The 136,545-nt window shown below is 44.3% G+C and overlaps 2 protein-coding genes across 8 annotated transcripts; both read left to right on the top strand.

The window, feature by feature from the left end:
* Positions 1–14,955: 14,955 nt before the first annotated feature.
* Positions 14,956–75,242, top strand: SEPTIN5 (septin 5). 6 transcript variants are annotated; one of them, XM_069961089.1, is made up of 14 exons: positions 14,956–15,081; positions 15,229–15,239; positions 42,947–43,021; positions 51,496–51,592; positions 52,506–52,592; positions 56,236–56,359; positions 56,437–56,571; positions 58,522–58,639; positions 61,025–61,126; positions 61,287–61,383; positions 65,036–65,171; positions 67,991–68,020; positions 70,624–70,726; positions 73,977–75,242. In XM_069961089.1, the coding sequence occupies exons 1-14, from the start codon at positions 15,039–15,041 to the stop codon at positions 74,031–74,033; spliced, it is 1,215 nt and encodes a 404-aa protein (XP_069817190.1). In that variant the 5' UTR covers positions 14,956–15,038; the 3' UTR covers positions 74,034–75,242. The 6 variants fall into 6 exon arrangements, with proteins under 6 accessions (XP_069817190.1, XP_069817191.1, XP_069817193.1 ...); XM_069961090.1 differs by lacking the exon at positions 67,991–68,020; XM_069961092.1 differs by lacking the exons at positions 14,956–15,081; positions 15,229–15,239 and adding an exon at positions 30,345–30,366.
* A 16,717-nt stretch (positions 75,243–91,959) lies between these two features.
* Positions 91,960–95,551, top strand: GP1BB (glycoprotein Ib platelet subunit beta). Of its 2 annotated transcripts, none has more exons than XM_069964040.1 (2): positions 91,960–92,022; positions 94,655–95,551. In XM_069964040.1, exon 2 carries the CDS (start codon positions 94,663–94,665, stop codon positions 95,293–95,295), a length of 633 nt encoding a protein of 210 aa, XP_069820141.1. In that variant the 5' UTR covers positions 91,960–92,022; positions 94,655–94,662; the 3' UTR covers positions 95,296–95,551. The 2 variants fall into 2 exon arrangements, with proteins under 2 accessions (XP_069820141.1, XP_069820142.1); XM_069964041.1 differs by lacking the exon at positions 91,960–92,022 and adding an exon at positions 93,194–93,407.
* Positions 95,552–136,545: the final 40,994 nt, after the last annotated feature.

The raw sequence follows: 136,545 nt of genomic DNA, 5'->3' as shown, positions 1-136,545 counted from the left end.
GGGAGGTGACTGTGCTGCATGAACATCACGGAGGTAGTCCTCGTTTCCCTGGAACCCTCCACAAGGCGACGAGTTCGTCGGCACTTCCTATTGTCGCCTTGTCCACCCAGCGTTGTAATCAGCAGAAGGGGCAACGGAGGTATCGATCCATCACGACCCTCTCTAGGATCTGGGCCAGGAGTAGGAAGGTGTCTGGTCCCAACCATTTTCTTGCATGAATCGGTCGCCATCTGGGACCTCGCTGACCTTGTCCAACTGTAGCTCCAGTTGGCGGACCCTCGGGCACGGACAGCAGAGTAACTCCCTCTTCGGCTGAGTATCTCTGCTCTTAATCCGAGTAGTCCTTGACCTCTTGCTCACTGAGGTTCATAATGGCCGTTTGGTTCCGCTCTGTTAAATAAGGGAGCAATACCTCTGCCCACTCAGTTGGGGAACTTTTCCTCGTCAGTCCCACACGCTCAAAGACAGTTAAGTAGGCCTCAACAATCGTCACAGCAGTCATCTTTTGCAGCGCACGCTGCACGCTCTTCTCACAGACAAGTCTCTGGCGCGGCTGCTGCCACCAGCTGGGGATTAGCACCTGCAGACGCCTCTTGCTTTGCTATCAGGTGCTCATAAGTCTCTGTTGTTGAGCCATTGCTTGCTGATGTGCAGCCATTGTCTGTTCATGGCGCAGATTAGCGGCTGCCTGATCTGTTTAGCGGCTGCCTGAGCCTGTTGTTGTGCGGCCAATACCTGTTGTTGTGCGGCCAATGCTTGCTCATGGCGTAGGTTAGCGTCTGTCAGAGCCTGTTGTTGCTGCATATTCACTTGCATTAACTGCTTCATCATCTCCTCCATGTTGCTTGACTGTTTTTGGAGTGAAGCCGCAGCCTTCACCCAGGACATAAGCAGCTGTAGCCAAGTTGATGCACACCGTTGCCCCTAGCAACCGTTTTGCCCGCTCCGCAGCACCAATTGTAGGGATCTTCCCGGGGGATGGTGTGTTTGGACACAGTTCAGGCAGCAAACTTGGGCTCATAAAACAGCTTTGGGTGTTTATTTGTAGCATAAACAGTCCAGTAACATAAATACAGCAACACTGTGCAGTGAGAATAACAAAACAAAAAGTCCTGCCCGTCTGGGCGCTTACTAATACAGCAGGTTACCTCTCTGGCACTTCAGTGATCAGTATTGCGGGGGTGGAACAGGCCCCAGCAGCGGCTGTCTTCCCAGCTCTCACCAAACAGCATGCAGGCTGTTCACTCCTGGCTGAGAGAGAGAGACCTGTACACTGAGCACAGCTTTTGCCTTCTCAGGCTGATTGGGATCAGAGCTCACCTGATCCCAAAACCCACACTGGATCGAGGGGGAGGGAATGGCAAGTCCCACTACCAAAACCTACCTGCCATTCCATGTAAGTCCAGGCCCGGCAATAATAAATAATAGCTCAGCAGCATAACACTGCTGAGCACAGATGCCTCCTGGACTCACCATCTCACACTGTGTATCAACCTGGGTGAGATGTACATCCCCTCGAGCACTTTACCAGTGACATGTCCACAATATATATATATATATATATATATATATCCCCGAGGGTTTGTGTTCTTCTACTAAGGCTGGTGTCAGTACTTTGCTGAGGGACGGGGACAGTTACATGCATAGCACTAGCGTTTTCTTACATAAGCTTTAAGGACTGTAACATCTCTACTTGTTTAGAATGTCATCACCATATTGTAACAGACATACCTACCCCCCTCAGCGCCCACTAGGGAACTATCACCAGTTTGATAGATCTATATTTTTTTTCCCCCTTTTCCTGATGTCTAGTGGGGGGATCTCCCCCCTGCGATGCAATCACGAAGGGGAGATCCCCTCTCCTAGCCGAGCCGGGGCTCAGCGTCGCACTGACGCTGATCCCAGCTCGGCAATCCATTCATCTGGTCTGCTACAGACCAGAGTAATGAAGCAATGATCTGATGGATCATTGCTGTATTAAGTATACTGCAGTGATCTCTAGGGGAGATCACTGCAGTAATACTGAAAGTCCCCCAGGGGGACTAAAAGTTACAGTGTACAGTAAAAAAAAGTGCTGTTATTAATAAAAAAAATCCCCTCCCTAATAAAAGTTTGAATCACCCCCCTGTTCCCATTTTATAAATAAAAATAATAAATAAACATATTTGGTATCGCCGCGTGCGCCCCAAACTATTAAGTTGTCACATTCCTGATCTCGTACGGTAAACGGCGTAAGCGGAAAACCCCACCAAAGTGCAAAATTGCGAATTTTTTGTCACATCAGATCCAGAAAAAGTGATCAAAAAGTTGCATATACGCAATCAAGGTACCGATAGAAAGAACCGATTATGGCGCAAAAAATGACACCTCACAGCAGCCCCATAGACCAAAGGATATAAGACTGGGAATAGAGCGATTTTAAACACATTTAGTTTTTTTTAAAGGTTTTAATTTTTTAAAAGCCGTCAGATAAAATAAAAGTCATATAAAATACACGACATGGAGAGAAAGGAACGGCTGCACATCCCATCTATGGCTGATACTAATGGCGCTAGGCCTATTTTAAAAATCAACACCAGGGTGTGTATATAATTTGATCAAGCCATAATAGCCCCGTGTACCAACGTGCAGGTCCTCTGGTTCACACGGGTCCCTACGCTAACTCCACACCGTGTCGGTCAGTGACCGCCAACCCTGCAAAGCGTGCACATGCAGGGAAGGGAGGACATGGAACGGCCCTGCAACCCCAATGTCACAGGACCAAACCCAAAATGCCCCACCAGAACCTGGCCAGCACCACCGGCAGGGAAGGCTGCCCCCAAACAACACAAGTATGAATAAGGTATTACACTTACCACTGCTGCTGTCACAGAATGGGGAAAACATAAGGTACTGACATGTGAGCACAGGCATATCCTGCTGATTTTGGTCATGTGGGTCTTATAAAGGGGGCTATTATGGTTTGATCAAATTTATACAGACACCTTGGTGTTGATTTTTAAAATAGGCCTAGCGGCATTAGTATCAGCCATAGATGGGATGTGCAGCCGTTCCTTTCTCTCCATGTCGTGTACAGTTCTCCCATGTACAGTTCTTCCTCTCTGAACAGCACTTTCTGCAGGGCATACTGCAGCTGATAAATATTGGAAGACTTGAGAGTTTTAAAAAGAAGTAATTTATAAATCTGTATAACTTTTTGTCACCAGTTGATCAAATTTTTCCCCTTCTGAATTATAACGGCACCGTTGAAGTAATTGTTAGTAATTACCAAAATCATACAAAAATGATACTCCATTGTTAAGTGAATTGGTTATTACACATTGCATTTCCTGTAACTAAATAACCACGTTTCCATGTATACCTTAGTAGATCTTGTGGACAATTGCTTATATTGTAATTCCTAAAATGCTAAAATTTCACTCAAATTCTCACTATTGAGGCCTTTTCGAATACATACAGTACATGCAGGTTAAGGCTATGTTCACACAACGTAAATGCCACGGAAATCATGGCTGTTGTTACAACGGCCGTGATTCCTGCGGCACTTACATGGTGCTGCAGTCTGAGGGAATCCCGGCCGGAGTGTATACACAGGCATGGCCGGCGTTAGGGGGGGGGAAAGCAGGGCAAATGCCCAGGGCCCCCATCCCCCAGGGGCCCCCTCCCGCAGTTCCAGTAGGAGAGGAGAGCACAGACAGCGTCCTGCAGCGTCTGGCAGTGATCCCTGGCTGCTGCCATCAGGGGTCACGCAGAGGCTGCAGGACGCAGGGCTGGTGTCTGCTCCGTGTGTGTAGCTCCCCCTCCCCCTCCCTCCAGCTCCTCTCTGCACGTGACTTCCTGCTCTGGTGTGGAGCTGTCGGGACGATGGAGGAGAGGGCTGCCGGTGAGGATGACAGCCTGCTGCTGCTGCATGGTACATGAGGGGGATTCACCACTACACCCAGCATGCTAGAGGGGGTAAGTATACTGTACATGTAGTGTGTAATGTGTATGAATGTAGGTGTATAATGCAGGAATGTAGTGTGTGTTACATGTCATGTGTGTAGTGTATGGACTGGATGGTTTGTATCTGTATAATGTGTTTTCATGGATGTGTGTGTGTGTCTGTGTGTATATGTATATGTATATATATATATATATATATATATATATATATAATGGTGTGTGTGTGTAATATATATTATATATATATATATATATAGCTGTGTGTGTGTGTCTATATATATATATATCTATATATATATATATATAGATATAGCTGTTTGTGATTGGGTGAATAAATCCTCACTATACACTACTGGAGTGCCGTCCTCGTGTTCAATTTTTATATATATATATATATATATATATATATATATATATAAAATGGTGTGTGGTGTGTATATATATATATATATATATATTATATATATATATATAATGGTGTGTGTGTATATATATATATATATATATATATAAAATGGTGTGTGTGTGTATATATATATATATATATATATAATATATATATATATATATAATGGTGTGTGTGTATTAGCACTGCTGACGTCCAAGTGTTGAGGTGAATAGACTGTATATAGGAGCTGCAGCCATTCTCTGGCCTCATCAGTCCTATGTAATTGCTGCAGGTGACCACTGAGGCCGCTGATTGGCTGCAGCTCCTATGTATATAAGGCAATACGGTGAGAAAAAAAATAAGGTGGTATTCAGTCCTTAGGTGGTGGTCACTGTATGGCGGTAATATTGGTCTGTATATAGAGTCATTATGCGGTGGTCACTCTTTGGCATTAATATTGCTCTGTATATAGTGTATATATAGTCATTACTGCCATAGATTGACTACCACATAATGACACTATATACAGACCAATATTACCGCCATACAGTGACCACCACATAATGACTATATACACTATATACAGACCAATAGTACAGCCATAGAGTGATCGCCACATAATATTGGTCTGGATACAGAGTCATTATGCAGTGGTCAATCTATGGCGGTAATATTGGTCTGTATAGTGTGTATATAGAGTTATGTGGCGATCACTCTATGGCTGTAATATTGGTCTGTATATAGTGTATATAGTCATTATGGGGCGGTCACTTTATGGTGATAATATTGGCCTATATATAGTGTGTTTTCTTCAATAACGGTATGGAGGTAATATTTGGTCCTGATTATAGTGATTTTTTTATTTTATTTTTTTAATGCAATTCATATAAATAGTTCTTGTGTTTACACCACTAGCGGCAGTCCTGGCATGTAGTGGCAGTCCCAGAATGTAGCGGCAGTCCCAGAATGTAGCGGCAGTCCCAGAATGTAGCGGCAGTCCTGCCATGTAGGGGCAGTCCCATAATGTAGGGGCAGTCCCATAATGTAGCGGCAGTCCCATAATGTAGCGGCAGTCCCGGCATGTAGGGGCAGTCCCGGCATGTAGCGGCAGTCCCGACATGTAGCGGCAGTCCCGACATGTAGCGGCAGTCCTGACATGTAGCGGCAGTCCTGACATGTAGCGGCAGTCCTGACATGTAGCGGCAGTCCCGACATGTAGCGGCAGTCCCGACATGTAGCGGCAGTCCCGACATGTAGCGGCAGACCCATAATGTAGCTGCAGTCCTGACATGTAGCGGCAGTCCTGGCATATAGCGGCAGTCCCGGCATGTAACCTTCTGAACTGAGTAAGGGCCCTAATACATGGAGCGAAAATTGTCCGAATCAGGACGCTATCGCTCTGAGAGGACACTGGGGAACATGATCAGGTAGTATATATCACAGACAAGGCCTGAGGACACCGGGGGACCTTAATCAGGTAGTATATATCTTTATTGTTTACTATATACAGCAAGGATTGCACACACATCACTAATGATATACTGTATATATACACATAGGGGGGGAAATTTATCAAACATGGTGTAAAATGAAACTTGCTCAGTTGCCCCTAGCAACCAATCAGATTCCACCTTTCATTACTCACATTCTAAGTAGGTGGAATCTGATTGGTTGCTAGGGGCAACTGAGCCAATTCTTCTTTACACCAGTTTAAATCTCCTCCATAGCTTTTGCTGCATCATAAAAGAGCCATGTAGTAGGCTCTCTAAGCGAGCTCCATTCTACCAGATTGGCGCTCGCTTCTGCGGAATATCAGGCCGTGTAATACGGCCTTAAAAGTGGCCGTACACTTCCAATAACTGCTGGCTGAACAATCCTTCAGCTGACAATTATCTGTCCCATCCGGTCCCGTCCTCCCCATACACAGAAATTTGGCACATCTGAGTGTTCCTGTGTTCTCTATGAGAGGGGAAAGCCATAGCCATACAGATCTGATGCCGGCTTATCTCTCTGAGAACAAAGAGGTTGGGCGTTGATTTTCCATCAAGCTCTACCCCCTATGTCCACTGATATCATCTGTCAGAGGACTGTCCAGAGAGCCCCATACACCTTACGCTGATGGCCGAACCCACCAGGAGCAACAGGTACCAGCAACAAAAGAGTAACATGTATGGGGACCTTAAATTGTTGCTAAAATATTTCAGCATTTGGGGCCCCACCTTTAACTTCGCCCAGGGCCACATCTAGTCTAAAACCGGCCCTGTACACAGGGTATACACTCCGGACAGGATCCCTAGCGGCGTTGTAGAAAACTAACATGTCAGTTTTCTGCGGCCGCTATTCAGTGAATAGCGGCCGCAGAAAAGCCTATCAGTTCTCACAATAGAGCGAGCGGCTCCGGCCGTACGCTCCTTAGTGTGCTGTGAGTTCTGATGCGGGCGCGCACAGATTCACCCGCATCAGAACCCTGCAGCCTGAAAGATCGGCCGGCACTGCAGTACTGGCCAGGATGATCTTTTCAGAGACCGGCCATCCGAGTGGATGGCCGCCATATAAAGGTAAATAACGGCCATTATTTCAATATAACAGCCGTTGTTTCAAAATAACAGCAAATATTTGCCATTATATGGGGCCATCCACTCAATTTCACCATTGTGTGAACAGAGCCTTTCTGTGTTTTCAATCCACTTCAGGTTGAGTTTGCAAAATACTGACCAAATACTGACTGAAATATACTGTGTGTGAACCCAGCCAGAGATTTATCTGGCATATTTTTGAAGCCAAAGCCAGGAATGGATTTGAAAAGAGGATAGTTCCCAGTATTTTCTTTATGGCATTTTCTCTGTTTATAGACTGTTCCTGGCTTTGGCTTTAACTATCTGTCAGATAAATCTCTCTGTGTAAATGCACCATTATTATGGTGCGTTTACACAGAGAGATTATCTGCCAAAGATATGAAGCCAAAGCCAGGAATGGATTTGATAAGAGAAGAAATCTCAGGCTTTCCTTTATGACCCGATCTCTGTTTATAGTCTGTTTCTGGCTTTGGCTTCAAATCTTTGTCAGATAATAAGATACTATGTGGCTCCCCAGTATGGAGGGTGGAGGTGACAGTGCTATGTGGCTCCCAGTATGTAGGGCGGAGGTGACAGTACTATGTGGCTCCCAGTATGGAGGGCGGAGGTGACAGTACTATGTGGCTCCCAGTATGGAGGGCGGAGGTGACAGTACTATGTGGCTCCCAGTATGGAGGGACAGAGGTGGTAGTACTATGTGGCTCCCGAGTATGGAGGGCGGAGGTGACAGAACTATGTGGCTCCCAAGTATGGAGGTGACAGTACTATGTGGCTCCCAAGTATGGAGGGCGGAGGTGACAGTGCTATGTGGCTCCCAGTATGGAGGGCGGAGGTCACAGTACTATGTGGCTCCCAAGTATGGAGGTGAGAGTACTATGTGGCTCCCCAGTATGGAGGTGACAGTACTATGTGGCTCCCAGTATGGAGGGCGGAGGTGACAGTGCTATGTGGCTCCCAGTATGGAGGGCGGAGGTGACAGTACTATGTGGCTCCCAAGTATGGAGGTGAGAGTACTATGTGGCTCCCCAGTATGGAGGGAGGAGGTGACAGTACTATGTGGCTCCCAAGTATGGAGGTGACAGTACTATGTGGCTCCCAAGTATGGAGGGCGGAGGTGACAGTGCTATGTGGCTCCCAGTATGGAGGGCGGAGGTCACAGTACTATGTGGCTCCCAAGTATGGAGGTGAGAGTACTATGTGGCTCCCCAGTATGGAGGTGACAGTACTATGTGGCTCCCAGTATGGAGGGGACAGTATGGAGGGCGGAGGTGACAGTGCTATGTGGCTCCCAGTATGGAGGGCGGAGGTCACAGTACTATGTGGCTCCCAAGTATGGAGGTGAGAGTACTATGTGGCTCCCCAGTATGGAGGGAGGAGGTGACAGTGCTATGTGGCTCCCAGTATGGAGGGGACAGTACTATGTGGCTCCCCAGTATGGAGGGCGGAGGTGACAGTACTATGTGGCTTCCAGTATGGAGGGGACAGTACTATGTGGCTTCCAGTATGGAGGGGACAGTACTATGTGGCTCCCAAGTATGGAGGGGACAGTACTATGTGGCTCCCAGTATGGAGGTGAGAGTACTATGTGGCTCCCCAGTATGGAGGTGAGAGTACTATGTGGCTCCCAGTATGGAGGGCGGAGGTGACAGTGCTATGTGGCTCCCAGTATGGAGGGCGGAGGTCACAGTACTATGTGGCTCCCAAGTATGGAGGTGAGAGTACTATGTGGCTCCCCAGTATGGAGGGAGGAGGTGACAGTGCTATGTGGCTCCCAGTATGGAGGGGACAGTACTATGTGGCTCCCCAGTATGGAGGGCGGAGGTGACAGTACTATGTGGCTTCCAGTATGGAGGGGACAGTACTATGTGGCTTCCAGTATGGAGGGGACAGTACTATGTGGCTCCCAGTATGGAGGTGACAGTGCTATGTGGCTCCCAGTATGGAGGGTGGAGGTGACAGTACTATGTGGCTCCCAGTATGGAGGTGACAGTGCTATGTGGCTCCCAGTATGTAGCAGCCTATGGGATAACGGTATAGAGCAGTGCAGTGTCCCAGAACATGCAGACTACTACTCCTATTATGGTCATTTCTATTTCTGTGTCAACGCCTGTTCTGGTAAGTGTTTGCACTGCAACTGCTGCTGGTTTTCCCCTAGTATTCTCTGGTATTGTGCATTTTCATGTGTATTCTCATGTGTTCCTGTGTATTACAGTGTACAGTGGTATGCAAGGCTGTTGATCACGTGACCTGTAACCATGGTTCCTCCAATGGCCGACTAGCTCTGGCCAGGAGCAACCATGTGACCTCCCACTTCCTGCTGACAAGGGAGTTGAGCCCCGGCTTCCAAGCAAGGAGGTTGTGTGGTTCTATCCTCTCCCACAGAAGAGTGACTAAGTCTGCTGCTATATTCCAGTCTTCGGCTGTTTCTGCCTGCTCAAGTGACCGGATTCTTCTCTCTCATCTGGGTGTCATTCCGTTATCTCTCCTCATCGCTGCAAGGATTCACAGCAAGTATTATTCTCAAGCTAATCCACCCAGCACCGCTATTTCTCTCATACTCCTACTCCCATCATCCGGCACGTATTCTCACAGCCTATGCAGCACCACTCCTGCCTTATTTGTCAAAGCCTGCTATATACCCGGTTGCATCCGGACCGAACTGTTGCTACTAGTTACCTCATCTATAATACAACCGCTGTTACTGAACCCTGGCATTGGGTCCACTAACTGGTGCCCTGACTAAGTGCAGCGAAGAATCGCATGCCCATCATCACCCGCAGATTCCACAGACGGCCCCTACAGCTGTGCCGCCCTCAGGCCTATACCGTGACAAGTATAACCCCTGCGGCTGCCCCGGTCATTGCCCGCTCATAACACCAGCACTGCGGAACTGGCCCCCAGGGGCCAGGGCATCGCATTTTTGGCGTCACGAACAGGATCTACCGCCACGCGGTGTACCAGATCTACAGTTTAATATCGTCTCCAGAGACTTTGCTAAATTGCCATGGGAGTTTGATAACTGAGTCGCTGCACGGCTTGGACTGTACACAAAATGGCCGCTTCTTGCTGTTATTTCTACCTGCGCCATTCCCCGGTGACGAGGGGGTTAACTGCCATGCGTCCGAGAAGCGGGAATTGCTTGGCGCCATTGATAATGACTGTGTCTCTCCTGATTGGCCGGCCGCTTCCACTGACGTCACTGTTGCTGGGCAGATTCTGGAACCTGATCCTCCAGCCTGGCGCTCCTCCCCTTCCTGCTACAAGTTCCGGCCAGAGCGTGGCAAGATGGCGACCTGCATGGAAGACACGTGTGCCGCTGCTGCCGTGTTACCCAGCTATCCACAGCATCTGCCTGAGCTGGATCCCGCTTGTCTGTCAGCTCCGCTCCCATCAGACGACGACAGCTGGGGTTCCGACGCTGCCGAGCATAGCCGTCCGGTCAGCCCGACGCATAGCGACCGGGAGTTGGGCTCCTTGTCTGACCGCAGCCTGTCCCCGATACCAGCCCGCTCCAGTGAGTCGGATCTGGTGCTCTCCACAGGAGGATCGACCTCGCCAGAAAACGATGGATCCGTGAGTACCGGGGTTCCGGGCGCCCCTCTTCCTGCCTCTAGCCAGGGGGATAACTTTAAGGCCACCTGCTACACCAGTCCCTGGAGGCTCCCCGGGCCCGAGACACCATCCCTGCCTCAGTGGGTGTTTGGGGACGACCCGGTTATCAAGAAGTTGGCAGATGAGATCAAGCAGGCCCTAACCTTGCTACCTCCGGTGGCTAAAGCCCCCCTCACCATGGCTACTACGGTGACTCCCCCTACCACTGCCGTGGCTAAAGCTGCGACCACCACCACTACCTACCATGTGGCCCCTACTGTCTCTCCTGTGACCACCGTAGCCCCTACTGTCTCTCCTGTGACCACTGTGACCCCTAGCCTCGTGGTCACCACGGCAGCGGACGATGCTCCTGCTCCCGCTTCCTCCCGGTATTACCCCTGGGAGAAAAAGAGGGGTGCCACTTGGGGTCCTCCAGGACATTTCTGTTAAATGTCCTCCCAAAGGCTGAGTGCTATGACTGTTTATTTTTGTGTGGTTTCACCATTCCAGTTCCTGCAACGTTTAAGGTTCGTGCCTGGTCTCCTGACCAAGTTCCCTGTACTACCAGCCATGAGCTGATGGACACTTGCCATAACAAAAGGTTCTCTAGTGCCGTCCCAGAGCCTTTTACATGGACGATGTCTAATTGCCTAAAAGAGACTCTACCTAACAGAGACACTTAACCCATTCCTTCCTAATGCACTTTCCTGTGATTGTGTGTTCCACACAGGGTATTATTGCACTTATTTCATTATTGAACTTTTCCTACTATTGCATTCCAGTGTTATCGGAGTCATTTGTATTTCCTCCTCTGAGTAAGCACAAGGTTACATAGATTGCCTCAGAGTAGAGCGCCTCTTTTGTAAAACAGTATATTTTCCAGTGTCTAAGTCAGATAGCTCCTCCTCTGAGTAAGAGAAGTCAGTTTACATATACCTCAGAGAAAGTCCAGTTTATGTAGGAGTGTATTTTCTCATCCAATCTCAGTATTGTGTATTATTATCATATCTATAGCTGGAAGATTAGTTGAGCCAGTTTGTATGCAGATTTTTCTCAAATTTTCATTCAGATTTTTCTCAGATTTTCATTCAGATTCATGTGAGCCAGTTCTCCTCAAGACCTCGCAGTAGTATGTTGTCTGTTGGTTTTCCCTTCCTTTTGTTTCCAGTATTTGTTCACCTCTGTCTTGTCCCAACACAGTAGTTATCACACATAGTCATACCTAACCTTCACACTGGTCCATACATATCGCACCTTGGATACCCTTTCGTGATGTTTGCCTGTGGAGTGCTTGTGTGTGTGATTGAGTGGTATGAAAGGGAGCTCCCCATGTATGTTGCTTTTATTATTTTGTTCTTTTCTCTTCCAGGTATCCAAGACACTACTCAAACACGCCAAGATAGTACACAGGTCTTCACAGTTCTCTTTTCCAGTAGGGTAACACATTTACAGAAAACCTACTGTCTAACTGGCTGGAATATTGAGGGTCCCCCGCCAGCAGTTAAGTTGTCCTGGCTTACACGTCAGATGGTTCACGCACTAGCTACCTGGTCGCCAGAGTACGTTAGGCACCCCTAGGTGAAGTCCTGCCACTAGGGTTTCTCATTCTCTCTCTCTTTTCACCTGTGCCTTGGGCGTGGGAAACACACACCTCATCACACTCACTCTCATCATTCATTCCTGTTTGATTGTCCAGTCTATTCATGTTTTCTGCCTTCTAGATTCGCCGAGGTCGGCTCAAATTTGCTAGGGAGGTATGCAGTGTCCCAGAACATGCAGACTACTACTCCTATTATGGTCATTTCTATTTCTGTGTCAACGCCTGTTCTGGTAAGTGTTTGCACTGCAACTGCTGCTGGTTTTCCCCTAGTATTCTCTGGTATTGTGCATTTTCATGTGTATTCTCATGTGTTCCTGTGTATTACAGTGTACAGTGGTATGCAAGGCTGTTGATCACGTGACCTGTAACCATGGTTCCTCCAATGGCCGACTAGCTCTGGCCAGGAGCAACCATGTGACCTCCCACTTCCTGCTGACAAGGGAGTTGAGCCCCGGCTTCCAAGCAAGGAGGTTGTGTGGTTCTATCCTCTCCCACAGAAGAGTGACTAAGTCTGCTGCTATATTCCAGTCTTCGGCTGTTTCTGCCTGCTCAAGTGACCGGATTCTTCTATCTCATCTGGGTGTCATTCCGTTATCTCTCCTCATCACTGCAAGGATTCACAGCAAGTATTATTCTCAAGCTAATCCACCCAGCACCGCTATTTCTCTCATACTCCTACTCCCATCATCCGGCACGTATTCTCACAGCCTATGCAGCACCACTCCTGCCTTATTTGTCAAAGCCTGCTATATACCCGGTTGCATCCGGACCGAACTGTTGCTACTAGTTACCTCATCTATAATAAACCGCTGTTACTGAACCCTGGCATTGGTGTCCACTAACTGGTGCCCTGACTAAGTGCAGCGAAGAATCGCATGCCCATCATCACCCGCAGATTCCACAGACCGGCCCCTACAGCTGTGCCGCCCTCAGGCCTATACCGTGACAAGTATAACCCCTGCGGCTGCCCCGGTCATTGCCCGCTCATAACACCAGCACTGCGGAACTGGCCCCCAGGGGCCAGGGCATCGCAGCAGCCTATAGGACACCACAGTATGGGGCAGCCTATAGGACACCACAGTATGGAGCAGCCTATAGGACACCACAGTATGGAGCAGCCTATAGGACAGTACAGTATGGGGCAGCCTATAGGATAGTACAGTATGGGGCAGCCTATAGGACACCACAGTATGGGGCAGCCTATAGGACAGTACAGTATAGAGCAGCCTATAGGACACCACAGTATGGAGCAGCCTATAGGACACCACAGTATGGGGCAGCCTATAGGACACCACAGTATGGGGCAGCCTATAGGACACCACAGTATGGGGCAGCCTATAGGACACCACAGTATGGGGCAGCCTATAGGACACCACAGTATGGGGCAGCCTATAGGACACCACAGTATGGGGCAGCCTATAGGACACCACAGTATGGGGCAGCCTATAGGACACCACAGTATGGAGCAGCCTATAGGACACCACAGTATGGGGCAGCCTATAGGACACCACAGTATGGGGCAGCCTATAGGACAGTACAGTATGGAGCAGCCTATAGGACACCACAGTATGGGGCAGCCTATAGGACACCACAGTATGGAGCAGCCTATAGGACACCACAGTATGGAGCAGCCTATAGGACACCACAGTATGGAGCAGCCTATAGGACAGTACAGTATGTAGCAGCCTATAGGACAGTACAGTATAGAGCAGCCTATAGGACACCACAGTATGGAGCAGCCTATAGGACACCACAGTATGGAGCAGCCTATAGGACACCACAGTATGGAGCAGCCTATAGGACACCACAGTATGGAGCAGCCTATAGGACACCACAGTATGTAGCAGCCTATAGGACAGTACAGTATAGAGCAGCCTATAGGACACCACAGTATAGAGCAGCCTATAGGACACCACAGTATGGAGCAGCCTATAGGACACCACAGTATGTAGCAGCCTATAGGACAGTACAGTATAGAGCAGCCTATAGGACACCACAGTATGGGGCAGCCTATAGGACACCACAGTATGGGGCAGCCTATAGGACACCACAGTATAGAGCAGCCTATAGGACACCACAGTATGGAGCAGCCTATAGGACACCACAGTATGTGGCAGCCTATAGGACAGTACAGTATAGAGCAGCCTATAGGACACCACAGTATGGAGCAGCCTATAGGACACCACAGTATGGAGCAGCCTATAGGACACCACAGTATGGAGCAGCCTATAGGACACCACAGTATGGGGCAGCCTATAGGACACCACAGTATAGAGCAGCCTATAGGACACCACAGTATGGAGCAGCCTATAGGACACCACAGTATGTGGCAGCCTATAGGACAGTACAGTATAGAGCAGCCTATAGGACACCACAGTATGGGGCAGCCTATAGGACACCACAGTATGGGGCAGCCTATAGGACACCACAGTATGGGGCAGCCTATAGGACACCACAGTATGGAGCAGCCTATAGGACACCACAGTATGGGGCAGCCTATAGGACACCACAGTATGGAGCAGCCTATAGGACACCACAGTATGGAGCAGCCTATAGGACACCACAGTATGGGGCAGCCTATAGGACAGTACAGTATGGGGCAGCCTATAGGACACCACAGTATGGGGCCCGGGCACACTCGGCCATTAGTAAATAGAGGAGAGCGCACATTGACACAGCAGCAGCAGCAGCACCAGGAGAGAGCAGACAGTGGGGGGAGGGGCCGGCCTGGCTACTCGCGGCACCTGATTGGCTGCCTGCTGTGGGCTGGGACAGGCTCAGCCAATGGCTGCGTCCCGTGAGCTCAGTAATGCAGCAGCAGCCTGCTCTCCTTATCCCTAGGAGTCTATTGTAAGGGCGCAGCACAAAGAAGCCAGTGCGCTGCTCGTCCCCGCATCCACACTGCCCCTCACTGGACACCATCACAGCACTGCACACCATGAGCACCAGCATCAGGTACAAGAGCAAGCTGCTCAAGACAGGTGAGGAGCTGGGGGCCCGGGGGGGTGAGGAGCTGGGGGCCCGGGGGGGTGAGGAGGGGGGAGCCGTCTGATCTCAGCCCTGACCTGTCTCTTTCCTCTCTCCCCTCTCTCTGCTGGATTCCTGCGGCCTCTCGGGTCCCCCCACAGAGGAGAAGGAGGTAAGGGCCCGCTATCTGTCTTATTGTGCATGCATAGGAGCTGAGGCTGCAGGCAGTGCCAGGGAGACATCATGGAGGGTGACAGGTAGCCAGCACATCGGGATCATGGCTCCCATCAGGGATCCTGCCAACCATGGCACCAGGGATCCTGCCAACCAGGGCACCAGGGATCCTGCCAACCATGGCACCAGGGATCCTGCCAACCAGGGCACCAGGGATCCTGCCAACCATGGCACCAGGGATCCTGCCAACCAGGGCACCAGGGATCCTGCCAACCATGGCACCAGGGATCCTGCCAACCAGGGCACCAGGGATCCTGCCAACCATGGCACCAGGGATCCTGCCAACCAGGGCACCAGGGATCCTGCCAACCATGGCACCAGGGATCCTGCCAACCATGGCACCAGGGATCCTGCCAACCATGGCACCAGGGATCCTGCCAACCATGGCACCAGGGATCCTGCCAACCATGGCACCAGGGATCCTGCCAACCATGGCACCAGGGATCCTGTCAACCATGGCACCAGGGATCCTGCCAACCATAGCACCAGGGATCCTGTCAACCAGGGCACCAGAGATCCTGCCAACCATGGCACCAGGGATCCTGCCAACCATGGCACCAGGGATCCTGCCAACCATGGCACCAGGGATCCTGCCAACCAGGGCACCAGAGATCCTGCCAACCATGGCTGCTGTATAGAGCCTGCTGTATACCCTCCTGGCAGGGCTGATCACCCAGTATGGCTGTCATGTTACCCAGCATGGGGGCTGTGTGGCCTCCTTACTGCCTCCCTGGTATATATATATATAAATATATGGACATATTGGATGAGCGAGGGAAGAAGATGGCATCTGGAGGAGGATTTAACCCGTTCATCATCTGTTAGGGGAGGGAAGATAGACTGGGAGGGATCCCAGTATTCCAAGGATCACCCATCCTTATATACAGCAGACATGTATCTCCCCATCCCTATATACAGCAGAGATGTATCTCCTCATCCTTATATACAGTAGACGTGTATCTCCTCATCCTTATATACAGCAGACTTGTATCTCCTCATCCTTATATACAGCAGAGATGTATCTCCTCATCCTTATATACAGCAGACGTGTATCTCCTCATCCTTATATACAGCAGAGATGTATCTCCTCATCCTTATATACAGCAGAGATGTATCTCCTCATCCTTATATACAGCAGACGTGTATCTCCTCATCCTTATATACAGCAGACGTGTATCTCCTCATCCTTATATACAGCAGACATGTATATCCCCATCCTTATATACAGCAGAGATGTATCTCCTCATCCTTATATACAGCAGAGATGTATCTCCTCATCCTTATATACAGCAGAGATGTATCTCCTCATCCTTATATACAGCAGAGATGTATCTCCTCATCCTTATATACAGCAGAGATGTATCTCCTCATCCTTATATACAGCAGAGATGTATCTCCTCATCCTTATATACAGCAGACATGTATCTCCTCATCCTTATATACAGCAGACATGGATCTCATCCCTATATACAAGCAACCAATAATATATGTATGCCATCCTGACACAGGACTGACAGTAATAAATGTATGTCATCTCTATATACAGAACAGCCAATAATACATGTATGCTATCCTTATATACAGGACACCAGAAATAAATGTATGCCATCCCTATATACAGAACAGCCAATAATACAAAGGTCTCACCCTTACTGATGGCTGTAATAATGGTATGCATGTTCAGCTATCCTCTGCAATATACTCCACACACTTCTGTATATACCTCCAGCCCTTATAATAACAATAATATCTGCATCTGTGATATATATTCTAGAAACAGCATTGTGCAGTATACAACCGGCAGTAACTGCAGCCCCCTAATGCCTGTATCCCATTCCTAGTAATATACGACTGTAGACCCTGTAGTAGTGTTTGCACTGATAGAAGTGTATGGTGCACTCTCCTGGGACCCTGTAGTAGTGTTTGCACTGATAGAAGTGTATGGTGCACTCTCCTGGGACCCTGTAGTAGTGTTTGCACTGATAGAACTGTATGGTGCACTCTCCTGGGACCCTGTAGTAGTGTTTGCACTGATAGAACTGTATGGTGCACTCTCCTGGGACCCTGTAGTAGTGTTTGCACTGATAGAACTGTATGGTGCACTCTCCTGGGATCCTGCAGTAGTATTTGCACTGATAGAAGTGTATGGTGCACTCTCCTGGGACCCTGTAGTAGTGTACAGGTGGTGTATGGCCTGAACCCTAATACGATGCACGTGGAGAGCAGAATTGCCAGACCATTTATCATTTGCAGGAATGTGGGCCCTGGAGCTATATCACTCACTGAATATATTATAGATAGGGTCACAACTGGGTGATGGGTGCTAAACCCCCTGTAGCAAAGTCATGTTATATCGGTAACCGAGACGTGTGATATGTGTAGCCTGCGGTATGATGGTAATGATCTATTTTATTATCTCTATGAAGTCCTTACATCAGCCTTGTTTGTCGTTTTCCTTTATTTCATGAATAGCTTTTTTTTTTTTTTGGTCCAAGGGCGACATTGTCAGAGTTCTAGTTCAAAGAGCTGCAATACAACGAATGTGGCTTAAAATAAAACTATTCAGCTTATAGTGCCAGCTAATGCTGTACCTAGTCTTCTCTATACACCTATACATGCCAGCTAACACTGTACCCAGTCCTCCCTATACACCTATACATGCCAGCTAACACTGTACCCAGTCCTCCCTATACACCTATACATGCCAGCTAATACTGTACCCAGTCCTCCCTATACATGCCAGCTAATGCTGTACCCAGTCCTCCCTATACACCTATACATGCCAGCTAATGCTGTACCCAGTCCTCCCTATACACCTATACATGCCAGCTAACACTGTACCCAGTCCTCCCTATACATCTATACATGCCAGCTAATGCTGTACCCAGTCCTCCCTATACACCTATACATGCCAGCTAATACTGTACTCAGTCCTCCCTATACATGCCATCTAATGCTGTACCCAGTCCTCCCTATACACCTATACATGCCATCTAACGGTGTACCCAGTCCTCCCTATACACCTATACATGCCATCTAACGCTGTACTCAGTCCTCCCTATACACCTATATATGCCAGCTAATGCTGTACCCAGTCCTCCCTATACACCTATATATGCCAGCTAATACTGTACCCAGTCCTCCCTACATGCCAGCTAATACTGTACCCAGTCCTCCCTATACACCTATACATGCCATCTAATGCTGTACCCAGTCCTCCCTATACACCTATACATGCCAGCTAATACTATGCCCAGTCCTCCCTATACACCTATATATGCCAGCTAATACTGTACCCAGTCCTCCCTATACACCTATACATGCCAGCTAAAACTGTGCCCAGTCCTCCCTATACACCTATACATGCCAGCTAATACTGTACCCAGTCCTCCCTATACACCTATACATGCCAGCTAACACTGTACCCAGTCCTCCCTATACATGCCAGCTAATGCTGTACCCAGTCCTCCCTATACACCTATACATGCCATCTAACGGTGTACCCAGTCCTCCCTATACACCTATACATGCCAGCTAATGCTGTACCCAGTCCTCCCTATACATCTATACATGCCAGCTAATGCTGTACCCAGTCCTCCCTATATATGCTAGCTAATACTGTACCCAGTCCTCCCTATACGTGCCAGCTAATGCTGTACCCAGTCCTCCCTTTACACCTATACATGCCAGCTATTACTGTACCCAGTCCTTCCTATACACCTATATATGCCAGCTAATGCTGTACCCAGTCCTCCCTATACACCTATACATGCCAGCTAATACTGTACCCAGTCCTCCCTATACATGCCAGCTAATACTGTACCCAGTCCTCCCTATACACCTATACATGCCAGCTAACGCTGTACCCAGTCCTCCCTATACACCTATACATGCCAGCTAATACTGTACCCAGTCCTCCCTATATCATTATGATCACTGTTATCTGGGACCAATCCCAGCACAGATTTTATCCTTTGGTAAAATGAAAGCTGAGCGTTGATTGGTTGCTGTGTGATCCTCCTCATACACATGCACCTTCATGTGATCTCTATGGGGAGGGTTAAGCAGCAGCCAGACTGCTTATCTCTCTGTGAACAAGGGGGCAGAATTTCTATCACTCCCAGCCCATACATACAAACCTGCTGATAGGTACTGGTAGCTGGATAGGTAATGATTCCGATGCTGCTCTTCTTATTTTTCTCCTCGACGCTCTTTTCCAATAAATGTGCAAATGAACCCGTTTAGAGCCAAGGCGGAGATGGAGAGAACAGCACACACACAGCTTTCTATGTCTTCAGCAGAAAGCAGCAGCTCAGAACTGGGGGAAGGAGACTGAAAAGATAATAACAAATATGGAGTGAATTGGAAAAGGAAAAGGGGTATTTACCTCACCAGAATACCCCTTTAAATCTTACTTATGATGTTCAACTCCCACCAGATGGAGAGATGCCTTCCATGCTAGGTGGCAAATAGAAATGGGCTATTGGTGTAAAGTGAAACTGGCTCAGTTGCCCCTAGCAACCAATCAGATTCCACCTTTAATTTCCCAAAGAGTCTGCGAGGAATAAAAGGTGAAATCTGATTGGTTGCTAGGGGCAACTGAGCCAGTTTCACTGCACACCATGTTTGATAAATCTTCCCAAGGGTGCGTTCACACGTACAGGATCTGCAGCAGATTTGATGGCGCAGATTTGAAGTTGCAGATTAAATGCAAAGTAACTGTGGGCCATGAAATCTGCTGCAGATCCTGTACGTATGAACCTAAAGGTGTTTTATATTTTTTATTTTTTTATGGGCTTCTCTAAAAAATAAAAAAATAAAAATAAAAATACTTGTGAAAGTTTATAAAATCCTGCTGTTTTTCAGAAAAATACCTACAAATGTGTGTGAAGGAGGCCGTGTAGTACTTTATTTATAGAGAAAGACAGGTGAGAAGGTCAAAACTGGCAGCCGGTGCCATGACCACCATTGTTGAGAGGTTAAAGAGCCATCAGAAAGTAAATATAGGTCGTGCTGTATGTCGGACGGCAGATTCACTGGTAAAGATTTACTACTGTGAATGCCGTCCCATTCAGAGCCACTGGTGACTGGTCGTATTATGGATGAGTTGCCCAGCTTGGGAACATAGAACTTGCAGCCCTTGATAGAACCAACACTGTATAGCTGAACACATTATATCAGTGCAGGGTATTATAAGCGATCCATATTATTGTTGAATTAAAAAAAAAAATTGCGGATTGTGCTTGAGAAACTACATTGAGTCAATGGGACAGGTGGAACTGTAAGCGGAACCCGTCACGCAGACTCCGCTTGAAATCCCTTGCTTAATTTGGTAGTGTGCACACATATGATGATCATATGCGTTTTAGTTTCATTGTGTTACTGCTTGTGTAAACACAGTCTTATATGTCTTAAAGGGAACCTGTCATCATGAAAATACTACCTAATCTATCGGCATCATGTTATAGAGCAGAAGGAGCTGAGCAGATTAATATATATCTTTATGGTAAAGATTCAGTATAACTTGTAATTTTTTGATTGAAATCTCTGATGTTTCCATGCTAAAGAGTCCAGTCCATTGAGTGACTCCGCCCACTGGACTCCTTACACACAATGAGCAGGGATTTCAATCAACATGTAACAAGTTATACTGAATCTTTTCCCACAAACATATATATCAATCCGCTCAGCTCCTCCTGCTCTATAACATGGTGGTGATAGATTAGATAGCATTGTCTTGGTCACAGGTTCCCTTTAAACTTTGTATTTTTACAGTCAACTTTGTACTCACCTAATAGGTTCAAGAAATGTTGTTATAGCATTTTTCTATATTATCTGTACCCTTGTTTATATCCTTATTTCCCAGTTGTCTTATTCCAGGGGTAGGGAACCTTGGCTCTGCGGCTGTTGCAAAAATACAACTCCGGTCATGCCTGGACAGCCAAAGCTTTAGCTTTGGCTGTCCAGGCGTGATGGGAGTTGTAGTTTTGTAACAGCTGGAGAGCCAAGGTTCCCTACCCCTGCCTTATTCCTATTGACATATAATGGAAATCCACGGGGATTCCGTCACTCATACCCGCTCACGGCAGCGGGCATCTCCGTCCGTGCCATAGACTCCATTCTATGCACTTAGGACTGATGGCGGAATCCGCCTGTGCATAGATTGAAGTATACGGCATGGGTGGAGATGCGCGCAGCCGCAAGCCGGTACGAGAGACGGAATCCGCCGGAACCTCGCCGCGCGGATTCCGTAGTGTGAACCTACCCTTAGAGTTAAAGGATTTGTCTACATTGAATGCCTTAGGACTGTATTACCCACCAAGGTTAGATGGGGTCTGGTCTAGAAAACAGCAAAAGAAGTTTCCTCTACAGTAATTATGTAGGGAAAAAATTGTCAGAAGTGTCATGGAATTATATATATAAATTTATATATCCCTTTATAGCCTTATAAATAAGATTTACTAGATGCACTGAAGCTCAGTGATTTATAATAGGTGTGGTGCCCCAGACTTCTCCAGCACCCCTGCCCTCCTGTCTATACTGGCAGAACAGGCCGGGAGGGCGCTCCATAGACCCATTAGGGATGCCCGGATGGTTCTGTAAGTAAATAATTGACAGAATAGAAGGCGTTTTAGAATAAGCCTTGTTTGTAGCTGTCAGTTCAGCAGCCTTGTTATCATTGGATGTGTTACACCTTTCCTAGTCTTTGATGGGTCCGAGCGACTGTTCCTGATTATCCAGCCGGCGCTCGCTGTTTATCTGGCACCGCTGTATTACTCAACTGCTTATTCCTTTGTTATGTCCTGAGAACGGCCGGATAACACCTAGAAAGCTGTGCTGGGGCATGTAGTGGAGGCCTGGCTGCTGTATGGATCACATACGTATTTTTAGTATCAGAATTATAAGCAAAAGGTTGTATATTTGTAATTAGATGATACAGCCCTAGGCTATGTTCATACAACGTATGAGACCGGCCATTCTGTGACCCTGCCGGGTCATGGAACGTCCGGTCTCTGAAAAGATCATTGCAGCGGATGATCTTTGCAGCAGCAGAGTTCTGATGCAGGCGCATCTCTGCGCGGCCACATCAGTACTCCCCACTGCACACTATGGAGCGAGCGCCCGGAGCCGCTCGCTCCATAGTGTGCACTGAAAGGGTTTTCTATGGACACTATTCACTGAATAGGGGCCGCAGAAAACTGACATGTCTGTTGCTTGCAGCGCCGCTAGGGATCCCGGCTGGAGCGTATACCATGTGTATACTCTACAGCCGCGATCCCATAGACAGCAAGGTAACGTATATTTTCGTAATATTCACGGCCGTTGTACAACGGCTGTGGTTTTACGAAAATACGTTGTGTGAACATAGCCTTACATTGTTATACTGTTATTATATACTGTTAAAAGTGGTTATCCAGCAAAAATTCTTTTTTTTTCAAATCAACTGGTTTCAGATATTTATACAGATTTGTAATTTACTTTTATTTTTAAAAAAAAAACTATTCTTCCCATACTTATCAACTGCTGTATGCCCTGCAGGAAATGTTGTTTTCTTTTAACTCTGACATCTGAGACAGGAACTGTTCAGAGCAGGAGAGGTTTTCTATGGGAATTTGTTGCTGCTCTGGACAGTTCCTGACATGGACAGAGGTGGCAGCAGAGAGCACTGTGTCAGACTGGAAAGAATACACCACTTCCTGCAGGATATACAGCAGCTGATAAGAACTGGAAGACTGCAGAGTTTTAAAAAGAAGTAAATTACAAATCTATATAATTTTCTGAAACCGGTTGATTTGAAAGAAAAAGATTTTGGCTGGACAACCCCTTTAAATGCTTTGATTATGCCCAGATTTCTTTTTGTAGAACTCGTATATAGTAGTGTACTAGTAGGACTGATAGTTCTTGTTTTGTGCGAATTAAAAGATTCTTTTAACATATGGTAAAAAGCTTATGTACTTCTTTAAAGGATTTAAAGGATTACTCCCATCCTGTAAAGTCAGAGCATATTGCCAGGATATGCCATCACTTTATGATCTTGGGGGTTCGACCTTTGGGACCCCACTAATCCTGAGAAGGAAGGGACAGTGATTGATTTAATTCTGTATCCCCTTGTAAATTCTTCCTGCGCAGCAGCGCTCCTGGTCACATGGCTATCCCCATTCACTTATACACTCAGCAGCCACTTTATTAGGTACACCATGCTAGTAACGGGTTGGACCCCCTTTTGCCTTCAGAACTGCCTCAATTCTTAGTGGCATAGATACAACAAGGTGCTGGAAGCTTCCTCAGAGATTTTGGTCCATATTGACATGATGGCATCACACAGTTGCCGCAGATTTGTCGGCTGCACATCCATGATGGGAATCTCCCGTTCCACCACATCCCAAAGATGCTCTATTGGATTGAGATCTGGTGACTGTGGAGGCCATTTGAGTACAGTGAACTCATTGTCATGTTCAAGAAACCAGTCTGAGATGATTCTAGCTTTATGACATGGCGCATTATCCTGCTGAAAGTAGCCATCAGATGTTGGGTACATTGTGGTCATAAAGGGATGGACATGGTCAGCAACAATACTCAGGTAGGCTGTGGCGTTGCAACGATGCTCAATTGGTACCAAGGGGCCCAAAGAGTGCCAAGAAAATATTCCCCACACCATGACACCACCACCACCAGCGTGAACCGTTGATACAAGGCAGGATGGATCCATGCTTTCATGTTGTTGACGCCAAATTCTGACCCTACCATCCGAATGTCGCAGCAGAAATCGAGACTCATCAGATCAGGCAACGTTTTTCCAATCTTCTACTGTCCAATTTCGATGAGCTTGTGCAAATTGTAGCCTCAGTTTCCTGTTCTTAGCTGAAAGGAGTGGCACCCGGTGTGGTCTTCTGCTGCTGTAGCCCATGTGCCTCAAAGTTGGAGGTACTGTGCGTTCAGAGATGCTCTTCTGCCTACCTTGGTTGTAACGGTTGGCTATTTGAGTCACTGTTGCCTTTCTATCAGCTCGAACCAGTCTGCCCATTCTCCTCTGACCTCTGGCATCAACAAGGCATTTCCGCCCACAGAACTGACGCTCACTGGATGTTTTTTTCTTTTTCGGACCATTCTCTGTAAACCCTAGAGATGGTTGTGCGTGAAAATCCCAATAGATCAGCAGTTTCTGAAATACTCAGACCAGCCCTTCTGGCACCAACAACCATGCCACGTTCAAAGGCCCTCAAATCACCTTTCTTCCCCATACTGATGCTCGGTTGGAACTGCAGGAGATTGTCTTGACCATGTCTACATGCCTAAATGCATTGAGTTGCCGCCATGTGATTGGCTGATTAGAAATTAAGTGGTAACGTGCAGTTGGGCAGGTGTACCTAATAAAGTGGCCGGTGAGTGTATGTATGTATGTGTGCTCACATTGTGGTGTCTTACTCAAGATATTGGTGATCTTGCATGGGCATTGCTTCTTCTTGTATATTCATGGATAGAGATGAGCGCAAGTCAGTGGCTGAAGAAGTTGGGTGCAGCCCTAGGGAGTCTTGGAATACAGGGGCGCAGTCATAGGTCATAGGCTGTGCACAGTATAGGGCCCATATTTTCTATGGGCCAATGGCCATGGATTTCATAGGACATGTCATTATATGGTTCGGGCTCCGATACTTGAGTCCCATATTGAGTGCACAGTACATGTGTGTGGGCGGCTCAGGGATGACACTCCATAGACCATCCATGCCAACGGATAAATGGTTTGGTGCGACCACTATGGTCGTAGGCAGGAGGCCATATCATGAGCTGTGTCTTTTATTGCAACTCGTCCTCATTAAAGTCAATTGAGCTGACCTTCTCTTCCAATTGCCCCACTAGGCCAAGTGTGGTCTTGAAAATAGGACAGACCCACTTTTTTTTTATTATGGACAATCCCTTTAACATAATGTGAAGCCTGTTTGGTGAAGAGACTGATGTGAAGGTTCTATAGCTTCCTACAGGATTGAAGTCTAGAGGTCACCATACACTTTAGACTTTTGATGGCCATACCTGCTGCTTCTGCCATCAGTATACTGTGTATGGGGCTCTCCTGACCATCCACTGAGAGATGATGTCGGTGGAGAAAATCACCGCCCGTCCCTTTTGTTTTGGAAGAGATAAGCCGCGGCCACAGCTCTCTCGCTGCAGCTTACCCTCCCATTGGCGTACAGGCTCTGACCCATAATGCTGGTTTTACGTGCCTGTAATGCAGCTGCATTATAAGTTATTTATTTTAGAGGTAACTCCTTTCGTGGTTCTTCGGAACCAAACGTCCATTGGAACCAAACACCTAAGAGTTCTATGCAAATCCCATATACAACCGGACCTTTTCATGCTCCTTCTTGGACATATGAGATTAGGCACGTTTTTTACAGAGCTAAAAAAAAAGTCTACTACATGAAACTGTATCCAATAGTGTGTGGCAGGTGTGAAAGGAGCCTTAGGGGATGTGTCTATAGATAACAGATTGAAAAAGTGGAAAGGTACAAAGTGAAGTCTGTTTGACACTGTCTCCCAAAACAGGGGGAGGTATACAGAATGGGGGCTACCAGCAGGGGGTTGATGTATACAGTATAGGAGAACAGCTACAGAGGGGTAGGGAGGTATACAGTATGGGGAGTACCTGTAGAGAGTCTAGGGAGGGGGAATGGGGGAAAAGCTACAGAGGGGTAGGGAGGTATACAGTATGGGGACTACCTTCAGAGGGGCGATGTATACAGTATGGGGGCTATCTGAAGAGGGGGGATGTATACAGTATGGGGGCTATCTGCAGAGGGGGGATGTATACAGTATGGGGGAACAGCTAAAAAAAGAGTGAGGAAGGTATATAGTATGGAAGGCCTTATAGCAGAGGGAGGATGTATGCAGTATGGGGACTACCTGCAGAGAGGAGATGTATACAGTATGGGGACTACCTGCAGAGAGGAGATGTATACAGTATGGGGACTACCTGCAGAGAGGAGATGTATACAGTATGGGGACTACCTGCAGAGGGGGGATGTATACAGTATGGGGACTACCTGCAGAGAGGAGATGTATACAGTATGGGGACTACCTGCAGAGAGGAGATGTATACAGTATGTGGACTACCTGCAGAGAGGAGATGTATACAGTATGGGGACTACCTGCAGAGAGGAGATGTATACAGTATGGGGACTACCTGCAGAGAGGAGATGTATACAGTATGGGAGAAGAACTACAGGGGGGAGGATTATATAGTATGAAGGCCTAACTACAGGGGGACTTACAGTATAGAGGCTAACTACCTTATAGAGTGGGGCTATTGTATAGGGGCATACTGTGTTTCCCTGAAAATAAGCCCTAGCCATTTTTCAGAGAAAGGCCCTGTCTTACTTTTGGAAAACCACAGTAGTTGTAACCCCAGACAACCACCAGGTGTGGCACTGTTTTTAAAAGAAGGCAGCCATGTTTTTTTTTCTAATACCTGCATAACATAAGCATAAGCAAAAAGGAGGTGTATTGGAAGAGCAGCCAACATTAAAGACAATAAGTAAGAATGACACAGAGAATGGTCTGCATTATCTAAAATCAGATTATCACACCCCTTACTATATATAAGAGTACCATGATGAAGCATAGTAGTCACGGTGTCAAATGTGAAAAGTTTATGGCTATGAGCAGAGGTGATGTCAGGTATGAGATGTGGAGTATGCGATTCCAGAGCAACCTGCCTAGCAGCTAAATCTTACTGGAAGTTATTTTCAGAACTCGACCGACTTGATAAGTTTTTGCTTTGTCATACGTTTACAGTGCAGATGTTCCCACAATCCTGGGACTTTATTATTGCTCTTTTGACAGTCGCTGGAGGGCTCCCCGTCACCCAAGTAGTGACATGTCGAGTGCATATTGTTTCAGTAAAGATGTAAAGTAACACCGGTAGCTTACTACTCCTTGTTCCACTAAAGACTAATCTGCAATTGCAATGAATTATTTGTACCATCATGTATTATTTAAAATTCCTTAAGAATTGCAAGGAGTCTCCTGGCTGGACAGTGGTGGCTCGTATTTCAGGTTCTCCACGACTAGTCGCTCCCAGTGATCTTCCTGCAGTTCATATATATAATCAGTAGTTAGACATAGTAATTACAAGTGCACCTATCGAGGCCATCATCAGAATTTTTTTGCCCCATAAAATATTGGTCACGGCCGTAGACCATAACCTATCATGGACTATTGGGAAAGCTCCTGAAAGGTTACCTTCAGTTATGTAACCGACTGCCTCTCCTGCTAAGGCCTTATTCACACCTTCTGTAAATTTGTCAGACAAATTAAGGGCCCGTTGATTTCTATTGGGTTGTTCACACTATCCGTAGTTTTACGGATCCACAATTTATTCTGCAAAAAAAATCGGACATGTCCTAGTGCGGACTGTCATTGCAAAACAGTTAGTCAAGAGAAGTTCATAGGATCTGCATTTTTTGTGGACGTTCCGGTTGTTACATCCGTAATATCCACAAAAAATACGGATCACCTTCTATTAACTTTAAAAATTTTTGCACAAAAAAAAAAAAATACTGATTGCAAATGCATTATGGATGAATTTTTTGCAGATTGCGGACAACGGTTGTGAACATATTATGCAGTCTTGAAAGATCACTGAACATGTACATGAGGTCTATGGCTATGTTCACACACCGTATATTTTTATAAAACCATGTCCGTTGTACAACGGCCGTGATTAATACGTAAATATACGTCCATTGCTGCCTAGGAATACCGTCCAGGATCTCTCAAGGCGCCGCAAACAACTGACATGTCAGTTTTCTGCGCCTGCTATTCATTGAATAGCGACCGCAGAAATCCATGTCTGTGCACACTATGGAGCGAGCAGCTCTGGCCGCTCGCTCCATAGTGTGCTGTGGGGAGTTCTGATGCGGGCACACAGCTGCGCCCGCATCAGAACACTGCGGCCGAAAAGATCATCCTACCGGTACTGCAGTACCAACCGGGATGATCTTTTCAGAGACTGGCCGTTCCGTGACCAAGCCGTGTCTTACAGCATGTGATCATGGCCCTAGGTCTCATTCACACATCCATAGTTTGGTCTGTGACCACGGACTGCACTACGAATGTGCAGCAGAAGTGCTCCTGTCTAGAATATAGCAATCTGTGCCACAAATTCAGGTCCGAACTAGGCACAGATGTTGCACAGATCACGTACGGACATGTGAACAGGGCTAGTGAAACCTATTGTTAAATAGAAGAGCCAGGCACTCACCATTAAGTTGGCTTATTTATTAAAGTACAACATGTATAGGTTTACAGCCCTTTTTGCCAGAGAAGCTGATAAAGGCCATGTTTGGCTGAAATGCGTACTTGCTGTAAACCTACCCATGCTGCACCTAAATAAATGAGCAAACATATTGGTGAGTGCCTGGCTCTTCTATTTACCTGTTACTGAACCCATCCACCACCTACCCTCAGACTGCCATCCTTCCACTTCCACATTAAAATCTATTGGTCCTATGTTCTGTCTGCAATTGAGGACAAGACCACAGATGTGCGAATAAAGTACACAGACTGCAGGAGATGTGGCCATTAGAGCCGATAGTCTGACATCTGTATAATCTCACCCTTTTCTAAGGCTGTGTGCCCATGCAGTTTTTCCCTCGTGTACAGATCAGAAAAAGGGGTCTTCACATATTTTTTTTTTATCAAATTCGTACATATATTTTTTTTTACATTTTTTTCTTTTCCATATACAGGGTACAATAATGGTACTTACAGGATACATAGTACAAATACATTGTAATAAGTACACAGGCAAACAGTGAGCATAACAAAAGTCATTCTAAAACATGTGCCACATTTACTATCCAAAACAAGAGTCCGTGGAGCCTCGGTTGTGAGTCTCAAAACACGGGCCGGCCAGATATCTCTAGCCTATTGCCACAGGGTGCCTCCATGATGGGGAGAGCACCACACCACCCTGATAGGTAGCTCTTTAAGTCCCACTCGGTTGCGAGTATTGGAACATAAATAGGAAAACAACAGGGTGGCCCCTTTTTGTCAATGTCTAACTCAAGGTGCGAGTATTGCGATCATGACAAGGTCTTGCCAAAGCAGGCATCCATCCAATTAAATTTTTCAGTCGAGACTCTTTATTGAGTACTTCATTGGAATTTTTCACTGATCTCCTTGAGTTCAGTGATTACTGTGTTTTGTTGGTTGATTTGTCATTGCCCAAACCAGCCAGAATCCTGCTCCACACTGATGAGGGGCAAATACCCGAAATGGCTGTCTGTGGATGGAAGCCTGCCTTGGCAAGTTCTTGTCATGATCGCAATACTCGCACCTTGAGTTAGACATTGACAAAAAGGGGCCACCCTGTCGTTTCCCTATTCATGTTCCAATACTCGCAACCGAGTGGGACTTAAGAGGCTACCTATCAGGGTGGTGTGGTGCTCTCCCCGGGGCAACAGGCTACAGATATCTGGCTATCCCGTGCTTTGAGACTCACAACCGAGGCTCCACGGACTCTTGTTTTGCATATTAAAAATTTTGGGGGCATCAGTGGAGACTATTGATCGAGTACTTCATTGGAATTTTTTCGCTGATCTCAAGTTCAGTGATTACTGTGTTTTGTTGCCATATTTACTATCCTAGCTTATCTAGTCTGATGGGGATGAAGAGTCGGGGACCCCCCACGTATTCTGAGAAGAGACAATCTCTTTAACTTTCTCAGACTTTGATATATATATATGATGTAGATATGTTATTCACTATCATATCTGTAGTGTGAGCGTGAGATATTACATTACTCATTGTAGTCTAAGACGAAGATGACTGGCGCATAGTTATATAGTGTTCACATAAACACGATAAGGAAACATGTACTTGTACCCAGATGTTTTGCATTCCGGAAAGAAAGTAGAACGCTGGAATACATGGTGTGTTGTGCTGGTATGATAACAATGTATGCAGCATCAGGGCAGAGCCCGTGTAGGAGGGAGAGTATATGCGAGGTGAAGGGGAGTACATACACTGGGAGAGGAGGCTTCATCCAAGTCTGTGCTTAGATGGAGGTAATTATTTACATCTGTTCTTTGTAGATTATCACATCTATAATACAGTTCCATATCCTCAGTCCTCAGCCTCCATCGGGTGCGGAAAATGACAGCTGTCGTTTTGGCCATTGAAATGAATCAGACCCACGCCTGTATGTTCACATATACATCAGGATCCCATTTTGACAGGATGCCGTTGTTGGTGGAACCCAGTGCCGACACAGGCTGCAGACGTTCCTGTGGGTAGAACAGGAAGGAGAACTTTTTATTGAAGGTGTATAAGGACTTTAAGTAGTAAAGTTGCTTTATGAGTGTTTCTAAAGTTACACATGCTTGTAAATATTATGTGTAGGTGAAATAGCATGGATACATCACTTAAAGGGAAACTTAAAGAAGAATCTAACCTGCTGTTATGTCTCTATAGCGCACAGGGAGCTGAGGATAAAGTTAGTTACCTTCATCCGTGGTGCTGTTTTAATGATATTAGGGGTTTATTTCCTATGCTAATGAGGCGTTTTGGTACACTGGGGGTAGGACTACTGCCCCCAGCGCACAGATCTACCCCAGGTGGCCTGTCGCTTCTAACGAATGTCAGCAAGGCTGGACGGCCAGGGGTGGGTTGGTGCACTGGGGGAGAGGTGGTAGTCCCGCCCCAGTGCACCAAAATACCTCATTAACATAGGAAATAAACTAAGATCATGAAAACAGCACCAACGATGAAACTTACCTTCATCCTCAGCATCCCATCCCCAGTGCAATAAAAGGCCTCATTAATATAGGTAATAAACTGCTATATATCAAAAACGGCACAGAGGATGAAGGTAAGAGACATACCTTCATCCTCAGCTCTTCATGCGCAATAGGGATATATCAGCAGGTTAGAGTCTTCTAACCTGACGATAGTTCCCCTTTAACAAAATAACCAGAATAACCATAAGGGCCAGTTCATTCGCAGTAAAATTGGCAGAATTATCTGCCGCTGAATCCTGCCGGCCTCAGTGGGACACTGTTTCTGTAGGTGGATCTGTAAAACTGGCTCAGTTGCCCCTAGCAACCAATCAGATTCCACCTTTCATTTTCCAAAGAGTCGGTGAGGAATGAAAGGTGGAATCTGGTTGCTAGCGGCAACTGAGCCAGTTTCACTTTACACCTTGTTTTATAACTCTTCCCCTTCATAACCCTATTACACATACTGTCCACCTACTTTTGGACCACCCTGTGTGTGTGTATATATATATCACCATTCTTCTGTGTCTAAGTTGGTTTGGTATTAATGGAGCAATGCCCATTACTGCCATCACAGTAATGAACGACCGCTTAAGATATAGTGGTCAACCTTACACCCAAGCCTAGGATTAGAATTAATGGCAGTCAGGGTAGCAAACCTGGGTAGATTTGAGGTCCCGAGTGATCTGTATTAACCTGCTCTCAGCTTGTCAAGCAAAGGGTGGGGAGATAGATGAGTGCTGCTAAGTTACCCAAGCGTCCCCATTATTCAGGAGATGCTGTCTAATAACATGTGCCCTAACCTGAATATGTCTGAACATGTGAGGGAATAAGAAAAACCTGATTGATCTGTGCTAGAAAACGTTCTGGACGTCCATCATAAGGTCATAATGATCACACAGCGTCATTTTTAGGCAAGAAACATCCGTTGTTAGATAATGACGGACGTAAATAATGATCATGAACATTATTGTCGGCCGTCATTGTAAAATAACATCTGTTATTTTAAAAACAGCGGCCGTTATTTTGCATAAAAAGACGTGTGAGCATAGCCTAAAAGAGTTTTCTTTGTGGACAGGAATACACCATTTTAGGAGAGCGCATTACACTAACCCCATAGGGCAGAAGTGTATTCTTCATGCCCTAGTTCCAGCATTTGGGGTAATATTTTATTATAGTTGTGAACCCTTTAAAGCGACTCTTTACTCACAATTTGTCCCCCCAAACTGCTTATACCATCGGATAGCTGCTTTTAATCCAAAATCTGTCCTGGGCAGGTGATGCAATTATTGTGCTAAAAAAAAACAACTTTTAGGTTACAAACCCACTTGGCGGGTCTGCAGCGAGTCTCCATGCTGTGTTTTTGCAGCGAGACTCGCTGCAGATCCCGGCCCTATGCTTTTAATGGCAGACAAACGTACATCCCTGCTGCGAGTTTGTCTGCAGCCCTCCCCATTAACCCCCCGGCCGCCGGAGCTGATACTTCACCTGATCCTGGCTCCGGCGGTTCCCGATGTCTTCAGCAAGCCGGAGCGGGGACCAGATGTGCCTTAACTATTCAGCACAGTTGCTAGTGATGAATGAGAGAAATCCTGATCAGGGGCATACCTAATGGGGAGGAGGGACAGAGAGTCGGTGCAAGCCTAGGGCACAGACATTCTAGGCCACACCAATTTGACACAGGGCTGCAATGTTAAAAGTTTATTAGGACAATAACTGCATCACCTGCCGAATGGACCCCAGGACAGATCTAGGATTAAAAGCAGCTATCCAATGGTACAAGTGGTTTGGGGGGGGGGCGGATCGTGGGTACAGAGTCGCTTTAATACATGAGTGGCTTTTAAGAAAGAATGATGCTGTCATTTTAATGGAATTTGTACTGTGTGCGACTTTCTTAGTAACAGAACGTAGGATTTCCTGTCCCTTGTCCTGGCATTGTTTATCCACGTATATAGATGTATAGTAATCAGCTTTTTAGGTTGTTATCCCTTAAGAATGCACGAAGTAGACATAGATTTCCTTAGCATCATTCATTCTCAATATGGCTCAGAAGTTACTATAAAAGGCAAAACCCTGCGCATTGATAAGCACGATGACGTAACCTACACTAGTGCTGTGCATAAGGAATAATGTTAGGCTGGGTTCACACTACGTTTTTGCAATCCGTTTTTTCAAAAAAAAATGATGGAAAGATGGATGATCTGTTTTTCCATTGACTTCCATTATATATTGTAGGGATCTTCCCGGGGGATGGTGTGTTTGGACACAGTTCACAGCAGACTTGGCTTTGTAAAATAAAAGCTTGGCGTTTATTTGCAGCATAAACAGTCCAGAAAACATAAATACAGCAGCACCGTGCTTTTAAGAACAAAACAAAAAGGTCTTGCCCGTCTGGGCGCTTACTTACAGGCAGGTTACCTATCTGATGCTTCAATAGGCGGTATCGCAGGGTATGAAGTGGCCCCAGCGGCGGCAGTATTCCTTGCTCCCAGGAGAACCAGCATGCAGGCTGATCACTCCTGGCTGAGAGCCAACACTGGATCCTCTGCAGGGCTTTTACCTTGTCAGGCTGATTAGGGTCAGAAACACCTGACCCCAAAACCTGACCTGGATCGGGGGGGAGGGAATGGCAAGTCCCACTACCAAAAACCTACCTGCCATTCCATGTAAGTCCAGGCCCGGCAATAATAAATAATAGCTCAGCAGCATAACACTGCTGAGCACAGATGCCTCCTGGACTCACCATCTCACGCTACGTATTAACCTGGGTGAGATGTACATCCCCTCGAGCACTTTACCAGTGACATGTCCACATATCCCCTCCCTCTTTTTCAGACCGGAGGGCTGAGCGTATTGTCCCCACAGACAGTGTACCCTTGATAAGGCGTCAGCATTTGCCTGTAATTTTCCTGGCTTGTGTTCCACCATGAAATAAAAATTTTGGAGGGACAGAAACCATCTTGTCACCCTCGCATTTTTTCTCCTTGTTTAATTTCATCCATGTTAGGGGGGCTTGGTCTGTCACTAACCTGAATTTCCTGCCTAGTAAGTAGTACCCCAGGGATTCTAGGGCCCACTTCACTGCCAGACATTCTCGCTCCACAATGGCGTAGTTTTTCTCGGCCGGGGATAGCTTCCTACTTAAGTACATCACCGGGTGCTCCTCGCCATTCACGACCTGTGAGAGGACGGCACCTAACCCTGTATTAGAGGCGTCTGTCTGTACTAGAAACTCTCGCCTAAAGTCAGGGGTAACTAGCACAGGCTGTTGGCACAAGGCAGACTTAAAGAGAACCAATCACGGCCGAAAATCAAAAAAAAATTTTCTCCTTATTGGATGTATATTGTAACTTTAAGAATATTTGTAAATATAAATCAATAATTTTTATTGCCGCGTTTTCTAATTACAGACGTTTTACTTTCCTGCCTCGCGCCGCCTCTTTTCAAAAGAGCCGGCTCGAGACAGGAAGCTCCCGTCATGCATAGAGGCAGCAGGGCTGGGCGCCGCCATCTTGATTACGTCACTTGCGTTCCACCGCTAGAACGCAAGTACTGTAATCAAGATGGCGGCGCCGGACTTGCTGCACCAAACAAGAGGATTAGGTAAAGTATAAGAAACATACTGCAAAAGCACTCTATTTATGAAGATACAGACTGCCTTTGCAGTCTGTATCTTATACTTTACCTGATCCTCTTGTTCAGTGCTGGAAGGCCGGGCGCCGCCATCTTGAATACGTCACTTGCGTTCCAGCGGTGGAACGCAAGCGACGTATTCAAGATGGCGGCGCCGGCCTTGCTGCAGGGATCAAGAGGATCAGGTAAAGTATAAGATACAGACTGCAAAGGCAGTCTGTATCTTCATAAATACACAAAATGAAGATACAGACTGCCTTTGCAGTCTGTATCTTATACTTTACCTGATTCTCTTGTTCGGTGCACGAAGGCCGGGCGCCGCCATCTTTAATACGTCACTTGCGTTCCAGCGGTGAAACGCAAAGTGACGTAATCAAGATGGCGGCGCCCGGCCTTCGTGCATCAAACAAGAGAATTGGGTAAAGGGATAAGATACAGACTGCAAAGGCAGTCTGTATCTTCATAGATAGACATAGGGAGAGATTACCTTTGATAATAGGGACAGTGATTTTTTGGTGATTGGTTCTCTTTAAGGCTTTGAAAAGCCTTCTCGGCCTCTGGAGTCCATGTCACCATTGCGGACTTCGCACCCTTTGTCAGGTCAGTTAGCGGGGCTGCAATTGAGGCAAAATTCGGTACAAACCTTCGGTAATAGCCCGTAATACCCAGGAAAGCTCTGACCTGTTTCTTTGTGAGTGGTTGAGGCCAATTCTGTATTGCCTCTTTTTTATTTAGTTGTGGTTTCACTAACCCCCTTCCAATAATGTAGCCCAAGTATTTGGCCTCCTCTAAGGCTAGTGCACACTTCTCTGCATTGATGGTTAACCCTGCATCACTTATGGCATCTAACACCGCCTGGACCTTACAGAGGTGACTTTCCCAATCCGGGCTAAAAATGACCACATCATCAAGGTAGGCAGCGGAGTAATCACGATGTGGTCGCAGAATCTCCAGCACTGGATAGGGCCTGGTCTCCTTGGCAGGGAGTCCTTTTTAGGGCCACTTAGCCACCGGGGACCACCACCAGTCTTTTGCCCTTGAGACGCCTCCTGAGCGCTCTTCCCTCTATCAGCATCCCTCCACACTCCCCCAATAGATGGAAGTCTCTTACCAGCTGACGGCACAGGTCTGGCACTCCGGGGAGGTGAAGGTGCTGCAGGAACATCACGGAGGTAGTCCTCGGTCACCTGGAACCTCTCGACAAGGTTGACAAGTTCGTCGGCACTCCTAGGGTCACCTTGTCCCACCCAGCGTTGCAGATCAGCAGGGAGTGCTCGTAGGTAGCGATCCATCACGACCCTATCTAGGATCTGGGCAGGAGTAGAAGTGTCTGGTTCCAACCACTTTCTTGCCAAATGGATCAGGTCATACATCTGGGACCTTGCTGATTTGTCCAGACTGTAGCTCCAGTTACGGACCCTCCGGGCACGGGCAGCAGCAGTAACTCCTAGTCGGGCGAGTATCTCTGCTCTTAGCCGAGGATAGTCCTTGACCTCTTGCTCACTGAGGTCATAATAGGCCTTTTGAGGTTCGCCTGTTAAATAGGGAGCAATGACTTCTGCCCACTCAGTGGAGGGTAACTTCTCTCGCTCAGCCACACGCTCAAAGACAGTTAAGTAGGCCTCAATATCGTCATCAGCAGTCATCTTTTGCAACGCTCGCTGCACAGCTCTTCTCACAGACAAAGTCTCTGGAGCAGCTACTGCCACTGGCTGTGGATTAGCACCTGCAGGCGCCTCTTGCTTTGCTATCAGGTGCTCAATCAGTTTCTGTTGTTGAGCCATCGCCTGTTCATGGCGCAGGTTAGCGTCTGCCTGAGCCTGTTGGTGCTGTCTATTAGCCTGCTGGTGTGCGGCCAATGCCTGTTCATGGTGCAGGTTAGCGGCCATCTGAGCTTGCATGAATTGCTTCATCATCTCCTCCATGTTGCTTGACTGTTTTTGGAGTGAAGCAGCAGTCTTCACCCAGGACATAAGCAGCTGTTGCCAAGTTGATGCACACCGTTGCCCCTAGCAACCGATTTGCCCGCTCCGCAGCACCAATTGTAGGGATCTTCCCGGGGGATAGTGTGTGGACACAGTTCACAGCAGACTTGGCTTTGTAAAATAACAGCTTGGCGTTTATTTGCAGCATAAACAGTCCAGAAAACATAAATACAGCAGCACCGTGCTTTTAAGAACAAAACAAAAAGGTCTTGCCCGTCTGGGCGCTTACTAACAGGCAGGTTACCTATCTGATGCTTCAATAGGCGGTATCGCAGGGTATGAAGTGGCCCCAGCGGCGGCAGTATTCCTTGCTCCCAGGAGAACCAGCATGCAGGCTGATCACTCCTGGCTGAGAGCAAACACTGGATCCTCTGCAGGGCTTTTACCTTGTCAGGCTGATTAGGGTCAGAAACACCTGACCCCAAAACCTGACCTGGATCGGGGGGGAGGGAATGGCAAGTCCCACTACCAAAAACCTACCTGCCATTCCATGTAAGTCCAGGCCCGGCAATAATAAATAATAGCTCAGCAGCATAACACTGCTGAGCACAGATGCCTCCTGGACTCACCATCTCACACTATGTATCAACCTGGGTGAGATGTACATCCCCTCGAGCACTTAACCAGTGACATGTCCACAATATATATATATATAAAACACATCAAAACGCATCAGTTTTTTTACGTACACAAAAATAAGGTCAGCTACATTTTTGTGTATGTTAAAAAAAACAGATGCAATTGGTCCGTTTTTTTTTATCATGGAACTCAATGAAAAAACGGATTCAAACAAATACATCAATTTTTCCATTTGTTTTTTGCAAAAATGGATGAAGATAAACGGATTTAAACAAATCAATTTTTCCATTTGTTTTTTGCAAAAATAGATGAAAATAAACGGATTGCATAAATGTAGTTTGAACCCAGTGCTACTTTCTCTAAGGCAGGGGTAGGGAACCTTGGCTTTCCAGCTGTTGCAAAACTACAACTCCCACCATGTCTTTACAGCAAAAGCTGTAAAAGGGTTTCTCACCATGGCAATTCTCTTCCAAATGTTACCAGCTCAAGAAACCCCGTCTATGTGTCAGAGAGAAGAGTGGTTCCAGTAAGGGCCAGTTCACACGTAGTAAAAGCGACAGAATTTTGGCGCTGAATCCAAAGTAAAAATTCCGCTCATAAAATTGCTGCATAGCCAATTTCCATTGAGTTCAATGGAAATTCCGCTCTGCAGTTCACACAGCGAAATATCCGCAGGAAACATTCCGCGGCGGATCAGCTCTCCGCCAGATGAATGGACATGTTTATTCTTCCGTTGACAGAAATCAGTGGGGCTTTGATTTTCCTCTGAGAGATTTTCAGCATGAAATCGGCGCAGAATTGACAAAAAAAAATAAAAAATCTATCTATCTATCTATCTATCTATCTATCGTAAATAGATTATAAGGGAAGCAGTCCCTTTTTCCTGTTCTTTCTGTATAGATTCTTACTGACCTAGCCCCTAGTGATTTGCCTGAATTACCCAGACTTCCTCTCTAGATCCCATGGATAGTGCAGTCACCACATCCAACAAGCTTCTCTTTCAGCTGAGTTTCTTCCTATGGTATAAGCTCACACCCACTATTTAGCGTGACCACATTACTACCGCCATTGCGCTTTGAAGCCAGCCACTTGTGTACAACATTATTAATTTGGGAAGTCATTGTTCCTTTGGAAATAAGGTGGGTCTGTGCAGTCGTCTTATACGGCACGCTGCCAAGGGGAAGTAAACATTCAGCTCTGCAGGTTCTGCATTCCTGTTGCCGCCACTTGGGGAATGCTGTGTTATTGCTATCAGAGGAATCTCCATAGAGGTTATGTGCACTGCCGCACTATCATTTGCTTTGAAGAAGTAGAAAAATAGAAAGCATTCATAGAGGCATGTCAGAAGTTTCTATAGGTGGGGGTCCGGGTGCTGAGATCCCCACAGATCACTAGAATGAATGAGATTTTATTGTTAAAATGCGTCTAAAATGAAAGCTGACTTTGCATAACATTTAAATGAGTCCCACTAATATTATTTTAGATATTAATGTTGCTTGTCTGTATATAACGAACCACTTTAAACAGAATCTGTCACTGGGTTTATGATGTTTTCAATGAAGGCAGTAAAAACTAGTGACAGAAATACTAAACAGAATGGTGCATCACTTACATTGGTCTGTTTAAGTGTTCTCCTGATATGCAGGAGAATGGGTTTTGTACCGCGCCACTCCCTCTGCCTTGCTGATTGATGGCTATCTTCCTATACATAGCATACGTATTGATAAATAACTGCGAATCAGCAGCTGGTGGGCAGAGGGAGCTGGTGCTCATGAATATTGAGGACTATTGAGCACATGCACATAATGGAGCATGTTATTGTCCATGTTAATCAGGAGGATATCCCCAAATTAGCTGTACACAATATAAGTGATACATTATACTGTTCAGCTTCTCTGTCACTAGTTTTTGTTACCCTAAGATAGGACGGTATAAACCTACTGAAAGAGTCTCTTTAAACACTGAAAATATAAATGATAATTTTATTCCTACTTGTAGCTGCTGGTCCTTTGATAGGCAACCACTGAAAAATCCAATCTTACATTTGCATCATATGAGCCCAGACATCTCCTTTGATGAGTTGCCACTAGATATGTTTGTCTCGTATTTTCAATTTATTTTAAAGGGGTACTCCAAATCTTCCAAATCAGCTGGTGTCAAAAAAATACTAGAGAGTTGTAATTTACTTATATTAAAAAAAAGTACTTCCAGTACTTATCAGCTGCTGTATATCCTGCAGGAAGTGGTGTATTCTCTCCAGTCTGACACTGCTCTCTGCTGCCACCTCTGTCCATGTCAGGAACTGTCCAGAGCAGTAACAAATCCCCATAGAAAACCTCTACTGCTCTCCAGACTGGAAAGAATACACCACTTCCTGCAGGACATACAGCAGCTGATAAGTACCGGACGACTTGATATTTTTTAATAGAAGTAAATAACAAATATCTGGAACTTTCTGGCACCAGATTTTGATACGATAAGTTGGAAGCAGGCCCAGAATTTTTTTTTTTCTGTAACCATCGTCAACCATTCAAATATAAATGACGGTTATAAACATGTTACTATAAAACTGCTATGGGGGACTTTTTGGACTAGGTCCCCGGTACTAGCTGATGAAAGTCAAGATGTTTCATCAAATGTCTTCTTCTCCCCCAACTAATGTGTCGCCCGAGCCGGCTGCATGAATGGCTTCCATACATCAGGAGTGGGGACACGCCGAGCACCTGGCTGTACTGTAAGGCGGCTTTGTGCCTGTCACTGCAGCTGCTGCTGTCATACACAGTGCCTGTCACCCACAGTCCCGGCCCTAGAATGCTCCAGTGTTACAATGTCAGCCATTCGCCAGTATATTAGTATTTAGAACAGGAGTAGGGAACCTTGGCTCTCCAGCTGTTGCAAAACTACAACTCCCATCATGCCTGGACAGCCAAAGCTAAAGCTTTGGCTGACCAGGCATGATGGGAGTTGTAGTTTTGCAACAGTCAGAGAGCCAAGGTTCCCTACTCCTGTTCTAGAATCTACTTCTGATTCCCTGCCAGAGCTACTCCTATACAACAAGCTTCACGAGATGCCACCAAGCTTGTCCTTAGGTGTGTCCATATGCTGGAGGGTAGGGTGGCCGTCGTTTATCCAAGTAACAATGTCTTCACAATTCTTCGTAATATCTAACAAGTCGGGTTACTATGATTATGGGTCATAGGGTGGATAAACACATTGTGAATATTTTATTCTACTACAAATAAGTTTAGTGCAGCATATGTATCCGTCACTATCACCGCTGCCCTGCAGTAATGGAGTGTGAGGCAGTTAAAGGGGTTGTCTAGCGAAAATATTTTTCCTTCAAATCAAGTGGTCTCAGAAAGTTATATAGATTTGTAATTTACTTCTATTAAAAAATCTCAAGTCTTCCCATACTTATTAGCTGCTGTATGTCCTGCAGGAAATGTTGTTTTATTTTTTAGTCTGACACAGTGCTCTCTGCTAACATCTCTGGCCAGGAGCAGGAGAGATTTTCTATGAGGATTTATAGAAAACTGAGATAGAGTTCCTGTCTCGGCCAGAGAGGTCAGCAGAGAGCAGTGTGTCTGACTGAAAATAAAACAACATTTCCTGCAGGACATACAGCAGCTAATAAGTATGGGAAAACTTGTGATTTTTTAATAAAAGTAAATTACAAATCTATATAACTTTCTGATATCGGTTGATTTGAAAGAAAAAGATTTTCGCTGGACAACCCCTTTAAAATCCAACCATGTTTGAATATTTCCCCTTGTCTGGATGGGTTTCCTCTATATGTAGCTGTTTTAAGATACTTAGTGTGCAACAGAGAGAAGCGGGATCCCCATAGGGGACAGAAACTGAAGTGATATAATGTATTCTGGGAAAAAAATATGCAAAGCATATCTATCAAAGAGTGAATGAGCTCGCTGTCTGATGCCAGAGTGACTTACCTTCATCCTCAGCACATGACCTATAGGGACATATCAGCAGATAAGATGCTTTTAACCTGCAGAAAATTTCTCTTTATGGGAATGAGTCAACGACTTAAACCAGAAGCCACGTTCCACTAGGTGGCACCATAGGGCAATTTCTTCATTGCTGGACAGAGGACTACTTTGCATATTTTATATCCCATAATTCCAGCCGATATGTCCTTGAAGTCTAAATAGCTTTTTGGCACTCTCCTCAAGGAGAATCCATACTCTATAAGGCTATGTTCCCAGACAGTGTTTTTGCTCAGTATTTTGCAACCAAAACCAGGAGTGGATTGAAAACACACATAGGCTATGTTCACACACTGTTAAAATTTTGTAGATGGCCGTCATTTATGTCAAATAATGGTTGTTTGGTCAAATAATGGTCGTAATGGTTGTTTTTCTTTTGAAAGACAATTATTTGCCCTTAAATGACGGCCATCCGCTCAATTTCAACAGTGTGTGAACATAACCTTTCTGTGTTTTCCATCTGCTCCTGGTTTTGGTTGAAAAATACTGAGCAAAAATTACTGCGAGGGAACATAGGCTAAGGCTGAAGTCAGAGGGAATCCCGGCCGGAGTGTATACACATAGGGGGGGATTTATGAAGACCGGTGTACAAGTACGCCGGTCTTATATAAGGCCCCGCCCCCTTTCCCCGGCAGGATTCACTAAGAGGCGCATGCGTCTTAGTAAATCCGTCCGTCCAGGCGCCCGAACCTGCGCCTGGCGTACGAAATCTACACCTGCTTTCAGCAGGTGTAGATTTGGGTCATGATTTATGCCTGCGAGCATGACCCAAACTGACATGTCGACTATTTATTGAATAGCAGCCGCACAGACCTGTCACTTCACACAATGGAGAGTGCGGCTCCGGCCACACTCTCTATTGTGTGCTATGGTGAATTGGGATGTAGGCGCCCACGGATGCGCCCGCATCTCAGTTCAATAGAAATGATCCGGCCGGTACTGCAGTCGGGTCACAGAATGGCCGGTGTCTTGAAGTGTGAACCCTGCCTAAGGCTATGTGCAGACATCTTAAGAGACTGGCCGTTCCGTGACCTGGCCGGTCTATGAAAAGATCATCCTGGCCGCTACCGCAGTACTGGCCAGATGATCTTTTGGCCCGCAGAGTTCTGATGCGGGCGCATCCGTGCGCGCCCGCATCAGAACTCCCCACAGCACACTATGGAGCGAGCGCTCGCTCCACTGTGTGCACTGACAGGGTAGTTTGACATTTCAGTTGTTTACGGTGTCACTAGGGATCCCGGCCGGAGCATATGCTATGGGTATACGCTCCGGCCGGGATCCCATAGAAGGCAAGGCAACGTATGTTTTCGCACAAAGTACAGCCGTTGTTGCCGATAGCAATAGTTGTGTGAACATAGCCTAAGGCTGTATTCTTGGCACAGCACTGGGGAAAATGATTGCTCTGGAATATTTATATATGATGCACAATGACACAGTACCTTCATACTCGTATGCATATGTGGGCCAACATGCTTTGGACCCTAGTTGGTTCCCTGATTTATCTATTAGTCATAGATGAAGTGTCTGTTACACAAACCACAGACTATGTCTTTGCTGCTACATACATAGTGTGAGCAGTAAGCGGAGGTGGATGTTACACCCCCCCCCCCCCCCCCCTCATTGTTTCTCCTCATACAGTCTATGAAAGTCATGTTGTTTAATCTCTTGCAGACAGCAGGGTTTGATGGCTTCGGAAGTGGTTTGACATTGGGCTCCCATGAGGGCCGCCCTCAGACCCTTGCCACGGTAAGAAGACCACTATGTCCACCTGCTCCTTGTCTCTGGGTCATCATGTTGACTCGGCCAGACCTGCACCTCTTCCTTCCCTGCACAGTTTTCCTTTTATACCCTAGGTTGTAATGCCGGGCTGTGAGTGGCTTCGGCTTACAACCATTTCCCTCCTTCTAGCATGATCTTCACAACTATCCTCTGTAGTTCTCACTTTTAGCAACACTTTCGTGCACCCTATTTCCTGATCTTTCCTGTAAGTTATCTCGCCTACCTTCCAGTGGTGATGCGTCCCCCTTCCCCCAACTAATGTTCTTTCTATATTGTTACCTAATTCATTGTTATTCTGGATGTAACTGTATAATGACTTTGTCTTTTATGCTGTGAGTGTTTTTTCTTGCTATATACAAGTATCGTAGAGCGTACCTGCCTGTAGAGCGTACTTGCCTGTCGAGAGTAAAATGGGTCAAGAAGAAATAAATGAGCTGTTTCCGAAATTCTAGGTAATATAGTATGAGGTGTCCTGGAAGTCAAGTTATTACCATAGTGTTATGGACCAGAGAGTGGAAAGGTAATAGACCTTGTGATTCTAGTTTACAACCTTCCCTCGGGATACAGAGCTGTAAAGGTTACGGACAACTTTGATATCGAAAAAAGGTTTTGTACATGCAATTACCAGTCATAGCGTTAAAAGCAATGTCATATGAAGGTAAGACCATTGCTTGCCTGAAGACAATAGCACCTGTCAAAGGTAGAAAATATAAGGCAATAGGTGAACAGTCAGTGCTGGAAGGTAAGGATCGGACGGTAAGGATTTGACTTGTTATGTCAGATCTTGTGTTCCTGGCAGAGGAGACCACCATAATTACCGTAATTACCATGGAGACAGACCACGTGACTGCTATGGGGCCCCATAGGACAGGGGGGCCCGGGCCCCCATCAGCAAAACATGTGGTCTGGCTCCATGGTACTAGCAGGTGGCAATGTCAACCCAGGCAATGTTTCTCCCCCAGAGAGACAGTGGCTCCGCCCATACACCCCCCTCCCCCGGACAGTGACAGCAGCTGAAGCAGGCACTGCCCACTGGTGCCATCCGCCGCCTGCACCTCCAATCACACACCCCTCCCTTCTCCCCCATTTTTTACGCGATTTACTTGCTTAACTTAGCATTTAGGAACCAAATAAACAATAAAAAAATTCTTATCAAAAGATGAAAAGTTTTATTGCATGTCCTTAGTGTACGCCAGCATTAGAGCCTCCGAATATAATCTTAAGGTCTATGAACTGTTTTGTAAGATCAGACGATCAGCACTCCAGGAAACAGTGTTGCTTGTAAATAGGAACAAGACCTGCAGTCAATGTACAGAAAATAAGACGACCGGGAGTACAAAAAGACCCCCAACTTTTCCAGTTTAACTCCAGTTTACCCCTCTTCCAAGGCACACCAAATAAAAATTGATAAAAATTATCAGACCGCAGCAAGATCTGAGAGGCAGAGAAGGAGGTACAGTAATAACGGTAGGATACAAGGGCGGCCAGATGGGTGAAAGGGGTGTGGTTTTCTGGGCACAGCGCCACTCTACTGTATCTCTTTTTTCCATAACCCATACGCCTACAGCTTGCTCCGCCCATCATACGGTCGCCACATACGGCGGGGATGCGGACGTTTTGAGCTCCTCCCATCGTATGCGGCGACCACAGATTCTCCAGTCTAGTTCAGAAGTTTTTCAACACCTGCTCTATAAGACGACACCCGGCTTATAAGACGACTCTGACTTTTGAGAGGATTTTCCTGGGTTAAAAAGTTGTCTTATACACAGGAAATACAGCATGTGCAAAACAAATGGATTAATTGACATCCGGCCCACTGCACCATATAATAAATGTCCCCCAATGTGTAAGTCTGTCCAACTGTTTGTCTATCTATGAGCATGTGTCTTTCTATCCTATATAGTGGCGTTTTCAGTGTAGACAGATATTTAGCTATTTGGAATGCTGTCCCTGCCATGTAACAGTGCTGCCCTCTATAGTATAAACAGTGTACTGCAGTTTAAAAGTAGGAGAGAAAAAAAAAAAAAGAAAATCAGCACAAAACACAAATAGTATGTAAATATTTAAAGCAGGGATGGGGAACCTTCGGCCCTCCAGCTGTTGCAAAACTACAATTCCCATCATGCCTGGACAGCCAAAGCTTTGCTTCGGCTGTCCAGGCATAATGGGAATTGTAGTTTTGCAACAGCTGGAGGGCCGAAGATTCCCTATCCCTGATTTAAAGCATAGTTAGTTGATATGATACAGCATAATTTATAAAATTGATAATGTATGTTATGTTACCAGTTACATTGTTATCTGGTATGTTACCTAGTATTACTCATCTATTCTGTTAAGTGTCACCATACCATCCAGACAGCCGCCTCTCTCGGCTAGGCACTAGAGTAGAGGTTCACCTCATCTTCCAATACTTTACCGATATTAGTTCTTTAACTAGTTGAAACATAATGTTAGCGGATTAGTGTTAAAAGTCCAGCTAGCCCTTTAAGAGACGCTAAACTTAGAAAATGCACAAAAAATTCCATTTAAAAATTTATTATAATATTCAATATAATATTTCTTAACATTCCACCTGCAGCTCCTACTACATGGAGCTGTATACATACTATTTTACCTTGTCCCCATATTAGCTTTACATATCTGTATGCAAACAGCCCCCTTAAGTGGTTGAGGGCCCCCTAATGCTCTAAGCCCTTGGGCAGTGCCTGAATGGTCAGTCCGCTCTGGTACTCATGAATGTGAAACTCAAACATTTCTCATGACTTACAGATTGTCTGGGTTCTGTGACCCCTGAACTCCTTACCCAGAAATCATTGTTTATGTTTAAAAGTCACTATCCTCTATGGGGAAAAAGCGGCTGAATTATGAGTGTGAACTGGTATTTTTTTTAGCTCTTTCCCATGCTTTTATATTAAGCAATAAATAAATTGAATTAGTTGAGTTATTGCAGCATCTTATAAGCATCTTAAAGAATTCTGGGAAGAAGGGTATGGAAAGTAGTTCTCTGATACCACCTTATAGAGGTAGCTTCTCTTCAAGTCAATGATTGGTTACATTAAAGGCGAACTCCCACAAAAATAAAAAAAATCGTGGGCGGGGTGCGGGAACATAATAAAGAAAGAATACTTACCTGTCCCTGTTCCCCTGTAGCAACTCTCTTACTGCTCTTGGACAACCACTAGATGTAATTTTTAGATGGCATACTGGTACGTTGTGGCCCCGCTGAGGGCTTGCCAGCTCAGCCAATCAGTGACTGCAGCAGTATCCCGCCCCAGTCACTGATTGGGCAATCCACTATCTGGGTACGTAATGCTGCAGGAGGCACAGGGATGGGTAAGTATACATTTTTATTATGTTCCTGCACCCCCCTGCCAGGGTGTGTTTTTTTATATTTTCATGGGACTTCGGCTTAGAATATGACTGGGGATTTAACACATTAAGCTAGAAGTTCTCCAAAAAGTGAGTTTTACTCTAAATTGCTATACAATGCTGTTTCACATGCATCTATAGGCCATATACCCATTCACCATACTCCATTTTGGTTCAAATATGCATCAAAGACTGGAGCAAAGCTGCAGGTGGGAATAGAGCTTCGGTCTTAGCCACATGACCGATTGACATCCTTATTATCAGATTACTAAAAGCCAACGGTTACTTTTCTGGGACATTCGTTGTAGTCTATGGTCCTCTTGCAGTCATGCTCGAATCTCGAACAGTTTACAGCTGGCAGCCATCACAATTGGCCATACTGAGCCATAGAGAATAATTGCATTTCATTAGTATGGCAGCAATTTGTTGTGGTAATGTGTACTACAATTACTTTCATTCTTTGTCTTTGGGTCCCAAATCAGCTCTATAATAACCTGTTTCCTTATTACATGTGATCCCCTGCAGACCAGCTCAATATTTCCCCCCCACACCTTGTGACAAGAAATGAGCGCAACTCCGCCATGCTCCAGTCCAATCGTTCGGCATTTGATTATTGGTGGCTGAAGAAGTTGGATGCAGTTCTAGGGAGTCTGAAAAACATAGATACAGCCTAGGGCCTATGGCTGTATCCATGTTTTCCCAGACTTTGGCCGTATCTATGTTTTCCTGGACTCCCTAGGGCTGCATCCAACTTCTTCAGCCACCGGTAATCAAATGTCGCACAATCAGACTTTAGCATGCTCAGTTGCGCTCATCTCTACTAGTGATCCATCCATCTGAGGCTAATAATCTGTAATAAACCACACTATGCAATTGTCTGCATATAACTATCTCCATACCCGTCTTCACACTCTGTCAGGAGAAATCTATAATGCAGAAGTGATCTATCATTGCTTTCAGCTATTAGGACAGATATGGAAAACGCCCAGGACTCCAGGACCCTTGAAACATATGAGACTGTGACGTCACCTAGTTTAAAGGAGTACTCTAACGGAAAAAAAAAAGTTTTCTTTCAAATCAACTGGTGTCAGAGATTTGTAATTTACTTCAATTAAAAAAAAAAAAAATCTCCAGTCTTCCAGTACTTATCAGCTGCCGTATGTCCTGCAGGAAGTGGTGTATTCTTTTCCAGTTTGACACAGTGCTCTCTGTTGCCATTTCTATCCATGTCAGGAACTGTCCAGAGCAGGAGAGGTTTTCTATGGGGATTTGCTACTGCTCTGGACAGTTCTTGACCCGGAAAGAGGTGGCAGCAGAGAGCATTGTGTCAGACTGGAAAGAATACACCTCTTCCTGCAGCATATACAGCAGCTGATAAGTAGTGGAAGAGTTGAGATTTTTAAATAGAAGTAAATTACAAATCAATATAACTTTCTGATACCAGTTGATTTGAAAGAAAAAACAAACAAACACTGGAGTACACCTTTAACAATGAGAGACTTTGTCCAAATATGTTGTTCATAGTACGTCCTATATCCTACTGGTTTGGGACCTTGAATAGCACAGAAGATTCTTTGTTGTGATAGAAAATATTTATTGAACCCAAAAATACAGTGTCTAAAATATTCTGGAAAAAAATAGTCCCTTCTAGATGTATCATCCTGGGGAGGCTGTGTATACACAGTATTACCCTATGATAGCCTTGGCCTGCTTGATGCAATAGGAGTTAACTCCTGCAGTGCTGAGCCAGGTTGTGCGGGGTTAATGGCCTCCTTCCTCTTCCTCTGTCTCTCCCATTATCCGCCTTCCCAACTGCTAATCTTTCCAATGAGAAGTTACAGGAAATTCCAGAGCGGAGTCTGGGGAGGGCAGTCCCACATGCTGGAGCTTACACACACACATACACACATACAGATGGTTGTGGTCAGCGGTGGGAGGGGATGGATGGGTGTGTGTATACTTTGCGAGGTAACTTTGTGCTAGCGGCTGTTGCTGGTGGGTATGGATGCCATCATAATTCAGGAACTTCTGGCCGAGAGATTGCTGTCTCCCAGAACGCTGACACAGAGAACGTACCCCATGAAGCTGAAGGTAACCGAAGGGCTAGAACTAGCAGGGGGTGCCGGTGGATGGGAGCTCAGATCTTTAAGTGTATCTTTATTATTTGTGCTATTATTAATTCAGACTAATAATGTTCAGACGTTCCCGTGTGTCTGCACTATTGATCTCCTTTGCATAGGGCTCTAGCCGGACTGTGGAACTCTGCTAATAAGTAACTGGATAGAGCGAGGGACACAGGAAGAAGTGTGCGGGTGACAATGTGACACAGGGGACTATAAAGTAACCGAAATGAGAGAGGCGTACAGAGAATGTGAAGGGGTAGAGCAGCTGGTAGATGGAGAGACCTCAACTAGAATGAATGGAGTCAGATGAGTCCAGGAGTCACATAGTCATATAGTTGACATAGGCCGGTGCCGTCCGTCTATAGAGAGAAGAACAGGATGTTTGAACAGCTGACAGGAAAAAGCAAAAATCTAAGTAGACAATGGGGGAGATTTATCAAACTGGTGTGAGGGCCCTATTCCACCGGACGATTATCGTTCAGATTATCGTTAAATCGTTCGAATCTAAACGATAATCGTTTGGTTGAAATGCAGTTAACGATTAACGACCGAACGAGAAATCGTTGATCGCTTTATAAGACCTGTTTTTATTGTTGCTCGTTCGCAAAACGTTCGCAAATCGTTCACATTGAATAAGAGGTAGTTCGGTCGTTCGCAGTAGATATGAACGCAATAGCGAAGAAAGAACGATCGCAAATACGATCATAAGTAACGATTATCGTACCATGGAAATGAGTGAACGTTTTCAGGTCTTTCACAATAGCGTTTTCAGGTCTTTCACAATAGCGGTCGTTTGAGATTGTTAATCGTTAACGATTATGCAAACGATAATCGTCCGGTGGAGTAGGGCCCTAAAAGTAGACTTGGCTCAGTTGCCCCTAGCAACCTATCAGATTCCATTTGAAAGGTGGAATCTGATCGGTTGCTAGGGGCAACTGAGCCAGTTCTACTTTACACCCGTTTTGATAAATCTATATAGGGATGAGATTTATCAGTCTTGTGTAAAGGAATAGTGGAGCAGTTGCCCATAGCAACCAATCAGAATTGAGCATTCATTTTTAAAAAGGTCTCTAAGGAATGAGAGCTGGAATCTGATTGGTCACTCCGGGCAACTGCACTTTACACAAGGTTTGATAAATCTACCCTAGAGATGAGCGAACCTGGAGCATGCTCGAGTCGATCCGAACCCGAATTTTCGGCATTTGATTAGCGGTGGCTGCTGAAGTTGGATAAAGCCCTAAGGCTATGTGGAAATCATGGATATAGTCATTGGCTGTATCCATGTTTTCCAGAAAACCTTAGAGCTTTATCCAAGTTCAGCAGCCCCAGCTAATCAAATACCGATCGTTCGGGTTCGGATCGACTCGAACCCGAACCCGGTTTGCTCATCTCTAATCTACCGCTATCTGGTGTATAAGACGGTATTATATTAGACGGTATGTGCTTATGAGTAGTATTGAGCGGACCTGTCAAATTGTTCGGGTTCGGCAACGTTCTCTGAACCCTAAGACTTGGCGTTTGATTCCCTGTAGAAGATGGATGCCAGGAAAACATGAATACAGCCTATGGCCCATGGCTATATCCATATTTTCCAGGACTTCCTAGGATGGCATCCAACTTCTGTGGCCACAGATAATCAATGAAGGTTTGGAGAGCGCTGCTGAGCCTGAACAGTTTGACAGGTTCGCTCAACACTACTTATGAGCTGTTATATACCGTGGTAGGGGATCGATCAAATGAGAGTATATTTCCGTGATGACTATTTAAGGGTTAACGTATATGTAACAGGATGTTATTGTCCCCTTATATAGGGTTTACAAAGCAGGATTCTTTAGGCCCGTAACCTGTGCTATGCAAGAATAGCAAATTGATATAATGGCCTTGGATTAGGGCAAGGGGAACCTTCGGCCCTCCAGTTGTTGCAAAATAACAATTCCCATCATGCCTGGACAGCCAAAGCTAAAGCATGATGGGAATTGTAGTTTTACAATGACTGGAGGGCCGAAGGTTCCCCATCCTTAGATTAGAGTAGGTCTGCATGTCAACTTTGGCTGTGCAACGTGTTATGGCCCAATATCGCCATGATGCGTTGGTAAGAGCACATACAGTCGCATTGTGTTTTGTAAATTTCTGCAACCAGAAGTCCACCCTAGGGTTGTGGTAATGTATGTGCTGCCATGTGACCGCATTAATTTTCATTAGTCATGATGGCGGTGTAATGGGACAGTGACCTGGATAAGTGTAGCCCACCCTTAAGCCCGTATTCCACGGGTCGTTGGAGGAGCAAACGAGCGCTGTCAGCGCTCGTTTGCTCCTCGCTCGCTGCCGCCGCTATTCGACGCGGCTGCAGGGAGCGGGTGAGTGCGGGAGGGGGCGGCGGGGAGCTGCGGGGGGGCTGCCCGGGGGATCGCTAGATCGTCCGGGCAGCCCATAGGATATAGCAGCATCTGCTGCCGATGCTCCTATTCAACGGAGCGACGGCAGCAGATCGCTGCTATATCAGTCGCTTTTTTTTCAACATGTTGAAAAACAAGCGACTGCAACGATCAGCCGACATGAACGATGTCGGCTGATCGTTGCACTCTATTCCACGGAACGATTATCGTCCGTAGCGGTCGATATCGTCCGAAAACGAACGATAATCATTCCGTGGAATAGGGCCATTAGTTTGGCCGGGGACCACCAGTCTGAGAACACTACTGAAATCTGTCCATCTCTCTCTAATGTCTCAAGATACATTTTTCTCCGGCAACATCACATTAATGGGGTAGATGCAGCTCGACCTGGTGCGTGATATATCATAATAACACACATTATATATATATATATATATATATATATATATATATATCTTATATGTATGTATGTATGTATTATTTCAGTTTGTAGTTGGTTAAACAGACCTGGTCCCGTCCTGGTTGTAATCATACTGATTGTTTCCTTCCACAGGACCAAGAAAAGCAATATGTTGGGTTTGCAACATTACCCAATCAAGTCCATCGGAAATCGGTGAAGAAGGGGTTTGACTTCACTCTTATGGTGGCAGGTGAGATGATCCGTCCTACAGTACTGTACAGGGAGGGTGTCCGTAAAGACCCTTTATATGACAATTGTTGCTATGATTAGTAGGTTGTGATGGGCGTTTTTAGACAAGAGTCACGGTTATGATTTCATACTGTTAAAGGGGTTATCCAGCGCTACAAAAACATGGCCACTTTTCCCCCTCTCTTGTCTCCTGATTGGGTGGGGTTTGAAACTCAGTTCCATTGAAGTAAATGGAGCTTAATTGCAAACTGCACCTGAACTGGAGACAAGAGAGGGGGGAAAGTGGCCATGTTTTGTAGCGCTAGATAACCCCTTTTAAATGTAAATATTTAGCTTTTTCCCTTTGAACTATGTTCATATTTGTCTGTTACTGTAGCAGCACAGTAGTCGTCCATTTTTTGTTGTAGTGTTGTAGACTTTATTGCCATTATATATTTTAAAATGGGTAAAGAATAGAGATGAGCGAATCTGCCGAGGTTCGGGTTCGTATGAAGTACTCTGGGCTACGTGTATTTCTATTGTATGGACGGGGAGAGGTTGCATATAGACGCCGCTTACCTCTCCGATTCCAGCGCCCCGTCCTGCCTCGGCCGCTGAATGGCTGAGCTGCCTTGAGACATCACATTTCAAGCCGCAGCTCAGACCAGGAACCGGCAGCGTAACGGGAGAACGGGGCGGCGCGATCCAGGACCCAGTGCTGGAACCAGAAAGGTAAGTGACCGGCAGCCTCTATATCCACCCCCTCCCCGTCCATGCACTAAAAATACACCTAGCCCGGAGAAGCCCTTTAAGGCCACAGATACAAAGCTTATTGTTAACAGTTGTCTATTTATCACCGGTTTGTACAAGAACCTGCATTGGGCAAAATAACTTCTACATGTCGCATATCTTTATCTAATTCTTGGGTCTTTCAGGTGAATCCGGTCTAGGGAAATCGACCTTAGTGAACAGCCTCTTCCTCACAGATCTTTACAAGGAAAGGAAGTTGCTTAATGCAGAAGGTACAATGTTTTCCTTCCTCTTCAAAAACGTGTCACATGGTTCACATCTGCTAGCTGTCGTATTAATATACATTGTATCCTATGCCCTGTGTGTGTGTATCTATATTCTGTATGCAGGTACTACTGTCTAGGATATTCATTTTTCTGTGTATGAGAATTTGGCTGGAGTGATGGGACCATAATCTCCAGAAAGGGTATATTTTCTCCTAGCAGTCTCTGCTAAAATTTCCAGTGTTCCAATACTTATTAGCTGCTGTATGTCTTACAGGAAGTGGTGTATTCTTTCCATTCTGACACAGTGCTCTCTCTCTGTGTCAGTAAATCGCTATAGAAAACCTTTTCCTGCTCTGGAAAGTTCCTGTCATGGACAGATGTGGGAACAGAGCACCAGAGAGCACTGTGTCAGGGTGCGTTCACACCTACAGGATCTGCAGCAGATCTGATGGTGCAGATTTGATGCTGTGTTCAGTTATTTAAATGAAATCTGCTGCAGATCTGCTGCGGATCCGCAGCAGAAAATCAGCTGCAGATCCTGTAGGTGTGAACGCACCATCAGACTGGAAAGAATAAACCACTTACTGCAGGAGATAAAGCAGCATTTACTTGGCAAATGAGGTTCAATGTGGATAAATGTAAAGTTATGCACCTGGGTACTAATAACCCGCATGCATCATATGTCCTGGGGGGAGTTACTCTGGGAGAGTCACTGATGGAGAAGGATCTGGGTGTACTTGTAGATAATAGACTACAGAACAGTACACAATGTCAGTCAGCTGCTTCTAAGGCCAGTAGGATATTGTCATGCATTAAAACAGGCATGGACTCTCGGGACAGGGATATAATATTACCGCTTTATAAAGCTTTGGTGCGGCCCCATCTGGAGTATGCCGTCCAGTTTTGGAACCCGATTCATAAAAAGGATGTTCTAGAGCTGGAGAGGGTACAAAGACGGGCAACTAAACTAATAAGGGGAATGGAGCATCTTAGTTATGAGGAGAGATTAAAAGAATTACATTTGTTTAGTCTGGAGAAGAGACGTTTAAGGGGAGATATGATTAACTTATTTAAATATATAAATGGCCCCTACAAGAGATATGGGGAAAAGATGTTCCAGGTAAAACCCCCTCAAAGGACAAGAGGGCACTGCCTCCGCCTGGAGAAAAAAAGGTTCAATCTCCGGAGGCGACAAGCCTTCTTTACCATGAGAACTGTGAATCTGTGGAACAGTCTACCACAGGATCTGGTCACAGCAAAAACAGTCGAGGGCTTCAAAACAGGGCTAGACAAGTTCTTAGACCAAAATAATATAGATGCATATGTATAGAACATATCACCCCTCCCCCTTCCCTGTATCCATCCCCTCCTTGGTTGAACTTGATGGACATGTGTCTTTTTTCAACCGTATTAACTATGTAACTATGTAACTATGTAACTAAGTATTGGAAGACTTGAGATTTTCAAATAGAAGTAAATCACAAGTCCCTGCTAAAATCTCCAGTGTTCCAGTACTCATTGGCTGCTGTATGTCCTGCAGGAAGTGGTGTATTCTTTGCAGTCTGACACAGTGCTCTCTGCTGCCACATTTGTCCCTGTCAGTAACTGTCCAGAGCAGTAGCAAATCCCCATCTCTCCTGCTCTGGACAGTTCCTGACATGGACAAAGGGAGCAGCAGAGAGCACTGTGTCAGACTCAAAAGAAAATACCACTTCCTGCAGGACATACAGCAGCTAAGAACTTGGAAGACTGGAGATTTACACATATGTGTAACTTTCTGACGCAAGTTAATAAAAAAAAAAAAGTTTCTCTCTGGAGTACCCCTTTAAAGGGTTTTTCCTTACACAGCGGTGCTACTTGTGCTGAAAATAGCAGCAGAATCCAGTTCTGGGATTGATGGGAGACACAGGGGAAACACCCCAATGGTTATGGCATATCTTAGCAATATTCCATAAGATTATGAGATAGGAACGTCCATTTAACACATATAGTTAGCGATATATGTAAAATTAGGATCGTCTCACTGTAAGTGATTTCATTGATAATTTTTAGAATGACGCCTTTAGTTATCACAAAAGAATATTACCAAGATATATCCCTTCAAATATGCAGAACATATAAGTGAGCTCCACTGCAGGGCAAGGCTGGGTTCACACTATGTATATTTCAGTCAGTATTGTGGTCCTCATATTGCAACCAAAACCAGGAGTGGATTAAAAACACAGAAAGAATCTGTTCACACAATGATGAAATTGAGTGGATGGCCGCCATATAACGGTAAATAACGGCCATTATTTCAATATAACAGCCGTTGTTTTAAAATAACAGCAAATATTTGCCATTAAATGGCGGACATCCACTCAATTTCAACATTGTGTGAACAGAGCCTTTCTGTGTTTTTAATCCACTCCTGGTTTTGGTTGCAATATGAGGACTACAATACTGACTGAAATATACGTAGTGTGAACCCAGCCTTAATGTGTTCATGCTTTCTGCCTGTCTGTTCATGCTGTGAGTGCCCCCTACTGGTGGCCTGAGGTTTACGACGCTTATCAGCGGGTGCTTTGGAGCGGCCCCCTGCAGCTGTTTCCCACCCCACCAGCACTGATTGATAGATCTCTTCCTGTTTGAGTATAGGGGGAGATCAATAAATGATATGGCAGGTGGGCCAGGAGAAGCGACCAGGGACGGCTTTCATTATTTGTTGTTCAGGCAGCATGATGAAGTGATGACAGGTTCGACTGCGTTCACGCTGCGTTTTTGCAGTCCATTTATCGTATCCATTTAATGGGGGGGGGGGGGGGGGGGAGAAACGAATGCTAAAACAGATGCATTTCTGTACATTTACTTAGATCTGTTTGGGAGCCATTTGGGATTGGGAGTGCAGGCTCCAGGGCCAGTAGCGCCCCCTTTAGAAGTAAGGAGTTGTGTATCCTGTGCAACAGCAAATGTTGCAAACACACAGGGCCGACCTCATCTACCAGGGGCGTAGCTAGAATTCATGGGACCCCATAGCAAGAAACTGTGCGTGTGTCCCCATGAATCCTGTGCGCCCTCATACTCTCATGACCCGCCGCAGTCCCACAGTGTTTCGTTCTCCGTGAGAGGGAGCTGGGAGAACAGAACACCAAGGGACTGTGCCAGGGCATATGAGCATTCCTTGGTGGGGGAAGGGCCTTGTGGCCGGAGGTGCAATCCTGCCAGTTGGTGTCGTGAGTAGAGATGAGTGAACCGGGTTCGGGTTCGAGTCGATCCGAACCCGAGCGTTCAGCATTTGATTAGCTAGGGCTGCTGAACTTGGATAAAGCTCTAAGGTTGTCTGGAAAACATGGATACAGCCAATGACTATATCCATGGTTTCCACCTAGCCTTAGGGCTTTATCCAAGTTCAGCAGCCACCGCTAATCAAATGCCAAAAGTTCGGGTTCGGATCGACTCGAGCATGCTCCAGGTTCGCTCATCTCTAGTCGTGAGCCATAGCTACCATGGAGGCAGACCACGTTTTGGCCACATGGGCCCCTTACCAGTTGCGTGGTCTGCCTCCATGGTAGCTACGCCACTTCTGTCTACCCTGAGTGCATGTTCTTTACCTATTTTCCTCAAGGCTTGATTCCTGATTTTCTGTTGCGTTCTGCTTGTTTCCTTCTAGAAAGGATTAACCAAACAGTAGAAATTTTGAAGCACACAGTGGACATAGAAGAGAAGGGCGTTAAGCTGAAGTTAACCATTGTGGATACCCCTGGTTTTGGCGATGCGGTGAACAACACAGAATGGTAAGAGACCTGCCCTCAGATGAATGTATAGGAACATGGAATAATTCTCATCTAACACACTTCTCCTTTCGGAGCAGCTGGAAGCCCATTACCGACTACATAGACCAACAGTTTGAGCAATATTTCCGGGATGAGAGTGGACTAAATCGGAAAAACATCCAGGATAACAGAGTGCACTGCTGCTTGTACTTTATCTCCCCGTTTGGACATGGGTGAGGAGAATACTGTATTTCATGATCTACCCTGTGTGCCCAGTATTTAACTTGTTCATGATGGAGTCTTATAGAAAAACTAGCGTAAAGACGACGGATGGGATTGCCATGGCAACCTCTCAGATTCCAAGCGCTTTTAGCATGATGGCAAGCAAGTAATACTGTTTCCATGGTTAATACAACCACCCTTCATGCACATCTATATTTATTCTGGGGGTGGACATATCTATCAAGACCCTGGAAATGTTCATTCTCATACTGGAATCTGGAGCTGTGCAGATCGGGATATCATTTTGATACAGAGCCATTTGATTTCATACTTTGGTAGGGAACCTTGACTCTCCAGCTGTTGCAAAACTACAACTCCCATCATGCCTGGACAGCCAAAGCTAAAGATTTGGCTGTCCAGGCATTATGGGGGTTGAAGTTTTGCAACAGCGGGAGAGCCAAGGATCCCTACCCCGGATTTAAAGGGGTTATCCAGTGCTGCAAAATTATGGCCACTTTCTTCCAGAGACAGCCCCACTCTTGTCTCCAGCTTGGGCAGGGATTTGCTGTTCAGCTCAATTGAAGTGAATGGAGCTTAATTGCAAACCGCACCTGAACTGGAGACAAGAAGAGTCGTGCTGTCTGTGAAAGAAAGTGGCCATGTTTTTGTAGCACTGGATAACCCCTTTAATACAACACTTTGTGGAAGCATAGGAGACAGCTATAGTGTGTGTATGTGTACATATATATATATTTATATATATATATAATATATATATATATATATATATATATATATATATATATATATATATATATATATATAAAATATATGGGATGTGTGTGTATATACATAGTGAAACCTTGGATTACAAGTAACTTGGTTTGAGAGTATTTTGCTATAGATTTTGAAAAATTTACACTCTGTAAACAAGCAAGATTTTTTAAAACAAGCCCCCCTGTGTCCCCATCCTGATATTGTACAGGGTAGAAAGTCTCTCATTTTAACCCACTGCTACCCGATCAACCCTGCTGGTCATCAGATGCCATCCGGCTCTCCTCCGGTGCCCGTCAACATCACTGCTGCTTCCCTCTCACCCCTGAATTAACCCCTTCACTGATAGCTGCTCCAGGCAGCCGGCACTAGTACTATCAGGTTTACAGCCACCTGGAGAGTTATGTGTGTGGAGGGAGAGTTAACTGATTAACCCCTTCTTTACTGATACAGTCTTCTTTATTGATCCAGAAAACCTTATCTACCTTGTTTTTGGGTTGTGGAACGAATTGTCTTTGCTTCAGTTATCTCTTAGGGTACAAACCCACTTGACGTATTTGCTGCGTGAATCAGTCTTAAAAATAAGCAGGCAAAACGCAGGTTGGCTTTATACAATTGTTCTGCGTTAAAATACGCAATTGCGTATTTTTGAAGCGTAAAGCTTGTTGTTAGCAAAGCATCAGTTAACAACCTGTGCGAAAAACGCATGTAGCTTCACGCTTCAAAAATACGCAATTGCGTATTTTAACGCAGAACAATTGTATAAAGCCAACCTGCGTTTTGCCTGCTTATTTTAAGACTGATTCACGCAGCAAATACGTCAAGTGGGTTTGTACCCTTATAGAGAAATTTTCTTTGATATACAAGGGATTTGGATTACAAGCACGTTCCCAGAATGAATTATGCTTGTTATCCAAGGTTTCACTGTGTGTGTGTATATATATATATATATATATATATATATATATATATATGCAATATTTAATGCTTATACTTATTTTTCCACTGTAGAATCAGTTACAACCTCCCTGTAATTTTACAGGATAAGTGTGTGCGGCATCCCAGGGATTATATGTATGTGTATATATATATATATATAAAATATATATATCACATTGAGAGCCTGTGCATTAGCTGATATCCATCCATTAGCTGACCTCTCTCTGCTTTCTTTCCATTTGGATCAGGCTGCGGCCAGTGGACGTGGCTTTTATGAAAGCTCTGCACGAGAAGGTTAACATTGTTCCTCTGATCGCCAAAGCCGACTGTCTGGTACCCAGTGAGATCAAGAAACTGAAAGAAAGAGTGAGTTTTCCAAGAATTGGAATTGTTAATGGTAATGATCATACAATGCAAAAACACCTGGTTACAACTAATAGGTTGGAATTTAACAATAGAAATAATGTAGCATTATTGGGCTCATATCGCTTCCTGGGCCATAGCTCACAGGCCCTTGTGTAATGGCTCAGCTTGGGCCCCCCTTCTCCTCAGCACAATTTCTGTTTGCAGTATCAGCCCTGGGCTGTCCGGAACGTTTTGGTGGGTCTCTTAAAGGGAATTTTTTATCAGGTTTATGCTGTGCAATGTGAAGGTTGCATAAAGTAGTAAAAGAATCCTTTATTCAAGCATGGAAGTGATATAGTGCTGCAGTCAGGTTCTCTATCACTGCTTTACGCTACCTTGAGAAGCAGCATAAGCCTGGTGATAGATTCCCTTTAAGAGACCCAGTGAACTTTGCTGGGGTTTCATGTTTAGAGTCTTGTGGGTGTGCATGGGGGTGTAGCACACAGGGATGAGCTTTGTGTGCAAAAGTGTGTAGCATATAGTGCAGAGTAATGTGGCTCCATGATTAACCTCCTGGTCAGAGCTCCCTGTGTGTGCTTGTGTAGCATGTTCAGACCCCCATGTATGTGTGCTTTGTTTTTAATTCCACATGGGAGGTCCTACATGGCAAAGGGCGGAGCGGGGAGGTTCGGAGGTTTAACCTAGATGCCTAACATGGGGGAAGTGGTGGCTAACGGGGGTGCCTATATGCCTATAGTAGAGTCCTAACTACATTACATACTAGAGGGTCTAAATGTCAGGAGGATTCCCTACAGGGGATGCCTTTTTTTGTGGCGCGGGGGGGGGGGAAGTAATCAACATACTGGGGGGTTACCTACGGGGGGTGACTACCTAACAGAGAAGGTTGACTATAGGGGAGGTGGGGACAGAGGGACATAAGTACTTTATTGGGGCACAAAGGGGGCATAAGTACTATATTGGGGCACAGAAGGGTTCTATCCTCTATATAGTTGCAAACAGGGGCCTTATCTACCATATGAGGGTACAGATGGGGGCTTACTACAATGTGAGGGCATAAGGGGGATGGTCTGTAATATACTGAGGGCCTAATAGTGGTATCTGTAATATGCTGGGCTCCGGATACTGGGGTCTGTAATGTGCTGGGGACCTGATACTGGGATGTATACTAAGCTGAGGGCCTGATACTGGGGTCAATAATATACTGGGGACACAATACTGGGGTCTATAATATGTTGAGGACATGATACTGGGGTGTGTAATATGCTGCGGGCTTGATACTGGGTTGTGTAATATGCTGGGGGCCTGATACTGGGGTGTGTAATATGCTAGGGGCCTGATAGTGGGGTCAATAATATACTGGAGACACAATACTGGAGTCTATGATATGCTGGAGACCTAATACTGGGGTGTGTAATATGCTGGGGGCCTGATACTGGGGTCTATAATATGCTGGGGACACAATACTGGGGTCTGTGATATGCTGGGGACCTAATACTGGGGTGTATAATATGCAGGGGACCTGATGCTGGGGTGTGTAAAATGCTGGGGGCCTGATACTGGGGTGTGTAATATGCAGGGGACCTGATACTGGGATGTGTAATATGCTGGTGGCCTGATACTGAGGTCTGTAATATGCTGGGGGCCTGTTACTGGGGTGTGTAATATGCTGGGGGCCTGATACTGGGATGTGTAATATGCTGGGGGCCTTATACTGGGATGTGTAATATGCTGGGGGCCTGATACTGGGATGTGTAATATGCTGGGGGCCTTATTCTGAGATGTGTAATATGCTGGGGGCCTGATACTAGGATGTGTAATATGCAGGGGACCTGATACTGGGGTGTGTAATATGCTGGAGACCTGATACTGGGGTGTATAATGTGCCGGGGGCCCAATACTGGGGTGTGTAATATGCTGGAGACCTGATACTGGGGTGTATAATGTACCGGGGGCCCAATACTGGGATGTGTAATATGCTGGGGGCCTGATACTGAGGTCTTTAATATGCTGGGGGCCTGATCCTGGGATGTGTAATATGCTGGGGGCCTTATACTGGGATGTGTAATATGCTGGGGGCCTGATACTAGGATGTGTAATATGCAGGGGACCTAATACTGGGGTGTGTAATATGCTGGAGACCTGATACTATAATGTATAATGTACCGGGGGCCCAATACTGGGGTGTGTAATATGCTGGAGGCCTGTAATATGAATATCCATACAATAAGAATAACATAGGGAAAATCTGGGGTGTGCCCGTAGTGTAACGGCCTGCTGCCACAATATTCTTTTTAAGAAACCAGGTAGATTTAATTAATTCACTTCCATGAAGCTTTCCTATTTCTTTATAGTACGTCGTCATATTGTTATTCTTTCCTTTTTCAGGTGAGAGAAGAGATTGAAAAGTTTGGAATAAAAGTCTATCAGTTCCCAGAATGTGATTCAGATGAAGATGATGATTTTAAACAGCAGGACAAGGAGCTAAAGGTGAAGAGAATGAGATGGCTGCCTCTTGTCCTATAATATGACACTGCCATAAAATGCCACCTGCTGCAAAGTGCAGGCACACCAGGGTCTTCACTTACCTTGTCTTATTGCTTTATGTTTATTTTTATATTTTGTTTGTGAACTTACTCTTCTATTACAGGAGAGTGCACCATTTGCTGTAATTGGAAGCAATACAGTGGTAGAGGCTAAAGGTCAGAGGGTACGAGGTCGTCTCTATCCGTGGGGCATAGTGGAAGGTAAGTGAGTGTCTCTAGTGTCAGTGTCAATTTACCATATAACATTTATGATTGTCTATGAGTGTCTCCAGAAAGGTTTAACCCCTTAGCGACCCATGACGTATCTGATACGTCATGGTGCCGCGGGGGGCGTTCAGAGCGGGGTCCCGCTGGGACCCCACTCTGAATGGCGCTGATCCCGGCTGACATGTGCAGCCGGGCAGTGCCTCGTCGGCTAATTAAGCCTCTAAGTGCAGTTGTCAAACCTGACAGCTGCACTTAGAGGCTTCAGACCTCACGTCCCTGGTGTCTAGTGGGACGGATCTCCCCCCGCGATGCGATCGCGGGGGGGAGATCCGTTTAAATGCCCGTATCGGGCCTCAGCGTCGCAATGACGCTGGTCCCGGCTCGGCAATAGATTGCTATGGCCTGCAGCAGGCCATAGCAATCTATGACCGATCTCATCGATCTTTGCTGTGTATATACACAGCATGGATCTCTATGAGAGATCAGTGCTGTGTATATACAAGTCCCCCAGGGGGACTTCTAGTTAAAGTAAAAATAAAAGTAAAAATGTTTTTTTATTAATAAAAAATCCCCTCCCCTTAAAAAAAGTCCAAATCACCCCCCTTTTCCCATTTTATAAATATAAATAAACAAATATGTTTGGTATCGCCGCGTGCGTAATCGCCCGAACTATTAATTAATCACATTCCTGATCTCGCACAGTAAACGGCGTAAGCGCCAAAAAATTTCAAAGTGCAAAATTGTGCATTTTTGGTTGCATCAAATCCAGAAAAAATGTAATAAAAAGTGATCAAAAAGTCGTATTTGCGCAATCAAGGTACCGATAGAAAGAACACATCATGGCGCAAAAACTGACACCTCACACAGCCCCATAGACCAAAGGATAAAAGCGCTATAAGCCTGGGAATGGAGCGATTTTAAGGAACATATATTTGTTAACAATGGTTTGAATTTTTTACAGGCCATCAGATACAATATAAGTTATACATGTTATATATCGTTGTAATCGTAATGACTTGAGGAACATATATAACAAGTCAGTTTTACCATAGGGCAAACAGCGTAAATACAAAACTCCCCGAAATCAAAACAAATTCCTCTTTTCTTTTCAATTTGACAGCGCCAATGATTTTTTTCCGGTTTCGCAGCATATGTTATGGAAAAATAATGCTTGTCATTGCAAAGTACAATTGGTTTTGCAACAAATAAGCACTCATATAAGTCTCTAGGTGAAAAAATGCAAGCGCTATGGACTTTTAAACATAAAGTGGAAAAAGCAAAAGTGCAAAAACAAAAATTGGCTTTGACCTTAAGGGGTTAAACCTATAATAGTATATTAGCAGTACAAAACGATGTGAAAGAAACTGCTTAGGCTAGGTTCACACTGCGTTTTCAGCATCCGTTTAACGCATCCGTTTTTTGCAAAAAACGCATGAAAAACGGATTGCAAAAAACGGATTCATTTGTGTGCATCCGTTTTTCCATTGACTTCCATTATAAAAAAAAACGGATCCGTTTTTTTTGACGGACCAAAACGGACAAAAAAACGTTGATGACCCTATTTTTCTGGACGTTAAAAAAAACGGATCCGTTAAACGGATGCTGAAAACGCAGTGTGAACCTAGCCTTAGTTTAAAATTAAAGGGGTACTCCGGTGAAAAAATATCATGTTTTCAGATCATCGGGTTCAGAAAATTATATAGATTTGTAATTTGCTTTACTATTAGAAAAAAAACTTGTTTTCCAGTACTTATCAGCTGCTGTATGTCTTGCAGGAAGTGGTGTATTCTTTCCAGACACAGTGCTCTCTGCTGCCACCCCTGTTCATGTCAGGAACTGTCCAGAGCAGGAAAGGTTTTCTATGGGGATTTGCTGCTGCTCTCTACAGTTCATGTCATGGACAGAGGTGGCAGCAGAGAGCACTGTGTCAGACTGGCAGGAATACACCACTTCCTGCAGGACATACAGCAGCTGATAAGTAAACTAAAAATATTTTACAAATCTGTATAACTTTCGGAGACCAGTTGATTTGAAAACATTTTTTTTCCCACAAAGAACCCCTTTAAGTGTGGATTTATGCAAGTCATGGAAACTGACAGCAGGTTAGAAGACTGTTTCCTTTGAATTTATCAAACATGGCGTAAAGTGAAACTGGCTCAGTTGCCCCTAGCAACCAATCAGATTCCTCCTTTCATTTTTCAAAGAGTCTATGAGGAATCTGATTGGTTGCTAGGGGCAACCGGGCCAGTTTCACTTTACACCATGTTTGATAAATCTCCCCCATTGTTTTTAGGCCATTTTCACACAGTAAATTTGGACACTGCGTTTTTACAGTTAAAGGTTTGCAGATTTTCCATTATTGTCCATTAGTTATCCATTATCCATTAGTGTGCAAGAAGGAAAAAAAAATAATTTTTTTTTAAATAATAGTCATTAATGTAATTAGTATGTACTTTTTTTTTTTTTTTGTCCCTAAAACATTGCAAAATCTGTATAGAATTTTTTTTTACAAAAACATTTTTGTATAGTGACAAAAAAAATGTCTGAAACGATGTATGAACATAGCCTAAACGTGGATGTTTTTTTTTGTTTTAGCACTGGTGCCTTGAAGCTTCACCATCTTACACTGTTTGTATGTCAGGCATATAGCACACAAAAAGCCGGGGAGGCAAATTGTGTCTGTGAGATTATATGACCCCAAAACATTTCAAGTTAGGAAAAAACAGAACTTACAGAAGCCATATTTAAAAGCCATAACAAGAAAAAAGAACAATTCTGATTTCATTCCGGCTGTTTGATGTATAAGTGGCTGATCCTGATGAACAAAGCGCAGATCCCCCTTAGATTACGGCACTTCCTCTGCTTCCCATACACAGTTTTTTTTAGAATTCATTAAGAAGCCTTTGTCTTGTGCCAAAAAAACAGTTCAAATGTCTTAATGGGACACGCTGTGCTATATATGTTACCAGCTATCATTTAAAGGGTCCCAAACCTAACATCTAAATGTAATAAACAGTACATCCTTTAAAGGGGAACTTTGACAAAATGTTTTTCCTTTCGAATCAACTGGTGTCATAAATTTATATAGATTTGTAATTTACTTCTATTTGAAAATTTCCAGTCTGCCAGTACTTATCAGCTTCTGTATGTCCTGCAGGAAGTGGTGTATTCTTTCCAGTCTGACACAGTGCTCTCTGCTGCCACCTCTGTCCGTGTCAGGAACTGTCTAGAGCAGGAGAGGTTTTTTTATGGGAATTTGCTGCTGCTCTGGACAGTTCCTGTTGTAGACAGGAGGTGGCAGCAGAGAACACTGGAATGAATACACCACTTCCTGCAGGACATACAACAGCTGATAAGTACTGGAAGACTGGATATTTTTAAACAGAAGTAAATTACAAATCTATGTAACTTTATGACACCAGTTGATTTAAAAAGGGAAAAAATACCACACCTGGATATACAAATAAGAGTATCTGGAGATATAAGTGGATGTGAATATCCTGTCCAATAATCCCATTAAAGAACATTACAGTTCTGGCTGATAACAGGAAATAATAGACTTTAGTTACAATTGATAAGATACACTGCAGTATATTGTAAAGCACATTGATCTCATACCTCTATCTATTCTTCTATGTGTTCCCAGTGGAGAACCAGGCACACTGTGACTTTGTGAAGCTGCGGAACATGTTGATCCGGACTCATATGCATGACCTTAAGGATGTTACGTGTGATGTGCATTATGAGAACTACAGAGCCCAGTGTATCCAGCAGATGACTAGGTAATGTACCTGTCCATTATAACCTGCTAATTCCATTAATATACTTATCTATTTAGTGTATTAGTATATAATGACTGTAACACTCATCGTGTGCCGGACCCTGCTCATTTCCTGCTAAACAGAACTGGCATTAAAGCTGGAATACAAGCTGTTATACGTAACTAATCCTTTTCCTATAGTAACATATTGACATGCCTTCAGTCTATTACCCAGTCTACTTTATGTTTAAAGAGGTATTCTCATCTGGGACAGTCACGTTTCAGAGATTTAGGTTCTACTACTGGGACCCATCTTGAGATCGGGGTCCCCAGCCACCCTCTACTAGATCAGTGGGTCTGCCCACCTAAGAGGACACTTAGGGTCCTATTACACGGGCCGTTGGGGGCCCAATAATAACTGTAAACGAGCGCCGATCGTGTACTGGGCCTATTACACAGCCCGATTATCGTTTAACAAAGGGCTGCAGGGACATCATTACCGATGTCCATGCAGCCCTTGCTTTTACTTCATTACCTGTCCAGGCTGCAGGGCTCCTCTTGTGGTCTTCTCCCCGGGTCCCATGTGCTGCAGCTTCAGAGCGGCCTGTCTGAACTGACAGGCCGCCAAGCCAATCACTGGCCGTGGCGGTCCCGGCCAGTGATTGGCTGAGCGGCCTGTCAGCTCAGAGAGGCCGCTCTGAAGCTGGAGCGCGCGGGACACGGGGAGAAGACTGCAAGAGGAGCTCTGCAGCCTGGATAGGTAATGTAAATCATCAGTCGCCGGCCGTGCTCCACTATTACACATAGTGATGCGCGGTCGGTGCCCGACAATTATAGGTTCAAACCTATATCAACGATCAGCCAATGATTGTTGTCATCAGCTGATCGTTGTATTTATTACACGGAGCGATCATCGATTTGGCTAATTCTCGTTCCGTGTAATAGTAATAGTCAATGGGAGTTACACAAAAGGCATAAATAGCCAGCTCTGTCATTTTCGGCTGCCTGGCCACCTCTTTAGCCGCTTCTTTACCAGATGGGAATACCTATTTGTCAGATGACTATTTCAGGTACTGAGCAATTACTGGCCCTTTACTCATTCTACTATTAAAGTATACCTCCGGTGTTAGGGGGTCTCCTTCGTGAAAAATGACTATTGTGCAGCACTATGCACTATAAGTATTTCTCTGATGTATAGCTATTTTGAATTAGGCCCAAAGACCCAGTGGCATAGACTCCCATTACACTGGGTCTCATACAGAAGACAGGAGCTATAGTAAAGGAGGAAGCTTGTCTCATAAGGTACAGTATATAGAGGCAGCGGGGAGAACGGACATTTGGAAGCCTGTTCCGACAACAGATTTAAAATAGATTTACATTAGAGAAATGACCCCAGCGCACATAGCTGCAATCATTTGTCAAATAAACAGAACAATTGTACCTGCACCAGTAGAATGCATACAAGGTATATTTATTACAATTTTATCAAGCTGAATTGAGAGGCTATATGGATATTATTACAGTCAGGGTCACAGGGTCAGCCCTTTTTAATTTTTTATCTCCTGTCAGATTCCTATGGGGCCAGTTGATTGTTTTCCGATCTCAGACAATGGAACATTAGATGATTGGCTGCCTCCCCTAACCTAGATAATGTTATAATGTCATAGAGACATGTCAGAAGTTTTGGTCCGAGTCCAAGTGTTCAGACCCGTACTTGGAATAAGCTGGGAGAACTCTTGGCGTGGTGCGGTCCCGTGAGGAGTTGGGCTCCTAATGTCTGACTCTTTCACTGACACAGAGCGGGGAGTGGACCATGCAGTCTTCTCTTGGCTCGTTCTCACGGTTGAAAATATGTGAGGTGCGCCCCGACCCAGCTATCATGTCACTGAAGGGTAGGATTTACCCCGCTCAGTCACTGACTGCATCTGTGTCCTGCCCCAGTCAGTGACTGGCTAAGCGGGGCATCCGTCACCCAGCTTGTGACATAGCCGCAGGGGAGATCTGCACACTATCAGCGGGTCCAGGAGCGGGTTACGGCGCTGTGCGACCACTGAGAGGGGTAAATATACCTCCTTTATTATGTTCCCCTCATCCACAGGTCCCTGCTCTATTGGTTTACAAATCAGGATAAAGATTGGAAACAGTAGGATGAGCCTGTACTAATGCCTGTGCCCACGGTTGGTGGCACCACAGTGGATATGATAAGACCCCCATATATGAAAACCATGCATATAAGTTAATATGATAGATCTTTCCATTCTTTTTATTGGTTAGTCCTGAAATAATTTAATTATTAGAGATATTAAATTCTAGAGATGAGCGAACCTCAATAACGACCCCGAGCGTGCGGCATTTGATTACCGTTGGCTGAAGAAGTTGGATGCAGCCCTAGGTAATACTGGAAAACCTGGATCCAGCCATAGGCCATGTATACACAATGTGTGAGACTGAGGTCTCTGAAAAGATCAGGTGTATACGCCCCGGCCGGCATCCCATAGACCAAGAGCTAACGTATATTTTTCTAATATTCACGGCCATAAATTTACGAAAATATGCATTGTGTGAACATAGCCATAAGTTGTATCCATGTTTTCTTGGCAGCCTTAGGGCTGCATCCAACTTCTTCAGCCACCGCTAATCAATTGCCGCACGCTCGGTTCGCCCCAGGTTCTCTTCTCTCTAATAAATCCCATAGATCCTAACATCTAGCCTCAATAATGCTAACATAATAACACGTGTGTGTGATAGCAGCGTATACATCTCTTATTATCCTATTAACCCATCATACGGTACATATTCAAGTCTGAATTATTAAGTTTTATCACTTTTTGTCTTTTAAAGGCATGAAGAAATTTTGACCACAGCCGAAAGGTTAGGGGTTAAACTTAAGTCACATTTTTCACTAAACTTTGGCTTCATATGGCGTTCTAATTAAACGTTTGGGTTCTTACTAATATGGTGTCTCTTCCTATCTTAGTGTCTCTCTAGGCATGCTATTCTGTAAAATCGGACAGTGGGTATGGAAAAAACACTACTGTTAAGGCAATGGTACGATGCTCAGGAAATAACAGGGGAACTCCAGCAAAATGCTTTTGCTTTTGAATCAGCTAGTCTCAGAAAGTTATACAGATTTGTAGTTTACTTCTATTTAAAAATCTCAAGTCTTCCAGTACTTATCAGCTGCTGTATGTCCTGCAGGAAGTGGTGTATTTTTTTCAGTGCTTTCTGCTGCCACCTCTGTCCGTGTCAGTAACTGTCCAGAGCAGTAGCAAATCCCCATAGAAAACCTCTTCTGCTCTGGACAGTTCCTGTAACAGACAGAGGTGGCAGCAGAGAGCACTGGGTGGAATATACCACTTCCTGCAGGACATACAGCAGCTGGAAGTAGTGGAAGGCTTGAGATTTTTAAATAGAAGTAAATTACAAATCTGTATAACTTTCTGACACCAGTCGATCTGAAAGAAAAAAAATTGCAGCAGTTTCCCCTGTGAACATTTCTTTTGATAGTAGAATGGTACTTCAGCAATTTACTACCTTTGGTGCAGCTACTTTCCCTGCACCATGTCAGAACGGACAGGAGGGTATCCATGGGGGGACACATTAAAGCTGAACATCTGCTTCCTCTGGGGCTGTATGTAAGAAACATAACCACAAGTGACCGATGATGTCACCCTGATGATGTCACCCTGATGATGTCATTCCTTAGCAGTCATGTGATATAACCTTATGATTGCATTGTCCATTGCCTTTGTTTCTTTATCTTTGAATGTAAATAGAATCTCTGCAAATGAGGAGCATGCTAAGGATCTCTAAGGGTAGTATTGCACGGGCCGATGAAGGCCCGATAATAACTGTAAACAACGCAGATCTGCTAGATCGGCGCTTGTTTACTGGGCCTATTACACTGCCCGATAATCCTTTCAAGGGCTGCAGGGACATCATTACTGATGTCCTAGCAGCCCTTGCTTAAACTGTATACATTACCTGTCCAGGCTGCAGGGCTCCTCTTGCGGTCTTCTCCCCGGCTCCATGCGCTTCAGCTTCAGAGCGGCTGTCTCAACTGACAGGCCGCTCTGCCAATTACTGGCCGCGGCGGTCCCGGCCAGTGATTGGCTGAGCGGCCTGTCAGCTGAGACAGGCCGCTTTGAAGCTGGAGAGCGCGGGACCCGGGAAGAAGCACAGAGCAAGAGGAGCCCTGCAGCCTGGATAGGTAATGAATTCTTCTTTGGTAATTGTCAGCGTCGGCCACGCACCGCTATTACACGTAGCAGTGCACGGTCGGCGCCCGACAATTATAGGTGAGAACCTATATCAACGATCATCGCCTGATCGTTGTCTTTATTAAACGGAACGATAATCGGCCGGATAGGACCGATTATCGTTCCGTGTAATAGTACCCTAAGTCCGCAGCATGTTCTGATTTTTGCAGATTTGATTTTTATTTCGGTGTTGATGGGGTTTTAAAAACCTTGGGGGAGATTTATCAAACATGGTGTAAAGTGAAACTGGCTCAGTTGCCCCTAGCAACCAATCAGATTCCACCTTTTATTCCTCACAGACTCTTTGGAAAATGAAAGGTGGAATCTGATTGGTTGCTAGGGGCAACTGGGCCAGTTTCACTTTACACCATGTTTGATAAATCTCCCCCCATATGTATTGCACGGTAATACCACGTCTGAACATGGACTAACTCTCTCCTGTCTGTCTCTGGACTCAGGTGCCTTTTATCATTTATGATTGTGTATTGTACTTGACTTCTAACAATGGACATTCAATTTAGGTGCTTAGTTGAGTAACTTATGTGGTTATTTACAGTGCAGGTCATATCCGGTAGTGAGGACTATGCCTAGTCTAATATAGCTACTTGTTGTGGGCAAATCAAATGTCTTGGGCAACCTGCTAGTGACAGTTCTGTGTTATATTAAAGGGGTACTCCAGCTATTTTTTTCCTTTCAAATCAACTGGTGTCTGAACGTTTTATAGATTTGTAATTTACTTCTATTTCCAGTACTGTTTCCAGTATCAGCTGCTGTTTGTCCCGCAGGAAGTGGTGTATTCTTTCCAGCCTGACACAGTGCTCTCTCTGTGTGTCAGCAAATCCCCATCGAAAACCTTTTCCGGCTTTGGACAGTTCCTGCCATGGACAGATGTGGCAGCAGAGAGCACTGTCTCAGACTGGAAAGAATACAGCACATCCTGCAGCACATACAGCAGCTGCTAAGTATTGGAAGATTTGAGATTTTTAAATAGAAGTACATTACAAGTCTATATGACTTTTTGACACCAGTTGATTTGAAAGAAAAAAAAATATATATATTGTGCAGAAAGTTTTGTCTGTTGGGAGACAGAACAATCACTCCCATAACAATAATCGTTAGGTACATGTATTCAGCTAAAAGATTGGAATATTCAAGCAGTATTAATGGCTAAAGAATTATAATTCATTACTGATACAGTGTCTTGTCTTTTTGCAGCAAACTGACTCAGGATAACAGGATAGAGAGCCCCATTCCTATCCTTCCCCTGCCGACACCTGACGCTGAAACAGAGAAACTCATAAAAATGAAGGATGAAGAGGTACGTACAATGTGCCTGCACTGCTTTCCAAATGACCTTAAATAGCCACATTTCAGTAAACATTGCATAAATCAATAGTACAAGCGAAATTAAGAATCAGGCTTCTTTCTAGAACCCCTCCCTCAGTAAACCTGAATTCACTTTGTATAGATCCAAAACCTTTGTAACATATCTTATCAGAGAAAAATGCCCCATTTATCAGGATACCTAGCTGCATGCTTTTGCATAGCTGGCTCTTCCTAAAGACCGGTAAGGGTCTGAACAACCAGTTCTCAACCAGTCAAATCTCTATGATACATCAAAATTATTTAAAGCGACAGTAACACAAAATGTTCAGAAGTTCAGACATCTCGTTTGTTGTACACACTATATACACAAGACCTATAGACTTCAGTGGAGTTTTGACACATCTTTTATAGCATTTACATGCAGTTTGCGTTGAGTTAAATTGACTACTTCAGTTCTGAGGTTGTGTTAATTTAACTTCAGGAAATAAGATGATCGGTAAGGCTGGGTTCACACACAGTATATTTCAGGCAGTATTTGGTCCTCATGTCAGGTCCTCTTATTGCAACCAAAACCAGGAGTGGTTTGAAAACACAGAAAGGATCTGTTCACACAATGTTGAAATTGAGTGGATGGCCGCCATATAACGGTAAATAACTGCCATTATTTCAATACAACAGCCGTTATTTTAAAATAAGAGACTACAAATTCTAAACATACCAGTCCTCAAAGCAAAATCTAATAATATATGTCAATTTATTGTAATAAAAAGTAATAAAAAATAATCTTAAACCTGAGGTGTCTTTCTGTCTTTTCCAGGGTAAAATACTCATAGACACATTAAAAGCATAAACCATACAAATGCATAAGCCCCGGGGCCTTATAGTGCATAAGATCAACACAGAGGGTTAGGGAATGTGGTACAAAAGCATATGAAAACAATAAAAAATATAAAAAAAAATATCACAAAGGTGTATAAAACAACTAGATAATCATATAAATAGCCATCTAGTCATTATACTGAAATGCTTCAGATATATGGTCAGCACAAATGTGGTAGAACTGGTCTTTTGGTTCAGACCAAGAGAGGGATTTCCATCATCCTCTCACTGAATAAAATCACGCAGTGAAAGCAGGCAGATGGGGGTAGTAGTCCTGGCTCAGTGGACTGATCCAACGTTGTTGTTAAAATTCAAAAGTCAGTTTGTTTGTAGATTACGTTCCAAAGTAAGTGATCTCCGCTGCCAGTAGTGCAGTAGACAAAGTCACTGTTGAGCCAGCTCCTCCCAGACTTAAAAAGATGAGGAATAGATCCAGGGGTATGCTCAGGTGACTGCTGAGGGGTGTAGACAAATGTTGGGTGGCTTCCAGATGCGTTTAGAAACTGCTAGCTTCTTCCTCAGTGGCTGGGAAATGGTGTGAGAAATCGTTGATCGGTTAATAAGACCTGGACCTATTTTTATCGTTGCTCGTTCGCATTGAATAAGACGTCGTTCGCAGTAGTGACAAACGCAGTAGCGACGACTAGACGACCGCAAGAACGATCATAAGTAACGATTATCGCTCCATGTAAATGGGTAAGCGATTTCAGGTCTTTCGTAATAGCGGTCATTTGTATTGTTTATCGTTAACGATTATGCGAACGATAATCGTTCTGTGGAATAGGGCCCTAAAGTAAGACGGCTGGGGGGCAACATAGTCTTCTTTCACTAACAGCAAGCATCATGGGACAGATTGGCAAGTCTCATACAAATTAGATAGCCAGGGGATCCCATAAAAATTCTAGATAAGTAATACATTTTTACTGAAACTTTTTACCAAAAATGATCTAAGGTGTATGGGCCATTTAAAGCATACCTGTAGCAATTTTATTTTTTTTTCTAATTCAACAGGGGTTGAGACCGCAAGCAGTTTTGAAATATACTCCCTTTTTTTTTTCCTAGGTTTTAAGTTTTCTGGGTTTAAATTAACGTTATATATACATCCATACCGTGGTCCATGCCTCCTCTCTGTCCTTCGTACGCTTAGGGCCAGTTAACAAGAAGTAAAAGCGTCGGAACTGTCTGTCTATGAGAGCACCTCCGCTCTCCGCACCTCTCCGCTTAAAGAATTGACATGCCAATTATTTGAGTGGAGAGTGGAGGCGAGCAAGCCCTCCCATAGACAGACTGTATGACACCAAGGCAGATGGGATTCTCTGCCACGGAAATTTTGACGCTTTTACTCTGTGTGGACTGGCGCTTACACAAGGATAGGATGTTCATCTAGCATGTTGTATATTAGCTGAGGGCAATTAACTTAGGCAGATTATATTATTAACGTTTACTAATTCTATTATTAGCTCTTCAGCTTACCAGAAGACAATGCTCTTTGATTTGCAACAATTCAGTCAGTATAATGTCACTGTGTGGTTATAGAGGTTTTGGTGCTTTGTGACAGGAGAGCTGACCATACAATGCAAGCACCCCCAGAATTCTCTGCTACTGAATATGGACGTGCAGCAGCTGTACACATACGCAGTTAAAGGAGACACCTATTGGCTGTATTTATAATGTTGATTTAAACATAGAAAACTTAAATTAAGTAACAAGTGTATATTGCAAAACTACTTCTGATCACATTAAAAAAAAATTGCGACAGTACCTCTTTAATCTTTAGTGTGGTAGACAGCCTACTGTACCATGATGTTACAGTAATATTTTGTCTTATAATATCACCGGCACTACTCATATTATCCACAGGATTATGTTGTTGTGCGTTTATTGGCCTTGGACACACTGAGGACTGCAATGAACCGCAGCGGAGGTGCACCTCACATAGCATATTGTGCATACAACGAATTCAGAAAAAGCTGAGGGCACTCACCGAGTTGTTGCGTTACTTCTTTATTCTGACATATGTTAAAACCTTCGGTGACACATGTCACTATTCAGCAGACGCCAAACCACTTCACATATACAACAAAGACATGACGACAGTTTCGCGCGCATGCGCACTTCATCTGATGAAGCGCGCATGCGCGCAAAATGGCTGTCATGTGTGTGTTCTATATGTGAAGTGGTTTGGCGTCTGCTGAATAGTGACATGTGTCACCAAAGGTTTTAACATATGTCGGAATAAAGAAGTAACGCAACAACTCTGTGAGCGCCCTCAGCTTTTTCTGAATTCGCTGTATGAACGATGAAATACATGTCTATCCATTAGTCCGATAGATATGATTAATATCTTTATCTCTTCCTTACAGCTGCGGAGAATGCAAGAAATGTTGCAGAAAATGCAGCAGCAGATACAAGACCAGTGAGCGTCCCATCCTGATGGCACTTACCCCTCACATTTCCTGCTTCCCAACCTGTCACGTCAAGGATGAGTTTGGAGATGGATGTGGTACCCACGGACTTATTGCAGTATCTTATTTATTGTCCTCAAATACACGTCCGATATGAACTCCTCCCTCTGTTGTTCTCCTCCATCATTCTTCTCCGGAACGTCCCTTCGCTGAGCCATTCTCATATCAAGCTAAAGCCTGCTGTCTGTTACCGCCACGTCCACCCCCTGATGCATTTAGGAGTCACAGCGAAACCATCCTTTGGGGTGTCATCAGGACAGTGTGACGTGTGCGTTGGAAATGGCACCCATGGACGTACTGGGTGATGATTTCTCTATATATCCTGCATCTTCCATACGGCTCTGTCATTAACACAGAAGGGACGTGTCTCGGGACGGGAGGCGGCTCAGTTATTGTTTTCTACCTACACCGTACCCCTGCTCTACAAGAAGCTTGTGTTTTTTTTTATTTGTACAGTGTTGCAGTTTCTTGGACTCAGGACTTCTTTTTTTGTTGTTGTTTTGCTGTACCAATGTTTACTCAGTTACTTGACCAATATCCGCTAAATATTAGAGAGCACCAGAGGAAGTATTTAAAGGGGGATGCACAGAGCGTACACTGGTATTCCAAGCGACTAGTCATCATATGACATCACTAAGTGGGAACAAAGCCCTAGAGTTCTCTCTCTTCTGTTAGGCTACGTTCCTCCATTGGGGTTGCGCTGCTGTTCCTGCATATTGATGGATATTGGAATAATAATTATATATATATTTTTTTGGATCTTTTACCATTTTTCCCCATGAAAATATAATTCCAGCCACCTCATGGCGTGGACGTAGCCTTTCACTCGAGTTTTCTTGCAGCCGTCGTCTACCATGTTATTACTCAATGCGTAATATGGCGTTTGCCTTACTGAATATACAGGTAGAGAAGGCAGCCGCCATGTCCATAACAACCTTTACATTTCCAATGGACAGAAAATAATGGCCTTTACTGTACTCACGGCCCCAGGTGTAAGGGACCAAGCCTACGTCTTATCATTCTAGCACTACAGATTGGGGCTCCTTGCTTCAGCTTATGTTCTTCTGCATGTAAACTTATGTGTCAGAGCTGTAATTTAATGTTTTATTTAATCATATCACAGTACAAAGTGGATGATAGAAAAGATAAATGCATTTTTAGCTATATGCTGCTTGTCTCTCTAGGTTCTAAGCGTACAGTTTGTGGGTGAAGTTGTATTTCTACAGCAGGGATGGGGAACCTTTGGCCCTCCAGCTGTTGCAAAACTACAATTCCCATCAAGCCTGGACAGCCAAAGCCTTCGGCTTTGGCTGTCCAGGCATGATGGGAATTGTAGTTTTGCAACAGCTGGAGTACCAAGATTCCCCATCCCTGTTCTACAAGAATATTCATTGAATATACATCTATGGGGCAGATGCTTTAGCACAAGAAACACATTACAAAAGGTCACATGTACTTAAGAGAATCTACCACTTCAATGCTTATATTGTTTTTCAAACTTATTAGTGCTGAAGCGCTGATTCTGGTGGTCTGGTCCTTCCGCGGCCCGGTTCCAGATATCTTTGCCATATTAGAAGTATATTAATGTGGTCTTCTGGTGCACTGGAGGTGGGCCCAGGGCCTCCAGTGCACAGCTGCCAGTTGACGCATGTCTTCTGTGCTCCTTCAGTTTCGCCTTCTGTGTCAGCTCCGTCCAGGCTCTGCACATCATCTCACGTGCTATGAGCTCCGTCATTAAAGTGGACACGCAAAGCAGGGCCGGAGCTGACACAGAAGGTACAAAGAAGACGTGCGTCACCCGAGGGTGAACATATCTGTGCACTGGAGGCTCTGGGCCCGCCTCCAGTGCACCACAGGACCGCATTAGCAAACTTATAAAATGGTAAAGATATCGGGATTGACAAAGAGAACCATACCGGCAAAATCAGCACTGAAGCACTAATAAGGTTGTATGAAAACCTTAATACAGTGAAACCTTGGATTACAGGCATAATTTCTTTTGTAAATCACTCTTATATCAGAGCAAATTTTTAAATGAAATTATTGAAGCACGGACGATTCGTTCCGCACCCCAAAAATAAAGTAGGTAAGGCTGGGTTCACACTACGTTTTTGCAAAAAAAACTGATGGAATACTGATGGAAAAAATGGATGCAACTGTGTGCATCCGTTTTGGATGCACACGGGTCTGTTTTTTTTGTTTTTTTTTAACGGGCTCAAAAATGAGGTTGACCACGTTTGTGTACGCTAAAAAAATACGGATCCGTTTTGATCTGTTTTTTTTTTTTATAATGGAAGTCCATGGAAAAATGGATCAAAACAGATGCACACAGTTGCATCCGTTTTTTTCATCAGTTTTTCGGGGAAAAAAAACGGATTGCAAAAACATATTGTAAACCCAGCCTAAGGTGTTCTGCATCAATAAAGAACAGTGTATCAGTAAAGAAGTGGTTAATCAGTTAACTCTCTCTCTACACTTGCAACTCCCCAGGTGGCTACAAACCTGCTGGTGCTGGTACTAGTTCCAGCTGCCTGGAGTGGTTAGAAGGGTTTAAAGGGGTTATCCAGCGCTACAAAAACATGGCCACTTTTCCCCCTACTGTTGTCTCCAGTTCAGGTGCGGTTTGCAATTAATCTCCATTTACTTCAATGGAACTGAGTTTCAAAACTCCACCCAAACTGGAGACAACAGTAGGGGGAAAGTGGCCATGTTTTTGTAGCGCTGGATAACCTTTAATTCAGGGGTCAGAGGCTTGTATTAAGAAATCTTTCTTGTTTACCAAGTTACAATTTTAAAAAATCTATAGTTTGTCTTTTAAAATGCTCTCAGGCCAAGTTACTAGTAATCCAAGCTTCCCCTGTATAAGCATTGAAGTGGTACAGTCGCTTTATTCTGCTGCGGATTTCATGCTAAGGGCTTTGACAATGTGGATTTTATCCTGCACATTGAACCAATATATATTGCTGAGATCTGCCCCATCACATCAGCGACATTAAATCTGCAATGCAAAATAATGGGTCTATAATTACCAACAGCATATGGATAGAAGTATACAGTCATGATACAGGAAGGGATTTTGGCAGAAGGTTTTTCAACACTGCTGGAATCCATTCTCATTTTTCGGCAATTGGTATATGGTAGCTTTATGTCTCACCATTACCTATAGGCAGACTGTTTAGCCATCATTTATATTGTAGTCGAAGTACAAAGCCAGGAATGGATCGTCCCTGCAGGACTCTAACAAAGTTTATACGCAGATCACATTTTCTCTCTATCCCATCATGTACAAGTGTCTCTATACCAGGGGCAGGGAACCTTGGCTCTTTAGCTGTTGTAAAACTACAACTCCCATCATGCCTGGACAGCCAAAGCGAAAGCTTTGGCTGTCCAGGCATGATGGGAGTTGTAGTTTTACAACAGCTGGAGAGCCAAGATTCCCTACCCCTGCTCTATATGATATGCAGTTATATCTCCACACTGTTTGGTCCATTATATGCTTGCTGCCCTGTCATCAGCTTCCCTATTTTTGCCTTTAAAGTCTCACCTAGATTTTTAATGTACTGATCAGTGACAGGTACTGAAAGATGTTCTTTTTTTCATATCTATGTATATTTATTTTTTTGTACATTATTATGGCGGCAGCCGTCTTGCTTGAGCTGTTTTAACAGCATTTACAGTTATACTTTACAGCAAACCTCATGGCCCATAGGCACCATAGACAGGACCTGTTCCACTGTCTCTACAGGCGGGGGTGCTGAGTTGAGAGCAGCAGCTGTTGTGTATACCTCTGTTATCTATATACTGCTGTCACCTGTCACTGTCCTCCAGTCTGTGTTGATATGAAGGGCACTGCTGGAAAAAACTCTCTACAGAGCAGGAAGTCTCAGCTTTATTTTAGGCCAAGTGGCCAGAATGGAAACTGCAAAATTTCAGGATTAGTACTATTAATATAGATCAGGGGTAGGGAACCTTGGCTCTCCAGCTGTTGCAAAACTACAACTCCCATCATGCCTGAAGCTTTGGCTGTCCAGGCATGATGAGAGTTGTAGTTTTGCAAGCACTAGAGAGCCAAGGTTCACTATCCCTGATATAGATAGTAACATGTAAAATTTTTAAAAAAAATCACCAAAAATTCTTGAAATATATGTTTCACAAAAAAACCTCTAAACTAGGCATGGGGAACCTTCGGCCCTCAAGCTGTCGCTTTGGCTGTCCAGGCATGATGGGAATTGTAGCTTTGCAACAGCTGGAGGGCCGAAGGTTCCCCATGCCTGCTTTAAACAGTAGATCATTTCATTTTCTGATTACACATTCCCTTTAAGAGAAATATACCTCTAAATACACACACCCATTGCTCTGGCCTCTTTTTTTTTTTTTTCTTAACAAAGCGAATATCCTTAAACGCTGAGATGTATACAACTATGAAGGTTGCACATGTAAAAATGCACTTATTTATCTATTGCGCCACAGTGGTTGCATGTCCCATTAGACTGGATTCACAAACGCCATTTTTGTAAGCTAGGAGTGAATCCAAAAAGAAGGAAAAGTACTAGGCCAGGTCCATACACATCAGAATCCAGACAGCAAAAATAATCTGCATGGGGATCAGAGAATGCTGCCAGTTTTCTAACCAATGGTATATTTAGCCTTACATATTCACCATGGATTTCACCCCCTTTAGTATATAGTGTTACCTCCACAGCACTGGCAGCGGCTAACTAAAGATGTAACATACAGATTTTCCTGTAGATTTCTAGCTCCCTGAAAATTTCTGCTGTGTGGACCCAGTCTTAAAGGGAAACTGCACAGAATTGCTTGTAAAACAACTGCCAGGCATTTGTAATAGCACGTGCATACATTGACGTTTCCTCTGTGTGAGCTGTTCAGTCCGTCTCTCCCTCCTCCCCCCTCCCTTCCGAGGCAGCTGATGTAAATAGTGTCCCTGGCCGCTGTCTCTGCAGTCTGTGATGCCAGGAGGGTTAATTTGAGGTCAAGTTGCTGATGACCTTACAGTGATTGATCCTTCTGGCATTAGAGAGTGGAGAGACGGTCGGTAAATACATACATGTATTTACATTAGCCGTCTCAGAAGGGGGGGGAGGAGAGGGTTCAGAGCAGAGATGGAGAGAACAGCTTACTCACAGTTTTCTGTGTCTTCAGCAAAAAGCAGCAGGCTTAGAACTGGGGAAGGGAGACAGAAAATGTAATGACTGAAAGTAGGGAACAAATTGTTTGTTTCCAGGAGGGGGAATACCTGTTTAATGTATGTTCGTACTACTATTCATGCCTATCAGCGGTTTTACAAGCAACTCTATGCTGTGCGCTCTCAGTCAAAGAGCGCCAGGCAGGAGTGTGAGATGATGCCTCTCCTGACATTCCTGTGATTTTTTTTTTAAATACATGTATACATTATGAAGTTAACATTCTGAATCATCTTTTCTCCTTTTATTCTGTTATTGTTACTAAAAATGTCTGACTAAATAACCAACTAGGGCAATGTCAACACACTGCCAAAATCATGGCCGTTTTTATTGGATACTCGCCATTTAACATCAAGTAACAGTTGTTGTTTTAAAATAACGTCCCTTATTTGCCATTAAATGATGGCCGTCCAAGAAAATCGGCCGTAATATTAAGGGGGGTGTAAACATGGCCTAGGTGTTATAATTTGGAGGTGTGTCCTTACACTGTGACATCATTCAGTCAGTTCTGCTAGTGACAGACACACCCCCTCACTTGGTTACACCCAGTTGACCATTTAGTCATACAATTTTAGTAAGAAGAACAGAAGAATGGCACATGACACAGCTATAAGAATAGCTGTAGTTATTAAATAGACAGATCAGGGGAGGCCACGGTTCTTCTTTAAGGAGAAACTTTAACTTTTTATCTCTTTGTATCCAAACCTGAAAACTTTTGCAAACTCGGCCTTAAAGGGGAATAATTCACAGTTGTATAATGAAAAGTTATATAAAATTCTAATATACTTTCAGTATCGGAGTTGTCACCCCCAGCTCTCTGTGTACACGCCTGGCCTTAAAGGAAGATACAGTCATGTGATTGGATTAATTGAAAGTGAAGCAATTTGTATATTGTATACCATTTACTATGGTCTGTGATTCTACCAAAGGCAAAAATTCTGAACATAACTACTGCCCATGATGGGCAAACGGTGGGGCACACTGGGAAAATCTATATTGGATAACGGTTACGGTGATTCCCGAACACGCATACATTACATTACATACATACATACATACATACATACATTTATAATGTTCTATTTGTAGATATTACCATAATCTTATTGTACGCCAGGACCCAACTTTGGAAATTCTGCCCCATAGTATAGAACTTTAGAAAGACTAGATGGGACGAAGCAATTAGAAGACCCCATTGAGTAACATGTGAAGCTGCACCTTTAGATGAAAGATAGTTGTCTACGTTTCCTTCTAATTTTTTCTTTTGTAATATTAGTCTATAGTCACACGTTCCGTAGTTTTGTCCTGTATTACAGATCTGCAATTACGGACAAAGTTAAAAGAGGAGTCCAGCCGTTTTTAAATTCTGACAGTCGGCAGGGGCAATTTGATCAGGAGTATGAAGTTACTTCTCCCCATGCCTGCGGTGAGTGTTGGGACCGACCTCAGGACCCCCGCCGGAAGTCATTTTCATGTGATGATGTCACGACTCAAGGGAGAAAAGGCTTGTCCCGGCTGATGGACTGGCCGCTCAGCCAATCAGTGACTGGAGTCAGGTTGTGACATGTCAGCGGCGGAGATCCCGAAGCCTGGCGTGTGGCCCGTGGCCGGTCCCGCTGCGGAACAGGGAGAGCTGATTTCATACTCCAGATTTTAAAACAGCCAGACTTCTCCTTTAAGGCCTATTGATTTCAATTGACCTGTTCAGACTGTCCGTATATTTACATATCTAAAATTACTAGGATAGACCATAATTACGGCACAGATTGGACAATTGCAAACATCATATATGCGGTCCTGAAAAACTACAGAACATGTGACTCTTCCTTAGCAAGATCAGCAGATCATTACTTTTTTTATGCTTTGCCAAAAGGGAAATTTTTATATCACGCTAGAGCCACACTGCGTTTCTGCTTTCCATTTAATGGTTCCTTTTTTAAAGTTTAATTTTGACATACAGAAAACCGCGGAACGTCGTTTCGATCCGTTTTATTTAAAAATGTAAGTCAATGGAAAACGGATCCTTATGGATGGCATACAACTGCATCATCCATTTTCTCCATAAAACGGATATGTTCAAAGGACGGCAAATACGCAGTGTGGCCCTAGCCTTACAGAGCTGTAATACCCGAAATAGAGATTAAGGCCATTTTCACACGCTGTATAAACAACGGCCGGAATTAATCAACACGACCATTAATTCTGACCATAGGTAACGTTAAACAACGGTCGTTCGTGCAGAGCGGCTGTTGTTTATACAGCGTGTCTTTTATGGCTCTGTAATAAGAAATTCACTTTGTTAGATTTTTGTTAATCCGCCACCTGTCGTGCATTAAACTAAATGAAGTTTGATAGACTTTCCTGTCACCTTAGATAACATATGAGACTGTCTTAAGTTTTCTTCATCTTCTTGTTTCTTAGTTTCTAGGCTCACTCGTAAGAACAGACATCTGAAGAATAGTAGGTACATAAGGTCATAACTAAGATCTTTCAATATTGTAAATAGCATTACTAGACACTATGTAATCTACATTCTTATAGCTGATGCCTATGGCTTCTGCTGATAGATCTGTAGAGAAAGAAGGGGTATAAGCAAACCCACTGCCTGTTAATCCAGTGCCTCTGTCACCTTATATGTAAGGTGGAACCTGTGCCCTACTGTATGACTGTCTAAAAGTAACCCGCCTCCTACAGTGCATATCCACCCAGTGATTATTTTGTTATACCGATTGTTGCTGTAATTAATGTTTACAACCTGAGGATCCTAATAAACCTAAAAACTATATGCTGCTGTCTGTAATATTCTGGACCGACTTTTGACTTTCGGCATTGTCGTCGACCGGTGTAGAACATGTCCTGGTACTCACCGCTACCAGGTCTTGTTCTCTGCTCCACCTCCTCGCTGTCTGCCTTGAGCTTCCTCTGCTGGTGACTCTGCCATGGCTCTGGTTGCTGGAACTGATGTTGGGCCTGCTGGTGGGTTCTGGTGTTTTGGAGGTACTTGTCATGGTGGCCAGGAGTGGTAAAACCCACCCTCGGACACATGGCAACCGAAACTTGTATATTTTACTTGAAAAGGTATCTTAGTGCAAACAGTTACAAAGAGAGCCCAGGTACTTAGTGCCAAAATAATCAATACAATAGTCTAACATGTAGATAGGTGAATTGATAAAAGAAACAGTAACAGGTGTCAGGGTCCAGATAGGAGGGCCCTTGCCTAGTGTACTAAGTTCTCTGCTGGGTTGTGGTGAAGTGTTGAAGAAGTGTTCTGAAGAAATCCTCATATTCACGTATGGATGAGTCTAGTTATCTCACCTAACCGCCTTTGGCCCCACAGTGTCTGGTTTCCATCCTATTGGGGTAGTACGAGTCCTAGGTCTCTGCTCTGGGGGGAGCTGGCTTGTAGCATCTAAGCCTCTTGTCAATAGAGAGCAGCGGACTAACACTGTGCTCCACTGCAGGTCCAGTCTTGAGTTTGTCCCTTTTCTAAGGTGGTTGACTGTACAACTACACACATCCTGCCTGGCCTGTAGCCAGGCACTAACTTACTAACCGGTGGGGAGCGGCCTTGGGATCCCTGTCGGAAGTCATTTTCTCCCGAGTCCTGACATGTCAATTCTTTGAGCAGAGAGCAACAGAAGCGGAGGCGCACAAGCAGCAGGTGGGATTCTGCAGTGGAGAGAGAGTTCTGCGGCAGAATTCCGCCGCTTTTGCACCATGTGAACTGGCCCTTATGTTGGTCTCGATCAGTGTTAAATTGCAAAATAACCCGGTCTGTGTGCAGGCATCCTGAGCCAGTCTGCCTCCTCCAGAAAGTAAGGCCTTGTCCTGGTCGAAACGTTGCATTTTTATGTATTTGGACATGGAATAAAGATTTGAAAATTGGAACTCCTGTGGATGCTGTTGAACTCTCCATTTCTGCATACTGTACTATCACAGGTAGTGGGAACTACCTGCACCTCAGCGTGCATCCCATCTTTATACACCAAGGTACCTGTGGTGCTGTGGGACTCTCTTAAAATTGTCACTGTCTTTACATGTCGAGACATGTCAACAATTTTCATCGGTTCTGGTCTGAGTGTTCGGACCCATACCAATCATGTGAACGAGCCGGGAGAAGTCCATGTGGTCCTCTCCCGACTCTTTCATGTGATAATAATGAAAGTCTATGTCACAGAGCCTGAGCGTGGTCCTCTCCTGTTCGCTCGTTCTCACTATCAGTCAGGGTCTGAACTCTCGGACCCGGACCAATCAAAACTTTAAACATGTCTCTCTGATACATCAAAAGTTTTTTATAATAGCAGTCACACAGCAATACATGAAAGTGGAAAAAAGCTTAATGTTCACGATTAGTAGTTTTAGCTCAGTTTTAGCAATTAGGTTGTTGTCCAGAACTGCAGTTACTATACAGCGGTCCCATACTTATATATAGATGTACTTTGTAGATTATTGGGAAGACAGCAGTATCAGTATCATGGAGCAGAGAAGTGTTATATTCCAGCAGAAGTTCCTGAGGAGGAAGTGGTTGGAAGATTAACATGACAGCCCCACGTTCTGTAGTCTCATCAGCTGAGTGCAGAACATCTCATGGTTTCCTACCACCGACCCTGGTTATCACATACACGTCTCCATATAAGGAATAGTCAGAAATCCACATATATTCTGTTTAAAGGGGAACTCCGGGCAGAGGTAAAAAAAAAAGAAAAGAAACTTCTGCAGAAGCATAAAGCATTACTTACTTGTCTATCCCAGTTTTTAAACTACCAAAAATCCATTTGTTTGGGGGGGGGGGGGGGGGGGGGTTGTTCTGTTTTGTGTTTCTGTCCTTCCTGGTTCAGCAGTTCCCAGAATGCAATGCTTTCCCTCAGCTGACCATCACAGTCACCATCACCATCTCAATCAATAAAATTAGTGCTGCACCTGCTTCTGGCCATTCAGAGATGGTGAATCACTCAGGGGATTGGGTTATCCAGCCAAGCCTCCTGTCTGCATCATCAGCCTGATCTCAGCAAACACATACAATGTGAGACAGAGGCATGGAAGATTTGTCTCCTAGGGGGGATAGCAGAAGGAGCAGGAGACAATGTGAATTGGCACAGAGGCCATTTTGTTCCACTTCCTGGATTTCTATCAGCTACCAGTGTGGCAGAACTGTACAGATATGGTAATACATTGTATAGACACATCTATATAGCTTTTAATGTACTTTTAATAGAAAACAAGTTTTTCTTATCCGGAGTTCCACTTTAAGGGCTCGGGAAATTAAACATTTTTGCAAAAACAATCATTTAGAAAACTTTCCTCATTCTCCTGATATGCTCGTTGTCTAGGTTACTGTCCACCTGGCTGGTGTATATATTGATATAATATATATATATTATACAGTAGACATACACTATGGGGAAGATTTATCAAACTGGAGTAAAGTAGAATTGGCTCAGTTGCCTCAAGCAACCACTCAGGTTCCACTTTTATTTTCCAAGGAATCTGTGAAGGATGAAAGGTGGAATCTGATTGGTTGCTAGGGGCAACTGAGCCAGCTCTACTCTACACCAGTTTGATAAATCTCCCCCTATATCTCTATGCATCTACATAGTTAGTTACATATAGTTAGACAGACGTACGGCCGATGGCTGGTCTATTGGGGCTAGAAATTAGCGTAACTAGAGAATGCTGTATCTGAACCAGAGTGTGCGGCATTTGAATCCCAGTGGATGAAGAAGTTGGATGCGGCCTTAGCGACCTGGAAAACATGGATACTGCCTATGGCCTATGCATCCAAAGTCTTCAACCAATGCTAAGCAAACGCTGCACGCTCGGGTTCAGACTGACCTCAGCATTCTCAAGTTGTGCTCATTTCTAATGGGGACAAACAGAGATTACAGACAGGTAAAGCCCTGACACTGCCCCACACCCAGGGCCGCTTTAACCAGAGGACACATGGTGCACGTGCACCGGGCCCACTGGTTAAAGGGGCCCCCCGAGCAGGCCGGCCGTTGCTATGTGCGACCAGTGCGGTCGCACAGGGCTCCGGCCACCAGCCTGTCAGGGAGGAGCGCCATGGATGGGTAATCTACTTACCCCTCCATGGCGCCCCCTGCAGGGCCCCCCCCCGTCCGCCGCTGCCCCCGCCCGCTGCTGCTGCGGCGCTTCAGCGCTGCAGCAGCAGCGACACTGACAAAGAGAGAGCCATTGGCTCCCTCCCTGTCAGTCACTCTTGTGGCCGCACTTCCTGCGGTCACAAGAGGCCGCGCTCTCCCTCTAGCGGCCGACGTCACTGGAGCGTCGGCGCGAGGGTAAGGGGAGTGCAGCCTCTTGTGACCGCAGGAAGTGCGGCCACAGGAGGGAAGAGAAGAGGAACGCGTGGACCTAGGTGAGTAACAGTGTTTGTTTTTTTCAATGTTATATGGGAGGAGGAGCTATATACTATTGGGGAGCACAGGGGGCTATATACTATGGGGGGGCACAGGGGGCTATATACTATGGGGGAGCACAGGGGGCTATATACTATGGGGAGCACAGGGGGCTATATACTATGGGGTGGCACAGGGGGCTATATACTATGGGGGGGCACAGGGGGCTATATACTATGGGGGAGCACAGGGGGCTATATACTATGGGGGGGCACAGGGGGCTATATACTATGGGGGAGCACAGGGGGCTATATACTATGGGGAGCACAGGAGGCTATATACTATTGGGGAGCACAGGGGGCTATATACTATGGGGTAGAACAGGGGGCTATATACTATGGGGGAGAACGGGGGCTATATACTGTTGGGGAGCACAGGGGGGCTATATACTATGGGGGAGAACGGGGGCTATATACTATTGGGGAGCACAGGGGGCTATATACTATGGGGGAGAACGGGGGCTATATACTATTGGGGAGCACAGGGGGCTATATACTATTGGGGAGCACAGGGGGCTATATACTATGGGGGAGCACAGGGGGCTATATACTATGGGGGAGCACAGGGGAGCTATATACTATGGGGGAGCACAGGGGGCTATACACTATGGGGGAGCACAGGGGAGCTATATACTATTGGGGAGCACAGGGGAGCTATATACTATTGGGAAGCACAGGGGGCTATATACTATTGGGGAGCACAGGGGAGCTATATACTATGGGGGAGCACAGGGGAGCTATATACTTTGGGGAGCACAGGGGGCTATATACTATGGGGGAGCACAGGGGGCTATATACTATGGGGGAGCACGGGGGCCATATACTATGGGGGAGCACAGGGGGCTATATACTATGGGGGAGCACAGGGGAGCTATATACTATGGGGGAGCACGGGGGGCTATACACTATGGGGGAGACCGGGGGCTATATACTATTGGGGAGCACAGGGGGCTATATACTATGGGGGAGCACAGGGGGCTATACACTATGGGGAGCACAGGGGAGCTATATACTATTGGGGAGCACAGGGGAGCTATATACTATTGGGAAGCACAGGGGGCTATATACTATGGGGGAGCACAGGAGAGCTATATACTATGGGGGAGCACAGAGGAGCTATATACTATGGGGGAGCACAGGGGAGCTATATACTATGGGGGAGCACAGGGGACTATATACTATTGGGGAGCACAGGGGAGCTATATACTATTGGGGAGCACAGGGGAGCTATATACTATGGGGGAGCACAGGGGAGCTATATACTATGGGGGAGCACAGGGGAGCTATATACTATGGGGGAGCACAGGGGAGCTATATACTATTGGGGAGCACAGGGGGCTATATACTATGGGGGAGCACAGGGGAGCTATATACTATGGGGGAGCACAGGGGAGCTATATACTATGGGGAGCACAGGGGGCTATATACTACTGGGGAGCACAGGGGGCTATATACTATGGGGGAGCACAGGGGAGCTATATACTATGGGGAGCACAGGGAGCTATATACTTTGGGGGAGCACAGGGGGCTATATACTATGGGGGAGCACAGGGGAGCTATATACTATGGGGAGCACAGGGGAGCTATATACTACTGGGGAGCACAGGGGGCTATATACTATGGGGGAGCACAGGGGGCTATATACTATGGGGGAGCACAGGGGGTTATATACTATTGAGGAGCACAGGTTAGCTATATACTATTGGGGAGCACAGGGGCTATATACTATTGGGGAGCACAGGGGAGCTATATACTATTGGAGAGCACAGGGGGCTATATACTATTGTGGGAGAGCACAGGGGGGCTATATACTATTGGGGGAGAGCACAGGGGGCTATATACTATTGTGGGAGAGCACAGGGGGGCTATATACTATTGTGGGAGAGCACAGGGGGGCTATATACTATTGTGGGAGAGCATAGGGGGGCTATATACTATTGGGGGAGAGCACAGGGGGGCTATATACTATTGTGGGTGAGCACAGGGGGCTATATACTACTGGGGAGAGTGCACAGGGGGGCTATATACTATTGGGGGAGAGCACAGGAGGGCTGTATATAACTGGAGGAGCACATGAGGGTCTATATACTACAGGGACACCTTAAAACTATGGAGGCACAGAGGGGTGTAACTATGTAGGAGTACAGAGGGGTGTAACTACTGTATAGGGGTACAAGGGACCTAACTACTGGATGTGTTGGAGCCTAAAATATTTGTCTGGCAGATTCTGGAGAGAAGATTCACAGCCAGGAGAAGACTTCAAGGTGGCCCAGGCTGGATGGAGAGAAAAAGAAAAGGTGACAGACTCTGATCAGAGAAGACGCCTCCGGTGAGTCACTGGATGTAACTTCACTCTGTTATAGGCTTGTACTGATAGGGGTCATGGTGTGGCGGTATTATGTAATGGTATCAATGGTGATATCTTTCTGTTTTGTTTAGTGCAGTTTTTATGTAATATGTAATCACTGAATGGTGGAAATAGTGTTATAAGGTAACTACTGTATGTATTGGGGCTCTTGATACAGTGTGGGGGCAAATTCAGTACATTATACAATGTGCAGAAAGGTAAGGGGGGGCCCACTCTTGAGGGCTGTGCACTGGGCCCACCAATGTATTAAAACGGCCCTGCCCACACCCACTGTCCGGCCTACTTGTCTCAAGACCACCCTAAATGATGGCAGACAACTGGAAGCCGTTCCTTGCGCTGGAATAAGGTGGCACGTAAGACAAGACAAAAGACGTGACATAAAACAGGTCCCAGCACATATCCCTATTCCCTATCCCATATTCCCTATCCTCGGCTTGAGCACCTCAGCCCATTCAGAGAGTAGAGTGCTGAGATTTGGACCCCCACTCATCTAATATTAATGGTCTATCCTATGGAAAGTAACAGATAACCCCTTTAACCCCTTCTGGACCGGGCTAATTTTCATTTTTGCGTTTTCGTTTTTTCCTTCTTGTGCTTAAAAGGCCATAGCACTTGCATTTTTAAAACCTACAGACCCACATTTTTTGCATCACTAATTGTACTTTGCAATGACAGGCTGAATTTTTGCATAAAATATGCTGCAAAACCAGAAAAAAATTATATGCGCGGTGAAATAAAAAAAAAAACTGATGGAAAACCTATGGAAAAACTGACATTTTATATATGTTTCTCAAGTCGGTACAAATAAAACGATATGTAACTTGTATAACTTTTATTTTATGTGATGGCTTGTAAAAAATTCAAACCATTGTTAACAAATATATGTTCCTTAAAATTGCTCTATTCCCAGGCTTATAGCGCTTTTATCCTTGGGTCTATGGGGCTGTGTGAGGTGTCATTTTTTGCGCCATGATGTGTTCTTTCTATCGGTACCTTGATTGCGCATATGCGACTTTTTGATCGCTTTTTATTATAATTTTTTTCTGGATTTGATGCGACCAAAAATGCGCAATTTTGCACTTTGGGATTTTTTGGCGCTTACGCAGTTTACCGTACGAGATCAAGAATGTGATAAATTAATATTTTGGGCAATTACGCACGCGGGAATACCAAATACGTTTCTTTATTTTTATTTATAAAATGGGAAAAGGGGGGGGATTCAAACTTTTATTAGGGGAGTTTTTTTTTTTAATTAATAACACTTTTTTTTTTTACACTTATACTAGAAGCCCCCCTGGGGTTAGGGTTATTCCCCCTGGGGGACTTCTAGTATATGCACACTGATCTCTCATAGAGATCTATGCTGTATAGTTATACAGCATAGATCAATGAGATCAGTGTTCTATTGCTTTTGGCTGCTGCAGCCAAAAGCAATAGAATGCCGAGCCGGGATCAGTGCCATTACGGCATAGACCCCGGCCAGCGCCAGACACGGAGATCGCTCCTCCGTGGCAATGTCACAGGGAGCGATCTCCCCACTAGACACCAGGGAAAAGCTGCAATGAAGTCTTCAGATGCAGCTGTCAACTTTGACAGCTGCATCTGAAGACTTAATTAGCGGGCACGGTGATCGGACCGTGCCCGCTAATAGCCGCAGTCCTAGGCTACATGCCGCACCCGGGACCGCGGCGGTTCAGAGCGGGGTCGCCGCGCGGCCCTGCTCTGAACTCCCCCACCCACACGAGGGCGTACAGTTAAGTCCTCGTGCGGGAAAGGGTTAAAGGAATGTTCTATGCAAAACTGCCAGATGCTATAACTAGGGTTTGAAAAGTATTGCACAAGGCTTTAAAGGAACCTTGAGACAATGCATGAAAAATAAAAAGAATATGATCTTCCCATCACCTTCTCCTAACCCCCCCCTCCCCACACACAGACACTTGGGTTATTGAAATTTCTGACTCTTTCAACTTCTATCAAGTATGGATTGCCCAAACCTTTAACAAAGAATCCGTTGTGTGTGTATGGGGGGGATTATTCTATGGTGGCTAGGTTGAAGATGGTGGTGGTTAGCCTGGTTATGAGCTCAGCCAGGGGTGTTGGTTGTCGTGACGCCAGTGCTAGTCCAGCACACAGGTGTGATGTTGATACCTGTTTTTTTAGTATGGCTGGCTGTGTTCCCAAAATGGTCGATAACCTGCTGGTTTATTGCGGGTCCCTTGGGCTCTTGTCACGATAGTCCTGAGTGGCAACTGATCCACCGGGACTGTCGGTACTGCCACCCACAGAAGGGGGAAAATTAACCCAAGGTGTGCGGTGGTATGTGTGTACGGGTTCAGATGCGAATAGAGATGAGCCCAATACGTTAGTATAAAAATATAACAACTTTACTGGAAGGCTTTGCAGTTTCACGGTACACGGTTTCACAAGTAATAAATCTTGACACACATTTGAATGCTTTACCCTAGTGCTCGAGGGAGATGCTTGAGAGAAGTAGAAGAGGTAGTTGCAGTAGTACTTGTGGAGAGTAGAGTAGAAGAGAGGAGTTTGCCAGAGGAGCCCTATCCCAGTGTAGCCATATACTCTGCTGGAACTTTGAGAGGTATGTTTTAGTAGTAAAGTGTTACTCATACTCATGTTTAGACACTGTATTACCGCCTTCTGTCCTCTGGTAGCGTATAACCCCTCCCAGTAGGGTAGTACGAGCCCCAGCCGAGGTTATCTGGGTGTAAGTCTTCCCAGTTACCTGCACTGTGCAGTAGGATACATAGACCTTTGTATACTGGTTGCTTTGTCTTACTGAGGATAGTTCCTATCTTTTCAGGATACTGCCCTGCACTTTTGAGATGTGTTCCTGGCATGGGTAAGGGTGTTCCTTGGTGACTACTCTCCCTTGTTGGTGCTTAGCACTGCACAGTGAATTTAATTGTTTGGCTTAAAGAACTGTTGGTCTCTATCTGCAGCTACTCTCTTTGGTGGCTAGACTCAACTCACTGTTGTCCCTGATAAGGGTCCTGACTTAAGCCATGCACTGGCTTGGCTTTTGCAGGAACTTGGCTTTTATTTGCCCTCTCTCACTAAGATTCAGACCAGAACTAACTGCACTTCCTCCACTAGTGTAACTCCTCCTACAAGGGCCTTTAAGTGCCTGTCTGTGAGTGGTGGGGATAAGTGTGTGCAGGAGAAAGAAGAAAGAGGATAGGTAGAGAAGAAAAGAGCACCTCCTAGTGGTCTGTACATAACACATTACCTTCTGCAGCTGTGCATAGAGTACATATAAAGATATAAAACAGTGGCACCTAGTGGGCAAACGTAATACCTCATCCACCACTCAACCTGAGATGACAGGTGCACAAGAGAAGAGGTAAAACACCAGTGGTGGGACACCACAAATATAGGCAGGGGATGGGGGGGAAATTAAAAAAGACAATATGCTCACCTGTCCCCATGCCCGCACTTCACTGCATCACCGGGCTCCCATACCACAGGGTGTCCTCGTCCGTTTTCGGGATATATCTTGGCCTGGGTTGAACACCCAGACCCCAACTTATCAAAACTTCTGACGTCTCTGTGACATGACAACATTTTTGTTAAATCTCAGGCTTACTTTAAAACAGCTTTGTACCTTTCATCATATACTCTGGCCTAGCCTTCATTCTTTTGTCACATTGTTAGTGATAAATCTAGATCATCCATCAACCAATAGGTAAAATATCATTTACACCTAGATTTGTGACTTTTGTCCTCCTTCTTCAGGTCCTTTCTGTTTATCACAATGGCCTTTGCCTATTGCTGCGTGACCCAGAATGGGTGTGACCCTTACAGGAAGGGGTTAAATGCCGTTTCCTGCTGTGGATACTTTTAAACCCTTATCAGAGGCTGACAGTGTGCTCTTATCATTCAGCATAGGTTCAGCAGCGTCATCGCCCAGCAGAGACTGCAGTGTCCCCCGGGACTAGCACAGGGGTAAGTCCTACCAATATTTTGCTTTATATTATTTCATAGGGAATTTTTGTTTCTGTACTATAAAATACAAATGTCATGTGATATTTAGTGTTGTATATATTACCCTGATAGAATCATGAACGCACTATGTTATCTTGGAAGTTATACTTCTATAATATTCTGATATTCATGTTCATGGGACCTTTTAGAAATTATGTGGAATTAAGTCAAGTTATACTTGTGTAACGGCCAGCACATTCTCTATTACATGAGCTAAAAAGTGATAATGTTACCTCATGTATTATCTATAATAACCTTTGGCCGTCCAGCTGTTGCAAAACTACAATTCCCATAATGCCTGGACAGCCAAAGCATGGATATAGCCTAAGGCCTATGTCTACATCCATGTTTTCCTGGCAGCCTTTTGACTGCATCCAAATTCTTCAGTCACCGGTTGTCAAATGCCAAGGATGAGGCTCCCCAGTGGGAGGAAACCGCCATTCCTATATGACACGGCTCCATTGATACCATTGACGCTTCCCTGTGCTGGCAACACCTAAAACAAAGGTACCTGATGGTACGCTATAAGAAACACCAGAATAAAAAATACACGTCACACAAGTATCAAAACATAAGGAGGCCATAAAAATTGCTTGTAAAAATGCAATAGATTTGTATCATGATTTACAACTGTGAGTGGGTGTAAATCATGATACCGTGTTTGCTGGCCAATCCATGCTTGCTAATCACAGTCCCGATGCAGAAAGCTGAGTAGTGCTGGCTGTGTGGTATTTTGAAAAGTCTACAATCACATATGCAGTTGTGAGACAAAGCCAGCAATGGCGTATGAGAAAGAGATTGATATTCTTTTCTTTTTTGTCAACTACTGTGATGGGCTCAAAATTGCACAAAGTGTCTTCAAAACTTTGAGGGAGATTTATCAAACATGGTGTAAAGTGAAACTGGCTCAGTTGCCCCTAGCAACCAATCAGATTCCACCTTTCATTCCTCACAGACTCTTTAGAAAATGAAAGGTGGAATCTGATTGGTTGCTAGGGGGCAACTGAGCCAGTTTCACTTTACACCATGCTTGATAAATCTCCCCCATTGTGTGTGGTTTCAACCTTTACTGACCTGTATTGGCAGCTTTCCCTGCTCATTATTTTTTTTTAGCCAAACCCAGAAGTAGATTCAAATGATAGGAAATATAAAGAAAGGCTAATGGCCCTATTGCCCAGTGTAACAAAGACAATGATCAGCCAAGGAGCCGATTAACAGCTGATCATTGTCTTTTGGCATGTTATAAAATCATCAGCCACTGACTGCACATTGCTCCATGTCATATAGTAAATAATAAACATGTATACTTACCTGCTCACTCTCCTTCCGCCTCTTCCCAGCTAATGGTAAGCATGACTAAAGCTTCTACACCCATCTCTGAAGTGATAGACCGCATAGCCAATCACTGGCATACTGACGGTGTCAATTTATTTCTACTGTCCTTTATTCCACTAATAAAGTCATGTGCAATAGAAATAAGCATGAGCATAAGGTATATGTATAATGATTTTGCATCCTCCTGTAATGTCCCGTAATATCCTTCCGGAGAAACCTTCAACGCCCCTTGGATCTGTCAGGTTATGAGCGCTCCTGTGTCCACAATCGCGCATTCCCCCAAAGCATTCCAGATGTGGGAGCACGCAGGACCCGACAGATCCAGGGTGCATTTGCGAACTGACATGTCGGCCCACGGCCCTTGCCAGCAACGTCACCAGGAAGCAGGGCCCCAATCAAACAGGAGAGAGCCGGGCGGCAAACAGGGAGGAGGAAGTGGTGGTGAAGAGTTCAGAAGTGCAGCACAAACGCCTCACCACTACTCCTCTTTGACACTTGGATCCCAAGTTACGGGCAAGAATGTGAAAAATCTATTACACTTCTCTCGTGCTGCACCAGTTCTCTGGAACTCCCTACCCAAAGACCTCAGACTCATACCCAACACCCTCAGTTTTAAGCGTGCCCTGAAGACTCATCTCTTCAGGTGCGCTTTTAACACTTCCTAATCTCATCTCCCTCTCTGCTGTCCCTTCTGCATCCTCTCTATAATCTCTTTGGTGCCATCTACTTTGTACCTGCTACCTTAGCTCAGAAAATGGCTTGTGACTGGCTCAACCCAATCACCTATAGGCACTTTGAGATTCTATGTACAATGACTGAAACATCGACAAATAAAGCCCTTGTTGCCTCTCGGGTCACCGACAGTCATTCCAGTCTGTACGCTCTCTAGAGCAGGTCTCTAATTCTGTACTTTTAATATTTTAATATATTCATTGCATATTTTAATATATAATCTGTATTGCATTTATATATTTAAATAAGTGCTGTGGAATCTGTTGGCGCTATACAAATAAATATTATTATTATTATTACTACACCAATGGCTACAAGAAAGGTACCACACACAATAAGGGACACACATCTTCACTACACTATCAGCACCTCGGGACCAGCCCAGATGTTGACAGATTCCCTGTAACTTTTTACCTTATCCTATAGTGTATTACAATAATACAAAAAACTATTTATTCTACTTTTTACGTTTCTGTTATATCGCATCATTTTGACTATCCTTGACCCTAATATTTTCTCCTTTCAGACAAGAAGATGGGGAGGATGATGATGCATTGGTTCTGGCTATCGTCCCTGGTGGTCTCTTTGCTTCCATTGGTTTCTGGATGCCCCCCTTCTTGCAGCTGTAGCTCTGCCATTGTGGATTGCAGCTATAAGGACCTTACCAGCGCCTCTCTGCCGTCCTCTTTTCCCACTACCACCCAGGTGATCCGTTTGGAGCAGAACAACCTATTGTTTATGCCGAATGGTCTCCTAGATCCCCTTCTGTCCCTACGTGAGGTCTATCTTCAGCACAATCCTTGGCACTGTGACTGTGATATCCTATATCTGCGGAATTGGCTGCAAGGGCAGCAGACAAAAGGTCTGTACCGTGATGTGACTTGTGCATCTCCGGAGCCTCTGCAAGGAAGGGTCATCATGTACCTAACAGAGGATGAACTCCTGACCACCTGCCAGTACTGGTACTGCAACCTTGCTTTGATCTCCCAGGTCTGCCTCTTTATCTTTATTATTGTGCAGGGCATTCTGCTAATCTTCATCATTTTCTCTTTGCGTCGTTTCCAGAAGATTGCTAGGGAAGCCCGACGCACGGCCAAAGAGCTGCGACAGAACACGGACAACTACACATATGACAACATCCCATTATACAACTATGACAGGACATAGGGAAACCTATAAACCTGAAATATAGTATATAGCCCAGCTCCCAATGGCCTGGAGACCTCAGCAACAGCCCAGTATCCAAATTTTCTAATGGTCTGGGGATGTGAGAGTCCCCAGAACTAGAACTGGAAATGGAAGAGCAAAACAGTAACTGGATAGAAGGACTGGTGAGCTGGAGACTTATGGGAGGAGGACAAAGCATTGATGTTTATTGATTTATGTTAAAAGGGTTGTCTAGCTAAAATCATTTTCTTTTAAATCAACTGGTTTCAGAAAGTTATATAGATCTCAAGTCTTCCAGTACTTATCAGCTGCTGACACAGTGCTCTCTGCTGACATCTCTGTCCATGTCAGGAACTGTCCAGAAGAGCAGCAAATTATGCTGTGGACAGTTCCTGTCTTGGCCAGAGATGTCAGCAGAGAGCACTGTGTCAGACTGAAAAGAAAACATTACCTGTAGGACATACAGCAGCTGATAAGTAGTGGAAGACTTGAGATCTATATAACGTTCTGAAACCAGTTGATTTGAAAGAAAACTATTTTCGCCGGAGTACCCCTTTAATCTGATATAATGTAATAATGATGTAACCAATGATAACTGGACTTTACTGTATGAAGGTAACATTATATATGGTTATAGAAGTGCATGTGGGGAATAAGCCAAGAAGCACAGGTACTTGTATGAGTATAATGACCACCAGCGGGTATCTGCGGCCGCGTAGACCTATGTAGTGCTTTATCCCCGTAACACTTTCTTTCACGTAGTCCGTATTATAATTGCAGTTTATACTTTTTATATATTTATATACTTTTAGGCCATGGTCATACGCTGTAAAATAACGGCAACCGTATGAATTTAAAATAACATTGACATCTATGGAAGCAACGGGCGTTTTACCTTATAAAGGGTTTCTTTGTGGTCTCTCCCATATAGTGCCATAGGGGAGAGGCTTAATGGTTGAGAAACCCCATATCTCCACCCACATCGGCGTCTAGGCATGGAATGGGCCAGCCTAGGCCCTGCCCCGTCTTATCCGGTGGGGCTATACCTCAAGGTCAGCCCATTCTGATGATGCTGCGGAGGGGATGCCTATGACATCATGGAGCCATTAAACCCCGCCCCTATGGCACTGACCACCAACAATAACATGCATTTTTTTAAATCCTTTATACGGTAAGACATAAAATATCCACAATACAAGCTTAAGAATGGTGCTGAGAACTCATAATATGGAAAGAGGGGGACATTATCACTTTAAGGTCACACCCAAAGGGGCCATCTTTCCATCTTTGACTTTGAACTTGAATAATGTTTCAACTGCCAATATTATTCCAGTGTAGGGATTAGAAAACATGGCAATATGCATCTAGACATAACATTGAGAAGGAGAGTGAGACGGTCGGCACTATTAGTTTGCAGGTGAACCTCTTAGAAGCACAAGGAAAATGACTCTAGATAGACCAGCATACGGGGTGCTACCGTGCACTATGTGAAGACAAGTTCATTCTTATAGTGATATAAAGAAAATAAAGCAGCACGGTGCACTCACCATTTTGCAGTGATGTAGCTTTATTTAGGATTAAAGTTCAATCCATGCGGGTAGTGTGGACGCCAACACCCTCCACCCTCAGCTGCATCTAGACATAATGTTTTGTCTGGTGTTTTTACCCCCCATAGAAGTATATGGTGGAAAAATGCTTAAGTGCCAATTTTGCCATTTTTATTGGCTGTTTTGGGGAAAATTGTCCAGTCTAACGGTGCGTTTACACAGTGAGATTTATCTGACAGATTTTTGAAGCCAAAGCCAAAGATTTGAGAAGAGGTGAAATCTCAGTCTTTCCTTTATGACCTGTTCTCTGTGTATAGTCTGTTCCAGGCTTTGGCTTAAATAATCTGTCAGATAAATCTGTCTGTGTAAAGCCACCCATAGTCCACCCAGTGCCAAAGGCAGAAGATGTTTTCCTCTAGGTTCCACTGTTTTGGTAAGTCCACACTACGGAATCTGTGCAGATAAGTTCTATAGACACCATTCTATGGCCGGGCAGATTCTGCCTTCCGCCGAAAGAACTGACATGTCAATCGGCCAGGCCATAGAATGGTGTCTATGGATCTGGCGGATATGCGCGTCGCCGTGAACGGTTACAAGCCACGGAATCCGCCAGAATGTATCCATGCGGATTCCATAGTGTGAACCTACCCTTTCAGATAATAGTAAAGTTATCAGAGCTGTGCACTAACACAAATGAATTATTTAATTAAATGAATTAAATGATATATCCTAAATTCTTCTATGTAGTTATTCTGTTCTCTTTATGTGTGATAGAGGTCAACCTCAACTTTTATTAGGGTGCCCTCACACACACTTTTTGTCTTGTGTTTTAAGGGTCAAAAAAAAAAAAAAGCCAATGTGGTGTATGGCACTTTTTATGCATTTGCATATTTTCTGGCGTTTTTAACTGTGAGAATGATCTTTTTTTGGAGTTTAGATGTTGTGTGCGGAACTTTTTTTTTTTTTTCCTCTGCCATCACATGACCTGGCTGCTGGACCACAAAAGGTGACAAAAACAAACAAACAAAAAAAACATGGATGGCGTTTTTGAGCCAATCAGAACAATCCAATTGAAGTCTATAGCAGAAAAAACGACACAGTTTGCTGAAAAAAGTCACATCCTCAGCCTCAAAATTGTCAGAGAGGAGAACCCCCCCCCCTCCCCCACCCAAAAGCCATATGTGTAAGGCAGATCAGAAATTGTCAATTGACTTCTAGCTAACAGACGCCTCACAGGTCCCCAACTGGCATCTTCATTAAATAGTACCCGCAAAACACCAGTGCCAACATCTACAGTGAAGAGGTGGCTGCGGGATTTTGGGCTTCAGGGCAGAGTGGCAAAGAAAAAGCCATAACTGAGACTGGCCAATAAAAGAAAAAGATTAAGATGGGCAAAAGAACACAGACATTGGACAGAGGAAGACTGGAAAAAAGTGTTGTGGACGGATGAATCCAAGTTTGAGGTGTTTGGATCACAAAGAAGAACGTTTGTGAGACGCAGAACAAATGAAAAGATGCTGGAAGAATGCCTGACGCCATCTGTTAAGCATGGTGGAGGTAATGTGATGGTCTGGGGTTGCTTTGGTGCTGGTAAGGTGGGAGATTTGTACAGGGTAAAAGGGATTCTGAATAAGGAAGGCTATCACTGTGCACCGCCATGCCATACCCAGTGGACAGCGCTTGATTGGAGCCAATTTCATCCTACAACAGGACAATGACCCTAAACACACCTCCAAATTGTGCAAGAACTATTTACAGCAGAAGCAGCAGCTGGTATTCTATCATAGGTAATGGAGTGGCCAGCGCAGTCACCAGATCTGAACCCCATTGAGCTGTTGTGGGAGCAGCTTGACCGTATGGTACGCCAGAAGTGCCCATCCAACCAATCCAACTTGTGGGAGCTGCTTCTAGAAGCGTGGGGGGGCAATTTCTCCAGCTTACCTCAACAGATTAACAGCTAGAATGCCAAAGGTGTGCAATGCTGGAATTGCTGCAAAAGGAGGATTCTCTGACGAAAGCAAAGTGTGATGTAAAAACAATGTTATTTCACATACAAATCATTATTTCTAACCTTGTCAATGTCTTGACTCTATTTTCTATTCCTTTTAACAACGTATGGTGGTGAATAAGTGTGACTTTTCATGGAAAACACAAAATTGTTTGGTGACCCCAAACTTTTGAACGGTAGTGTGTGTGTATATATATATTTCTTGGGACATTTTGGGAACATGAATTTAATACAGCAACTCCTGGCTGGCTGACTTAAAATAGCTGCTTTGAGCTGACTTATAGAGATCGCTAGGGTCTAGGTGGAGTATGTATAGGGAATAACTAATAAGTGTTTATACAGTGTGCCACTAGATGGAGCTATTGCAAAATAAATTGCAAAATAACCCTACTTTAATGGTGCGTTCACACCTACAGGATCTGCAGCTGATTTTCTGCAGCAGATTTCATGTAAATAACTGAACACAGCATCAAATCTGCTGCAGATCCTGTAGGTGTGAACGCACCCTATAGGTGTATATCCTCCTCAACTAAGAGTGCGTTTACACAGAGAGATTTATCTGACAGATTATTGAAGCCAAAGCCAGGAATGAATTTAAAAATTTTCCTTTATGACCTGTTTCCTGTTTATGGTCTGTTCCTGGCTTTGGCTTCAAAAATCTGTTAGATAAATTTCTCTGTATAAAGGCACCCTTTCATAGTTAAGCTTATAGGACTTAAATTAAAAACATTCATTTAGCAAACGTGTCTACTCCAGATAAGCCCACTCTGTCCCTCCCATTTTTAACTCGTTTTCTAGGTTACCGACCACCACTCTGCTCTAAAAGCAGTTGTCTCACTAGTGTATATGTAGCTATAATGTAGATGTATAGAGATATTGGGGGAGATTTATCAAAGGAGTTTAAAGTAGAATTGTCTCAGTCGCCCCTAGCAACCAATCAGATTCCAATTTTCATTCCTCACAGACTCTTTGAAAAATGAAAGGTGGAATCTGATTGGTTGCTAGGGGCAACTGAGCCAGTTTCACTTTACACCAGTTTAATAAATCACCCCAAAGTGTAGAAATACACTGTATAATATATATATATATATATATATATATATATATGAATATGTATACTATAGCTATACATACACCAACCAAAGCATTGCTCTTAAAGGGGTTCACAAGCAAAAAAAAAAAAAAAATCTTTAAAATCAACTGTTTTCAGAAAGTTATATAGATTTGTTATTTACTTTTGTTTAAAAATCTCATGTCTTCCCATACTAATCAGGGGCTGTTTGTCCTGCAGGAAGTGGTGTATTCCTTTTAGTCTGACACAGTGCTCTCTGCTGCCACCTCTGTCCATGTCAGGAACTGTCCAGAGCAGCAGCAAATCCCCATAGAAAACTTCTTCTGCTCTGGACAGTTTCTGACATGGACAGAGGTGGCAGCAGAGAGCACTGTGTCAGACTAAAAAGAAAACATTTCCTGCAGAACATACAGCAGCCGATAAGTACTGGAAGACTCGAGATTTTTAAATAGAAGTAAATTACAAATCTATAACCTTCTAAAACCAGTTGATTTGTATGGAGCCTCCGGGCTTCTATCAGCAGCTGGGCGCCACCACTAATAGCTGGCTCGGAGTGATCAGAAGTGTGTGATGTGTCCTTAATAGCCTCCTCCATGGGGCAAAGCCATCAGTTTTGATGGTGAACTCATAGAGAGATATTAGCCGATCACTTGCAAAGAAGGAAGGGAGGAGATATTTCTTTGGCGGGCAGAGTCACCCTCCAGCGCTCAGACAAGGAAAAAACCCCTGTAGAGGAAACTGCAAAGGGGCCTCATCTGGAGAGGGCCCCCTTACTTGTGCTTAGAGGGACGCCAGAGGTAATATATACCCATGGGTCATCATCAGATAATTAAATTCTTCAATATACTTAGGGTGTTATTATAACAAAGGACCACTAGAGGGCAACAAATATCAAGTCTTTACATGATGTTCTAGATACTGTATCGTGGTAAATACTTGAAATCAAAGTATTTTAGGAGTGATACCTTTATTGGCCAACAAAAATTTTTTAGAGCTGTGAGCTTTCGTGATTCACAAGATCCCTTCGTCAGACAAGTTCACAAATCTAGATACTGAAAACAGAAAAAAAAAACAACAATCCAGCAGAATAAAGCAACAGCCCTTTTCTCAATTTATCTAAGGGGCTTGTTTTTTTGCAGGAAATGAACAAAAACACAAAACACATTTGCAGCTTTTGAGTTGACACCATGCAAATTATGGTAAGACTGGCCTGATTTGTGTATTATGTGTCAGTAGGATCACAATCATACAGATATATAGCTTTTGTTTTGTTTTACCACTTTTGAAAAAAATTCTTAACTTTTTCTTAAACATTTATGTGCTTAAAATAACTCTCTTCTGCCTCTTTCTTTTTTTTGTTTTTTAGTTTTTGCTTAGTTTTTATCTGTATCATTTTGGTTTAAACAAGACTTTTTCCATTTCAATCTCACATACAGTTAAACCAAATATGTTTATTTTAATTTTTATATATGGAATATTTTACATTTAATTTTTTAAAAGTGTCACTGTCATTCCAAAAAACATTTGACATGTCATAGAGACATGTCAAAAGTTTTGATCAGTCTGAGTCTGAGTGTTCAGAGTGCAGGGCTGTTTCTGATAACGGGTGGGCGACTACACGGGGTGTCAATAGTTAGGGGGCGCTGGTGGCACCCCCCGGTCCTCACTTAGCAGTGCACACCCAAGCCCATCCCATCATCTTCCCCTCTGCCCACCCCATCATCTGCCCAGATCCCCCTCTTGGCCCATCTTCTCCCTCCAGCAGACTCTATGCCGTCATATCACTGCACTGCAAGAGGGAGACAATGTGTTTGTGTACAGGGGCGGTGTTGGCGGCCTACTCCTCGCAGGTTGGAGGAAAGGAGGAGAGAGGGACCCACTGTATGCTAGAATACGGTGAGTTATTTTTTTTGTGTGTTTGTGTTCGGCAATGCGGGGGGAGGGAGGCGGAGTATTACTATGAGGCAGAGCATGGGGGGGATTATTACTATATGTGGACAAAGCATGGGGGATTATTACTATGGGGGGAGCACAGGGGGGATTATTACTATGGGGACCGTACAGGGGGAATATTACTATGGGGACTGCACAGGTGGGATTATTACTATGGGGACTGCACAGGGGGATTATTAATATTGGGGTGCAGCAAAGAGGAGATTATTACTATGTGACAGAGCACAGGGGCATTATTACTGTGTGGATAGCACAGAGGGGATTATTACTGTGGGGACTGCACAAGAGGAATTATTACTATGGGGGAGCACAGGGGGGATTATTACTATTGGGACTGCACATGGTGTATTATTACTATGGGGACTGCACAGGGCTGGATTATTACTATGGGGGAGCACTGGGGGGATTATTACTATGGGGACTGCACAGGGGGATTACTACTATGGGGACTGCACAGGTGGGACATGTCTTGCGTCTTCTCTAAACGGAAACCAGACTAAGACTGACTAAGAGTGGGTGTATATGTTCTCTCCCCATGCGACAACTTCCTACAGGAGGTGTAATGTCCCCTGTGAGTGGTGGAGAAGAAAGCATAGAAAGAAAGGAGCTTAGAGATAGGTAGAGAAGAAGAGAAGGTCCTCATTGGTGTACAGATTACAACAAACAATAACCCTTTAGTTACCTGCAGCTGTGCAAAATATTAGTACGGTTACATACAATAGTGACATCTTGTGGCAAAACTTAGGTACTACTTCATCACCACCACTGACTTTTGCGAGGGGTGTAACATACTAGTAACACCCATGGTGGGACACCACACCAGTACTTATCAGATGCTGTATGTCCTGCAGGAAGTGGTGTATTCTTTCTAGTCTGACACAGTGCACTCTGCTACCACCTCTGTCTGTGATTGGAACTGCCCAGAGCAGGAGAGGTTTTCTATTGGGATTTGCTACTGTTCTGGGCATTTCCTGACATGGACAGAGGTGGCAGCAGACTGAAAAGAATAAGCCACTTACTACAGGATATACAGCAGCTGATAAGTGCCAGAAGACTTGAGATTTTTAAATAGAAGTAAATAACAAATCTATATAACTTTCTGACATCAGTTGACTTTTTAAGGCACTGAATGGCTCCTATACACGTGAAAACCTGTTCTGCTACAATCTGGGATAAAGCTCAGTCACTTACATGTGTTTATTGCACTATGGTCAGAATCTGATCTGGTAACAATGATGAAGCGCCGATATTCTTGTGTACCTGTAAATATCCGGAGTGCCCCCCCTGTTTATGTACATTATGTTGGCATGTACCGCAGTGAGGATACGTGTTTGCATACAATATGTTTGTATGTGTGGGTAAATGTTTGCAGACGATATATATCTGTGTATACATTTGTTAAAGGCCGTTCTCTCCATGTCACCCGTGCACACGCCGAGCCTTGGTCATCTTGCCAGTCCTGTCATCTCGGCCACTCCACGTGTGACATGCCTGCAGGATGCTCCTGTCCCCTCTGACAGCTGCATTGTCCCCCGGTGATGAATAGCTTCCCAGGCCGGCTCTGCTCATTGTCCCCTGGCCTGTGGCTCTCACCTCCCTGATCTCTATCTTCCTCCAACAGTATGGGCCTCCACTTTACCTACAAAGACCTCCAGCCCGTGCTTCAACCTCTATAGGGTGGAGCTGAGGCTGTTTACTGATAACTATGGCATTCGGCCTTTATCTCTAAGCAAATAGGAGAAGTCAGAGGCCCATTCACTAAGGTCTATGTAATGTCCTTTCTATTATCGCTCTAATCAAGCTCTCATCTTGTATATCAACAATCCATCAAAACCAAGACCGGTATTGTTCTGCGATTGACAAAACCATGAGTACATTGCTACACTTGTTGCGTCTGTATAGGAGACTGACGGAGTGAATGAAGGGTCTTCTCCTGTGCTTCCTTCCCTGTAGTTAATCTAGAGTTTATCAGACCCTTGCGCACATTGTAGGAGAGGTCATCCACAGTTGTAGTGTTGTTGGATTCTACCATATGACTTGTAAATCCTCAGATATTATATACTTATGGACCCCCCCCCCCATGTATAATAATTATTAGATGTAATGGAACTAGATTTACAAAAAGGCTACCATAGTATATTAAAGAGGTTATCCAGGAAAAATTAACTTGTCCCCAATCCACAGGATAGGGGAAAAGTAAAAGATCGCAGGGGGTCCGACCTCTGAACCCCTACAAATCTCCGTATTGGGCCACCAGCTTCTGTGTACTGGGTACTATTAATTCCTATGGAGCTCCCAGAAAGAGCCGAGTAAGCACTCTTCCTGCGGCTCTATTCATTCCTATGGGGCCGCCACAAAGAGCAGAGTAAGCTGTAAGCGTACTTACTTGGCTCTTTCTGTCGGCACCATAGGAATGAATAGAGCTGCAGGTCATGTGCCGTAACTGCGTCTCTATTGATAGCAAAGAAGGCGGGGGTCTGTTACGGAGATCGGCAGGGGGGGTTCAGAGGTCAGGTCCCCCGCAATCTCATACTTGTCCCCTATCATGTACACAAGTTAATTTTCCTGGACAACCTCTTTAAGGATTAGCTACATACGGTCCTGCTCCATACTGCAACAATGCCATTACAAACCCATGATGGTTTCTGTTCCTTTATATGATTTTGTATTATTGCTCTGCTTTTCATTTAACCCCTTAACTAATGGTCATTGATGCACAGATGTCCAGGTCACAATGAAGCAGTGCTCTCCTTCTAGTCTTTTAAGAGCCATAACTCTTTTATTTTTTTCACCTACAGGGCTGGTTGGGGGCTCATTTTTTGCACTATGTTCTAGGATTTTAAAGGGAACCTGTCAAATTAAAAATGCAGTTGTTTGGCTGGGATTCTAAGACACGGGACAGGTGAGGCCCTGCACTGGCACCTGTCCCTGCCTACTTACTACAATCTGCCCTAGGCGGCAGCAGGTAACTGGGCGACAGTCCCTGACCTGGATTGGTTAAACACAGAGGCAATGACAGAACAAACAAACACAAACTCAGGGTCAATAAGCTGGGTCAATAAAAATCAGTTGTTGCGGTACAAAATCAGTAGTATCAGTAGTATCAGGAGAATAGTCAAAGAGTCAAGCCAAAAATTGGGAAAACAAGGGAATAGCAATCAGGAAACAAGTAGAGTCAAGTCTTCCAGTACTTATCAGCGGTTGTATGTCCTGCAGGAAATGGTGTATTCTTTCCAGTCTGGAGAGCAGGAGAGGTTTGCTATGGGGATTTTCTATTGCTCTGGACAGTATCTGACATGGACAGAGGTTGGAACAGAGAGCAGTGTGTCAGACTGGAAAGAATACACCACTTCTAGCAGGACATACAGCAGCTGATAAGTACTGAAAGACAAGTTTTTTTTTTTTTTTTTTTAAGAGAAGCAAATTACAAATCTCTGGCACCAGTTGATTTGAAATAAAAAATTGTATGGTGAACAATCCCCTTAAGAATTAAATGGAGACTAGCAATCTAATTACGACTGCATGAACTACAATGTGGCCTTGACCCTGAGGATCGGGTCCTCTTTCTGTCAGAGTTCCCCTTAGGCACACACTTTTTGTGCTGTCTATTGAGGAGGACCTGGATCAAGTCTTGTTGCTGGCACCCTGACGAAACGTGACACTAGTATAACACAATTCCCATTGGCACTGTTATAGGATATATATGGGATATATATATATATATATAGTGAATATGGCCATAGGACTATGCTGAGCCACATGCAGCAATTTCCTGTTGAACAAAAGACACAAAAATTTTCATAATGTTCATTTGTGCCAAAGTTTGTGACCCCTCCCCCAATTTGTATACCTTGCTTGATACTTGTTGGGGTCTCATTGGAAAAAGGGGGAATGGGCTGCTATGACTTTATACATTTGATATAACTCCTGCCAGAAATTGGCCTAGATTTCAGTGTATGGCCCATGGTCAGTCACAGATGTACCAAAGTTATTAAGAAGCCACTTTGTAATAAAATTAACGCATCTCAAACCAGTGCATTTAGCTTTAAAGGGGTACTCCAGTAAAACAAAAAATGTTTTTAAATCAACTGGTGTCAGAAAGTTATACAAATTGGTAAATTACTTCTATTAAAAAAAAATAAAAAAATCTCAAGCCAATCAATACTTATCAGCTGCTGTATGTCCTGTGGGAAGTGGTGTATTCTTTCCAGTCTGACCCAGTCTGACACTGCTCTCTGCTGCCACCTCAGTCCATGTCAGGAACTGTCCAGAGCAGCAGCAAATCCCCATAGAAAACTTCTCCTGCCCTAGACAGTTCCTGTCATGGACAGAGGTGGCAGCAGAGAGGACTGTGTCAGCCCTGAAAGAATACACCACTTCCTGCAGGACATACAGCAGCTGATAAGACTAAAGATTTTTTTTAATAAACGTGAATTAACAAATTTGTAAACTGACACCAGTTTATTTGAAAATATTTTTTTTTCTGGAGTACCCCTTTAAGAATCTTCAGAAGACTGATTTTTGAATTATCTTAGAAAATGCTTAGAAAAATGCTGGTCATAATAAATACACCACAAAGGAGGACATTTAGGGTCCATTAACACAGAAAGATTATCTGACAGATTATCTGTCAAAGATTTGAAGCCAAAGCCAGAAACAGACTATAAACAGAGATCAGGTCATAAAGGAAAGCCTGAGATTTTTCCTCTTTTCCATTCCTGGCTTTGGCTTTAAATCTTTGGCAGATAATCTGTCAGATAATCTTTCTGTGTAAATGGACCCTTATGCTAAGTTTACACGAGGCGATTATTGGCCCGATCGTACAATTAACGATTTCGAAGTAACAATTTTTTTTTTATAACGATCAGCGTTTAGACGGTACGATATATCGTAAGGAAAAATCATTTTGCGATGGTACGCCCGCAGCCCGGCCCGCCCGCAGCCCGCCCCCCCGCTCAACCGCAGCCCCCTGCGCCGCCCCGATCTCCACCCCCGCCGCCGCTCCGATCGCCCCCCGTCGCCGCTCTGATCGCCACCCCCGCTGCTCCGATCGCCCCCCCTGCCGCCGCTCCGATCGCTACCCCCGCCGGAGCGGCGGCGGGGGGTGCCGATCAGTGCGGCGGCGGGGGTGGCGATCGGGGCGGCTATCGGAGCGAAGGCGGGGGAGGCGATCGGGGTGGCGGGGGTGGCGATCAGAGCGGCGGCGGGGGTGGCGATTGGGGCAGCGGCGGGGGTGGCGATCGGGGCGGCGATCGGAGCGAAGGCGGGGGAGGCGATCGGGGCGGCGGGGGTGGCGATCAGAGCGGCGGCGGGGGTGGCGATTGGGGCAGCGGCGGGGGTGGCGATCGGGGCGGCGATCGGAGCGAAGGCGGGGGTGGCGATCAGAGCGGCGGGGGTGGCGATCGAGCCGGCGCAGGGGCTGCGGATGGGGCTGCGGGTGGCCGGACTATCGCTCAACGACTGTTTACACGGAACGATCAGCGAATTTTTTGCGATCGGCGAACGACGATTTATGAACATGTTAAAAGATCAAAATGAAGGATTTTTTGATCGTTCGCCACATTTACACGTACGATTATCGCGAAAATTCGCCCGATAATCGTTTCGTGTAAACGTAGCATATCTAAGGAGTCTAATGAGGATCGCAAAACAAATTTTCTGTACGATATATTGTACAGTCTAAACCCTGATCGTTATAAAAAAAAAATCGTTACTTCAAAATCGTTAATCGTACGATCGGGCGAATTATCGCTCCGTGTAAACCCAGCATTAGGGTCCATTTAAACAGAAAGATTATCTGACAGATTATCTGCCAAAGATTTAAAGCCAAAGCCAGGAAAGGAAAAGAGGTAAAACCTCAGGCTTTCCTTTATGACCTGATCCGTGGGTTCAGGTTAAAGAGGCTGCGCGGCCCCCCTCTGAACTCCCCGAGGCGGCCACAGGGCGTAAATATACGCCCTGTGTCGTTAAGGGGTTAAAACAGGCAGATAAAAAAAGTTGCATCTAAAAAATATTTTCCCGTCGAATATTGGCTCATAAATAGAACTTAGACCCAAAATTGGTGAAATATCCAATTATTCACCTAAAAATAGGCGCAAAGCCTTTGAAAAAATGTCCCTATAGTGTTTTAAAGTAAAGAAAAAAGGCTTGTGAAAGAGGCTGGTTTTTCAATGCTCTCAATAACTCAATGGGCTCATTCCGTATTATCCAGTATCCATGTAACCTGCATATTTGCCTTATGGCACACAGGCAACAGAATAAAAAATGTCGGTGTGCAGCATTTTTTGATCCATGGAGGAAAACTATTCCAGATGGTCTATAGGGCCGACATTTTGTCCTAGTTTAGCCTATGGGACACAGGATGTGAAGTTGGATGCAAAATCCAGTTTGTTCCACACGACAATCCCATCCCATATCATCCCACCCATGTCCCATATCATTGCTAAAAATATGATATGATAACGATGATATGATAAATAATAATAATAATAATAATAATAATAAACAACACAAAAATAACAACAATAACAATAACAACAATAATAAACACAATATTATTATTAATAATAATAATAATAATAATAATAATAATAATAATAATACTTATGCTGCATTTACACAAAGCGATAATTTGCCCAATCGATCATTCAACGATTTTGAAGCAACGATTTGGTTTTTATAACGATCACAATAATATAATAATAATAATAATAATGATAATAATAATAATAATAATAATAATAGAAGAGCTATTGCTATATACTACTTATAACATCCATAAATGTTAGTTGGTGGGCCTTCTCTACACAAGTAAATTGCAGAAACAATCACTCGTATGTTCATGTATCTGAGCATTGTGAGCATTGGGTAGTTTTCATTGGCTGTTTGCAAAGTTATAACTTCAACTGTAAATGCATACATATATGCCTATGACTTATAGAGAACGTTAGATCAGTCAGAATGCCAACTAGAAGCCCCTGTGTCCTTGTGCTGACCCCTGTATAAAGTGATTTTGCTAGGAGTCGCTGGTCCCCTGGGTGACCTGGTCACCTGTATAGATACTAGGCTCATTGGGCTTCCTCTTGAGGGAGCAATGAAGCAGAAGATCCCTCGGCCACTCAGACAGAAAGAGCCCTTCCCAGCTCACTACATCTGAATAGGGGAAGGAGGGACAGTGTGTGTTTATTTTACAGGGATCCTTTCATTGTCTTGATTTATGGCCTTAGGCCACAAGACTAATTGAGGAGTGGTCAGGAAAAATACACCTGCGGAGTAGGGCCGGAATGCCACAGTGACGGATTTGGACTGTGCACACTAATGTATATATTCTCATGCCCACACAACATTGGGTGAAAGGCTAGGTTCACAATATGTAACAATTCATAACAATGGCCATCATTGGGCAAATTTGAAATAATAGACGTTATTTGCGCAGTGACGGCTGTCGTTATGATAGATGGTTATCATTTTTTACATAGTGTGAGCCTAGCCATGGACTACGGGATTTTTCAGCCATCATTGCCGATGGCCATCAAAAAAGACATCCGATATTTGCTAATGATCGTGATCGGTATAGACGGCCGTACAGTAGCAAATATTGGATGTGTTTTTGACGGCCGCCGGCAATGATGGTTGAAAAATCCTGTGAAATAAGCCATACACTGTAACGCTATGTTCCCACTTCGGGAAAATGTAGGGGAAGGGGGTCGTCTTGTAACATAGACCGACACTAATAAAGATCCTAATCATTATTAGCGGACGTTTATTTAATGAGACGGCCGCCGTCCCTGATATTATTACAAATTGGGAACCTAGCCTAGCAGACCCCATCAGTGACTGTTCTAAGGCTGGGTTCACACTACGTTTCTGCAATCCATTTTTTCCATTTGTTTTTGCAAAAACTGATGAAAAAAACAGATGGAAAAACATGACTTCCATTAAAAATGGATTAAAATGTATCTTTTTTTTAATGTACACAAAAACGCAGTCAACCACATTTTTTTGTACATTAAAAAAACGATGGGTTTGATGCATTTTTTAAAATAATTAAAGTCAGTGGAAAAACGGATCGAAACGGATGCACACCAATGCATTTTGTTGCAAAAACGGATGAAAAAAAACAACAAAAAATTGCAAACAAACAAAAATGGATTGCAAAAATGTAGTGTGAACCCAGCCTTAGGGCCCTATTCCACCAGACGATTATCGTTCAGATTATCGTTAAATTGTTCGAATCTAAACGATAATTGTTCAGTTGAAATGCAGTTAACGATTAACGACCGAAAGAGAAATTGTTGATCGCTTTATAAGACCTGGACCTATTTTTATCGTTGCTCGTTCGCAAAACGTTCGCAAATCGTTCGCATTGAATAAGACGTCGTTCGGTTGTTCGCAAAAGATACGAACACAATAGCGAAGAAAAAACCATCGCAATTGCGATCATAAGTAACGATTATCGTTCCATGGAAATGAGTGAACATTTTCAGGTCTTTCGCAATAGCGGTCGTTTGAGATTGTTAATCGTTAACGATTATGCAAACGATAATCGTCCAGTGGAATAGGGCCCTTAGTCATAGGGAGATGATGATGATGAGGATGATATATATATATATATACACAGTATATATATATATTATATATATATATATATATATATATATATAACATTGATCTTAGGGCCCTATTACACAGGACGATTATCGAGTGAAAAATCTTTGTATTGTTCGAATTTAAACGATAATAATTTTGTGTAATTGCAGGCAATGATCGAAAAATAGTTTGTGTGTCATTGATCGTTTATTTAGCTCTGAACCTAAAATTATCGTTAATTGTTCACTAATCATTCGCTGTAATTCCACATTCGTTTGCACAAGTTCCGCGTTTGTTCACTAATCGTTCAGTGTAATTGCACATTGTTCCTTGCTTTGCTGGGATCAGAAGGAATAAAGGAACATCGTAACGATCGCAATAATGATCAGAGTAACGATCGTAACTAACGACCATCGTTCTGTGTAATATAGTGAACGATTTCAGGTTATGCTGCGTTTACACGGAGTGATTATTCGCCCAAGCGGTCGTTTAACGATTTTGAAGCAACGATTTGGTTTTTATGACAATCAGCATTTAGACAGAGAAAAATTGTTAGAAAAATCGTCAGTAAAATCGTTATTGCGATCGTTTTTAAGTTCGCTTAAGCCCATCTTTCACACAGGGTGAATCTTTAAAAGACTGTTTACACGAAGTGATCTGCGAATTTTTAGCAAACGACCAACGACGATTTGAGAACATGCTGAAAGACCAAAATGAACGATCTCTCGCTCATTGCTTGATCGTTTGGTGTGTTTACACGGAACCATTATTGCTCAAATGCGATTGTTATCGCAAAAATTCAAACGATAATCGTTTCGTGTAAACGCAGCATTAACGATAAACATCGTTTATCATTAGTAGTTAATCGTTAAAAATCGCTCCGTGTAATAGGACCCTTGGCCTTTCACAATGTACATCCCTTCAGAGATGACTGATAACCCTATTGATAACTCTATTGATAACTCTATATGGAATGAAGACCATCTGAACACAAGGAGTTAAATGATACCTCGGTGTCAGAGGTCACAGGCTAATAAAGGAAGGTGCTTTTCCTCTGAATACCACACATTGAAGTTCCTTTTTTTGCAACTCTGCTGAAACCTAGTCACCTGTGTGGCAGCTCCGTACCTGGAACTGTCATCACCTCTTCTAATGCAGGCCTGCTCCAGCCAGCCATTGACTACTAACACAGGCGGCTTTCAGCACTTGGATGGGCCAATTCCCAGCTCCTCTTCTCCTGCAGCTTTTAACTTCAGCACCTGGGCGCCGACTTCAAATAGATAGAATTTGCATAAAGGAACGGAGTGGAGGAACACACAAACAGTGGCCAGGCTGATGGAAGCATGTCTGTCAATGTGTCATTGTCATTGTGGGAAAAATGGCCTTCTTGTTCCTGTCTAGGATACCAATCTGTCAGTGGCGTGTTAGGAGATGGACTCTGGGAAACAGCCATCCTGCCAGGGGGGACCACCATTTCCAATAGACGGGTCTCTCCCATGAAAAGTGTTATTTATTTATTGACATATTGTAATGGCGTTCATGAAAGTGAAGCAGGGAAGCTTGAGTCCTAGTAATGATAGCTTGGGTCATGGTAATGAGAAGCTATGCAGGTAGAGTCCTATTCCATAGAAGAGCATCAAAGGTTTCCATGTTCTCCATGCCACCCAAAGAGGAGGCTGATGTTACAAAAAGACTTAAAGCCTCGGGATGTTAATGGGCACTTACAATGGTTAAGCAGGTGAAATATATCATATATATATATGATATATATATATATATATATATATATATATATATATATAGTATATAGACAGTAGCTGTTGCATACTGTAACCATCAAGATGGTTTCCTAGTTTTTTTATGCAACGTGGGCAGATGTGACCAACTTTACGTTGATAGTTAACACACCACATCCCATTGAAACTGTCACATTAAAGTCAAGTTCACACAATGTTTTTTTTTTTTTATTAAACAATGTCCATTGTTTTAAAATAACAGCAAATATTTGCCATTTAATGGTGGCCACCCACTCAATTTCAACAGTGAGAGAACATAGCCTTTTTGTTTTTTTTAATCCACTCCTGGTTTTGGTTGCAAAATACTGAGCAAAAATACTGTGAACATAGCCTAAGGGTACTCTTACACGACCCGATAATAACTGTAAACGAGCGCCGATCTGCTAGATCGGTGCTCGTTTACTAAGCCTATTACACGGCAGCTTCAGCCGATCCCGGTCAGTGATTGGCTGAGCGGCCTGTCAGCTGAGACAAGCTGCTCTGAAGCTGCAGCGCGCGGGATTGGGACCGGACCGCAAGAGGAGCCCTGCCGGCCGCACATCGCTATTGCACGGAGATTTCCGCTGCGGAATCCCGCCGTGCTCAGTGTCCTGCTGTAAGTAAATGAGAGGGCGCGCTCTTGTCCGCTCCCTCTCCTCACTGCTTAAAAAACTAACATGTTACTTCCATGAGCGGAGAGCGGTGGCAGCGAACAAGCACGCGCCCTCTCATTCACTTACAGCAGCACACTGAGCATGGTGGGATCAAATTCCGACGATCTTGCTCAGTGTGAACTGGCCCTAAAGGGTATGTCCACACTATGGAATTCTCGCAGATAACTTGCTGCAGATTCCGTTGCTGTTCATTCTTTAGGTGGACAGCAGAATCTACATGACCATAGAATAGAGTATATGGGACGGGCGGAGAGTGAAGCAGAAGCGCGGGAGCAACGGAATCTGCAGCAAGTTATCCGCCAGAATTGTGTAGTGTGGACATACTCTAATAGTCTGTTATTCCTCCTGATCCCGGCAAATGTATGAACATGCACCGAATGATTAGCAATGATCTTATGGTCATCTCCAAAGATGCGATCAACGACAAACACTTTTGTGATCTTTGTCTAAATACACATGGAAAGATTATGCCTTAAATTCGAACCATCAATGTAGTGATTCTTCGCACTATATTCTTTCTGTGTAATAGGGCCCTTAAGACTTCAATAGGCTCAGAACAGAAATAGGAAATGTCCTATATCCCCCCCCTCTCATTTCTATGGCATGGACACCCGTAGACTATGGCATAAACACCTGTATACTTAAATGTGTCCTTGGCCTATAAAAATTAATGGGTGTAGAAATTTATCGTTTTTACCGATCAGTAAAAATGGATACATTTCAGAGTCAGAAGTGCCTGAGGATGCTTCCTTAATAGAGATGAGCGAACCTCGAGCATGCTGGAGTCCATCCGAACCCGAACTTTCGGCATTTGATTAGCGGTGGCTGCTGAACTTGGATAAAGCTCTAAGGCTACGTGGAAAACATGGATATAGTCATTGGCTGTATCCATGTTTTCCAGACAACCTTAGAGCTTTATCCAAGTTCAGCAGCCCCAGCTAATCAAATACCGAACGTTCAGGTTCGGATGGACTCAAACCCGAACCCGGTCCGCTCATCTCTATTCCTTAAATTTTGGATGGAACACTTCAGCCAATCACTGGCCTCGGTAGTGTAGAAGAACAAGTAAATGTTAAGGCTTTATCACAGGCCGTATTTGGTGTAATAAATAGCTCCTGTTAAAAGGCAACGATCAGCCGTCATAGTTGTCTTTTAACATGTTGGGAAAAAACTAGAACCAGAAGACCATCACTCCTTTGGGTTCCTCGCGGCCTCCACCACTCTTACCCGCTCAATATCAGTGCGGGAAACGAGGAGCAATTGAGCGCTGATCTGACAGATCGGCCCTCGCTTACTCCTTCAGATCAGCCATGTAATAGGGTCTTTATTGGCTGAAGTGGTCCATTAATTTCTTCTGGTAGCTCTCCTATACACTCATTTCCCAGCCACTGGTTATTATGACCACCAGGAACCTCTATTAGGCCTCCTTCACCCACTCCTGTTCTAAAACTACAAATCCCATAGTTAATGGACAGCCGAAGCTGCCCAGACATGATGGGAATTGCCCTCCCTCCATTTGCCATAGTTGTCAGTAACCATCATGAGTACAGATGGGCCCACTTATTTGTTGGGTTCCATAGGAGCTGCTTTCCCTACTATCCTCATACACTGATAATATTCAGATTGTTGACAAGCTAGATTTTAATACAATTTAAAAGAGAGACTCCTCTACCAGCAAAATGCCACCATATCTATTGTTCTGCTGAATAAGGGTATAGGGGTTTATTTATTATTTTGTGGCCATTAAAAGCTGGTGACGACCAGTGTTCCCCCCTAGGCTGTGAAGTATGGAAAGGAAAGAGTTAAAACAACATACTAGTAAGGTTAAAGCGTACTCTGGCAAAAATCTTTTCCAGCACTTATCAGCTGCTGTTTGTCCTGCGGAAAGTGGTTTATTCTTTCCAGTCTGAGACAGTGCTCTCTGCTGCCACCTCTGTCCATGTCAGGAACTGTTCTGACATGGACAGAGGTGTTAGCAGAGAAAACTGTATCACATTGGGAAGAATACACCACTTCCTGCAGCAGCTGATAAGTACTGGAAGACGTAATATTTTTTAATAGAAGTAAATCACAAACCCGCATAACTTTCCGATAAAAGTTGATGTGAAATAAAAAGAATTGTCAGACTGGTATCTGAGACAAATATAAAAGGACATAGGCCAAAGCAAAGCAGTCTTTTCTTATAGGAGACCTTATATTTTCCTATATGAGGTGGATGAACTTCTGTCCCTGTGATCACCTACACAAGGTTCAGAAACTTCAGAAAGAATACATACTCCCCCCCCCCCCCAGGGCCCTTGAGGAGATCCTGGGATTATGCGAGGATGACACCTTCCTTAGTAAGTGTCTTCTGTCACCAAAAGTTCAAACCATGTTCAAGCAAAGGTGAAAAACAGCCATACTGTTTGAACTGAGATTTGTTGGCTGATAAAAACAAGACAGACACCTGATTACAGACAAGTGGGCAAAGAAAAGCTGGTGCACAGGTTAGGAAATGGAAGGGCCCAATGTGCTGTGATAAGGACCTGACTGACTTCCTATTGCTGTCAAATTTGATGCATGGGTTGAAGATCTTTGATTTCCTTATTTGCATAAAACCTCTCTAGAAACTGGATGCTGGATACCCATTGTGTGTCTTTACTATAGGCTTTATTCATGAATACAAGGTCCAGTACAGGTGGAGCTAAATCTCACATATAATCAGGATAGTAAATGCAAGATGGCGACTAACCCACTAGAAAATTCCATTAAATTGAAAGATAATCTCTTCTAATGTAAATACAATTTACATCAAGTAATCTCAGAATTAACTCGATGTGTATTTCCAGGAAAAAATACATAGGGGGAGATTTAGCAAACATGGTGTAAAGTGAAACTGGCTCAGTTGCCCCTAGCAACCAATCAGATTCCACCTTTCATTCCTCACAGAGTCTTTGGAAAATGAAAGGTGGAATGTGATTGGTTGCTAGGGGCAACTGAGCCAGTTTCACTATACACCATGTTTGATAAATCTCCCCTATGGTGTTTGAAAAGAGCGCCCCTTTAACAGTGACTTTCCTTTCAGACAGGGATGGGGAACCTTCGGCCCTCCAGCTGTTGCAAAACTACAATTCCCATCATGCCTGGGCAGCCGAAGCTTTAGCTTCTTTGAGCTTAGAGCTACTTTGCATATTCTTTTTTCCCAGAATTCCTAGTGGAGCAGCAATGGTCTGTAAGTCTCCACACGTCCTTGAGACGAATATAGTGCATTATAATTATGACCAAAGTAGATTGAAAGGGAAATCTTATAGTCTATAGTCTAATCTTATAGTCTATAATCTTATATATAATGCCATTTCTGCATTCATAGTCTTTTTTTGCCCTTTTTTTTTATAATGTATAATAATCCATTGTCTTTTAGGCTAAAATGGGTCACTGCACTAGACCATCCAGCATAGTTGTGGTGCAAGCAACATTTCGGTATCTGATGACTGCTTGGCAGATGGCAACTGTGCTGGATTGCTGAATAAAAACACGCCATACATAAGTAATTGTTGACCCTCAATAGCATAGTAAAAAATTTTTTGTAATATTTGTAATATTGGTTCTTAGCAGCAGAGGGCGCATGTGTTCTACTCCTCCACAGTTGAATGACTAGTTGAGATCTTGTTCTTTACCCCCAAGCAAAAAGTAAAATCACTGACACGTTCTCATGTAGATAATCCAATGTGGTGTACATAATCCCATGTACAAGGTACCCTGAAGGAATCTACGTTGGTGAGACTAAGCGGAAGCTGCAAATGAGGTTAAATCTATACAGATAGACAATAAGAGAACCCCCCCATAGGTAAACATTTCTTAGGATCAAGACTTAGTTTGTGTTAATACTAAAAAGGTCATTTTAGGAATGGGAGGGATAGAAAAATCTGGAAATTCAAGCTGAAGGCATTCCAGTCAGTGACACATGGACTCATCCATCACGTGACTTTATGACCTAATACATGCACACTCCCCACACCTTGCAGCAGGCAGACCCCAGAGACAAATCACCTCTATCATAACTTTCCCTTTTTTTTTTTTTTTTTTTTGGTGTTGGTATTCTGGCCTAGTTATATTTCAAGGCTCTTAAAGGGTTAAGTAGCAAATCCCCATAGAAAACCTCTCCTGCTCTGGACAGTTCCTGTCACGGACAGAGGTGGCAGCAGAGAGGACTGTGTTAGACTGGAAAGAATACATCACTTCCTGCAGGACATACATCAGCTGATAAGTACTGGAAGACTGAAGATTTTTTTTTAAATTGAAGTAAATTACAAATCTACAGAACTTTGTCACCAGTTGATTTGAAAAAAAAAAAAAAAAAAAAAATACAAAGTTACCCTTTAATATTTATTTTTGCACATGTTCATCTAAATAAGGAAATTTTTGGCACATGTACTGTGCTGATGTAACATCGGTCTGATGCCATCCTTTAAATGGGAGTGACCTGAAGGCATCTGACTTGTAAAAGGGGTGGAGCTTATGTAAAGAAAAACTGCACCATCAATAAATTGGTGACCAGTAAGGTATAAACCAGGGCCCGGCTGAGGATGGATCAGGGAGGATACAAACAGCAACAAGAATTGTCTCAATTAGTAGGATTACTATTATGTATGTAAGGTTTCAACAGCAGGGGGCGCTGTGATGTAAAAAATCATATGGATTGTGTTTACTCATATTTCAAAATTGTAAAAAAAGGTTCAAGTCTATTAGGTTCAGAGTAAATGTTTAAATCACGTGTCTCCCTCCACCCATTGAAAGTAGTGGGAAAGTAGACCACATCACTTTGATGCCGCTGATTATTGATTTTTGTTATTTTTTAATTGTTTTCCATAAACTTTTTCTTTCTGCATTCTCAGGCATATCCAGAGCCATCTTAAGGACAGTAAATTAGGACAAAGCCTACACACCTACGATGGGTGACACCAGCTCTCACCTTGGGATTAGAGTTACTGTTCTATATTTTATGTGTAGGTGTCCCAGTTCGTCTTGTGACCCGTGATGACCGTCTCCAGTCTTTTATTCTGCTGCTTGAGCATCATCACTTTAAACTGGTGATTTTAATACTTTTTATTTTAATTTATATATATATATATATATATATATTTATTTTATTATTATTATTATTATTATTATTATTATTATATATATAATATATATATAATAATATATATATATATATATATATATAATATTTAATTATATATACAGTGGTGCCTTGGATTACGAGCATAATTCGTTCCGGGGCCGTGCTTGTAATCCAAATCCACTCTTAAACCAAAGCAAATTTTCGCATGTGAAATTACTGATATGCAGACAATTGGTTCCACATCCCAAAAATAATGATTTATTATTCTGAATAACATGTAAAACAGATGAAACAAACATTCAGAAACAGCAGAATATGTGATATTATAAGTTACTGTACAGTAATGGAGAGGATGGGAAACACAAGGGCTGACAGAGACTGCAGGGAGCATGGAGGAATGAGCAGGACAGATGTGGGCACATACATGCAGCACTCTCTGTCCGGGGAGAGAGGGGTTACTGCTATGGAGAGATTACCTCCACAGTCCTGTCCCCTGATGTAAGCCCCAGCCTGAAGTGGATCTGCTATGATTTGGAAGGTGAGGGAGACTTCCTGGGACAGAGTACAGTGCTGTAGATCCCGCTATACAGACCATGCCCCTCTTCCACTCGCGTTCCCACCCAGTCCTGGGAGCTCTTAAACCAAAGCAATGCTCTTAAACCAAGTCACAATTTTGAAAAACTGTGAGCTCTTAAACCAAAACGCTCTTAAACCAAGTTACTCTTAAACCAAGGTACCACTGTATATATATATATATATATATATATATATATATATTATATATTATATTTTAATTTAAAACTCAAATCTTTACATACTTATCAACTGCTGTATGTCCTGCAGGAAGTGGTGTATTCTTTCCAGTCTGACCCAGTGCTGTCTGCTGCCACCTCTGTCTGTGTCAGGAACTGTCCAGAGCAGGAGAGTTTTTCTATGGACAGTTCCTGACATGGACAGAGGTGGCAGCAGAGAGCAATGTGTCAGACTGGAAAGAATACACCACTTCCTGCAGAACATACAGCAGCTGATGAATACTGGAAGACTGGAGATTTTTTTTAATAGAAGTAAATTACAAATCTCTGGCACTTTGATACCAGTTCCTTCCTCTTCTTGTGCTGATGTCTATCAATGGTGACTGATGCAGCATGTATGGAGCGTCTTGGTGCAGGGATGGGATTTACATCTTTTGCAATGGTGCGTTTACACAGGCAGATTTATCTGACAGATTCTGGAAGCCAAAGCCAAGGATGGATTTGAAAAGAGGAGAAATCTCAGTTTTTTCTGAGTTTAGTCTCAGTTTAGTCTGTTCCTGGCTTTGGCTTAAAAAATCTGTCAGATAAATCTGTCTGTGTAAACGCACCATAACTTGTGTGTAGAATATCCATGGAATAACACACCATGTATAATTATTTACTTGATATGCTGAGAGTTGTTGTTTCACACACTAAGCTGGCAGACATCATCTCACTGCACTGCACTAAGCGACCACAGGACTGTGAGCGAATGCGGAATTACAGCAATTATCCATGATTTTGGTGTCAGCACCAAATCAACAATGAACGATTTCTCGTTGGCCGTTTGATCGTTGCCTGCATCTACACAAAAACGTTATCGTTTAAATTCAAACTATATAACGATCGCCCCGTGTAATAGGGCCCTAAGTCTTTTGCTATGGCCAATGTGCCCCATTAAATACATGTTAATAGTCACTGTGCTCCTGAAGTAAATAATAGAGGCCACTGGAAAATCATTAATATCAATCAATGTGCTTCCTGGAGTAAATAATAATTAAAAAAATAAAATAAATAAATAAAATAATAATGTCCATTGTCCCAACCCCCCCCCGATAATACTCACATGTCCCATATCCTGCCCTGCTATGAAGGGCTGATCTCGACTTGCCAGGTCTGGCTATCAATAGTGCACAGAAGAAGTCTAGAATTGTAGTCATGACTTCATAGAAAATGTAGTATTACATGGCCGCGTTTCATTCTGGCTCATAGAAAAACTCCTGAGCAGAAATATTTGGGTATATGGGCAAGGTAAAAGCATGAGACAACCCTTTAGGCTGGGTTTACATATATCAGTTGGCATCAGTTGCGTTTTTTGCCTAAAAACTGACCACAACTGATGTCACAACTGATGCCAAAAATGCATCAGTTGTCATCAGTTTTTCTATCCGTCTTTTCATTAAAAACCATCAGTTTTCATCAGTTTCCATCAGTTCCCATCAGTTGTCACAAGTTGCGCTCATCAGTTGACATTTTTTTTCCCCAGTATGTTTTCCTGTCATTTTCAATGGGATTTGCGGGGGAGAGCACGGGGGCTATATACTAATTGGGGGAGCTCACAGGGGGGCTATATACTACAAGGGGAGAGCGCACAGGGGGGCTATATGGGAGGGGGAGAGCGCACAGGGGGGCTATATGGGAGGGGGAGAGCGCGCAGGGGGGCTATATGGGAGGGGGAGAGCGCACATGGGGGGCTATATACTATTGGGGGAGAGCGCACAGCAATGCTGTATACTAATTGGGGGAGAGCACACAGGGAAGCTAAATATTACTGGGGGGGGCAACAGGGGGGCTATATACTACTGGAGGAGAAACAGGGGGGGGGGTGATATACTACTGGGGGACTATAGGGGAGGGGGAGAGCACACAGGGGGAGATATATGTTTATTTTGTGTACTATTTGCCTGAACGCCGGATGCCAGAGCCGAACGGCATGCGTCCTGCCCGGCGAGGCATCCGGCGCTCTATTCCATTGTATTGGTGCGGCGCCGCATCACCGGAGTGGCGGTCCGCCAGGACGCTGCAAGATGCGTCCTAACGCACCGACGGTCCGGCGATGCGGCGGCCACTATTTCCCGCCGCACATTTTGAACGATCCCATTGAAAACAATGGGATCAGTTCAAAGATGCGTTTCCCTCCGGCGCTTTTCTCCTGCGCCGGATGGAAACGCCGCCGCACCGCCGGACATATGTAAACCCGGCCTTAAAGGGACGCTACCATAAAAACAAATTTGTGGTCATATTGGCAAACAATATGTAATGACTATATATATATATATATATATATATATATATATATATATATATATACTGTATATATATATATATATATATATATACATATATATATATATATATAGTTTTTAACTGAATGGTAAATTCAGAATGCAACATTTAGGCTAGGTTCACACTGCGTTTTTGCAATCCATTTTTTTCATCAGTTTTTTGCAAAAAACGGATGAAAAAATTGGATGCATTTGTGTGCATCTGTTTTGATCCGTTTTTCCATTGACTTCCATTGTAAAAAAAACCGGATAAAAACAGATCGTTTTTTTTTTTTTTTTGACGGGCACAAAAACATAGCTGACGCTACTTTTGTGTCCGTAAAAAAAAAACGGATCCGTTTTGATCCGTTTTTTTACAATGGAAGTCAAAGGAAAAACGGATCAAAAGAGATGCACACAAATGCATCCGTTTTTTTCATCAGTTTTTCATGTTTTTTTGTAAAAAGTGGATATAAAAAATGGATTGCAAAAATGCAGTGTGAACCTAGCCTTATTAGATTTGCCATTAATCATATTGCTTCATTTAAAATACCTTCAGACATGCTTTTTGTACAGTGTTGCATAGGATTGCAGAAATAAAAATACTGCCAAAAATTCTAAAAAATATTGTTTTCCAGTAATGATGAGTAAAAAAAACCCTCACTCATCTAAGGAAATTGTCCCTTTAAAGGAAAAGTCCGGTATGGGGCAAAATAATTATTCCGAGCTGGGGGAACATAAAAAGAAGTTGTACTTATCTATCCCGGTGCCCGCAACCCCGCATCCGAGCCCTGGACCCCACCAGCTGTCTTCTTAGCTCCCCTCCGGCTACATCGCAACCCAGTTGACGAATGCCCGGCAGCCCGGTGATGCGGCATAACATGGGTGAGGGGACAGGTATCCATAGTGTCTTTTTTTTATCCCCCCACCCCCTGTCTGTGATTATTCCCCACCCCCTTTGCCGGACTTCTCCTTTAAAGTATGTGGACCCCACTGCAAATTCTATATCTGGGTCTGCTTTCTGCCATGTGCAGTTTGTAACGCTGGTGTTCTCTTCCACTTGGTACGTAAAATGTAAATGTTAGTTTCACATTTCCTGGGGGAAATTCTAACACATCATATTCATATCATTTAAACAAACATAATCTCGGAAATACTAAGAAAGTATCACTGCATTGGAAACAATCGAAATGATCTTCCCTGATGTGAAATTTCAGTCGGGCCCCAGGGTCAGAGGTCAGTCTGTGTTTGACCTGAACCATTTAAAAGTCAAAGGTTATCTTGATCTCATTACAGTTGCAAAAACTCTTCAGTGTTTTAGTATTTTAAGTAGAATGACAAGAGAATGTTTCCAAAAGATTCCCCGGCCATCCCAAGAGATTCTACGGCCACGGGGACCCGTTAAATCTGTGCCCAATATTAGACACCATTTTATGGAAAACTTAATAGATTGATTTATATCAGCATTATTACTGTGCAGACGGAGGGAAGGAATGCTTCTAGATGGATCATACTGAGGAATATAGGACATTACATCATACATACATCTAGAGCAGGGATGGGGAACCTTCGGCTCTCCAGCTGTTGTAAAACTACAATTCCCATCATGCCTGGCAGCCAAAGCAGATCTGGGTGCCATCACTGGGCTTTTATAACGGTAAAAAAGAGTGGTGGGAGATGTTCTAAAATTGGGTTGTGAAAAACTGCTCTCGAGCCATAGGAGCCTGAGCAGGTACTGTCTGTATTAAGGCCTATGGAGGAAACGTGAACATCATGGGGGAAATTTATTAAGCACGCTGGCTATAATTAGGCCCCACCCCATTTACTAAGAGGCATCTGTAGATTCCTCAATCAATGGTGAATGTAGCATCTAAACAGTTTTGACAGCTGTCATTGGTGTTCAATGGCATTACTAATCTAGAAGATTGCATTGATCTACATAAGCAATTGAATGATTGCTTATTAAAGTCTCCAGTGGTGGAGGCAGCTAAAAAAAGTAAAAAGAATATTTTTTTTTAAATACCTCCCCCTATCAAATTACCTCCCTTTCCATTTTCCATCACAGAACAAATAGGATAAAAAGTGATTAAAAAGTCACGCCTTTGCAAATGTGTTACCTACAAAAACTATAGATGATGGCACAAAAATGAACGCTGATAAGTAGGGGGGAAAGTTATAGGGGTCAGATTAGGGGTCAGATTGTTTTTATTATTTTTATAGCCAAAATAAAAACTAACAACATTTTTGTAATACATTATACAAGATATATAAGATTCCGACCCTATGTGACTCGGTCAGTGTAGGGGTAGTATTACATGGGCCAATGGGGGCCCGACAATAACTATAAACGAGCGCTCGTTTACTGGGCCTATTACACAGCCCGATAATCGTTTAACAAGAGCTGCACGGACATTGTTACCGATGTCCTTGCAGCCCTTGCTAAACTATACATTACCTGTCCATGCTGCAGGGCTCCTCTGCTTCTCTCCGGGTCCCGCGCACTCCAGCTTCGGAGTGGCCTGTCTCAACTGTGTCGCAGCGGTCCCAGCCAGCTAAGACAGGCCTCTCTGAAGCTGCAGCGCGCGAGACCCGGGGAGAAGCAGAGCGCAGGAGGAGCCCTGGACCATGGATAGGTAATGTATTTACTGTGCAAATTGTCAGCCACCGGCCGCGCACCGATATTAAACGTAATGATGCGTGGACGGTGACCGACAACTATAGGTCCAAACCTATACCAAAGATGAGCCGATGATCGTTGTCATCGGCTGATCGTTGACTTTATTACACGGAACAATAATCGGCCAGATAGGGCCGATTCGGCCAATTATCGTTCTATGTAATAGTACCCTAAGGCTATGCTCCCACAACGTTTTTTCTTATCCGTTTATAATTTTTAAAATGACGTCCATTATTTTGAGGATTGGTCGCCCCTCAGTGCAATAACAGCTGCTGGTACATTATTCTAGTTCAGGTGGACTTATTGGCCTTTGGTTTTGTCTTTAATTTAAAAGTCCATTGAATTTTATAGTAAAAACATCCACTGTTTGCAAAAGACGTCCGAAAATAATTGACATGATCATTATTATGACATCCGTGCAGATAACGTCCGTCATTTTATACATTGTGTGCATCGGACGTCTGTTATCTCATTGACTTCAATGCATTGCATTGTAGTCACTTAAATCGTAGCAATAATAAATGTCTTTTTCTCTTTTTTTTTGACATTGTGTGAATATAGCCTAAAAATAATAACTTTAGAAGTTGAGGAGAAAAAAAATCTAAGGCAAAATTTGTGGGGTCGGGAAAATGTTAAATAGGCCACCAGGTCTGTGGTAACTTTTCGGAGCAGACTGCCATTGTAACCTGACACAACTGTGCAGTCTAATGGGAAAAGCCATTACCCAAAGCAGTAGGGCCTGCAGAGGATGGGAGTTACAGCAGGGGAAGAGGAAGCCATGGGTCGGGCCTGAGGATGCTCACGGGACATGGCATTGGAACTGGGTGAGGTGACACGTAATATATTGTTGTTCAGGGAAGAAACAGAGTGCTGCACCTCACACCTATGGCTGATACTAGTGCCGCTAGGCTAAATAAAAAACACATCAGAATTGTGTGTATGAATTGATCAAGCCATACTGCCATACTGGTAAGTGTAATACCATATCCATACTTGTGTCGTTTGGGGGCAGCCTTCCCGCCGGTGGTGCTGGCTGGGTTTTGGTGGGGCTTTTTGGGTCTGGTCCTGTGACATTGGGGTTGCAGGGCCGTTCCATGGCCTCCCTTCCCTGCACGTGCACGCTTTGCGGGGTTGGCGGTCGCTGACCGACGCGGTGTGGAGTTGGCGTAGGGACCCGTGTGGACCAGAGGACCTGCGCGGTGGTACACGGGGCAATATGGCTTGATCAATTCATATACAGACACTCTGGTGTTGATTTTTAATATAGGCCTAGCGGCATTAGTATCAGCCATAGATGGGATGTGCAGCGGTTCCATTCTCTCCAGTTCGTGTTTTGCAGTTCTCCCTCTCTGAACAGCTAGCACTCCTTTATAAGACCCACATGACCAAAATTAGCAGGATATTCCTGTGCTCACATGTCTGGACCCTATGTCTTCCCCATTCTGTGAGAGCAGCAATGGTAAGTGTAATACCATATCCATACTTGTGTCGTTTGGGGGCAGCCTTCCCCGCCGGTGGTGCTGGCTGGGTTTTGGTGGGGCTTTTTGGGTTTGGTCCTGTGACATTGGGGTTGCAGGGCCGTTCCATGGCCTCCCTTCCCTGCACGTGCACGCTTTGCGGGGTTGGCGGTCGCTGACCGACACGGTGTGGAGTTGGCGTAGGGACCCGTGTGGACCAGAGTCACAGTGTGATGCTAAATTATTATAGGTTATAGGCTTGTATAAAGAGATCGGTATTCTGGTTGCTTTTGAAGGTCTTGATGGTGGATGAGAGCCGAATGTGTCGGGGTAGTGAGTTCTAGAGTAAGGGGGAGGCTTGGGCAAAATCCTGGAGGGGGTTGTGTGAGGTACGAACAAGAGGGCAGCACATTGAAGGATCGGAGGTTGTGTGAGGTACGCTAGCGGGATATAAGATCAGAGATATGGACAGGTTGTGGATAGCCTTGTATGTCATGGTCAACAACTTGGGGAGCCAGTGAAGAGACTGGCAGAGGAAGGAGGCGCAGTAAGGGGAGAGGTGGATAAGTTATTAAAGATAGACTGAGGTAATAAGAGTGTTAGATGGAAGGCCAGAGAGGAGGATGTTGCAGTAGTCCGAGCGGGAGATGATGAGAGCATGTACCAGCAGTTTAGTAGAGTCAGGGTTGAGAAAAGGACGGATTAAGGAAATGTTTGTGAGGTGAAGAGGACTTTCCTGTCACGTGGTTCTTGATAGAGCTAATAGCAATTCTATGTGGTAAAACCATCTTCTTTATCCCATCTGAACTACATTTTCCTCTTTTTACACGTCATTGTATTTGACCATAATCTAATATCAGGGATGGGGGAACCTTTGGCCCTCCAGCTGTGGCAAAACTACAATTCCCATCATGCCTGGGCAGCCAAAGCTAAAACTTTGGCTGCCCAGGCATGATGGGAATTGTAGTTTTGCCACAGCTAAAGGGCCGAAAGTTTCCCATCCCTGATCTAATATCTTAATAGAACAAACACCTATAAACCCACCAGAGATCTACCTCATCCACATATTATTAGCTTGTCTGAGAAGAAGCCATTACTGGAGCCATTCGCATTTTTCAGGATCACTTTGCCTTCAAGGAGAAGTTTTGCTCATTTTAACTAAGATGGATGTCACTGCGGCCTGCAGGGCTCAGGAATTTAGCCAGTCATATGGAAAGAAGACTACTCTGTGAGAGGAGCCAGGGCTCCCACTTTTAGTAGTGGAATATGTGAGGCGGCGCGGGGTTGGCCATCCGTCACTTTGGCACCAACAGGATGTAGCATCAGCAGGGAATTAAACATACGCCCCCTATGAGTCTATGAGCCGTGGGGGAAGTGTGAGGGGGGAAAACAAAGCGGAGCCCTCCATAATACACAGGAGTAAACAAACCTGAAAGGGTTCTCCTCGCTATAGAAGCTATTCCAGCTACATGACAAGCAGGCCTGGAACCTTGTACTTTATCCTATAGGGTAATCCCCCCCCCCTATTATTTGTGCTAATGCTTTGCAGACTGGCTGTCTATTAAACTCCGCAGAACGTCGGCCGTCTCCAGTTACGGTGTGACAGATATAAATGGATCCATTCTGAAGCAAATCTGCTGAAAAACAGGAAGGGTCACAAAAAATGTATATTGTGACCAATTATTCCATACGCATCTGCTCTACCCAATAGTTCTCTGTGGCCTCGAAGAATTTGTCATTAGTCTTCGGAGTATTCCCTTACATGTTTACAGCGTACGGACGGCAATGTTCAATCTACTATTAACCCCTTCAAACACAGACTTACATTCTAAAGAGCAATTTTTCCAATATACATAGGAGTGTAGAGAGGAGCTTATGCAGTGTCCCAGAACATGCAGACTACTACTCCTATTATGGCCATTTCTATTTCTGTGCCCATGCCTGTTCTGGTAAGTGTTTGCACTGCAACTGCTGCTGGTTTTCCCCTAGTATTCTCTAGTAATGTGCATTCTCATGTGTGTTCTCATGTATTCCTGTGTATTATTACAGTGTACAGTGGTATGCAAGGCTGTTGATCACGTGACCTGTAACCATGGTTCCTCCAATGGCCGACTAGCTCTGGCCGGGAGCAACCATGTGACCTCCCACTTCCTCCTAACAAGTTAGTCTTCCCCCTGCTTCCAAGCAAGGAGGATGTGTGTCGTCCCTCTCCTGCCTCAGAGGAGTTGGGCTTCTTCTCTGCAGCTCCCACTTCACCACTAGAAGTGTGGATTAGGTGCTCTGCTATATTCAAGTCTTCGGCTGTATCTGCCTGCTCAAGTGTCCGGAGTCTTCTCTCTCATCTGGGTGTCATTCTGTTATCTCTCCTCATCGCTGCAAGGATTCACAGCAAGTATTATTCTCAAGCTAATCCACCCAGCAACGCTATTCCTCTCATACTCCTACTCCCATCATCCGGCACGTATTCTCACAGCCTACGCAGCACCACTCCTGCCTTATTTGTCAAAGCCTGCTATATACCCGGTTGCATCCGGACAGAACTGTTGCTACTAGTTACCTTATCTATAATAAAACCGCTGTTACTGAACCCTGGCATTGGTGTCCACTAACTGGTGCCCCGACTAAGTGCAGCGAAGAATCGCATGCCTATCATCACCCGCAGATTCCACAGACCGGCCCTGCAGCTGTGCTGCCCTCAGGCCTATACCGTGACAAGTATACACCCTGCAGCTGCCCCGGTCATTGCCCGCTCATAACACCAGCACTGCGGAAGTGGCCCCCAGGGGCCAGGGCATCGCATTTGGCGTCACGAACAGGATCTACCCGCCACGCGGTGTACCAGATCTACAGTTTAATATCGTCTCCAGAGACTGTGCTAAAATTGCCATGGGAGTTCTGATAACTGAGTCGCTGCACGGCTGGGACTGTACACAAAATGGCCGCTTCTTGCTGTTATTTCTACCTGCGCCATCCCCCAGTGACGAGGGGGTTAACTGCCATGCGGCCGAGAAGCGGGAATTGCTTGGCGCCATTGATAATGACTGTGTCTCTCCTGATTGGCCGGCCCGCTTCCACTGACGTCATTGTTGCTGGGCAGACTTTGGAGCCTGATCCTCCAGCCTGGCGCTCCTCCCCTTCCTGCTACAAGTTCCGGCCAGTGGAACGCAAGATGGCGGCCTATGAAGAGCACCTGCCTGCAGCCCCAGCGCTTGTGATGCCTACACTGCCTGAGAGTCTGCCTTTGCTCAATCCTGCGTGCCTGCTAATGCCGCCACCCTCCGACAGCGATATCAGTTGGGGCTCTACACCAGTCTCCAACGGTCCGGAGGAAGAGCCTGTCTCCATCGCCAGCGTCTCACCGGGATCTCGTTGCTCCAGCACTCCCGAGGTTGCCTTCTCCACAGGAGGATCGACCTCGCCAGAAAACGATGGATCCGTGAGTACCGGGGTTCCGGGCGCCCCTCTTCCTGCCTCTAGCCAGGGGGATAACTTTAAGGCCACCTGCTACGCCAGTCCCTGGAGGCTCCCCGGGCCCGAGTCACCATCCCTGCCTCAGTGGGTGTTTGAGGACGACCCGGTTATCAAGAAGTTGGCGGATGAGATCAAGCAGGCCCTAACCTTGCTACCTCCGGTGGCTAAAGCCCCCATCACCATGGCTACTCCGGTGACTTCCCCTACCACTGCCGTGGCTAAAGCTGCGACCACCACCGCTACCTACCATGTGGCCCCTACTGTCTCTCCTGTGACCACAGTAGCCCCTACTGTCTCTCCTGTGACCACCGTGACCCCTAGCCTCGTGGTCACCACCGCAGCAGATGAGGCTCCTGCTCCGGCTTCCTCCCGGTATTACCCCTGGGAGAAGAAGAGGGGTGCCACTTGGGGCCCTCCAGGACACCTCTATTAGGTGTTCTCTTCAAGGGCTGAGTTCTATGACTGTGTTTTTTTTTGTGTACTGTTTCACCATTCTAGTGTATGCAACGTTCAAGGTTCGTGCCTGGTTCTCCTGACCAAGTTCCCTGTACTAACCAGCCATGAGCTGATGGACACTTACAATAACAAAAGGTTCTCTAGTGCCTGTCCCAGAGCCTTTTACATGGACGATGTCTAATTGCCTAAAAGAGACTCTACCTAACAGAGACACTTAATCCATTCCTTCCTAATGCACTTTCCTGTGATTGTGTGTTCCACACAGGGTATTATTGCACTTATTTCATTATTGCACGTATTCTACTATTGTATTCCAGTGTTATCGGAGTCTTTGTATTTCCTCCTCTGAGTAAGCACAAGGTTACATAGATTGCCGCAGAGTAGAGCGCCTCTTTTGTAAAACAGTATATTTTCCAGTGTCTAAGTCAGATAGCTCCTCCTCTGAGTAAGAGAAGTCAGTTTACATATACCTCAGAGAAAGTCCAGTTTATGTAGGAGTGTATTTTCTCATCCAGTCTCAGTATTGTGTATTATTATCATATCTATAACTGGAAAGATTTAGTTAAGCCAGTTCGTATGCAGATTTTTCTCAGATTTTCATTCAGATTTCTCTCAGGTTTCATTCAGATTCATGTGAGCCAGTTCTCCTCAAGACCTCGCAGTATTCGTTGTCCCTTGTGTTTCCTTTCCTTTTGTTTCCAGTATTTGTTTACCTCTGTCTTGTCCCAACGCAGTAGTTATCACACATAGTCTTACCTAATATTCACACTGGTCCATACATATTGCACCTTGGATACCCTTTCGTGTGTTTGGCCTATTGAGTAATTGTGTTGTATGATTGACCGGTATGTAAGGGGCCCCCATGTATGTTTGCTTTTATTATTTTGTTCTTTTCTCTTCCAGGTATCCAAGACACTACTCAGACACGCCAAGGTAGTACACAGGTCTTCACGTTCTCCTCCAGTAGGGTAACACATTTAACAGAAAACCTACTGTCTAACTGGCTGGAATATTGAGGGTCACCCGCCAGCAGTTAAGTTGTCCTGGCTTACACGTCAGATGGTTCACGCACTAGCTACCTGGTCGCCAGAGTACGTTAGGCACCCCTAGGTGAAGTCCTGCCACTAGGGTTTCTCATTCTCTCTCTTCTCACCTGTGCCTTGGGCGTGGGAAACACACACCTCATCACACTCACTCTCATCATTCATTCCTGTTGTTTGATTGTCCAGTCTATTCATGTTTGCTGCCTTCTAGATTCGCCGAGGTCGGCTCAAATTTGCTAGGGAGGTATGCAGTGTCCCAGAACATGCAGACTACTACTCCTATTATGGCCATTTCTATTTCTGTGCCCATGCCTGTTCTGGTAAGTGTTTGCACTGCAACTGCTGCTGGTTTTCCCCTAGTATTCTCTAGTAATGTGCATTCTCATGTGTGTTCTCATGTATTCCTGTGTATTATTACAGTGTACAGTGGTATGCAAGGCTGTTGATCACGTGACCTGTAACCATGGTTCCTCCAATGGCCGACTAGCTCTGGCCAGGAGCAACCATGTGACCTCCCACTTCCTCCTAACAAGTTAGTCTTCCCCCTGCTTCCAAGCAAGGAGGATGTGTGTCGTCCCTCTCCTGCCTCAGAGGAGTTGGGCTTCTTCTCTGCAGCTCCCACTTCACCACTAGAAGTGTGGATTAGGTGCTCTGCTATATTCAAGTCTTCGGCTGTATCTGCCTGCTCAAGTGTCCGGAGTCTTCTCTCTCATCTGGGTGTCATTCTGTTATCTCTCCTCATCGCTGCAAGGATTCACAGCAAGTATTATTCTCAAGCTAATCCACCCAGCAACGCTATTCCTCTCATACTCCTACTCCCATCATCCGGCACGTATTCTCACAGCCTACGCAGCACCACTCCTGCCTTATTTGTCAAAGCCTGCTATATACCCGGTTGCATCCGGACAGAACTGTTGCTACTAGTTACCTTATCTATAATAAAACCGCTGTTACTGAACCCTGGCATTGGTGTCCACTAACTGGTGCCCCGACTAAGTGCAGCGAAGAATCGCATGCCTATCATCACCCGCAGATTCCACAGACCGGCCCTGCAGCTGTGCTGCCCTCAGGCCTATACCGTGACAAGTATACACCCTGCAGCTGCCCCGGTCATTGCCCGCTCATAACACCAGCACTGCGGAAGTGGCCCCCAGGGGCCAGGGCATCGCACTTCGAGTAAAGGACTATCTGGATACATAACACCACTACTGCGCCAGAACTATCCTCTTCAAGCCCTTTTGGGGGGAAAGAAATGAGGATATTATTTGTGGTATGCTTTATCGCAGGGGCAGGGAAACTTGGCTCTCCAGCTGTTGCAAAACTACAACTCCTATCATGCCTGGACAGCCAAATGGCTGTCCAGGCATGATGGGAGTTGTAGTTTTGCAACAGCTGGAGGGCCAAGGTTCCCTACCCCTGCTCTAGTGGATGCTATGTCCATATTATTATTTTTATTATTATTATTATTATTATTTTTTTTTTTTTACGTATCTATACGTTTTTGGCAGAGGTCTTTGTCTGCATTTAAAGGGGAACTCCAGAATTTTTTTTCCTTTCAGATCAACTGGTGTCAGAAACTTATATGATGTGTAATTTACTTCTATGTGAAAATCTCAAGTCTTCCAGTACTTATCAGCTGCAAGAAGTGGTGTAGTCCTTCCAGTCTGACGCAGTGCTCTCTGCTGCCACCTCTGTCCGTGTCAGGAATTATCCAGAGTAGTAGCAAATCCCCATAGAAAACCTGGACAGTTCCTGACACGGACAGAGGTGGCAGCAGAGAGCACTGTGTCAGACTGAAAAGAAGACAACATTTCCAGCAGGACAGACAGCAGCTGATAAGTACTAGAAGACTTGAGATTTTTAAATAGAAATAAATTAGGGTCCATTTACACAGAAATATCAAATTAACTGGTTTCAGAAAGTTACACAGATTTGTAAGGGTCCATTTACACAGAAAGATTATCTGACAGATTATCTGTCGAAAATTTAAAGCCAAAGCCAGGAATGGATTTGAAAGAGGAGAAATCTCAGGCTTTCCTTTATGACCTGATCTCTCTTTATAGTCTGTTCCTGGCTTCGGCTTCAAATCTTTGGCAGATAATCTGTCAGATAATCTTTCTGTGTAAATGGACCCTTACAAATCTGTATAACTTTCTGAAACCAGTTAATTTGAAAGAAAAAGATTGGAGTACCCCTTTAAGTAGGAATCCTGCTCATCTGGGTAGAGTTGACCAAAAAAAAGTGAAAGGTGAGTGAGCAGAACTGTGCTAGCTGCTTGCTGAGGGTGTAGAAGAAACAGCTGTCAATCAGTGTAATTATAGTGAGTGACAGCAGCAGGTATCAGGGGGCTGCAGTTAAATGGACAGTAATTGAATTGTAATAAACAAACACCATCTGTTTTTATTTGCCTTGAAACAAAATCCATTGTTGATCGTGGATCAACAGAAAAAACCCATTAACGCCTTTAAGTTTTTTTTTGTTTTTTTTTTTACAAATTTATAAACGAGCGGCTAATGAGACCATTATACCACATTCTGTGAGCCCCTGGCTGCCTGCAGGAAGGAAGTTTTTCTATGCAGTTTTTAGAGTGAAGAATATTTGCTTTTCCTTTATCCTTTCCTTCCTTATGGATCCACCTCTGTGTTTGGCTCAAAACGTTGCATCAGAAACTGCATGTGTGAATCCAGCTCTACAGTCGCCCATCTACAGCCAACGAATCCTGAAACTAGAAACACACATGGCAAATTTTGGGGATAACTGCCATTGCAGTGTTTGTGCCACAACCAGAAGTGAATCCAACAGAAAAGAGACGTACAAGTCCTCCCTTTATATTTTCTATTCAATTAAAGGGGTTATCCAGCGCTACAAAAACATGGCCACTTTTCCCCCACTCTTGTCTCCATATTGGGTGGGGTTTGGAACTCAGTTCCATTGAAGTAAATGGAGCTTAATTGCAAAGCGCAGCTGAACTGGAGACAAGAGAGGGGGGAAAAGTGGTCATGTTTTTGCAGCGCTGGATAACCCCTTTAAATCCACTTCTGGTTTTGGCATAAAAACTGCTGTGTGTTTCCAGATGTTCAGCGCACGGTTTGTTTATAAAGACGGCGTGCAACGGCGTGGATTATCGGAACACTAATGCTGCATTTACACAGAACGATTACCATTAAAATTTTTGCAAAAGCGATGGCATTTGAGTGATAATTGTTCTGTGTAAACACAGCAAACGATCAAGCGACGTCCTCAAATCGTCGTTCGCTAAAAATTCGCAGATCGCTTCGTGTAAACAGTCGTTCAAAGATTCTCCCTATGTGAAAGATGGGCTTAAGCGATCTTAAAAACGATCGCAATAACGTTTTTACTTACGAATTTTTCATCTAAACGCTAATCGTTATAAAAACAAAATCTTTGCTTCAAAATCGTTAAATGATCGATTGGGCGAATTATCACTTTGTGTAAACATAGCATAAGTATTATATATTATTATGATGCCGGGAGCTCCTAATCAGTAGTTTGGTATAGAAGCATGAAGATTTAAGGGATTTTTCAGCATTTAAAAAAAAAAAAAATTATATACTGCTGCCCTGTTTGTAAACATAATAAACATCAACATGTTACAGTAACAGTAATTTTTACCATTGTCATAGATGACCTGTTACTGCTCCATCTAATTTTATGTCTTTACACCTCTGGAGCAACTGTAAATTTTTGCGCAATTCCTGCACAGGTTGGGGTGGATGCGGATGGGGCTTGATCTAGGACTGGCACATATGTTTTTTTTTTAGGAAACTAGTGTCTCAATTTTTGAGCCAATCCACTATTAGTTCTGTCTCAAAAACTGCAGTGTGTGACCGCAGCCTTACGTAGTTTTTTTCTATGGGGATCTGCACTTGCTCTGGACAGTTTCTGACATGGACAGAGGTGGCAGCAGAGAGCACTGTGTCAGACTGGAAAGAATACACTGCTTCCTGCAGGACATATAGTAGCTGATAAGTACTGGGAGACTTGAGATTTTTTTTTTTTTTACAAATTTATATAACTTTCTGAAAACAGTTGATTTGAAGTGTTTTTTTTTTTTGTTTTTGTTCCCCTTTAAATACAATCCAGCTTATTTCTTTTAGGCGTATTCTGTGTCATAAAATAGATTATGAAGCAACAAGACATTTTCTGTTCAGGCCTAAACAGCATACAAAAACGAAATCATAGATGCCACAAGCACATGAAGACGGCCTTTGGTCTTACAGACACTCGCATTTCAGCAGTTGACCAAAAATAGCAAATGCCTGGTTGTAAAAGACTGTTGAAATGCAGTATGGTGGGTAACAGATTTATGTTGGGTAGGTGGTGAAATCAGTGCAATTGTGCATAAGATGAGCTGGGTATGTAGTGTCACCTAACACCGCCAGCACTGACATCCCGCGCACCTTAGATTTCAGTTCACACTGATCATAATGCTTTGACACTTGCAGGTAACAGCATGGCTGAACTACCATTTGTCATATGGATAGATGGATAGTATAAAAAAAATGGTCTGACATACTTCATATTCCTATTAGTGTCTACATAACATACTGTTAACATACTAACCAATCAAAGACATTTTTCCAAGGCAAGCGACAGATCGTGTTAAGCTGGGTTTGCACTACGTTTTTGCAATCTTTTTTTTTTACGTTTTTTTTTTTTTTTTTGCAAAAAACAGATGCATTTGTGTGCATCTGTTTTGATCAGTTTTTCCATTGACTTCCATTATAAAAAAGAAGGGGATCTAAACGCATCAGCTTCTTTAACATACACAAAAACATGGTCAACCTAATTTTTGTGTACGTTAAAAAGAAACGCATTTGATGAGATGAACGCAAACAGATGAACACAAATGCATCAGTTTTTTTGCAAAAACGTCTGAAAAAAACAGTGTAAACCCTGCGGTAGTCCTTATTCACACATCAGCATTTTTCATCTGTTTTTAAGCGACCAGGAAATATGGAATCCATTACAATCTAATATTTTCAATTGTTCTATTCATACATCCAGTTAATTTGCAGATCCGCAATCCGCGACGAACAAAAACAGGACAGGTTGTAATACGCTTCATAATTACGGAACAGACACCCCAATAGAAGAGAGTGCGAAATTTGCGGAGAGTACATTGCAATCCACAAAACCAACCGTATCAGGGATCCATTTTTTGTGACATCACCAACTGGATAGAAATGACTGTAAGATTACTATTACACGGAATCTGGCCGATTATCGTTCAGTGTAATAAACACAACGATCATCGGCTGATCGCTGATATAGGTTTGGACCTATAATTGTCGGGCACCGACCGCGCATCGCTGGCGGCTGACGATTTGCAAAGTGCATACATTTCCTACCCATGGTCCAGGGCTCCTCCTGCGTTCTGCTTCTCACCAGGACCCGCATTCTGAAGTTTCAGAGTGGCCTGTCTTAGCTGACAGGCTGCTCAGCCAATCACTGGCTGGGACCACCATGGCCAGTGATTGGCTGAGCAGCCTGTCAGCTGCAGCGCACGGGACCCCGGGAGAAGCGGACCGCAAGAGGAGCCCTGGACCATGGATAGGTAATGTATGCCGTTTAAAGCAAGGGCTGCAAGGACATCGGTAATGATGTCCATGCAGCCCTTATGAAACGATTACTGGGCCGCATAATAGGCCCAGTAAACGAGCGCCGATCTAGCAGATCGGCACTCGTTTACAGTTATTATCGGACCCTGTAGTTTCTATTATGACCTCCAGACGACCATGTGACCTTTTTTGGGGGTTGGGACAGCTAATGACATTTTTGCCATTGCCATTTTTTTCTTTACTACACCTGTTTTGCGGATCCGCAAATAACGGAATACAATACGGAACACATTACGGCTGCAATACGGACAATTCTTTTACGGATTGCGGATAAAAATGAGAGGATCCAGATTTTCCTCCTTGAAAACAAATGGACGTGTGAATGTAGCCTTATTCCTGATCTGAATAGACCTCGTCCTTGAAGACTATATATATATATATATATATATATATATATATATATATATATATATATATATAAACCTTTCCGGGTTGCCTCTGTTTTGCAGAGTCACCTGAATGCCCCCTGGCAGTGTGACCGACAGAATGACATATTACATGAAAGAGGTAATTCCAAATATTTGGAGTCAACATAGCGATTAATGACTGTGGGTGGACTGGGATACCAATATCTACATGCCTATGTTTGGTCAAGCGATTTCTGCCACCATCAATGTTAGACAGCCCTTTTGCTTACATATAAATGCCTGACATAGTTAAAGAGAAAGCACCAGGCCTCCATACATCTTATTCTGTCTATACTTCATATCAGGAGCTGCAGGAGACC

The sequence above is a fragment of the Dendropsophus ebraccatus genome, chromosome 3 (genome assembly GCF_027789765.1).
Source record: "Dendropsophus ebraccatus isolate aDenEbr1 chromosome 3, aDenEbr1.pat, whole genome shotgun sequence".
Taxonomy (NCBI): Eukaryota; Metazoa; Chordata; class Amphibia; order Anura; family Hylidae; genus Dendropsophus; species Dendropsophus ebraccatus.
This window is presented reverse-complemented; position numbering and strand designations above follow the sequence as displayed.

Coding starts and splice junctions, on each gene's coding strand:
- GP1BB (XM_069964040.1), top strand. CDS start 94,663: ATGGGGAGGATGATGATGCATTGGTTCTGGCTATCGTCCCTGGTGGTC.
- SEPTIN5 (XM_069961089.1), top strand. CDS start 15,039: ATGAGCACCAGCATCAGGTACAAGAGCAAGCTGCTCAAGACAG. Junction 56,360..56,436: donor GCGGTGAACAACACAGAATG/GTAAGAGACCTG, acceptor CTTTCGGAGCAG/CTGGAAGCCCATTACCGACT. Junction 68,021..70,623: donor ATTTTGACCACAGCCGAAAG/GTTAGGGGTTAA, acceptor GTCTTTTTGCAG/CAAACTGACTCAGGATAACA.